Source organism: Carcharodon carcharias, chromosome 18, assembly GCF_017639515.1.
Source record: "Carcharodon carcharias isolate sCarCar2 chromosome 18, sCarCar2.pri, whole genome shotgun sequence".
NCBI lineage: Eukaryota > Metazoa > Chordata > Chondrichthyes > Lamniformes > Lamnidae > Carcharodon > Carcharodon carcharias.
In genome coordinates this window covers 50346874-50467192 of record NC_054484.1, presented here as the reverse complement: position 1 = coordinate 50467192, position 120319 = coordinate 50346874, and the positions used below count along the sequence as shown (strand labels likewise).

The following is a 120319-nucleotide window of genomic DNA, read 5'->3' as shown; positions in this document are numbered from 1 at the left end:
CTTGCCCACCCCTCCCCCAAAATGGGGAGAAAATTCTCCCCTATGTGTTTCCTTACTTCAAAAAGTTATCACATTTCGTAACTTCTTAATGGCTTGCTGTATCTGCATGCTAACTTTTTGTGATTCATGTACGAGGATACCCAGGTCCTTCTGTACTGCAGCATTCTGCAATCTCTCTTTATTTAAATAATATTCTATTTTCCTATTCTTCCCACTAACGTTAACAACCTTAGATTTTCCCACATTATATTCCATCTGCCAAATTTTTGCCTACTCACTCATCCTATCTATATCCTTGAGTATTGCTGAAAAAGAGACATGTTGGCTCAGCTTTTCATCTTGCATTCATCAGGACAGATCACAAGATTATCAACAATTTATACTGCATGAGAAGAGTGCTAATTGATTGGTAAATGGACTCTGATTGGTAGGTCTCTCAGGGAATTAAGGGATATGGGGAGCAGGCAGGAAAATGGACTTGAAGCCCAAGATCAGCCATGATCAGATTGAATGGCGGATCAGGCTCGACTGGCCATATGGTCGCCTGCTCTTATTTCTTCTGGTAGAGGCATTGCCATGGAGAATGCAGCAGAGAACAGTTAACTGCCAAACTTTTGTTCAAATTTAAATCAAGCAGGTCGACTCTAATTGCTCAAGGCATTGCCATGGGGACTGAACCAATAGTTTTGTTTAGTTGATAAAGGTAAAATGCATGGACATGTTCCATCCGTCTATCGATAGATTACTATCTATATTCCTTTGCAAGACTCTTCCTGTCCTCCCCACAATTTCCTACTTATCTTTGTATCATCAGCAAATTTAGCTATAATACACTTGGGCCAGGATTTTCCGGCCCCGTCACAAGGCGGTGCCCTAGCCAGAAGTTCATTGACTTGCAGCAGGAGCACAAGATTCCGGCAGCGGGCACGTGCGGAAAATTCCGCCCTAGTCCCTTCATCCAATTCATTAATAAAGATTGTAAAAGATGAAGGCCCAAGCCGTGATCCCTGTGGCACCCTAGTAGTTATAGTTTACCAACCTGAAAATGACTCATTTATCCCATCTCTGTTTCCTGTTAGTTAACCAGTCCTCTTTCCATGCTAGTATATAATCCCCAACATCTTGTATAGTAACTTTTTATGTGGCACTTTATTGAATGCTTACATCTACTAGTTCCCTTTTATTCAACCCACATGTTACTTCCTCAAAGAACTCTACTAAATTTGTCAAACACTATTTCCCTTTCATAATACAATTAAGAGCCAATATGGTTTTATGATTTTCTAAGTGTCCTGCTACTACTTTCTGGAAGTCTGATTTCGCTGTGACCAATTCTGTGTCTTATTTTGGAAGTGTCTGGACCATGAAACTGGCCTGAAAAATGCTTCATGGGCCCCATTTACACCAATAGTATATCTGGCTCTTGATGAATTGCAGTACACTGAAGACATTGAAACTTGACCTAGGAAAGAAAGAACTTCTATTTATCCATTCACACCCTCGAGATTTCTTAAATGACTTAACAACCAATGAATTATTTTGTGTAGTATAGTCATTTATTCTGTAGACAAATGCAGCAACTAATTTGAACAAAGTCCTACAAATAGCAATGAAATAAATGAATAGTTAAAGCAGGAATTCTATTAGGTGCCACCATTCCACCAGTCCTACCTTCATTATTGTTAAGCTCCAGATGTAAAACCAGCTACCCCACAGGAAACCTCAGCATAATTTCTAATAGGTGGAGACTCAGCCTAATCAGGTTCCAATTCCCATTCTTCCACTTCAAGTCTTCACCTTGTCAGATGTTCCCCGAATCCAACAGTTTGTGGATCTTAGGAGCAAGAATGTAGAAACAATTGCATGCTGCTTTGTTGATTCAGAATACTTACTTATGTTGAAGGCAGAAGAAAGGTGATCAATACGCATCAAACCTAAAAGGTAAATTGTCTCTTGTGCTCACCCCACAATTCAATGAAAGTATGTGGAGATTGCTACTAATTTGAGGAATGAAGAATTGTCACAATTCACAAATCTAAATTACAATCATGTAGCTCAAACTGTGTCGATATTAACTTTTATTTTGACTGGCATGGGGAAATAACAGGCTCTGTTGGTGTTAAACTTACGCACATGAAAAATGTCTACATTTTTAAATACATTACAATTAAATGCTTGGTAAACACTGTAATATCAGTTTAAGAAATTAAAGTGAACTGCACATGGCTTTTCCAAATAGAGTTAATATGGAGTGTCACCATGAGGGCCTCTCTTTAAAAAAATTAGAAATAATTATGATTAATTTGAACAGTGTTGACTTTTGCTTTTATTGTCCAGTGAATTCTCAGGATATTGAGTTACTGGCTTGGAAGTCAGTTATTCTGACAGTATAAAGAAATTAAATTACTAATTGATACCATTATTAATCTAGGTCGCTCCAGTTTTAACTTTGTAATATCAATTCAGATCTCTTGCACTGCTAGGCTCAGTGACTCATCCAAGTCATTCTTTGACGTCAATATTCAATATTTAAAGAAAAAAATAAAATTTGCTTGAAAAAATGAAAAAGATGTTGAAGTAGGCCTCAATTTTAAAAAATTACTGACTTTTAAAACAGGCCCTGATGATGAAGTTCCTGACATACAGTGTACAAGTGCATGCATGTTGCTATAAACAATACAAAATTAACTATGTAATTTTGAATCAATTGCTGTTTAGTAACAAGACTGTAGATTTAGGTCTATGAAATCAGTAGAGTGTCTTTAATCAGAATTTTTGCTATATATTTACTGGGGGTCTTCGTCTATCCCAATTATACCCCAAGCTACACCTGCTCCATGGTTTCCTGATTCAAGACTCTCCTTATTACCACCTTTGCCCAGGTCATCTTCCTTTTCATTAACCTTTATTAAGGGAAAGACAAATCATTATCAGTTCGTTACATTAGTAAATGCAGAAGACTTAAATTCAAGTAGGTTAGTATTGTAAGATTTTAATTGATCTCCTGGTCCCACCCCACAGGAAAAAACAGTTCGGACCACTACTCTTATTTCCCAGTTTTTACTGGTGTTCCATTTTAAGGTGTACAAGATCAGTTCGGACCAGTATTCTTATTTCCCAGTTTTTACTGTTTTTTCGTATCTGACGAGTTTTATGATATTCTAGTTCTCAGTTAAAACATATTCACATGCAAAAGTGCAATTTTGATTACAACATAAATTAATTTGAAGTAATGTTTATGAATGTGAGTGCCTGATATGCGGGTACACTTCTCAATATTCAGAATTATGAATGGACGTTCAGGAGAAATTAATAGCTTAAATATATTAAGTTACAACTTTTAAATGCAGATTACATTTCATGTAAATATTAAGGATACTTTTTTTTTAGGTATCTTCAAAAGAAATCTAATTTCATGTCAAAAAACAAAATGATTTCTGCCCATTGTATTGAAAAATAAATCATAAAAATAAATCATAAAGGGCACCATTTAGTCAAACTTTGAAAGTTAGATCTTTTCTTAGCTTTGCTGGCTACATCTTATTTTATTCTTTTATCTATAAATCAACAGGTAGGGCCGCTTAACTCTAGTAGCAGCACCAAAAAATATTCCAGTCAAATCTCAATGCGCACAAGATTAACTCACCAGTAGCAATTCAAAAATCAATAATTATGCATGGAGTAAACTGAGGGACATAAAATGCAAGATGTTCAACATTAAAGGTTTTTTTTACAAAAAGTATTAAACTTCGCATTTCAAAAATCCCAGTAAGGACAAAGATTGTGTGGAAATTTAGCTGTGTTGAATGACATGAAGGAGTTTACCGAATGGAACAAACCTACCGTTAACTAAACTTGAACATGCAATGAGAATGTATGCTAGCTATATAAAACACTGGAGGTGGCTCTCTAAGCATCTACACCTTCAGACTAATTATTCCAGGCCAGAAAAAATAATGGCACTAAAAGCTAACAAATCCCTAGGACATGATGACTTTTGCCTCAAGAGTTTAAAGGTGAGGAAATTGCAGATGGTTTAGTCATTATCTTCCAAAGTGCTCTCAATTCAGGAACTATCCCTTTGAATTTTTTTAAATTCGTTCATGGGATGTGGGTGTCGCTGGCTAGGGCAGCATTTATTGCCCATCCCTAATTGTCCTGGATAAGGTGATGGTGTGCTGCCCTCTAGAACTGCAGCCGTTCATGTGCTATATCTAGATGGTGGACAGGCTTTGGGGAGTCAGGAGGTGAGTTAACCTCCGCAAAATTCCCAGCCTCTGACCTGTTCCTGTGGCATGGCTGATCTGGTTCAGTTTCTGGTCAATGGTAACTCCCAGGATGTTGATAGTGGGGTATTCAGCAATGGTAATGCCATTGAATATTGAGGGGAGATGGTTAGATTCTCCCTTGCTGGAGATGGTCATTGCCTGGCATTTGTGTGGCACAAATATTATTTACCACTTATCAGCCCATACCTGAATATTGTCCAGGTCTTGCTGCATATGGACACAGACTGCTTCAGTATCTGAGGAGTCGCGAATGGTGCTGAGTATTGTGTAATCATCTGCAAATATCCCCACTTCTGACCTTATTATGGAGGAAGGTCATTGATGAAACAGCTGAAGATGGTTGGGCCTAGGACACTATCCTGAGGAACTCCTGCAACGATGTCACGGGGCTGAGATGACTGACCTCCAACAAACACAACCATCTTCCTTTGTGCCAAGTGTGACTCCAACCAGTGGATTGGAAAATTACAATGTCACGCCGTCAACAAAGCTGACAGAGAGAAACCAAGAAAGAAGAGTCTGTTGGTCTAATATTTTTCGTGGGGAAATTATTCGAATCTATAATTAAGAATAGAGTGAGCACTTAAATTTGAACTGATTGGAGAGCCAACATGGATTTGCAATGTCTGATGAGTCTAATTATTTTTTTCTGAGGAAGTAACTAAAATAGTAGACATGGTAATATCTATGGATATAGTTACATGGAATTCCAGAAGGCAATTAGAACTGTATAATCATATCATAGAATGATATTTGGCCGACTACATTTGTGCTGGCTTTCTGAAGAAGCAATTCACCTTGTGCCATTCTGCTATCTTCTCCCTGTAACCCTGCACATTCTTCCTTCTGAGATAATAAACCAACTCCCTCTTGAATGCCTTGATCAAACTTGCCTCCACCACACACTCTGGCAGTGCATCCCAGATCCTAACCACTCGCTAAGTGAAAAAGCTTTTCCTCGTGTTGCTGTTGCTTCTTTTACCAATTACCTTAAATCTGTGCCCTCTGGTTCTTGATCCTATCACTAATGGGAACAGTTTTTCTACTCCATCCAGCCCTCTCATGATTTTGAATGATGCTCTCAAATCGCCTCTCAACCTTCTCTTCTCCAAGGAAGAATAACAACTTTTCCAAACCATCCATTTAACTGAAGTTCCTGGAACCATTGTTGTGAATCTTTTCTGCACCCTGTCTAATGTCTTCACATTGTTACTAAAGTGCGATGCCCAGTACTAGACACAATACTCAATTTGAGGCCAAACTCGCGTTTCACACAGGTTTAACATAACCACCTTGCTTTTGTACTCTACGCCCCTATTGATAAAGCTAGGATGCTGTAAGCTTCATCAATTAATAAGATTCCACATAAGAGACTGTTAGCTCATGTAATTGCTACAGACAGCAGGGAGGCAGTTCAAACAGCACTAGTTTCCTCCTACCACCTGTCCGTAAACAGGTGTTTTGAATTAGTTTTTTTTAAAAGAATAAGCGATGGCACATTTTCCCAAACCCTTAGTTTTTATGTAATCCAATTTTACTAATAATCCACAGCAAACTCGAGATGGCCTAACTCAAAAAGTTAGTTTATTTTACATGTTCAAAATCCGCGAAAGGAGTGTCCGTAACTTCCCATTCCACATTCACATTGTAAAGTGAGGGATAGAGAAAAGGCGTTTTAAAGTACAAGCACCAGAGAAAAAAATGAATATAGGTTCACGTGAGTTCCAGGATCCAGAATCAGAGTTCAATGAGAAAGTCTTTTCCATTGGCATTCAAGGTCAGCTGGCTGGAGACCAGTGTTTAAGATTTACTTTTGAGGTGGTGTTGATGTTGCAAGATGAAGTAGGCATGTAGAGATTGAGTCAATTCTATAGGCAGGCAATGGTACGAAATCTTCCAGCAGAGTCAGGCGAGTTGGGCTGGTTGTCCTGCCTAGACAGAGCCTGCTTCTTTGTGGTTTGCCAGTTGGATCTTAAAACAGCAGACTGGGTGCACAGCCCAGAAATGTAATATTAAATTGTTCAAAAGGCCAGAGTCTTGGGTCATTTGACCTTGCTCCTCCACAATGACTTCAAAAGGCATGTTTATCCAGCATCTGGAATTGGTGTCATTTTCAAGGCTGATAATGTCTCAGCCATTACAGGCCATGAGGGTCTGGCATTTGGGAAGCCACTGTCTCAGTAGACCCACTGACTTTGCTAGCAAGGTTGGTTATCAAATGCAAATGGCATTCCTGATTCCTATAGTTCCCTTTGAAATTGGTTTGAATAGTCCCAGGTTGTCTGTTAGTAGTTCCCTAGGCAGAATGAAATGTGCTGTTCCAGAAACTGAGAAGACAATTCTTTTGTTCTGGAGAAGTCCAGTTTAAAAATTTTAGAAAAGCAGTAAATATGTACTTGATTTCTTTTACATGTCGGAGGAATCCAACAGAATTGAAGGAAAATTATTGACCCAGTTAGGAAATTGGTTAGGCACTAGAACTCAGAGAGTTGGGATAATGGGTGAACACTCAAATTGGAAGGAAGTGACTAGTGGTGTCCCACAAGAATCTGTGCCGTGACCTCAAAAATTCACTGTATTTAGTAATGACCTGGATGACACAATAGAGAACTAAATATGCAAGCTTGCTGTTGACACAAAGATTGGTGGCATAGTAAGGAATGTAAGTGGGAGCATAAAATTTAAATGACATTGACAGATGAAGTGACTAGGTAAAACTGGCAGATGGATTTCAAAGTAGGCAAGTGTGAGGACATCAATTAAGAACAAAAGAAATAGGAGCAGGAGTATGCCATTTGGCCCCTCAAACCTACTCTGCCATTCACTAAGATCATGGTTGATCTATCTCAGTTACACCTTCCCATACTATACCCATATTCCTTGATTCCCTTTGTATCCAAAAATCTATTGATCTTTAACTTAAATATATTCAACAACTGAGCATCCATGACTCTCAGAGGTAGATAATTCCAAAGGTTGGCAACACTTTGAATTAAGGATATTTGCCCTCAACTCTGTTCTAAATGGCTGATCCATTTTTTCAAGGCTATAACCTTTAGTTCTAGATTTCTCAGCCAGGGAAACATCCTCCCAGCATCTACCCTGTGAAGCTCCTTAAGAATTTTATGACTGCAAAAGTTGGTTCCATAGTACAGCTGATGCCAACACTATGGAAGCCCAGAACTCTGAAAATATCAGTCGAAATGCTTCTAACCACTTCTGGTAAGATCGCCCTAATTGTAAGGGCACTAGATCCAGAGTGCCATGCGTGCACTGGAAGCATGCAATGTGGGCAGAACATGGTGTCAAACAGTGTTGCTTATGGCGTTGGCCCTGCCATTTTAGACCTCACAGGTCCTGGAACAGTCTCGCTTGATCATTCCCAGCTGAATGTGTGTTCTGTTACATGAGGAACATCCCACTGATACTATTTAAAGGGATCACCATCCAACTTTAAGGTGAGGTGGCTTTTGACTTTCTTTTGCTGCTGCAGAGTTAGTAAAAATACTGTGCTAAGTGTTATTAGATGAGTTGACAGGAATCTAGATTCACAAGGGACTAGCGCTGGACACTGAGAATTAAGTCAGAAGAGTTGGAAGGCTTGTCAGGAGAAAACTTGCATTCAGTGATGGGGGCTATAGCTGCAGATCCTCTTGGGCTGAAGCATGACTTGGAGATAGAGCACAGGTAAGAGAGGAAAACTTGTGTGCAGAGTTAGGAGGAGGCTGTATGCACCAAGGATCTTCAGAAAGCATTTCTCCTACCTCCACCTCAGCCAAGAGTAATGTCTGAGACAGCTACATTTCACCAAGGTGGTGGTGACTCAACTGTGGCACCTCCTGTAATCGGGCCTGAAGCTTCACAGCAGGGCGAGGATGGCATGGCCAGTGGCCACTGAGATCACCAAGTCCCTCAATTTCTATGAAAGCTGATCCTTCCAGGCAGGTGCAGGTGATATTTCAAACATTTAAGAGTTCACCATATACGCTAAATCAGGGAGGTAACAAAAGCTCTGATCAGGAGAGGGGACTTCATCGTCTTCTCTCTAACCAGAGAGAAACAGTAGGAAATAGCACGTGGCCTTGCCAGGCGAGCGGGATTCCCAGTTATGCAGGGTGCCATTGACTGTTCACACGTGGCTCAGCAGGCCCCAAATATCAACAGGAAGGTGTACTGCAACTGCAAGGTTCACTTCATGAATGTGTAATTGGTATGCAATCATGCCCACAAGATCATGCTGTGACCAGGAACCTGATGCAGCAAACCAATAGCATCTTGAAACAATGGTTCTCATGCCTGAGTCACTAGAGGGGAGCTCGCCAGTACTTGCCATAGTGTGTCTTTAATTTCATAGTGGTCTGCTGTTTCATCCATAGATTAGCCATCACCATTAGGGTACAGCCTCTGTTACCAGGGCATCTCAGGAGAAGAAGACGAAGGAGGAGGAGGAAGAGGAGGAGGAGGATGATGATGATGATCATCATCATCCAGGACACCTTCACTCCAGTGGGCTGTCTGTGTGTGGATACTCTGCCTTCGGTTGCTAACATCTAATCCTACCAACACTGTTGTTCCAAAAATCTCTATGTTTTAATCTGCTACATACCATCACATCTTCTTGGAAAAAATCCTGAAATAAAAGCCACCACCAAAAAACATTCCATAACAACTTTATCCAATAACACTTCCAACAATCCATAAAAAACTGAACTATTCATCTTCATGTATTCCCTTTGTAGGTGTCCTGCGGGAGCCCTTGCCTGGTTTAATGCTCCTATGCAGTGTTTCCCCAGTGGCTGCAGCATAGCTGGTGGAAGGTTGCTGACTTTCAGTGGGGCAGAATGCAGATGGGCTTTCAGGATGACCTCGGGTAGCTTTGGACCTTGAGGGCACACCTTTGGACTATACCACCTTGTCATAGGCGGCAACAATCTGGGTTGGCTGGTTATGAGGCATTATTAGGAGCACTAGTGGAGTGCTTCATTCTGTGAGAGGACAAGTTCTTGCTCCGCGGAGCTACTGCCATTCCCCTGGGGTGGTGTCTCAGCAATCCTAGTAATTTGCTGGAGCTTAGAACCATTAGAATACTAGAACATCTGCTCCCCAGAGAAAACATTGTTTGACTGACAGTTCAGGCTCTCTGATCTCTGCAGTCAACTTCACAATGTTTGCTTACACAGATTAAGTAGTTTCAAGGGATTTTGTTCTTGAAACTTCAAAGGGTTGGATGATTGACACTTTTATTAGCTTGTACTTTAGACTTTATTTCAAACATTGGAAAAAGTTCTCAATGAATGACTTCTTTTCAAGGATTTCTTTTACACATTCCACTTTACACTATAGGGTTCATTGGTTCTCGAAGATGTGCAGTGGATCAATGGTCATGGAAGTGCCATAGCTTGGCATGGGAGCATGAGGGGCGATACAGGGTGGGCGGAAGGACAGAGCTTGTCACAGACGGTGCATGAAGGGACATGGAGGGGTGGATAGAGCGCATGTAACTTGGCATAAGGGGCATGAGGGGGACTTTTTGAACTTACCATTAAAAGGTCCCCTCATGCACAATAGGGTTCACAACTCCTCTAAGTGGCCGTGAACCATGACTCTTTAAAAACTTGGCCTGACTACATAAAAATTTTGGAGGAATAGGAGACGCCTATCTTTACAATGGGACAGGCCAGGCCAGGAGTGCCGGGTATGGGTTTCTAACAGGAACCAACCCGCATCCTTTAAACTTACTCCCAAAAATTGCACAGAATGGGGTCGAGACTCCCAGAATCGAGACCCGCCTGCCTTTTTTAAAGAGCTCTCAAGTCAACCCAACTTGGTAAAAATCAAGTGGCCCAGAACTCCAAGTGTGACCAAACTAAGTTTTAATGTAAATTTAACATTACCATTTTTGTATTTCATAGAAATAAAGACAGTGCCTGTTTACAATCTTTATGGTCTTATCAACTTGTGTAGCTAGTTTTACTTACTTAAGTATATATGTTCCAAGATCTCCTTGCTCTGCTATTCCTTTTAATTTCTTAATTAAGCGGTCTCCTTATTCTTCACATCAAAATAAATCACCTCAGTTTGCTATGTTGCAATCCATTTTCCTTTTGTCTGCCCACTCTGCAAGCACATTTACATCTTCCTATATTTCCATGCTGTCCCCCACATTTTTAGCTATACCCCCCAGTTTAGTATAGGGAATTCCCTAATTTAATAGGGAATTTTGACACAGCAATTATTCCAGAACAGATCCCTTCAGGATACCACTTCCCACTTTTCACAAATCAGAGAAACTTCCTTTAACTCTTACTCTGTTTTCTGTTCTATAGCCATATTTCTTACCACTCTGCTACTTGTTACATAACTCAGTATGCCCTGAGCTTTATAACGAATCTTTAATGTGACACTTTATTAAAGGTCTTCTGAAAAATTTTTATGTATATCAGATTTATTACATTGCACTAATCTACACTGTTACTTCTCAAAGAATTAAAATTAGTGGGTAGATTAACAAGAACATTTTAGAAATCCACGCTATTTCTATTACATTTGTTGTCTCCAGATATCTTGCTATCTGATCTTCCAGTAGTGTCAGTGAAGAATGGAATCTCTTAATTCCCATCTGAAATGCCTCAACCAACTTTCCTCCCCTCCTTTGCTGAGATCAGAAACTCTAGGAAGAAAAGAAGGGAATCTTTTTTCCCACCTCTCTACAGCCTGTGTATTGGCACATTGCTTGACAACAGTTTTAACACTTACCACCATAGTACGTCCAATAATAGAATACTTTCCTGCCAGGCGAAGAAGTCGGTCCACCATTTCAACACGGGCTGTACCATTTTCATCAGCTTCTATGTTGCCCAGGTCACCTACATGTCTAAATGATTTGAACCATAGAGGGTTAACCACAAAGAAATATTTTCATACACTATTTATGCATTTTTAATAAAGCCCTGTAGCTTCCATGGCTCTTACTTAAGTTAACCCAGCCACCATGACAACTATTTTCAGATGAAGAAACAAATAAACTTCAATCTAAAATGTATAAACTAGTTCAGCTTTCATATCTTCATCTTGCCATTATGGCCATAATTTATAGTCTGACACAATTTTGGCTCATTTCGAGCTGAATCTAGTTTTTCAGTGGTTATAGTACTGGTCTACAACCAGACGTTGAGTTTAAATCTCTCGTTCCAATTTTTAATGTCAGTTCCATAGTTTCACAATATGTGGTTGACTTCCAACAGTCCCCAAAGTGGCTTAACAAGTCATTCAGTAGGCCTGGTACTGAAGGAATCAACAATTCTAATGATGGAGAATTATGCTTGGGTTTAAAGATGAGGTAGTTATACTCTTCCTCTTCACGGTCAGACACAGACTTATCCTGAGTAATTAAAATGTTCTCCAAGCAAGGTAGTTTTTGCCTGCCAAACAGGGAAGGATAGAAAAGGTGGCCACTTAACTTGTCAGCCATAATCCCTCCTGATGTCCTTACATAATGTCAAGAAATAATTGTTACAATTCCCTATGTATTTGGAATTGACATGGAGAATTTAGGAAAGTATCTTGTGAAGAGGACATGAGTTTGCAGACAGATAGATAGGTTGAATGAGTGGGCAAAAATCTGGCAGATGGAGTATAATGTGGAAAAATGTGAAGTTGTTCAAGCAGGAATAATAAAAAAGCAGTGTATTACTTAAACGAAGAATGGCTGCAGAATTCCGAGGTGCAGAGGGATCTAGATGTTCTAGTGCATGAGTCACAAAAAATTAATATGCAGATACAGCAAGTAATTAAGAAGGCCAATGGAATGCTTTCCTTCACTTCAAGAGGAATTGAACATAAAAGTAAGGTTGTTATGCTTCAGTTACACAGGGCATTGGTGAGACCACGTCTCAAATACTGTGTGCAGTTTTGGTCTCCTTATTTAAAGAAGTGTATAAATACGCTGGAGGTTGTCTCATGAGCAAAGGCTGGAACAGACTGGGCTTAATTCCACCGGAGTTTAGAAGAATGAAGGGTGACTTGATTGAAGTAGAAAAGATCCTGAATGGTCTTGACAAGGTGGATGTGGAAAGGATGTTTCCTCTTGTGGGTGAGTCCAGAACTAGGGGGCACTGTTTTAAAATTATGGGTTGCCTTTTTAGGACAGAGATGAGAACTTTTTTCTCTCAGAGGGTTGTGCAAATTTGGAACTCTACCTCAGAAGGTGGAGTCATTGGATATTTTTAAGGCAGAGGTAGATTGATTCTCTTGCTTAACATGAATCTAAGGTTATTGAGGGTAGATGGGAATGTGGAATTCAAAACACAAACAAATCAGCTATGATCTTATTAAACGGCAAAGCAGGCTTGAGGGGTTAAATGGCCTACTTCCACTCTTATTTTGTTTGTTTGTATACACCATAAAGTTAATTCTGTCATTGTCCCAAGTTGCCTGTTTTTGCCTGCTGGCCACCAAATGGCCTTCTGCCTTATGAACATTGGTATGACATGAATTAAAAACAAGTAATGGGCGACTGTAAGAACGATTGTTAGGAAACCCAAAAATGCTAGCCTATATTGGGAGTTCGGGAGTTCCCAGCGGTCCTTGGGACTTCTGTGCATGCGTTGGCTGGGAAAGGGCCGTACATGTGCAGTTGGTGTCTTTCGCATCTTCAGGCTGGGAACTGGCCTTACGCACATGTGCAGAGAAAAAGAAAAGTGAAACAGCGCAAAACTGCAGGCGAGGTGACCTGAAGAGGAGTGCCATTGCAGAGAAGGTGTCCCTGGGAGTATTCAAAAGGGAGGGGTACAAGGAAAAGGTCCCAAACCAAAGAGTGGGACAGAAAGAGATCCCAGGAGAAAGTCCCAGGCAGGGTCAAAGGCAGAGATCAGAGATGGATCTCATGGAGTCAAGATAAATGACAGGAGCAGAGAAAAAAGCTCTCAGTTAAAGAGGGAGCTGCAGGGAGCAAACTTGAAGTGAAGCAGGCTTGAAAGAAAGCTTGAAGATCCGAGGAGGCAGCTGAAGGTTGATGGTGTTCTGCTTGGCATGGCCAAAGATCTGAAAATGTTTGGAAGGTAAAGCTTGAGTGTACACGTAGATCCAGGGGAGAGGAATCTCAAAGGCAAGATTGGTGGATCCTTGTTGAAACTGTACAAGTAAGCGCAACGTTTGGAGAGAATTCCAAGGGGAGATCTTCAAATGTGGAGATCGGAAACCCTCGTGAGAAAGACAGAGTTTCAGTGAGACCGTTTGGCTCACGCTGTGACAAGCATCTGAGTGGGGTACTGAGAAAGCCATAGAGCCTGCTATGGTCGCATTTGACATTTACTTTGGAATATGGTGTGTCTGGCCAGTTTGCCAGTTGGTTCACATGTACCACATACTTAATCTGAATATTAGAATATAAGATAGATATGGTAAATTGTTTTTTTCTTTCAGAATTTGTATGTGTCCGTAAAGATATAGCTGGGGTGAAGGAATAGTGAATATTTGAGTCATTTTCTTGTTTTTGTACTGAGCTCTTTCCAACCTTTTTATCTGGTGTAATATAGTTCATTTTTCTTGTCTACATAAATGTTTTATTCTTTGTGTTAAAAGTTCATCAGCAGCCTCCTGTAAATTTGTTCAGTAACTTACCTCCACAGTTTCTAAAAATAAAATGAAAGTTAGGATCTATCAAACTAGGTTTCACTCTGGGATCTGACTTGTCCAATATTAACATCAGCTGGGATTGTAACATGATAAAGTGTCAATTGTGGGGCTGCTTTGTGCTGGCAGGACAGAGTGGGTTCAGAATACTTGTGCAAGATGGCTACAGCATTCATAAAGCAGGCCATCCTGGATATCCCTGGTGCTCAGGTTTGCCTAGGTACCTGAACTGTGTCTGCAGCACCCTGACTGCTTGCTCAATTATAATGCTGGTCTGCATGGGCTTCTGTTATACCTTTTACTGAATGTCACTGATTGGACTCTTCCCAGGTTTCATCAGTCATGTTTTCAAAGAGTAGCCCCTTTCTCCAAGGAGTCATCCACTAGCTCTGCTTCAATGTGTGAATATCTCTGGCAGCCTTGACTGATGCAGGATGAATGCATCATGGCCACTCCCTGGGAATCTTGCACCAATATGCATATCAGCTGAACACTGATGGAGTGGAATCACTTTTGGTTGACGACTCCTGGACCTATGGAAAGCCAGCCAGAACAGCAAACCTGAGCACCCGTACTTCCTCACCAGCCTCATCAGTAGCGAAGTGCACGTAAGTGCCAACCCTGTCAAACATGGCATTGGTCAACAGTGTATTGTGCTTGTGAGCAGCAGATTGTGAGATTCTGCAAATACCACCAGAAGATGCCTGGAAGGAGCCAAATGCAAATTAAGGGCTGTGGTGACTTTGACAATCATCGGCAATGCACGTTCACCTGGTCCAATTGACAAGAGGTCTGCTTCAGGAAGTTGTTAATGTCAGTTATCACCTGATGGCAAATTCTGAGCCTCCTGAGGCACTGGTGCTCAGTCATGTTTAGGAAGTTTATCCTCTGCCTGTATATACTGTCCTCGAGGTATCATCTCCTACCGGCTGGAGCTCTGTGCTCATTACCTCTCTCTTGTGGTAGAAAGTAGTGAGAAGAAGGCTAAACCTGCTGCTGTTAGTACTGCTGCTATTGTTCTTCTTGTTCCTCATCTGAGGTCCAAGGTAGAGCTGTATAAGCAACTCCCATGCTGATCTGAAGATTGACATTTGCAGATCAAAGGCAAAAAACTTAAGGTATTAGAAATGACCCCCAAAGTATTGGAAATCACCTTCAAGCACTGAAAGCAGAACAAGTCCTATGAGAAAAAGCCTTTCACATAGGCAAGAAAGCAGTGCCATATTTTGATATTCAAAGTATTCCTTGTAGGTGAATTGTTCAGCCCTGTCAAGTCCCACTGCCACCTCACCTTATTTTCCCAGTAAACCTGGGAAACCAGTGCACACATAGTTAAATTCAAAATCCAGGATCAAAAGGCAGTAATGAGCGGTTTACATATTTAAAAAGCAGATCCACCTGTTTCACAGAGATTTCGGTACACTGCAGATCTCACTCAAGTTAAAGGTAGAAATTGGCGGATTCCTGCCAGATTCCCAATGTGTCAATAATTTCAGGTGTTTTAATCTGCTGCCTACTCAGAAAACCTCCACCCTTGTCAGGTTAAAATTCCAACCTCCAACCCCGCCCCCTACGATGTTCTCACTCCTGTAGATCATTTGCCCAAAACAGTGAATCGTTGTTTGGAACAAAAACAAAAATACCTGGAAAAAATCAGCAGGTCTGGCAGCATCTGTGGAGAGGAACACAGTTAATGTTTCGAGTCCGGATGACCCTTCATTCGGACTCGAAACGTTAACTGTGTTCCTCTCCGCAGATGCTGCCAGATCTGCTGAGTTTTTCCAGCTATTTTTGTTTTTGTTTGGATTTCCAGTATCTGCAGTTTTTTGCTTTTATCTTAGTGAATCATTGTTTGGGTTGTATCAATGGCTAATTCTTGGTGTGGACAAGCTTCAAAGCTAATTACATAAGTTTATAAACCTTTTATTGTCCATTATCTTCTATGGGGCAAAAGAAGGGAATATCACATAAGCAATACTAAAAGATATTACTGTAAAGGTCATTATTGTATTCTCTCAATTATTTCATAAAGTACATAATTCTCAAATAGTTTGTACTGCACAAGGATACAACCAAATGTTGGGATCTATTTTTTTTTAAAAGTAGAACATAGATGGCAAGTATTTTGTCATGCAGTAACTCTACATTAAGTTTGTTACTTAGGGAGGTCCTAAAGGTAGAATTACATATTACTAACATGAAGCTGCTTGATGTGAATCTGGATCATCGAGAAACAAAGAACACATTGCACAACAATCCACACCAGAAATAGACATCAGATGCATTTTCATGAGCATAGTACGTAAAGGCACTTAGAATCTATATATGCTACTCCACCATAGGTGGAGATCCAGGCCCAGGCCCAACCATCTTCAACTGCTTCAATGACCTTCCTTCGATCTTAAGGTCAGAATCATGCTAATGATTGCATGTTCAATTCCATTCATAATTCGTCAAATAATGAAGCAATCCATGTCCGTATGCAGAAAGACATGGCCAAGGGCAGCTAACACATGGGAACATCACCATCTGGAAGTTCCGCTCCAAGTCATTTACCATCCTGATGTGGTAATATGTCGCGGTTCCTTCACTGTCGCTGGGTCAAAATCCTGGAACTCCCTCTCTAACAGCACTGTGGATGTATCTGTACCACAAGGACCACAGCGGTTCAAGAAGGCAGCTCACCACCACCTTCTCAAAGGCAATTAGGGATGGGCAATAAATGCTGGCCTAGCCAGCGACACCCATATCCCAAATATGAATAGAAAATAATCCAGGCTTGAAAATCGACAAGTAACAGTCATGCCACACAAGTGGCAGAAAATGACCATCTTCAACAACAGAAAGTCTAATCACCTCCTTTTGACATTCAATGGTATTACTATTCTCAAATCTCCATACCATCAATATCCTGCAGGTTTACCACTTACATGAAACTTAAATGAACAAGCCACATAAATGTTGGGTATTCGGCAGCAAGTGACTCACTGCTTGACTTGCCAGAGCCTTTCCAGTGCCTACAAGACACAGTCAGGTGGGCGATGGGAAACTCTCCATTTGCTTGGTTCAGTACAAATCCAACAATACAAGAAACTCAACATTATCCAGAACAAAGCAACCCTCTTGGCTGGTGCCCCAAACACCATCTTAAACATTCACTCCCTCCAACACCCCTACACCACGGCGGAGTGTGTACAATTTACAAATGCACTGCAACAGCTTTGCAAGGCCGAACAGCACCTCCCAATTCTAGAACCCAGAACAAGGGCAGAAGACACATTGGAAGATAAAAGCAAAATACTGTGGATGCTGGAAATCTGAAATAAAAAAAAAAAATGCTGGAAAACCTCAGCAAGTCTGGCAGCATCTGTGGAGAGAGTTAATGTTTTGAGTCTGTATGAGATGGATGAACCCCACTTAAAGCCTCATGATATGTAAATATTTATTCATGAACCCGTCATCATCATACACCTCCACTAGTGTCTGCCTGCTGACATCTATCTTTGACTTCATCTCATAGCAGACAGATAACATTTGCATGTCTTGAATTCCCAAAGACCTTCCATAACATGAAAAATTAGTCACCATGTGGATTTTTCTTCTCCAACTTTTTCAGTCACTGAGCTGTTATGTATTGAGTTGGTACTGCCTGCTTTGATCACCTTCTTTCACTGGGCTTGAGTATTTCCATTGAGATATTCCAGTGCTCCATCCCAAACATGGTCTTATTTGAGCCAGCAGCCCTGTCAACATGACAGCTCTGTGCCTTGCTGCAGACCTGTATTATATTGTGTAAATAAATCTTACTCCTTTCCATTAAAGCAGTCATATACAATTCCTGACTCCTTAAGATTTAATAGAATCTTGAGGCAACATACAAAATGGCTAGCTCCCAATCAAACACAATGACACGGTTATGAGCCTGTTCAGAATATTCTATAAACTTCAGCTAGGCCAGAACAGGTGCAGTAAGCAGCAGAGATTTTGCCCTGCTACGTTTCTATTGGCAATCTTGACACAGTGAAACATCTGAGAAGAGTCATACAGACTTGAAACATTAACTCTGTTTCTCTCTCCACAGATGCTGCCAGACCTGCTGAATTTTGCCAGCATTTTCAGTTTTTATTTTACAGGCACATGGGAACACCGCCACCTCTAAACTCATATCCTCAAAGAAGAGGAATTAAGAGAAGTAGGCCCCTGGGCCCCTCGAACCTGCTGCACCCTTCAATAAGATCATGGCTTATCTGATTGTAACCTCAATTCCACATTCCTGTCTACCCCCAATAACCTTTCATCCCCTTGCTTATCAAGGATCTATCTACTCTGCGTTAAAAATATTCAAAGACTCTGCTTCCACCGCCTTTTGAGGAAAAGAGTTCCAAAGATTCACGATCCTCTGAGAAAAAAGTCTTCTCATCTCTGTCATAAATGGCCAACCCCTTATTTTTAAACAACTATCTAGATTCTCCCTCGAGAGGAAACATCCTTTCCACATCCATCTTGTCAAGACCTCTCAGGATCTTATATGTTTCAATCGAGTCGCCCCTTACACAAGTCACACATCATCCTAACTTAGAAATATATCACTGTTCTTCATATTCGTTAGGTCAAAATCCTATAATTCTCTCTTAACAGCATTATGGGAGTACCTTCACCTCCTGGACAGTTCAAGAAAGAGGCTCACCATCATCTTCTCAAGCACAATTAGGGATGGGCAATAAATGCACTACATCCTGTGAATGAATAAATTAAAAATAGAACTACCATCGCAGCGTTCAACTTGTACAAAGGACATAATATTCCAGTCCAGGAATACAAATATAGAGTAACCAGCATAACCACCATATTGTTAGAGCAGCAGGTATACTCCGTGCACATTAACACAGCAGTCATTAGCACAATAAATTAATCAAATGTGGAAGATAGGCTGTATTTTCCTCTTCATAAAGGCTGAACATGTATTAATGGCATGATGATGTTATACATCCCATCTTCTATCACTACCTCCTCATTAACGCTCAGCATACATTGTGTGTATAAAACGGGTGTCCAATGTTGGTAGGTGGCAAAGAAAAAGTGAAAGTAAATTAAACAGATTCCGTACACAAATAAGTACAGAAAAATGTTTGTGTTTTTGCCGACAACTACTTCATCATTTACCTTTGTGACTTTAGCTGTGGGCACCAATGTAAAAAGCCTTGTGTGCTAAAGCAAGACAGCTAATTCACTTTATCATGGATAACTGGTGATACAAAGTCAGAGGACAGCAATTTTAGAGAGCAGAATTCCCCAAGTACGAGAAGTCATAGTATGTGTCCACATGGGTGCAACCTAACAATGACAGACAGGAAAAGATCCACTGGTTCAACAAGCCTGTCTGATACAACTGTGATATTTAGTCCATCACAATACATACACTCCCCCATTCCACCCGAAAGCCATATGATCTGATAAGAAAGGTGACACACTGGATAAATACCAAGACCAATTAGGGGAAAAAAAATCTGAAGCACTTCTCTCTGACCCCACCCACTTAGACAATGAAAAGCTATGGTATAATTGTTATACAGCACTTTCCTTTTCCTCAGCTTCATTTATCAATTTTCTCACTCATCTCACCAGGAAAATAATTCACTCTCATATCCAGCTTGTATGCAATCAGTTGCACCAGACTATGGAAGTAAATTCTTGCTTTTCTGGTAGCTACCATGAGGCCTTCACTTTAAATCATTAATCATGCTCACACTCTGATCTAGAAAGGCATATGTCTAAGTAGATTCTAGGAGACCAAGAACACACTTTTACAGACTTAGCTGATGACACCTGTAACCTTTCCATGATATCGCTAGGCATCGCTATAGTAAAGTACATTCTTTCACCAACATTGTTATACAGTGCACAACTGATGGCATACTTCAGGGATATAGATTATTAAGGGGCGCTTTGCAATATAGTTCTGCTAGAGTCTTGAGGATTGTGGTGGTGTACTTCCTACTGACTTACTAAAAGGTCTTCTTATAAAATCCCCAGAAGATGATGGCATCTAAGGACTGCAGGGAGAACAGTTAGAGAGGCAGCAATGGTCTGAACAGAATGTCCTAGATAACTCAGTGCCAGCTGCAAGAGATATTTGCTCTAATCTGATAGAGGACCACCTCTTGACTACCACATTTATCCAGTGTATAGTTAGCCTTTTCTACAAAATCAATGTCTGCAAACACAACTTTAGTGCAACCAAATTTTTAATGAAAGCCCCTCATCATTCCAAACTTTCTTCACATGGTGCAAATGTATAATATTTAATCTCTTGAACTCCTCCCAGTTGTTACCTGAGTGATAGCAGCATATGAAGTAAATGGCTACAATGTTTTAACATAGCTGTCTTGGCTGTGTGAGGAAATTTGACTCTGCTGCCTGCCAATCTGGGTCGTGCTGCAGGAGGACAACAACTCCCGGCATGCCCCTGGTTCTGATAAAAGCGCTGAGCGCATGCTCAGTTCTGGGTTCCCTTTGATGGCTGGGAAGATGGCATGAAAACCTGGCCATGGGACCTGGGGGCAGTGCAAAAAACGAACCCACGTGATGAGTTTAGTCCAAAGCTGAAGAGGGGCAGAAGGTCGCTAGCTCTGTTCTGCTGTGGCTCAGGGTAGCCCGTGGGAATTGGGGTTCAGAGAAGCCAAGGAGCAGTTGTCAGCTCAGTGGAGCTGTCTGCTCCATGAAGCTGGCAGCTATTGGCAGCAGCAGGGCTGAGGTGCTGGGACCATGCCTGTACTTAGGCATGCTGTGACCAACATAGTGGGACAGGATTAGAATTAGGTCAGCACAGCTGGAAAAGGCGGCCAAAAAGGCTGGTTCTGGGAGTAGATCTGAGAGAGATGAGGGAGATCTGGAACAGTGTGCCTTTTGGTAATTGCACCCATGGAACTTAAATGGAGTAGAAATGCTGGCGGCTGGGGATCAGACTAGCTCTTTGAAGGAAAGGAGCCGAAATTCCTTGTAAGGAAGACAGTTTTATTGGATTTTTTTGTGACTCACAGCAATCACTGAATTCTGGGTGTGTTGCTGAGAAATTTGTGGGACCTGTCTTGGTTGTTTCTGCCATTTAGTGTGGAATTTGTGACGTGTTTGACTAGTTTGCCTGTTAATTCATGTTTAATTCATGTTAATTCTGGATGTAGACGAGCTCCTCAGAAGAGTCGTGCGAAACGTTAACTCTATCTCTCTCTCCCTCTCTGAGCTTGTCCAGCATTTTCTGTTTTTATTAAATAGTATTGACTCTTTGCTTTGTTGACTCTTGTATAGTAAAATTCCTTGTTTTGTTTGAAACCGTGGAATCTTGTGGCTTTATTCTCTTAGTAAATACCTGGGATTTCAAATTATGCCTACTTTAACAAACAAGTTACTGGTCCCTAACCAGATCATAACAGGTGTCCAAATGGCAAGCCCCATGGTACACATCTTGGGCATGGGCATCTAGACTCAAAAGCTTCTCAGGCACTCATGATTCACTCTTTGCACTACCATCTCATTCATTAATCTCCTTCAAATACATATGTCTAAACTGGAACATAGCAGGGAGCAGTCAATTAAGATAGTATGTAATGGTGTTACCAGGAGCAGAAGTAGAGACACCTGGGAGATGATCTTCCTTTTCTGCTTTTTTTTGAATGAGGAGGAAAGAAATCAGTTGCAGAGGAAGAGTTTGCACATGAATTTCATGATCTAATTCACTGACAGATAATGCAGATCATACTAGGATTAGGTAGAGAAACAGGATGTCATGGCAAGTTTACAACAGGCATCTGCTCGCCAATGTCCCCTAGTGGCTAGTGACACAGATGCTCTATAGCTTCATCCTCAAATAGGGTAAGAGGGTAGAAGTTGGAGAAGAAAAATCCACATGGTGACTAATTTTTCATGTTATGGAGGGCCTTTAGGAATTAAAGACATGCAAATATTGTCTACCTGCTATGGGATGAAGTCAAAGGCAGGTGTCAGCAGGCGGATCCTAATGAAGATGTGTGGTGATGACAGGTTCATGAACAAACATTTCCATATGAGGCTTTCAGTGGGGTTCATCCAAGTGAAAAAGTAGATGCAGGTTAAGGCTGGGTTGCATAAAGGCTAAAAGTAAGTTCAGCACAATGAGAAGGAGATGGTTGTAAATGATAGACAGGCTTAGCACAATACGCTCCTGGGAGATCTGGCTTACTTCTCTTGCTTTGCCTAACCTGATAAGATCACTAGACTTTTTCAGGCACTGAGCAGTTATGCATTGAGTTGGTATTGCCTGCTTTGATCACCTTCTTTTACCAGGCTTGAGTATTTCCACTGAGGTATTCCAATGCTCCATTCCAAACATGGTTTCATTTGAGCTCTGTCAACATGAGAGCTCTGTGTCTTGCTGCAGACCTGTGTTATTTTGTGTAAATAAATCTTACTCCTTTCCATCAAAACAGTCATATACAATTCCTGATTCTTTAAGATGCATTTGAATCTTGAAGCAACATGCCCTTTCCCATATATAAACTGGCTAGCTCCCAAACAGCCACAATGCCACAGTCTGTTCAGAATATTCTATAAGCTTTAGCAAGACCAACACTAGTGCAGGGAGCAGGCATAAGTTTTGCCCTGCCACATTTCTACAGACAATCTTACCACAATGAAACTTCTGGCCTTGTCTTTCTATAATAATTACTATACTGGCACAAAGAATGGCTACCCTCCAATTACAAGAATGATGGGACTATGAGCTTCATTACTTTGCATATCTGGTCGTATTTAGTCAGTACTAGACCAGCATTTCTGGTGGAAGGAATTGTGTTAATAGATTAAGCCTATGACCCATAGTGTAGACCAAAGGCATGATCCCACAATAACCAGTTTTCCAGTTAGTTGTCCCATTCAGCCGAAGGTATACAAGACAGATTATGAATCAAGTCATATATTTACCTGGAGATCTGGCAGTCTAGGTATATTAATCTCTGGACATTGTGGTCCATTACCACATTGAAGGGACAGAGTTCCTTACAGTTGATAGCTGCAGTGAATTGATGGAAAAGACTTGAATTCCAGACGCTGTCAAACATATCTAGCATTCTGGGATTGCCAGTAACAATAAGCGCAGGCACATGGGATAACAACTACTGCTTGCAAGGAGGATAAATCCCATCTTGGACTAGTTAGGCCAAATGGAATGTTTCCATTATGTCATTTCTATTCTTTAGTTAACAAAGTTTTCATATTTCTGAAAAGCAGAGTTTTTCCAACTTTTAAGTGCAAGAGTGTATGCAATCTTGACCACTAATCTCCTCCCGATGCCTGGAAAGGTCCTGTAACAAAAATATTGTTAGTTTAAAGCAAGGAGTTAGCACAATTGGAGTCACCGAGGAGCTCTCAAAATAAGGCACCAGTAATTACCTTCTTGTTGAGCCTAAGTAACCATAGTAATTGATTGTCACTGGGGAAATGGTTCATTTATGCCTTTCATTTGAGAACAATCTTTTTGCTGCCCTCTTTCTGTATACCCCTCCTCAGACAACACAATTAAATCTAATAATATTCTGCACCTTCTGAAATACAGCCTTTGGTTTGCTAGTATTAAAATATAGGCTAATTATGAGGTTTATTGTTGGGGTTGCAGTTTGGCTGGATACATCCCTAAGCTCCCAACAAATCACTCAACTGGCATAGTTAGTTTACTAAGTATAATCATTTGCTTTTTTTAAAACCTGTAGTAGAATGTAATATGACTTGAAGTATTCTGAACACCTGGACTGACATACTGAGCCACCGATAAATTAAGACCATAACTCATTAAATGAAACTAATCTAGATTCAACAGAAACAATCACTTGTAAGGTTGTTTATCTGAAGCCTAATAATTCTCTCTCAATTAAGTCTTACAAGTAATCAGCTTATGATTAATTCACATCTATGATCATATTGAATGACAAAAGTGGTTCAAAGGGCATATGGTCTACTCCTGCTCCTATTTCTTATGTTCTTATTTGTAGATAATTTCCTGAATTGATGACAACATTTTAAGATTAAAAGCCAACAGTACAAGGTGAACTTAGCCTAATTAATTAATTAGGGTAATATGAAGTAATTTTGTCTAATTTTTTTAAGCATTTTGGTAAAACTCACCTCTTTTTGTCTTGTGGTGCTCCATGAGTTTCATTACAAGGGTTGTAATGAGATCCAGTACTGCCACAGCCTAAAAGAAATATTTAACTGTTTTTATATCATTGAAAAATGAACTCACTTTACTTATTGGACTAGTAACATAAATATTTTCAACAAATCCAGAATTCTATTGAACACCTTTTCCTTCATTTATTTTTGTGCAGCGTGGTCTTAGAGAGGTACCGAAATTAGAGTTTCAGATACTGATGGATGCATTGAGTCTTTCATCAGGCTCTTCCTTGCCCAAAGGACACAAATTTATGCTGGATTATAGTTGCTTTTTATGCATGAACCTTGATACATGAATAGATTTTCCACTGTATTGTATTTAGTAAGTCTAATCATATGTAGTTTATAAGAATATCAATGTTATACCATGCAATGCAGAAGTCTGCTGGTAATTGAAACAGTGTCCCTTTGAGCCTATGAAGTCTAAGTGGGAAGTAAGTGAACCCTCAGGTTATTCACAGTTTAAAACTGCTGTTTTCTCAGGCAACTTTGTGAATTGGAATGCTCTTGCCAGCTTCAAGCTCCAGTTCAGAAGTACATAGGAACAGAAGGTAATCCGATTCAATGAGCCTGCTCTGTTATTTGCAGCTCTATCTTTTGAATCCTAATTTCCTGCTTTTTTTTCCATATACCTTAACGACTTTATTTCCTGTCAGTATTTATCTTCTTTTGAATATTCTATTGATTTTGCATTTATGACCTTCTGAGATGGTATATTCCACATTCTCAGAACCTAAACCTGAATTGTAAGATTATGCATTTTAAGATTGTTTTGCATATGTAACGAAAGTACTCTGTCTGCATGGAGAGAATATCACTTAATATTTGAAGCTGGATAAACACATACACACACAAGCAGGCAGATCTCCCATGGTGCTGCAATAGGTAAATAAAATGATTGTGGTTTGTTAAGCCAATAACATATAATGTACTACTATATAACAAATACTCCTATGCTCTTACTCCAAGTGAAAGGTTTTTAAAAATCCTGCAATTGTAACTTATTCTTTTGTAATGTGTAATTCCTGCCATTCTCTTATGTTATTCTTCCCATGGCATTTTTCAAAGAGCAGGGTGTTTTTTTTCTTGCAATTACAGTTAACGGTTATGATAGTGCAACGATAGTGTTAATGGCCTCATAATCCAAAGGCTTGGGCTAAAAATATGCAGATGGAATTTAAATTCCTACTGTGACAGTTTGAATTTGAATTGCATTTTTAAAAAAAATCAAATCCAGAATAAAATATTAGTATCAGTCATTACTGATCATGAAAACGCGAACTGGTTTACTAATGTCAATTGGAGAATCACAGGGTAAGGGAGCGAATGCACAAGGAAGAAAGAATCACCTAAAGTGATATCAGCAAAAGGGAAAGAGTTGATTGGTGAGTAACCAGTAAGTTTTTTTTTCCCCCAGATCAAATCAGGGACAATCTTTTATTTGTGGGCCTGAATTTTTCCCTTGTCGGGCACACTCAATCAGCGGGCCTAGGAGTGGTCGAGGAACAAGCTCCCAAACCCGATTGGCCCCCAACCACGATTTCACGCTGGCTGGCCAATTAACAGCCAGTGTGAAACGGGCGCCAAAAAGCTCAGCACTGCTGAGGTGGGGGTGGGAAGAGGGTAGGTGACGATGTCACTGCAGGTGCGGGCAAGCGCTTCTACTGAGCTCCCTGAAGGCAGACAGCTGCCTCAGAGAGCTGTAGACTTGCAAATAATAAAATAAAGCATTAAAAAAAGCTGCAAAAAATGTGCATGCAGCACAATCATGCACCTGAAAGCATGCCTCATAAAAATGCTGTCTCCAGATATTTATTTTTATTTTATTTCCTAACAGAGATCTTATCCCGCCCTTGGATGAGGTTTCATGAAAAATGTAAAGCCCACCTGACCAACTGGCCTATCCACCAACCGTAGATTGGATGGTCCATAAAAAATCGCATTCGATTGCGCCATTAATGGAGTTTATTGTCAGCGGGCGTGCTTCTGACTGCTGCGCGCACACGCCCGGCCAGCAAAATATTGTGCGAGTGCGCGATGACGCCGGGATGCTCGCCCAGCATAATCTCGTGTGATTTTACGCCCGAACAGGTCGGGCACGTGCCCGCCCATGGCATGTAAAATTCTGCCCGTGGTAAAGTTAAATAGTATTCTAAATAATTGGGGAAAATTATTGTCTTGGTTGTGAATTTGGCTGGGTGGCAGGAGACAGAGTAGGGAAAATAGGTAGGCACTCTAATTGGCAAGACATGACTAGTGGTGGCCCATAAGAATCTGCTTTTGGGGGCCTCAACTATTCACTGTTTTTATTAACAACTTAGCTGTTGGAATAGACAGCCACATATCCAAACTTGCTGATCAGACAAAGAGAGGCAGCTCTGTAATCAATATAGATGGAAGCAAAAAATTACACAAATATTGTCTGATTAAGCAAATGGGCAAAACGGTGGCAAATGGGTTTCAATACAGGCTAAAATTGGACCTAAAAAGGGTAGAACATTTTCTAAATGATGAAAAGCTAGAAACAGTGGAGATTTAAAGAGACTTGGGGACCCAGCTCCATATCATTGATAGGTAGAGAAAATAATCAAAGAGGCTAATGAAATGTTGTTTTTAAATCTAGAGGACTAGAATCAAAAGGGGCACAAGTCATGCTTCAGCTATACAAAGCCGTGATTGGACCATACCTAATACCATTTAGAAAAAACACGAGTGTAGCAATGGCACATAATGAACTCTGAATGAAGGGCTTCACTGTCCATCACCAAAGGGGCTCGGTATCACCAAACTAACTAAACTGGCTAAATTCTGAAGGAGATAGCTGCTAGACTGGGCCGGCAGCAGGTGGTGCAATACAAGGGAAAAACATGCTTGACTTCATCCTCGCCAATCTACCTGTTGCAGTTGCATCTATCCATGACAGTATTAACAGACCACCACACACCTCATGGAGATGAGGTCCTGTCTTCACATGGAGGACACCCTACATCATCTTGGATGGCACTACCACTGAGCTAAATTGAACAGGTATAAAACAGATCTAGTGGTTCAAAAATGGGCATCCATGAGCCATTGTAGGCCATCAAGAGGCAGAACTGTATTTCACCACAGTCTATAATCTCGTGGCCCAGCATATCCCTCACCCTCCATCACCATTAAACCAGGAGACTCATCCTGGTTCAATGAGTGTAGGAGAGGGTGTTAGCAGCAGAATCAGGCATACCTCGTGAAGCCACAGCACCAAATGCTAAACAGCAGAAGCACTTACAGACAGAATGAAGTATTTCCAACAGATCAGATCAAAGTTCTGCATATCCTTCACATCCAGTTGTGAATGGTGGTGGACAATTAAACAACTAACAGAAGGGGGTGGCTCCATGAACATCCCCATCCTCACACGTTGGAAGAGCCCAGCACATCAGTGCAAAAGACAAGACTGAAGCATTTGCAAACATCTTCAGCCAAAGGCCAAGTGATCCTGAGGTTCCCAGCATCACATGTGCTAGTCCAGCCTATTCAATTGACTCCATATTATATCAGGAAACAGTTGAGCACACTAGATATAGCCTCAATAGAGCAAAAGGCTATGAACCGGTGATATCCTGGCTGTAGTGCTGAACAGCTGTGTTCCAGAACTAGCAGCACCCCATGTTAATATGGCAATCACCTTGTTGAAACCATCCTCTGCAACAATGTTACTCACAATAAGAGGTTGTGGTGGAAGAATTAATCCAAGCTGGTCTTTTGGTTTAAGCAGGTTTATTTTCAAGACAACTCTTCAGCGCTACTGACTTCCAAGTAGCTTCCACATTTTTCCAAACATGACTGCTCTATCATTGTTCATATCTAGCATCATCTGAGCCGCCTTCATCGCAGATTAACTCAACAATAACGGTATTTCGCTAGAAACCAGATCAGGACTGATAAATAGATTGATCCCTGCTACCTTACAAGGGAGGACTACCTGTTTGGAGGATGTTAATGTATTGTCATCTCCAAACCTGAAGCAGGTAGAGCTTTCATACTCCTTGACCTTCCACCAGTCGGCCTCATCGACAGACTCCAGGTAACAGTCAAGCCAGTCCATGCCGCACACTGTAGAAGTGCAACTACTGTCCAGAACTGAGCAGCTGAAGGAATCTACCATCAAGATACTCATCACTGGATTCAAACTTTCAGTGATCAATACAATTCCATCATGGCAGTCACCATCATCATTTTCAGTTTCAGATGAATCTGTCTCGTGGGTCACTTCAAAAACGTGATTCCTTCACTGTGGGCAATTCATCATGTAATGATACTGGGAATCACACCGAAAACACCGATTAACCAGTCCCCCTCCTTTTTTTGGGTTTAAACACCTATGGTCATCATCCCAGACACGCTTTTGGTCCCAACTTTCAAATTGGCTAGGGTTATGACCATTTTCAGACCTCTTGTCATTAACCCCATCTTTGTTTTGGAATCTTCCTCTAATACTAGGTCAACTGTGAAATTCGGTCACCATTGAATCCTCTATCCTTTGTTTTACACCCCATTCCAATACAATTATGACACTGGCATCTACCTGATAAAGTGGAAAATTACCCAAGTAGGTCCTGTCCTCAAAAAGTAAGAAAAATCCAGTTTGGTTAATTACCGTCCCATTAGTCTGTTCTCAATCGTCAACAAAGCGATGAAAGGAGTTATTGACACGGCTATCAAGTGACACTTAGTCACCAATGCTCAGTTTGAGTTCTCGCAGGACCATACAGCTTCGGACCTCATAATAGCCTTGGTCCAAACATGGGCAAAAGAGCATGATTTTACAGTATTACATTAAAGGGCACCAGTAAAGGTGCCATCTATGAAAATCAGGGGAAAAATTCTCCACTGGCTGCAGTCATACCTAACACAAAGGAATAAGGTTGTGGCTGTTGGAGGCTAATCATGTCAGCCCTAGGATATTGTTGCTGCAATTCCTCAGGGCACTGTCCTAGGTCCAATCATCTTCAGCTGCTTCATAAATTAACTTCCCTCCATCATGAGGTCAGAAGTGGGGATGTTCGCTGATGATTGCACAGTGTTCTGTTTGCAACTCCTCAGGTAACATTCAAAGCAGCAGAGCAGGCATGCAGAATCGGGAAATTTCCTGCCTTGTCACACCTGCCTTGGGAAAAAATACCCCGAATAATGGGATCTTCATTCCGGAGGGGTTAGGGGAGAGTGGGTGTCTGTTGGAGTCAGGTCTGCTAAAAAGCCTGTCTTGGTGCTCTAGGGCTTTGTCCCAGTTGTGTGGTTGAATATTGGGCCCTCTAGCCCTCACCCCCCACCTACTTCCATGCGCCATTCATACCAACCCATGCCCTATACTTACCACCAATGGCCCCTCATACACTCCATGCCAACCTATTCCGCCTCATCTCCATGACCCCGTAGAGCCCCTATGCCAACAAAGTGTCAACTCATGCCAACACACAGCTCACCCTCAATCATTCCCATGGCTTCTTATAGCCCCTATGCCAACTTTGTGCCAAATTATATCCTCCCACCCACACCCTTTGCTCTTTCATCCTCCATGCCAACTCACCCAGTATCTACCATGGGCAGACTTCAGGAGCTATGCTAAGATGAAATAAAGTTCTAAGTATCCATTACAGACTTCATGTTATAAAAAATAACTCTCACTGAAAAGCCCATTCAATATTTTCAAATTCCCTCAAGAACTTAATCCTTTATAATAACAAGTATTTGTATCCATAGCCCCATATCAAAGACAGGTAATCCCCTAATAACCTCTTGGAACTGTCAGTCAAGCTGTACAGCCTCCCCATTGTGATATTGATAGATTGTGGAAGCAGTCAAGCAATAATAATACTGTAATGATAGCCCTTAGGGTTAGGTTAACAAACAGCTATTGAAACCGCAAACTGATTTTTTTTTTCAACTCCGAGACACAGCAGGTTGATTTCTTTTCAAATTATAAAGGGCAGTAGCTGTAAATAAGTTAACAGCTTAACAGTTTCACAGATCTAATCAGCATTTTGTGAGTATTTATGTCTACTTTTTAAAAATTGTAAGTCACACACTGAGGGATAAGGACCTTGCTCCAGCGAAAACGGGGCACATACCCCTACCCAGTTGGGTTTGGGTTTCCCCATGTGGGAGTCACATCCTGTTGCCTTTCCCCTACCAGTGAAAATAGGATGTCAGAAATGGGGATGGTACTTATGAATCCAGCGTATGGCACCATTTTTGATGAGATATAGAGTCTCAATGACTCCACAAAGATCCAGGCCATTATTGCAAATCTAGCAGAAACCTGTGACAAATTTACATGGACCGTTCCATTAGAAAGTGAGGCTGGATATCAACTCTCTGGCAGGAAAGAGAGGGGAACTTGGTTTGTAATCGATGAACCCAGAAGAACAGTTTTCCACAGGACCAGCTGAGTTTAATGGCAGAGAACGACAGACATTTTTTTAATATCTTGGCCAACCAGACTGATGACTGATTGGCTATCAGGTGAGGAAGTAAGCCTTAAACACTAGGCCGTAATTGGGGAGCAGAGAGGAGCAATAAAAGGATTAGAAAGGTGGGGGAGATTGGAGGCCAATCTTTAGGGTGATCAGAACGGCTGAGGCAGAGGTGTAATTGGAGGCCTCACAAGGAACTGAGAAGAGACAACGTGGATCAGAGACTTCCATGCACTGGAGAGAAAAGTTGGATTAGGGAAGGGGAGGAGATTGAAGGCCTCATAGTAGAAATTAGAAGAGTTGGAGGGGTGATGGTGAGGAGATGCCGATCTTCAAGGGGTTGGTGATACAGATAAACTGGAACCAGTAGGTAACTGAATACACACTTAACTCCTGAACCCAGCAGTCTTCAGTTCCCTTTAGCTACTGGGTTTCCTGAGGCCTGAAAACTGAGCTAACCAGGGTTTCAATTTAAAATCGTGGTTATATGTGAGGTGAGCAGCCTCATTATATTTAAATTGCCAACTTGCCTCCTGGGAAGGTGTTGGCTGCCTGCCCCACCCCCTCTCTCAGTTCCTGCAAATAGAGCCACCAACAGCTGCAGATTACATTTCAGGTGAAGGTTGCAGGAAAAATGTGGCCATCACTTACTTCCTTCCTATGTCCTTCTTCAATATCCATGGTTTCAATCCAACTCCCTCATGTTCTCATTGCATCTCTTATTTCTTCAGCTTCCCACTACCCATCTTCCTTCCTACAATGCCTTAGTTCTCTCACTACCACACCTATTCCGCTAAACTACCACTTCAACTCCTATACCATTCCTTCCCCTTTGGTCTCAGTTGTAATTAAAAACCTTAATCCTCCATTTGCTATTGACTCACCAGCCACGGGCAGGTTGCAGGAGGCCCCTGGACACACAAATAGTTTCCCTCCTCCCGTGCCTTGCCTTCTTATTTGTTTTCCTTGAATAGGCTTTGTTTAAAATATTTTAAAAATTAAATTATAATAAGGATTGAAACTATCCACCTATTCTCTCTATTTGGGTCTCTCTTTTCTTTTGTCTCCTTGGTGTTAGAAGTCCAAATCTGTCACACAGGTGTAAGCCATTAGCATTGATCTTTTCAAAGCATCAATAGGTGAAAAAAACAGATGTGTTAAAATTATTTTTTTTTAAACTGAAAAACCAGTAAATCAAGAAAATATACTCACTTTCTCTTCAGTTCAGAGTCCTTGAGCTGAAGTGAGAGTTAGAGATACTCCAAAACATAAAAGGAGGGGAGGAATTTCTGAATAGTTTCATTCAGAACACAGTCACACCCCAAAGGAAAGCAAGGTTCAGAAAAGGAAGCGTATGATGGTTAGGGAGCAGGACTTAGAAGAGGTTGGGAAGGAGTTCCCTCAAGCACTGGTCCTGTTCAACAGATGCATTTCACTGGCTACTTGTGAGGACGAGAAAAACTGTGGGAAGGACAGTCACAATAAAGACCAAGACAGTGTGGATCAGAAGGCTGGCCAAGGTTGGCTGGGGAGGTGAGGGTGTTGGTGAAAGACAGTGGAAGTGATACTTAGGGGGACAGACAGCATCTCCTCAGCCAGGAAGAAGTATGCCATAAAGTGCATCGCCTACCAGGTGCCAATGTAAGGGATATCTCATTGCAGCTGGAGGGGAATTTGGAAAGGGATGGGGGTAATCCAGTCATCATAGTCCATGTTGGTACAAACAACATAGTTAGGGACAGGGAGGAGGTCCATATGAACCAGGATGGGACCTGTGTCCTAGTGGAAAGGGTAAATAAGGAAGTAGCAAAAGGGTTTAAACTAATAAGATGACAGGAGGGATACATAAGAAACACAATTGGCCTAAATTCTACAAAAACAGGAAAAGAAAGCATAGGAAAGAATAAACTAAATGAGGACTTAAATGGCCAGGAGATAAACAGAATTCTGGAAAAGCAGCGTAAAAAGATGGTTAAAAAGAAAGTAGGAGGAATTGCTATTAAAAATGACTTAAATTGTTTGTATGGCGTTCTTAACAAAAATGGGGAACTAGGGGCAATAATACATTGTAAGGAACCAAACATAATAGTTTACATAGGACGTGGCTACAGAAAAATTAGGACTGGGAATTAAACATTTCAAGGTATAGCATATTTAGGGAAGATAGAGAGGGAAAAACCAGAGATGGAGTAGCTGTAGTTATTAGAGAAAACATAATGGCAGTAGTAAAAAAAGTGACGTGGCTATCAGCTAGACAGAAATCAAATCCATATGGATAGAGTTCTAAGATAATAAACAGTCAAACCACACTTACAGGGGTATTCTATAGACCACACTAACAGAGGTATTCTACTGGCCATCTAATAGTGAAAGGGAGGTGGATAAAGAAATATGGCAAATTAGGAAAATGAGTGAAAACAATAGAATAACCATGGCAGAATTTCAACTACCCTTACATTAATTGGCCATAAGAGATAAAAATAGTAAAAGCAAGAACAATCTAGGCAATAGGGACCATAATATTACATACTTTAAGATAGTAATCAAAAGAACATCAGTATGATAAAGGTGGGGGAATAGATTGGAGAAAAGCCGATTTTGATGGGCTGAGAACAGAACTTGGATAGACAACAATAATGGCAAGCTAAGATATAAAACATAATTGGAAATGTTTAAAATGGTGTTCAACAGAGTCTGGGAAAAATATATTCCATTAAAAATCAAGAACAAGCTAAACCCTGATGAGTCACCATGGGTGAATAAAGATATCAAAAAAATTGAGGGTAAGTAAAGAGACATACACTAAGTATATAGACAGCAGGGGAGAGCATGACATTCTCAGTGTGAGTGGCACTAAGGGTGCGACCTCAATGGAGTGTGAGAATTTGGTGAGCTGAGGGAAACTTAAATATATTTCTAAAATTCTAATATTATCTGTATAGTGCTGTTTAAATTCAAAGTCTAATCCAGGGGCCTATGCAGGGAGATGGAAGGTATCCACTGACAGCAGCTGAAATAGTTAATTAAGGAAACTAGCTTGAACTGCCTTGCTGTACCTGGGCTCAGCTAGTCACTTTCTTTAGAGTATATAAATTCAGACAATCTCAGTGCAATCAGCATTTGAGTATGTGGCCTCAATGAAGTGAGATAGTTTGGTGAGCTGAAGGAGTTCAGAGTGGAGGGGAAGGAGTGCTCCTTTGCTTTTTCTAACTTTTTTTACCCTGTAGAAACTGGTTCTTGCTCTACTACAGAGAAGAAGCTAGCTGTTTGGTGAGTATTTGGTAAGTGGTCAATGTCTATTCTATTCTTAAGGTTTAAAATAGTACAGGAATTAGTGATAACATTAATATATAAAAGAAAATAAATAATTGAATAAAATAATTATGTAATTAATTAAAGCATGTAATTATGGTAGGACAGGTGATGCCATGGCTGAGGCATGTGGGAGCTCCTGGATACCAGTGTTATCCAGGGCAAGCACGTCTGCAATAAGTGTCTGCAGCTTGAGGAGCTTCGGCTCAGGGTCACTGAGCTGGAGGCTGAGCTGCAGACACTGCGACACATCAGGGAGGGGGAAAGTTACCTGGACGTTTTGTACCAGGAGGCAGTCATACCCATTAGGATTGGATCATCTGACTTGGAAGGTGGTTAGCTACAGGAGGGTGTGACCATAACTAAGGCAGGTAAGATGGCCCAGAGGGCAGGAATGTCAGCCTCTGCAATTGTCCAACAGGTTTGGGTTCTTTCAGCTTATTTGGGTGACAGTGGGGGCTGCAGGGTGGATGAGCTGACTGACCATAGCACTGAGGTACAGGAAGCCATTCAACCGGGGGAACACAAAGCAATGTAGTGGTGGTAGGGGACAGTATAGTAAGGGGGATTGACATGTTCTCTGTAGCAAGGAGCAAGCGTCCAGACGGCTATGTTGCCTGTCTGTTGCTAGAATTCAGGACACTTGCTCAGGGCTGGAAAGGAACTTGCAGTCAGAGGGGGAGGATCCCATGGCTGTGATCTATGTAGGCAACAACAACATAGACAGGATGAGGAAGGAGGTTCTGCATAGTCAGTATGAGAAGCTAGGCACCAAATTAAGAAGCAGAACATCAAAAGTAATCATTTCTGGATTATTACCTAAGCCATGTGCAAATTGGCATAGGACAAATAAGGTTAGAGAAACGAATGCGTGGCTCAAAGACTGGTGTTGGAGAAGTAGGTTCCGGTTCGTCGAGCACTGGCACCAATATTGGGGAAAGCTGGATCGTACCGTTGCGACAGTCTACACTTGAATCGTGCTAGGGCTGGTGACCTCGCAAGCTGCATAACTAGGGGAGTAGAGAGAGGTTTAAACTGAATAGTGAGGGTAAGAGATCAAATTTGGAAAAATGTGGTAACCCAAAGAGTCGAGACAAGGCAAGAGAGACAGGTATTAATATGGGAAATGATAAACAGACTGTGGCAGGAAGGGAAAGAGAGCACATAGCATTCAAAACAAAACAGATGAACCGATAGCGCAAATGGAAATAAGTATGATCTGATAGCCATTACAGAGACATGGCTACAGGATGACATTGATTGGGAACCGAATATTGAAGGGTACATGACATTTAGGAAGGGCAGGAATTTGGGAAAAGGTGGAGGGGTGGTTCTGTTAATTAATGATCATATTAGCACATTAGAGAGGATGACCTAAGTTCAGGAAGTAGAAGCAGTTTGGGTTGAGATGAGAAATGATAAAGGCAAGAAGTGATGTGTGGGAGCGGCGTACAGGCACCCTAATTGTAACTATACAGAGTATAAAAAAAGAGATAATGTCAGAAAGGTACAACAATAATCATGGGATTTTAATCTACACAGACTGGAAAAATCAGATGGGCAAAGGTAGCATAGATGTGAAGTTCATAAAATGTTTTTGGGATAGTTTCTTAGAACAGCATGTTCTGGAGCAAACCAGAGAGCAGGCTATACTGGTATTGAGCAATGAGATAGGATTAATTCATAACCTCACTGTGAAGACACCGCTAGGTAGCAGCAAACATGCTATGATTGAATTTTACGTTCATTTTGAGGGAGAAAAAAGTGCGTCCAAGACTAGTATTTTAAACGTAAATACGGGCAATTATGAAGGCATGAAAGATGATCAAGCTAAAGTGAACTGGCAAAAGAGGTTAAGGGATAGGTCAATAGTGGTTCAGTGACAGACATTTAAGGGGATATTTCAGAATACACAGAAGAAATACAATCCAATAACAAAGAAAACTTCCAAGAGGAAGGCCCACCTTCCGTGGTTAACTAACAAATTTAAATACAGTATCAGCTTAAATGAAAAGCATATAATTGCACAAAGAAGGGTAGCAGGTCAAAAGATTAGACAAAATATAAAGAACAGCAAAGCATGATTAAAAGATTAATAAGGAGGGAAAGAGAAAACTAGCTGGAAATATAAAGGTGGTACGTAAGAGTTTCTATATATATTTAAATAAGAAAAGAATTAAAGTGAGTGTTTGTCCTATAGAAAGTGCATCTGGGGAAGTGATAATGGAAAGTAGGGAGATGGCAAATGAATTAAACAAGTAGTTTGCTTTGTCTTCACTATAGAGCATACAAGTAAAATCCCAAAATTAACCGTAAATCAGAAAATGGAAGAGAGGGAAGACCTCTGGAAAATTACAATCACCAGGGGAATGGTATTGAATAAATTGTTGGGCTGTGGGCTGACCAATTCCCAGGTCTGGATGGACTTCATCCTAAGATCTTGAAAGAAGTGACTAGTGAGATAGTTGATGCATTGGTTTTAATTTTCCAAAATTCCCTAGATTCGTGGAAGGTTCCATTATATTGGAAAACAGCAAATGTAACTCCTTTATTCAAAAAGGGAGGGAGACAGAAAACAGGAAACTGCAGGTCAGTAAGCCTAACATCTGTGATAGGGAAAATGTTGGAAGCTATTATTAAAGATGTTATAGCATCTTTAGAAAAGTTCAAGGCAATCAGGCAGAGTCAACATGGTTTTGTGAAAAGGAAATCATGTTTAACCAATTTATTAGAGTTCTTTGAATGAGTCATATGTGCTGTGGATAAAGAACCGGTGGATGTACTGTACTTAAATTTCTAGTAGGCATTTGATAAAGTGCCTCATCAAAGGTTATTGCGGAAAATAAAAGCTCATGGTGTAGGGGTAGCATATTAGCATGGATAGAAGATTGGCTGGCTAACACAAAGCACTGCGTTGACATAAATGGCTATTTTTCTGGTTGGTAGGATGTGATGAGTGGTGTGCCACAGGGTTCAGTGCTGGGCCCTCAACATTTTACAATTTACATAAATGACTTGGATGAAGGGACTGAAGGAATGTTTGTTAAATTTGCTGATGACACAAAGATAGGTAGGAAGGTAAATTGTGAAGAGGACATAAGGAGGCTACAAAGGAACATAGGTTTAGCGAGTGGGCAAAGATCTGGCAAATGGAGGTGTAATGTGGGCAAATGTGAAATTGTCCATTTTGGCAGGAAAATTAAAAACAGAAGCTTATTATCTAAATGGTGAGAGATTGCAGACCTCTGAGATTCAGAGGGATCTGGGTGTCCTAGCGCATGAATCAGAACAGGTACAGCAAATAATTAGGAAAACTAATAGAATGTTATCATTAATTGTGAGGGGAATTGATTACAAAAGTAGGGAGGTTATTCTTCAGTTGTACAGGGCACTAGTGAGATCACACCTGGAGTACTGTGTACATTACTGGTCGTCTTATTTAAGGAAAAATATAAATACATTAGAAGCAGTTCAGGGAAGGCTTACTAGACTAATACCAGGAATGCTGGGTTGTCTCATGAGGAAGAGTTGGACAGGTTAGGCTTGAATCCACTGGAGTTTAGAAGAGTAAGAGGCGACTTGATTGAAACTTTTAAGACTCTGAGGGGTCTTGACAGGGTGGGTGTGGTGAGAATGTTTCCTCTTGTGGGAGAATCTAGAACTAGGGGTCACTGTTGAAAGATAAGGTGTCCCCCATTTAAGACAGAGATGAAGAGAATTTTTTTCTCTGAGGGACGTGAGTCTTTGGAGTTCTCTTCCTCAAAAGGCGATGGAAGCAGAGTCTTTGAATATTTTTAAGGCAGAGCTAGACAAATTCTTGATGAGCAAGGGGGTGAAAGGTTATGAGGGTAGGCAGGAATGTGAGGTTGAGGTTACAATCAGATCAGCCATGATCTTATTGAATGGCGGAGCAGACTCGAGGGGCTGAGTGGCTTTCTCCTGCTTCTAATTAGTATGTTCGTCCATATGTTCATATGTTTGTATGACAAGGGAGAATAAGATAAAATTTGAAGAGAAGACCAAAAAAAGATTGAGAGTAAACAGGAACTGTGAAATTAAATTATCAAGGAACATAAATTAGTAAAATATTTTACAGGCACATAAATAAAAAAGTAAAGGCACGATGAGAATTCTTCTTCAGTTCTCTGCCTGAAGGCAGGTCCAACCTACAGCACTATGGCCTCCACCAAGGCAAGAAGGCACGTCCTGAATTCACCCCTGCCAGAACAGTGGATCAAACTCTGTGCTGTTCACACCAATTTGATCCACATCGGCTATCCAGCCAACTTAGCCAACTGGACCCCCAAAGAGTCAGAGTTGCTGTGGCAGCAAACATTTTTACATGCATGTTCTACTCTGGAACAATGAATAATGATGATAGATGCTCCAACTTTCCTTCCATCACATGGCTGACTAGGAATCTCTCCCGTTCTTCATACCTGCCATTGGCAAATGTTAGGATTCGCAGGTTGATGCTCAACCTGTTTGGCTGTGTTATGAACGCAACCCCCTTGGTCATTAAGTCCTGGAGTGGGACTTGAATCAGGGGCTTCCAGTTCAGAGGCAAGGACACTACCAACTGTGCCACAAGACCTCCTAACATGGTGAGAATAGGGCCATTTAATGATGGACAAGATAACATCACAAGCAAAGATAGAGAAATGGTAACAAAATTAAATGATTATTTTGCTTCACTATTTACCAGGGAACAGGACAGGTAGAACCATAGAAAAGTTATGGCACAGAAAGAGGCCATTCAGCCATATCTGTGCTGGCTGAAAAATAAAGAATAAAAAACTAGCTGCCCATTCTAATCACATCTTCCAGCACCCAGTCCGTAGTCTTGCAGGTTACAGCGTTTTAGGCCCAATGGAATCAAGTGGCCACAGTTGGGCTTTCCCCATAATTGAGGACTTCGGTGCAAAAATCCCACCCTCCAAGATCTGCCAATCTCCTTACTGCTGTCAGCTCCACCAAGAGAGACAGCAGCTGCCAACAATGTGGCTACCAGAAGCCAAGGATCAACGGGGGATCCCAGGGCAAAGGTGTGAGAGCAGGATGGGGATGGGGGGGGTCACTGGATAGGAGGGAAGCAGGGGGGCTGGAGGCTTTTGGTGGCCATTCTCCTTCTGATGCCAGGTCCCTCAATTGACAGATGACACTCCCCAAACCACAGGCAAAACTGACATGGTTTGCCTGGCGGCCTTCTGGAAGCATGGGAAAGCTGTGCTGCTTGAATTTGATCCCTGAGCCACCATTAAATTCTGGTGGGCTAAGGGATAATAGGTGTCAATTGGCTCATTAATGAGCCTAATTGACAACTCGCAGCAAGCGGCCGAGTTTCCCCCATGGGCCCATTCCTGCCTCCAACTTAATTCTGGGAGATTTTCCCACTGCCAGGTGTCTTGTCCCACAATTAAGTGGTCCCAGCCACCAATGTTTCACGCCACAATGGGCTGCATTAAATCCAGATCCCCCGACTAAAGAAGAGAGCAGGAGAACATCTAGAAACAAAAATTATTATAATTAATGGGTAGCATGAATTTCAAAGGAGAAAATTATTGCTTGGCCAACTTTTTTTCTGGAGGTAATATAGAGTAGATAAGGATAATGCATTTGATGTAGTGTATCTAGATTTTCAAAATGTCTTCAATGAGGTATCACATAATAGACTAATGAATAAGATCAGAGAATGCAGAGTCGGGGGAAAGTAGCAGAATGGATAGCTACTTGGTTTCAACACAGAAAGCAGAGAGTTGGGGTCAAGAATAGTTACTTAGTAGTAGAAAGTAGAAAAACAGTGTTCCACAAGCATCAGTGCTATGAACAATGTCCTTCCTGATTTATATTAATGATGTACACTTTAAAATCAAAAACACAATTCCAGCAAATAAGGAGTGTGGGGGAGGGCAAGATTGTCAATATTGTGGAGGGGGGGTGGGCAGCAACAAATTACAAAAGATATAACAAACTTGCAGTCGGGCAACATAGGCAAATGAGCTATTACATTTTGGCAAGAAAAATAAGGAGTTTACTTATTACTGAGAAAATAAGAATCTCAATGGAGCAGAAGAGCAAAGGTATCTAGGAGAAATACGCAAATCATCAAAAGTAGCACCATTAATTAACAAGCAACATTCCTAATAAGCTGTAATGGTGCATGGCCGCACAGCAGCCTAGAAGATACCATCCAGGCCTTGCTCTCTAATAAATAATCTCTTTGCACAGTCACGCAAGGAGACTTGGAGACCGCACTAGAAAAATAGGTCAAGCAGAACAACCAAATTTTAAAGGGAACACTGTTGAAAAGGCCTTGGAAAATGCAAACCCAGCACTCTGATTTATTTCTAGAGCAATAGAATTGAAAGGTAAATAAGTTATGTTAAATTTGTATCAAACCTTGGCCAGACCCACCTGGATCACTCTGTGCAATTCTGGTCGCCATTTTATAAGGAGGATATAGAAGCACTGGAGAGGATACAAAAAATATTTACAAGGATGATATCAGGAATTCAGGGGTGTAACTATCAGTAGAGAATGAACAATTTGGGTATCTTTTCTCTTGAAAATAAAAAGCTTAGGGGTGACCTAATAGAGATATTTAAAATTTTGAATGGTTTTGATAGAGTGGACACAGAGAAATAAGCGTTATTTTAACTCTTAAGGACAGAATTTTCCATGCCTGTTGGCGTCAGGTGTCATGGCAGGTGTGAGCGGACAAGATGGCGGAAAGGCCAAAAATCAGTTTCACAATATCGTGAAGCCAGTTTGCAATCATCTGCTCTGCCCTTCAATGACAGGCTGTGTTTCCCTCCACTGGACATTGGGATCATCAATGTGATACATCTGCATATCCTTATATGCCCAGCTTGCCAGAATCATCCCCCGACAGATCATCCAAGCACGTCAGCATGTTTTACAACAGCATATATAAGGCATGCACCTGGCAATCTGCACTTCAAGGGGAACTTGGAGGTGAGTGCACAGTAACGTGTGTAGCGCACACAAGGGTCACCTGTTGGACCTAAGGTTGAAGCCTTGTCATTATTCAGGTTTGGACCAGTCTCTCACTTGGTTCAAGCTAACAGTACAGCCTTGCAGTGTGGGTTAGAATGCCTGCACCTGAGCTGAGAATACAGCATGCAGTCCAGTGGGTGAAGCTGCCACCAATCGGTCAGGTGGAGTGGGGCAGAGTTGGGTAGGCCCTCGGGCAGCCATGCAGCGCACTAAACTCTGGCCATCCAAGTGGTCGCCAGCACTCTCTGGGATGCATTAAGGGGCCTTCAGACTGAACCAAGAGTGGTTCTTAAAACACCCATGCTAATCCACATGTCTCTCTCTTTCATCCTGCAGGAGTACAACATCAGGAGCATGGAGCCTGGTAACCTAGTTGTATGCCTTATGGCTTACAGAGAACAGAGATAAAGGAGAAGAGAGTGACGAAGGCACTTGGCTGGGCAGAGGGAGAAGCAGTACTCTCAGGAAGAAGGGGCAGCTGGAGCTCCCGCAAACACCACTGTAGAGCCACAGCAAGCCATTGCTGGTCAGCACCTAGCTAGACCCAGGGTTTATAGATGTTGCCTTTCATTCCTACAGATGACCGAGAACCAGTGTCACCAAAGACTGAGCATGTCCAGGAAACTAGATCACATCTGCCACCTGCTGCAGGATTTGGTGCCTTGAGGACATACCAATTTCCATAAAAGTGATCATGGAGCCATATTTTTAAATCAGTGGCTCCTTTCAGAGCTCCACAGATGACCATTGTGGGATATCGCACGCCTCCACGCACAAATGCATCCATGAGATCACAGAAGACATCTTTGCGAAACCACAAAACTTTGCGCATTTCGCCTGGGATCAGGAAGCAAGAGCGCTTGGATTTGCTCAGATCTCAGGTTTTCCACAGGTGCAGGGTGAAATCGACCGCACTCACATGGCACTTGGATCTCTGTGGCAACAATCAGTCAGCTATATTAACCAGAAGGGTTTCCACTCGCTAAATGTTGTTAGTATGCGACCTCCACAAACTGATCCTGCCAGTCTACGCATGGTTCTGCGCAAATGTCCACGACTCCTATATTCACAGTTGATCTCAGATCCCTGATATCTTCCAGGATCCGGAGAGGCTGCAAGGTTAGCTCCTTGGAGACAAGGGCTGCCCGCAGAAGATGTGGCTGATGAAACCTGTGTGGCAGCCTCAGACGGCAGCAGAACAAAGATACAATGAGGCTCATGCTGCAACTCGCACCTTGGTAGAGCAAACCATCAGGATGCTGAAATTGAGGTTCCGGTGCCTGGACCAGTCTAGGGAGCCCTGCAATATAGTCCACAGAGGGTGTCATGCATCATTGTCATCAGCTGCTCCCTTCACAACCTAGCGCTACAACAGAGCGAGGAGCTGGCTGAGGAGGAGTTAGAGGAGCTGCACATCTCTGATGAGGGGAATGTTGATGGGGATGAGAGCAGGGAGGTTCTTGAAGGCAAGGGTAATGGCGATGAGCCCATCACACTTGTCAGACAAGGCAGGCGTCCTTGGTCCCCATAGCTGCTAGATTCATGGAGGATGATGACTACATGCAGTGAGGAGACACCACAGCTCCTCACATTGCATCTGTCAATGTTGACTTCAGTCTGGCTGATGGCAGTGCACATACCCTCTGTGATAAGGCTCATGTCATGGAGATGCAGTGGAGGCCCTAAGAGTCGCTCAATTCCATGAGGATGATGACGACATGCAGTGAGGACACTCCACAGGTCTTCACATAGCTCTGTAAATGTCTGACTTCTGTCTGGCCGAGGGCAGCTCGCTTGCACTGTGATCAGGGTCATATCGTGGAGATGCATCCGTGAAACTTTAAATGCACCTGATCTTTTGTCAGCTTTCAGCACTTGACCCCTTCAGCACAGCATCACTGGTCACAGATGCTGACGAGATGGGGGCCAGCCCCACATTAAAGGCGCTGAGAGCACAGAGAGAGAATGATGGAATTCTGTGACACCCGCCCATGAGATTCTCACAGCAATGACGAGCACCATCGAGGTGCAGGAATCACTAACGTGTCCAGTGAGTGTGAAGCCAAGCCATCACTTTGGGCTGAAGGCTACGCAAAGCACAGGAAAGAGACCCTGGACTAAGATACCTGCCTTTATCTTGTTCAGGGATCAAGGTTTCACATGTGAGTGACACGAACACTGCTCATCAGAACAAAGTGCTATAGGCAAGGAGACATTCTTGGGAGTTTATTTACAATAGTGAACATTATGTACAAGTGGTTAACACCCATGCCCAGGCTGTGCAATCACATCTTCTTAACCCTCCTAACCCTGCCGCTATGTCTTGGTCCTCCACTGACATGCACAGCAGAATTGGAGGTAGCCTGCTGACTGCTATGCCCTGTCTGGGATGACCTTGACAGGAGTCCTATGGAGGGATGAGACCTGGAGGGCCCCGGCCTGCTTTTTGGGGTCCTGTTGTGTGGCAGTGGCTCGGCCTACAAAGCTGGAGCTGCTGAGGTCACAGGAAGAGGGGATACAGAGGGGTCGGACGCTCCCAGAGTCACCTGTGTGGAAGATCTCGGCTGTGCACCTGCTGATTCTCCTCCCCATGGGTGCCCGAGGGCACTTAGTTGACTCCTTAAGGGGAAGCTGGAGTGAGATTGAGCTGCCCCGCATCCCCCTCGCACTGATACTGCTGTAGGCCAACTATGGCATCAGCGATGGAGTTCAGCACATGCAGCAGCACAGGACCAATGTCTTGGACCAAGATCTCCATGGCAGCTGCCATCCTGCCACTGTTGACCTCGGTGCGTTGGCACGCCAGCACTATCACCTCAGTTGGAAGGCGGATGGACTCCTCCATCATGCCTTGCAATCTGAAGAATGCAGCGGACATCCCTTTCTGATGTTCCTAAGCTTGCCTTTGCAGCTCCAGCAACTGAGATATGACCAAGTCCAGAGATTAGTCATCTGACTTGAAATCAGCAGATTTCTGGCCTCCAGCAGTCCTCTGAGTGCTGGAAACATGGGAAGTCCCTGCATCCGCCTGCTGTGGATCAGACAGTGCGATGTGCTCACCAAACTGTGATCACGAGGCTACTCTAGAACCAGGTCCTACCGAGGTGTGTGTGTCTACACTGGTGGAGGGTGTGGGTGAACATTGTAATGGGTCTTCAGTGAGGGTGCCTTCAGATTCTTCTTCCAAAGTGTCTTTGGGGCTTAACTGGGGGCCCTGGGTTATGGACTCCATGGCTGTTTCCCAGATGTGCCTGCGAAAGCAAGGGGAGATAATTAGTGCATGGCAGTGGCCTGTGAAACAAGACACATCACTCACAGCCAGGTGTCTGATGGATGTTGCACTGCAGGATCTTCACTTGGTGGAGCACTGTCGACCTTATCATCAGCACAAGAACTGTCCAGATCTTCGGCCAGCTGGATGACTCAATTTTCAAAATCTGTTAGGACCTTAATGTTAGGCATTCCTCCACTAGTCTGCAACCTCACCTTCTTGTTGTGTGCCAGTTTGTCCTGCATGAATATCGATGGAAAGAGTATAAGCGGGATGCCTGCCAGGCCAGATGATTAAGTATGCCTGGCATATGTGGGTGGAGAGTGGTGCTATGCACGGGATGAAGACAATGGAGATATTTTTGAGAGAGTGAATGGTTATGTCCCTTGAACTAGCAGTGAGTGAGATCCCTGTGGATGTGTGATGGGTTTGTGAGTGTGTGTTGAGATTTTGAGAGTGTGTGAGTTGAGAGTGATGGGAAGAGTGACTTACCTTAGCAGAACAGAGGAGATCATTCATCCTCTTGCGGCACTGGGTGGCTATCCTCTTGTGCAGGGCATTGACATTTACCACCGCTGCCACCACCTCCCAAGCTGGACTGGTAATGTTGCTGCCCCTTCAGCAGCCAGAGCGAGGGTAGAGGACATCACTGCGGGCCTCCACAGCATCCAAAAGATGCTCAAGGGACACATCACTAACAGGGACTGCAGTATTTTTGCCTTTCAGGGCCATGTCTTCTGTGCAGCAGTCCTGAGCTGGAAACACTGAAAGGTGTGCGCGTGCGTGGCTGCACTTTAAATATGGCACCCGACATGAGGAAGCGGCGAATTGATGGCGGGTGGGCAAACCTGAGTCCACCCACCAGCAAGACGACTTGTTTCTTGGGAATGCATGATTAATGAGGTGGGATTGGGACGATACAGCGTGAAAAGCCACCATTGTGGCCAGCGGGTAAAATGTTCTTTCTCCCGCCTGCTACCACACTTCGTGCAAATCTGGGACGATTCCACCTTAAATGGATGATTTTTAAATGAGTTACCATCGTCGTGCCCAAAGTTTTCTCTGGTGGGAAGAACAAAACTAGAAGTCATTGCCATGATCCCAGCTAATGTTACTGCTGAACAAGCCTGATTCCAGCTTGGAATCCAGCTTGATAGATCCTAACTTTTATTTTTTTGTTTATATGGAGGGTGACTATTGAACAGTCATAGGAGTCAGCTGATGAACTTTTAACAAAAGAATAAAACTTTAACTAAACAAGGAAAGATGAACTATATTACAATACCCCTTCACCCACAACTATTGCTTTACAGATATACAGATTATAAGGATAATCCAAGTTATAAAGTTATCTTGTACTCTAATTTTCATAGTAAATACACAGCCCATGTAAACCAATAGATGACCTGTGGTCAGGCATACCACACTCTGAAACCAAGTGACAGATGCCACCCTAAACAGATCTCTCATCAACACTCCCCCAGCCACTTGTCACACCATAAGCCAACCGGTCTCACTGAACTCCATCTTTCACACTAGGGTTTCCAATTGCCAATCTCCAAGAATTCGCTTTGTAATCTTCTGCCAAACCAACACTTTCTCTCAGGCCCCTGTGCAAGGGTCCACTTCCAGAGCTTTGAACTCTCTTTCCAATGTTCCTCTCCCCTGGATCACCACGTTCATTCAAGATTTCTTCCACGCACTCTCTCTCACTGACTCAGCCATTAACGGTACACTATGGCTTCATATGCCCATAGTAAAGAATTACAGTCCTTCAGCTGTCTCCTTGGACCTTCTTATTTCTCGCACACCTATAATGCTTTAAATCTGCATCCTGTTGCTTTCGTTTCTTAAACCTTCCTCTCTGCTCCTTATTTTCACTTCCACAGAACAGAACCTCTCCTGGATTTCTGTCCTTTGACTAGACTGTCCTCTTGGGACCTTTCCTGTTCCACTCCCCTGGAATTGGGGACTTCATCCTTTAATTTCTGGAAACTGTTTCTGCTATAACTGGTTCCAACTGAACTCAATCTGCTTTTCTTTAGTTTTCTCTGGGTGTGTAGGGGGGTGGGGCCTTCCTCTCTGGAGCCCTGTTGCTAGGCAACAGCACAGTGTTTCTTCTCTACTCTTTTTGGCTTTAACTCTCCTTCAAGAGTCGTAAAAATCTCATTAGAAATGCAGATATTCAAACAGAGCTTTAGACCTGCTATCTTCACTCAAAAATGAACATAGGTCCCAGGTTTCAACTTTTAACCCACAAATAGAAAACAAAATAAATTAAAAGATATGCCTTATTCTTAACGCACCCAAATACACATATAATTTACTTAAACTATCTCTATTTCCTAACACCATCAATATAAGATAGTCACCAAGAAATCACATAGGAAATTCAGAAGAAACTTCTTTACCCAAAGAGTGATGAGATTGTAGAACTCTCTACCACTTAGTGACTGAAGTGAATAGTATAGATGTATTTAAGTGGAGGCTACATAAATATATGATGGACAAAGGAATAGACAGTTATGCTGATATTTAGATAAAGAAAGAAGAGAGGAGCTCGAGTGGAGTACAAACATTGGCATGGATTAGTTGGATCCAACTATTTTTGCTGCATATTTTACACAATCCCCTGCATGCCTGTTTTTTTTCCTCTGATGCTTCTTTCTCTTTCACAACCTCCATTTCTCTCTTGCATCCTTTTTTCTAACCCAGCATCTCTGACCCAAGTCTCTCAGCCCTTCTTGGCTCCTCACTGACCTCAGTCTCTATTTAACATCCATTTTTCTAGAGTTGATAGATTACAAACAAAAGGTTCAACAGAAATGTAAGCTGAGCGGTCATTCTTCTGTCTTATACATGCTTATTTTGTAAACACTCAATCTGAAATTTACCTCAAGTAACGCTTTTGAAATTTGTCTTCTAGATTTTTCAAGTTTTAAAAACTTTTGAGCAAAAACCACCAAATAATTTTTCTTCAGGCAAATTGACTGAACACTATTGATGGATGTGGAAAATTTGGTGCATTGTACACACTCTGATTACATAACTGTTAAAATCCAGTTAGGGTCCATTAATATTTAAAGACAAATTCCAAAGCCTTGTTTTAACCAATAGAACTATGCCACAAGATTTCACTTTTTTAAACAATCACAAACTTTATTGTATGTAAAAAAAATTAAACAAGTACTATTAACTTAACAATATGGTTTATAGCTATGTATGTTATGCACTCAGGTTTACTTATTATTTCCCCAAAGAAATTTCTTATAAGACATATCAATCTTAAAGTTATTTACTTCTGTAGGAACCACCCAGAATTCTCCTCAATTCCAGCTAACCTCAGAGGTAAAACTTTCATTTACCATCTCCTGACTGTGGATGCCCCAGTCGTTTGTTCTGGTTACTGTTCAATACTTCCAAGCTAATCTGCCTGTTGCTTTCTTTGCCACAAGACTCTGTAGGGACCACTAGTTTGAAACAAGGCATTTTTCCAGCTTCTGTTCCCTCACGAAATTCAATCTGAGATTAAGCACCATCTGCATTCCACGTGGTTAATAATAGAGTTTGGTGTTTTCATTTACTCTGGCTAACTTCTCTCAGTGAGCTGCAAACTGCATCCGGTCCAAACTGTAACTTGAAACTCTCAGCAAAAAAACCCAGATAAATTGAAACCAGAGAACTCTTTTAAGCACCACCAAACTCCATGACAATGTACCTCATATTCCGGGTTATCCTCAAACTGACCTTTAGGTTAATTTTCCCTCACTTACAACTTCTTCTTTGATCTGACGAAGGAAGTGGATTTTACAACCTTTGCTTAATGTTTTAAACTAATTTAGGTCTGTCTCCCAGAACATAAACATCCCTCTCGACTGCCATTTGGGTAAGCTTTACAGATTTCAGCTCTTTAGCTAAGTAAGCCCACTTGCTGTTTTATAGCTCTTCTGACCTTATTGAACAAGCATTGCCCACCTTTTGAACTACCAATTCTTGAGGTATTCTGGTCAACGCTAAAACCCAGCCTTTAATTGCCTTACCTTTCTTTGTGTTAACTCCTTAAGGCAACATGGCCCCAACCTTTTAAGTGTAATAGGCTCCAAGCTTGTTTTAATTGCATTTATCCCATTTTCTACAGTTCAAGTTTAATGCCTAAAACTAATTAAATTCTAAGACACATAAACAATGAACTATGTATTCACAACACAATCCAAATTCAGCTCAAAACACTACAGCTCTAAATATATTAAGTCAGGCTCAGCCTATAGCAGAGACTGCAGCCCAGATTTCTGAGGAACTGGAAGGACTCCTGAGCTGTTTAAAAAATAGTGGGTGGGAACTGATTCTGGAATTCCCACCCCCATTCCCGGTGCCCCCAATTTTTGCTGGTGCAGGACAAGTTTGTGGGCAGGCAGCCCACACCCTGCACTCCCAACCTGACTGGCTCCTAGCCCCCGGCAATTTTTGTGGAGTCAGGGCAGCTTCTCCATGGCTGGTGGTTTATGGATCTCAAGAGTCCAGATCCCAAAACCTTTTGAAAAGTGTGTTCACAAGGATTTACCCAGGTCTCCCATGTCCCCTCTGTGCCAACTTATGCAAACTGCATGCTTGGTTGAAAGCCTAGACTCATAAAAGGATAATCTGTGAGAGCTTTTTTTACACAGCTGCAGAGATCTGTTGACTTTGCTTGATTGACATCTTTAAGGTCATAATGTTATTTTTTGTGATCTCTCTTGTCAATGTCTTGATGTTTATTTGCACAAGATTAAGAGGTGTGAAGTGCTGAAAGCTTCTGTTATTGACACTTTAATGGTGTGGTTGACACTTTTGCAGGGTTGTAGGAACACCAGTTGTTTTTTCATCAAATCATGAATGAGTCATTTTTTTAAGCAGTTTCACACAAGTATTACAACCAGATGAGGAGGGGTCGAATGGCTCCTCTCTTTGACCTCTCCTCATTTGACCGCACCAAAGTTTTATTTTACAAAGTTTGTACTTGCTAATTCAGTGAGTACTTAACTGTTTACGCACTGTGATCATAAAAAAGGGCAGCTTTTCCTGAGCTTAACAAAGAAAGAGGTTGGCTTTATTATACATAAACCACTCTAAGTAAAATAATAAAACACACATCAACTTTCGCATAAACACACACACACACTTGAAGTTCACACACAACCAAATGCAAATTAGAGTAGCAAAGGATATATTAGTCAAATTAGAGGCTATAAAAGTTAAAAGGAATTCACAGTCAGTTGTTTGGTGACTCAGCTGGCTTCAGGCTGAATTCGGTGATCTTGCTCCTTTCACTTGGTGGTCTTCTACTTTCAGTGTCAAGGTGGTTTAAAACTTCATGTGGATGATCTATCAGTTCTTCTGGCAACACAGCTGAGGAGCTGAGTTCTTTCTTTAAAATCTCCCTGCTGTACTGGAGTGAGAATCAGACAATAGCAGACAGGACCCAAAAGCTTGCAAGTTGAGTAGAGAGAGAGAGAGGAAGGTTCTCTCTCAGCTTCTCAGCTGCTTGCCCTCAGTTCTGCTGAAAAACGTGTTATTAAAACATGCAAAGGATTGGCTTGTCATGTGACCACCTTCTCCAACTAACCAGTAATTCAAACATGATCATGTATTCCAACTGTAACTTGATTAGGTCAGGACTGGGAAATCCCTCTCTTAGCCAGAGTCTCATTGTTCAAGCGATTAGGTTTGATGGTTTGTCTAACCAGTTGAATATCTCGGCATTGTGCTAATGGAATAGGAAATATGATTCATTCACATTCCTCCGAGGTAATTGTCTTCGATGGTGTTTTGAAGGCATGCTGTCTCCATCTCAATGGGGTTGGAATGTGGAATGTACAGTAAAGCAAATTAGATAGCTATCTTAGCTGTGAGTTCAAGTCACTTTAGCCTGTGTTTTCAAAAGTCTGTTTTTAAAAAGTTCAACTCATGTTTCCACCCGGTGGATTAAAAATCATTATTTGGCATAAATCACATCCTCATGGTATATGCCATCATTACTATAGGGTTTACTGGTTCTACACATATTTTACACTAAAATGCTTAAACCCTATTTTGCTCATTGGGATTTTTAGTTACTAAAGAAAAATGATGGCTAACATATTTCAGAATGCATTTTAAGAGAATATTGGGAATCCAAAAGCCAGAATATGCAGAATTCTAAGTTTAAATAGGTGAAATAATTATAAATTTGGGCACAGAAACTCTAATGGCAAGATGCTGCCCAAAAGGGTGACAAAAATTTGACAGCAGGATGTCAACAGGCACTGACTGGAAGCATACCTAGAGGCAAGTTTTTTTAAGCATATTCTGCATATTATGTACAGAAATCAAAAATAGCATACACTAGAAATTTAATGCTATGTACTCCTTATTTGGATCTATTATATGCCTCCAGTGACAACTCTATAGGAGCTTCCAGTATTGAGCAGCTACTTGTGTAATGTGCCCCAAGGCACAGGTACACTGTTCTACCACCAAATAGAATTTCATAAGTTTCACATCTCCAGGACCCTGACAATATTCATACTGTTTCCAATGGATAAGTGAGTTTCAAACAACTACTCACCATTTTCTTACTCTCTTGTTCTTTCCTCCTCTTTCTGAGATCTACTAGTATTTTAAAAGTCCAAGATGTACCTCAGCTTTGTGTGACAACTGTAAAACATCATACCTCTAAAATGGTGCATGTCTGTGAGAAAGAATCATGGTTGACTTCAATAACCACTATTAAGTTCTCTATCCTGATTAGAAACTCCACTGCATCGGACCCAGACAGTTACACTTCATAACAACAATAAACAGGTACCATAAATCTCACAAATCAATTTGTTTGTTAATTCAGCCATCGCTACCACATAATAAACCAAATAATTCCTCAAATAATTCCATCATACTGTTTTCACAACCCCCCCCATTTCATTTTTTCCACTCATGTCAGTGTGTAAGTTATAACAAAAAATCTACAATCCATAAACTAAAAATTTGCTCCCCAAAAATGGGTTGTCCAAAATGAGAAAAAAAGGGCAGAGTTAAAAGTTAGATCTAAGCCTTGCATACTTGAGAGTTTTTAGCTGCTATGGACAAATTTGATGAGACAGATGTGTCATGGGAATTATTTCCATTCAATTACTCTGGAGCTACAAAATCATTTGGGCTGCAGTACAATGGAAGAAACTAGTGGGGCTTTCACAGCACATCTTGTTTTTCCATATATTTTGTAGAACAACTTGCATTTACATGGCACCTTAACATGATAAAACATCCCAAGATACTTCAAAAGGAACATTATCAAACAAAATTTGACACTACGCCATATAAAGAGATATCTGGACAGGTAACTAAGAGCTTGGCAAAAAGTAGGCTTTAAGGGGACTTAGGGAGGGAACTACAGAATCTATGATCCAGGCACCTGAAGGGACGATTAAAATCAAGAATGCGCAAGAGGCCAGAATTGGAGGAGCCCATTGATCTCTCAGAGTTGTAGGGTTTGAGGAGGTTAGAGACAACAACAACTTGTATTTATATAGAGCCTTTAACATAATAAAATGATCCAAGGTGTTTTAGAGAAGCGTTATAGAGCAAACTTTGACACAGCTATGTAAGGAAATAAAACTGGATCTATGCCAGGTGGTGTGAGAACCAACAAGAGGAAAAATCCTACTTGATTACATCCCCTATCAGTCTACCTGTCACAGGTGCCTCTACACATGACAATATTGTTAGGAGTGACTACCACTGTCCTTGTGCAGACAAAAGCACTATTTTCTTCCACCCTCCAATGTGTTAAAATGGAATAGATTCAACACATCTAACAGTTCAAAACTCAGCAATGAGGTGCCGTGGGCCATCAGCAACAGCACTGTAATAAAGCAAAATCCATGGCCCAGCATATCCCTCACTCTATTATTAACATTAAGCCAGGGGACCTAAGCGAACCAAGGTTGGAGTGTAGGGGAAGGACCAAGCAGACATAAAATTGAGGTGCCAATCTGATGAAGCTACAACATAGGACTGTGTGCATGCTAAACAGTGTAAGCAGAATGCTACAGACAGAGCTAAATGATCCCATAAGCAACAGATCAGATCAAAGCTGTATTATATATCACTAAAAGTTAAATTTACGTTTCTACAGGAAAGCCACAGGGTAAAGCAACAAATTCTTGTTTTCATTTCTAGTATTTATTTATTTTTTTAAATTTCTAGTCCTGCCACATCAAGTTGTGAATGGTGGTGGAGGAAGCTCCAAAATCATCCAAATCCTCAATAAATGATGAAGCCCAACACAGGAGAACATAAGAAATAGGAGGAGGAATAGACCATATGAACCCTCAAGCCTCTTCCATTATTCAATAAGATCATGGCTGATCTTCTGTCTCAACTTCGATTTCCTGCTTGCTCCCCATAGCCCTCAATTCCCTGACAGTCCAAAAATCTGTCTATCTCAGTCTTAAATATATTCAACCCTCTGGGGTAGAGAATTCCAAAGATTCACAACCTTTAAATGCAGAAATGTTTCCTCATCTCAGTCCTAAATGATTTTATCCTGAAATTGTGCCCCCTTTGAGATTTCCTACCAGGGGAAACAACCTCTCGGTCTCTACCTTGTCAAGCCCTTTCAGAATTGTGTAAGTTTTAATTAGATCACTTCATTCTTCTAAGCTCGAGAGTGTAAAGACCCAATTTACTCGGCCCATCATAGAACAACCCTTTCACCCCAGGAACCAATCTCCTCCAAAACAAGTATATCCTTAGATAAAAGCAAAATACTGTGGATGCTGTAAATCTGAAATAAAAACAGAAAATGCTGGAAAAACTCAGCAGGTCTGGCAGCATCTGTGGAGAGAGAAACAGAGTTAACACTTCGAGCTAAAGAGTCATTCAGACTTGAAACGTTAACTCTGATTCTCTCTCCACAGATGCTGCCAGACCTGCTGAGTTTTTCCAGCATTTTCTGTTTTTATTACAAGTATATCCTTCCTTAGACGTGAAGATCAAAACTGCGCAATACTTCAGATGTGGTCTCACCAAAACCCCATATAATTGTAGTAAGATTTTCTTATTTTTGTTCTCCCATAACTTTGCAATAAAGCCCAAAATGTCATTTGCCTATCTAATTGCTTGTTGTACATGCATGCTAAGTTTGTGTTCCTTGTACAATTACATTCAAGTCCCTCTGAACATTCACATTTGCAAATTTCACACCTTTTAAAAATATTCAGATTTTCTATTCTCACTATTACAGTGGATAACCTCATACTTCCCGACATTATCATCCATCTGCCACCTTGTTACCCATTCATTTAACCTGGCTAAATTTCTTTGCAGCCTCTTCGTGTCCTCCTCATAGCTTAACATCCCCATTGAGTTCTTGTGTCATAGCGTACTTAGATACATTACTTTTGGTTTCTCTTTGTAAATAGCTAAAGCGCCAGTGCTGATCCTTGTGACACCTCACTAGTCACAGCCCGCCAAATTGAAAAGATCTCTCTATCCCTGCTCTTTGCTTCCTGTCCTTTAACAAATCCTCTAACCATGCTAATGTATTAATCCCAACTCAATGAGCCCTTATGTTGTGTACCAGTTTGTGTGGCACATTATTAAAAGCATTTTCGAACTCCTGGTTTACTACAAATAATGTGTCCTTTTTGCTTATTACATCTTCAAAAAAATAATAAATTTTTCAAATACCATTTCCTTTTGTAACACCATTTCACCTTTGTCTGACCATACAGATACAATGTCCAGTCAACTAGAATCTAGGGAATTTTGTAAAATAATAATCAGCACATCCAATATCTCTGCAGTTAGCTCTTTTAGAACCCTAGGATGAAGGCCATCAGGTCTGGGGATTTTGTTGGATTTTAGACCCTTAAGTTTTTCCAATAATTTTTCTCTGCTGTTATTAATTACCTTAATTTGCTCACTCTTATTAGCCCCCTGGTTCCCCTCTATTTCTGGTATATGTATTTTGTGTCTTCTACTGTGAAGACAGACACACAATATTTGTTTGATGTCTCTGCTATTTCCTCATTCTCCATGATAGTTTCTCCTATCTCTGCCTCTAAGGAACCAACATTTACTTTAGCTACTCTCCTCCTTTGTACATACTTGTAAAAGCTCTCAAAATCTGTTTTCATGTTCCTGGCTCATTTACTCTCTTGTTTTAAAAACTTTTAAAATCGACACTTTGATGGCCCTTTGTTGATTTTAAAAACACTTACAATCCACAGGCTCACCACATTTTTTTTGCAACATTGTAAACGGCTTCTTTTGATCTAATACTACCCTTAGCTTTCCAAGTAAGCCAGGCATAGAACTTTACTCCTGAGCTTTTGCTTTTCTAACAGAATGTACTTTTGTTGAACATTTTGAATTGTTTCTTTAAATGTTCCGTACTGTTTATTTATCACCAAAGCTTTTCGTTTTTTTATCTACTCAGCCTTAGCTCTCACCTCATACTTATATAATGGCTTTGTTTATGTTTAAGGTTCTTATTTGGGACTGGTCAGTGCAAAGGCTGAAGCATTTGCAACCATCTTCAGTCAGAAGTGATTCGTGGATGGTTCAGCTTGGCTTCCTGCTGAAGTCCCCAACATCACAGATACTAGTCTTCAGCCTATTTGATTCATATCACTTGATATGGACACAGCAAAGGCTACCGGCCCCCAAGAACATCCTGGCTTTAGGATGGAAGACTTGGGCTCCTGAACTAGCCATGCTCTTAGCCAAGCTGTTCCAGTGCAGTTACAACACTGGCATCTACTCAACAAGATGAAAAATTGCATAGGCGTATCCTGTCCACAAAAGGCAGGACAAATTCAATGTGACAAATTACCGCCCCACCAGTCCTCCCTCATCAGCAAAGTGATGGAAGGTGTCATTGACATCACGATCAAGCGACACTTATTCAGCAATAACCTGCTCATCAACGCTCAGATTGGGTTCCGCCACGAGCACTCAGTTCCAGGCAAAACATGGACCAAAAAGTTGAATTCAAGGAGTTAAGCAAAAGTGACTGTCTTTGACATCAAGGTAGCATTTGACTTAGTGTGGCACGAAGGAGCCTTAGCAACATTGAAGTCAGTGGAAATCTGTGCAAAGCACCTTCAATGTGTTATTCCCAGCATAAAGGAAGATGACTGTGGTTGTTGGAGGTCAATCATCTCAGCAGTAGGGCATTTGCAGTAGTTTCTCAGAGTATTGCTCTAGGCCCAAACATCTACAATTACTTCATCAGTGACCTTCTGACCAACATAAGATCAGAGGTGGGGTTGTTTGTGGGGATCAGTGACCAGAAACCGAACTATACCAGCCATATAAATACTGTGGCTACAAAAGTAGGTCAGAGTCTGGGAATTCTATGGCAAGTAACTCATCTCCTTACTTCTCACTTCCTAAAGCCTGTCCACCATCTACAAGGCACAAGTCGGGAGTGTGATGGAATATTCCTCTCTTAACTAGATGACTACAGCTCTAACAAAATTCAATAAGCTCTACACTATCCAGGACTAAGCATCCTGCTTGATTGTCACCTCATTCAACACATTAAACATTCAATCCCTCCATGACAGGCACACAGTGACAGCAGTGTGTACCATATACAAAAATTCACCAAGCCTCCTTTGACAGCAGTTTTTAAAGCCATGACCCCTACCACCTAGAAGTAAAATGGGGGTAGATGCATGGGAACTCCACCACTTGCAACATCCCCTCCAAGTGACACACCATCCAGACTTGGAACTATATTACTGTTCCTTCACTGCTGGATTAAAACCCTGGAACTCCCTTCCCAACAGGACTGTTGTATACCTACACCAAATGGACTGCAGTGGTTCAAGAAGGCAGCTCGCCTCCAACTTCTCAAGGGCAATTAAGGATGTGAAATAAGTACTGACTTTGCAAGTGATGTTCATCACCCACAAACGAATAAAAATGTAAGTCGGCAAGAACAGAGGTGATGGGTGACTTTGTAGGACATGAGTAGCTGAGCGATGGTTGAGTTCAAGTTTGTGGAGAATGAAAGGTGGGAGGTCAACCAGGACAGCATGGGGAGTCATGTCTAGAGGTAACAAAGGGAGTGAGGGTTTCAGGATCAGATGAGCTCAGGCAGGGTCACAGACACACAATGTTACAGAAATGGAAGTAAGTTGTTTGAGCAATGGAGTGGGTATGTAGTCAAAAATTCCTCATAGATGCCAAGGTTGCAAATGGTTCAGTTTCAGACAGTAAGCAAGCTGCGGAATGGAGTCAGTGGCTAGGGAACAAAACTTATGGGGGGGGGCCTGAAGACAATGGCACCGTCTTAATATTTAGTTGAAGGAAATTTATGCTCATCCAAGATTGTATGTCAGACAATCAGCATGACAAATCAAGCAATGGAAAGGCCAAGCAAGCTGGTGGTGAGGTAGAACTGGGCGTCGTCACCACATATGTGGAACCCAATGTTGTTTTTCAGATGATATGGCCAAGGGGTTATATGTAGATAAGAAATAAGATGGGGCCAGGAGCCATTGCAGGCCATTCTCGGCTATGATTAGATGGATAAGACTGGAGTCAAATGAGGGCAGACTCACACATCATTAATTGCCCTTAAGGTGGTGGCAAGCTGCCTTCTTGAACCAATGCAGTCCATGTGGTGTAGGTACACAACAGTCCTGTTAGGAAGGGAGTTCCAGGATTTTAACCCAGCAACAGTGAAGGAGCAGTAATATAGTTCCAAGTCTGGATGGTGTGTCACTTGGAGGAGAAGTTGCAAGTGGTAAACTGAATTTAAACTGTTTTAGGAGTTGCATATAGGCCCCCTAAAGGCAGCTGTGAAATGGCAGAATACGTAAATGCAGAGATTAGACAAGCATGTAGAAGGGCAGAGAGGTCTTAATTGGGAAATTTAAATTTTCATATAGATTTGGATAAGCAGACTAGCTCAAGTCAGAAAGGTAGCAAATTTCTTGAGTGACTTCAGGATATTCTTTGCAACAACATGTCCTAGGACTAACACAGTGAGAGGTCATAAAATAGTTTTCGGCAAGAGCTCTATTTGCCAAAAACAGCCGTGGATGGGACAACATCAAACAAAAGGAAAAAGCATGCAAAAATGCAAAACATTGCAGACAAATGGGAGAGTTACAAAGAACAATAAAGAGTGACAAAACAAATAGTTCAAGCTACAACAAGGGAATATGAGAAGAAACTTACAAAGAATATCAAAATCAATGCAAAATGTTTTACAATTATGTTAGGAAAAAGAGGGTGGTCAGGAGTATTGTGAACCCCTTGGAAATGAACAACAGTAATATTATAAATAAAATAAGAAAATGGTGGAGACATTGATTAATTACTTTGTGTCAGTACTTACGGTAAAGGAAGAGGATAGCATGGTAGAAATCCTAAAGAAACCAATACTGCATCATGTACTTATAGAAAGATTGAAAAATAAGCACATTGTGTCGCAAATTACTAAATGTTACTTTATGAAATAGATCTGTTTAATTTACATTTGATTGAAAGACCATCTTCTGAGAATCATAAAGCTTTCAACTCCAAATATTATTGCCTTATAATACAAACAGGAATGCAGATGGCAAGGCTGGCACAAACAAACTGTCGAGACACACAAATAGAATAGAAAGCCTCCAGTAACAATTCACTATCTGCTGAAGTGAGACTCCATAACTTCATCCATCCCTTTTTGGCCTCCAAATGTTGAGTATTATGACGGGACAATAAATTTACAGCATTAATTATCAATCCCAAAAGACTGCTGTAGGAAAATTTTATAATGTTGTAAACCCATCAATTTCGCGATCGCCATTAAGTTCACTGGGGAATCTTTAACGACTTTGGTGAGGCTAATGGAGGAATGGCACAATTCAGCCAGCTCTGCAGAGGATCTCATGACATTTTTTACCCTGCAGAGCTGGATATTTTGCAAATGCTTTCCTCGCAATTTCTGGCCAAATACTTTTTCCCATGTTCCTTTAACTATCAACATGACAAGTAACTATACATACCCTTAGAAATGTCTCCAAATGTGTGCACATGAAACCCATGTTTTCCAGGAGTCAATCCGGAAATTTCTCCTGCTACAGAAGTTGAATGTCCACCTTCCTACAAGATAAGTACATATGAAAGTCGTTAGGTGTACTTCTTCCGGCTCAAGGATTAACAAATATTTTAAAAAGATAAATGTTGGAACACTAAAAAAATTGAAAATGTGCAGGGAGACAAGGCAGATTATAACATTTTAGATGTCCTTGCTTCATCAAACCACCAGTTCTGAAGAAGGATGCACACCCGAAACATAACACGAAGTGGCTTAACCTACAGCGTCAATGCTGCTTGCCACAGTGATTAGGGTTTGGGTTAGAATGCACTACAGATAAGGTGGGTGTCACTGGATGTTTGAACTGTCCTTTCTTACATTGGCTGATCAAGGCCCTATTCCAAGCATGTTGTCTATTTATTTTTTAAAGAATAAACATTTACAAATGCAAATTTTTCAGTAATTAAATCCCAAGAATGAAAGACACCAAGGATTTCAGCAAAAAAGTTAACGACAGTTCCCATCAAAATAACTACAGTAATGCTGCCGGCAAGAGTAAAACAAAATTTAGAAAATTATCAGACACACACACAACTCCAAGCAGATGTGGGCACATGCACTACACCCACTCTGCCCAGACCCACGCACACACCACACCCACTCTGCATAGACCCACGCATACATCGCAACCACTATGCACAGACCCACGCGCACAGCGACCCCAAACTGACACGTGCACACACAGACTCCACATGTGCAAACACAGGCGCCAGACACGCACACAGATGTGTATGTGCGCACATCTGTTTGGAATCTGTGTGTGTGCATGTCTGTTTGGAGCATGTGTGTATGCACGTTTCTGTTTGGAGTCTGTGTATGTGCATGTGTGTTTGGAGCCTGCGTGTGCACACGTACACCTGTGTGTCTGTTTGGAGTGTGTGCACGTGCATCTGTTTGGAGTCTTTGTGCGTGTGTGTGCAGGCGCCTGTTTGGAATCTGTGTTTGTATGTGCTCATCTGTTGGAGTGTGTGGGTATGCACGCGTTTGTTGGTATGTGTGCGCGGGCATCTGTTTGGAGTAACAGATGTGCACACAGACTCCAAACAGACCTCCACACACACATATTCTCGCTGAACACAACACAGCTCCGCCACTAATACCGGGCTCTTCACAACCTTTAAATGGTTTCCTTCACACTCAACCGGCCACCCCCAACCCCACCCCCACCCACCAGTTTTCTCTTTCATTGAGGAAACTGCCCTATTCCGGACCAGGAGAACAATATATTTGGTGCCACCACGTTAAATAAATGCAAAGCTCCCGCACATGGTAGCATCTTAAGCAATTATTTGCTATTTTTTCATATTCAACATTCAGCACCATTAACTCAAGAACCGGATCCAGGAGGAGGAAAATGAATATTTTGATTAAAAGCCGGACACACGGATTTATTAATCAGAACTTGACATTTGTTCCGCCATCAACAGGTGCTTCATTCAAACGCGAAGCACGTGCCTGCTCCATCCAACCGTCACCTGGCCTCGAAAACCAAAGTTATTATTGGTTCAAGTTTAAAATAAATATCACTCACGACTGCTTTCAAACGAATTGTTCCAGTGACGGAACCGGGACCCTTCAGGACGCAAATGGCCTTCGTAACCTCCATAACTTGTCGATTTCCCCGCTGGATATAACGGTCCGGCTGGCGGTGAACTGACTGCGCAGCCGCATTGCAGCACTCTTCTCGCTACGCATGCGCAGTTTGATGGCTGACCATTCACACTTTACTTACAATCCCTGAGGTCCCATTAAATTGTTAAAACATAGAGCTCTGCAGGCAACAGGAGTCGTATATAATTGAGCGAAGATAGTCCGGTGTGGACAACTGTGAAAAAGAGCATCAGTAAGAGGAAAGATAGTGAAAACGGGAAATAAGAAAAAGAAACTGCTGTAAACTCAGAGAATAACTGTAGCCCTGAAGGGGGTCCGTCCATTCGACTCATCGCATGGTCTGCAAGACCAACTCTCTTGGTCCCACTCCCTGTCTTTTTCTACATAGCCCTGCAAAATATTTCTCTTCAGATAATTGTCAATTCTGTTTTGAAAGCCACAATTGAATCTGCCTCCACCACACATTCAGGTAGTGCATTCCAGATCCTAACCACACGCTGTGTAAAAGCTTTTCCTCCTTGCTGTTGCATTTTTTGCCAATCACTTTAAATAAATGCTTTCATGGCCCTCTGCCAACAGAACAGGAACAGTTTCCATGTCTATTGTGTATAAACACCTCATGATTTTGAACATAGAAAATAGGAGCAGGAATAGCCCTTCAAGCCTGCTCCGCCATTCATCATGATCATGGCTGATCATCCAACTCAATAGCCTGCTCCCGCTTTCTCCCCATATCCTTTGATCCCTTTCGCCCCAAGTTAAATCTAACTCCTTGAAAACATACAATGTTTTGACCACAACTACTTTCTGTGGCAGCAAATTCCACAGGCTCACCACTCTGGGTGAAGAAATTTCTCATCTCATTCCTAAATGGTCTACCCCATATCCTCAGACTGTGACTCCTGGTTCTGGACTCCCCCACCATCGGGAACATCATTCCTGCACCTATCCTGTCTAGTCCTGTTAGAATTTTATAGGTTTCTATGAGATTCCCCCCTCATTCTTCTGAACTCCAGCGAATACAATCCTAACCGACTCAATCTCTCCTCATATGTCCATATGTCAGTCCCGCCATCCCAGGAATCAGTCTGGTGAACAGCTTTCAAATCTCCTCCAAGGATAACAGTCACAGGCTACTCTAATCCATCTAATTAACTGAAGTTCCTGATCACTGGAGCCATTCTCGTGGATCTTTCCTGCACCGTCTTTAATGGTTTCACATCTTTCCTAAATTGTGATGCTCAGAACTGGACACAGTTTGGCCCAGGATCCTGTATGTTTTATTAATTGCTTTCTCAACCTGCCTCACCACTATCAATGAACTGTATACATTTACCCCCGGGTCCCTCTGCTGATAAATCTCTTTTAGAATTGTGTCTTTTACTTTATTTTGCCTCTCCTTATTCTTTCTACCAAAATTAAATTTTTACTGTCACTTGTCTGCCTGCACCAGCTGGTCATTTTGAAGTTCATCACTACCCTTCTCACTGTTCACAATACTTAGAGGTTTTGTGCTATCCACAAATGTTGAAATTCTGTCCTGCACACCCAAGTCTAGGTCATTAATAAAGATCAGGAAAAGCAGGGAATCCTAACACTGACCTCTGGGGAACCCCACTGTATACATTCCTCCAGTTCAAAAAGCAACTGTTCACCACTATATTCTTCCTGTCACTTAGCCAATTTCCTATCCATGCTGTTGCTGTCCCTTTTATTCCATGGGCTCTAATTTTGCCAACAAAACTATTATATGGCACTTTATCAAATGCCTTTTGGAAGTCGATGTACACCACATCAACCACATTACCCTGATCAACCTTCTGTTACCTAACCAAAAAATTCAAGCACGTTAGTTAGGTTTTCCCTTAAATCCATGCTGGATTTCATGGATTAATACACATTTACCAAAATGACTGTTAATTTTGTCCGGAATTATTGCTTCTAATAGCTTCCCCAAAATCAAGGTTAAACTGAGCTCATCCTTACAGTCTTTCTTGAACAAGGATGAAGAGAGGTAATAGCAACTAAGTCGTGGAATTTTAAAGGAAGTGCAGGAATAAAGGGACCAGGGGGTTTATATACACAAGTCTTTGAAGGTGGTAGGTCCAGTAAAAATGCTGACAGGATTCTTGGTTTTATAAATAGAGTAATACAGCTCAAAATTAGACTCTTACAGCAGAAAATGGAACCTGCACGCTGCCAGGCACAGGCATGGCCCACACAGCACTCCATGCTGGGAAGGGTGGGTCATGAGAGGTCAAATAGATGACGTTAATCGACCATTCCAGCTGAGTTGACACAGGCTTTCACAACTTGGACCACGTAGGTTTAGTGAATCATTCGAAGCTAAACATTTATTTAAAGGGCTAGCCATCCAGATGAGGTATTTTAAAAATAATTCCGGTGTGACAAAATTTGTGGAAGTACTGTGGCATGTTTTTGGAGCTCTATTGGTGAGTTGATACATCCATGTATGGAGGGCAGAGAATTTGGTCACCTGTGCTCATCAAGTCTACGAGAGGTATGGGGACTGTAGTTGCAGGGTCTCTGGGTCTGCAACACAACTGAGAAATGGAGCAAAGGAAAGAGGAGAATTTCTGCAATGGAATGAGGAGGAAAGATCTTCACAGCATGCCCTAAGCATGTGTTTCAAAGAGTACTTCTGATATCTCCACCTCACCCTAGAGCAATGCCTCAGGTGACTCAATTTCAACAATGAGATGGACCAAGAACTGTGTAACCCGCTTCAAGTGAACCTGCAGCCTCACACCAACACAAGGTCAATGCTGCCAGTGGCTGTGCAGATCATGCGACTTCCAGGCAAGAGAGGGTGACATAGCGAATAACTCCTAGTACTTCATCCATCATTGCCTTCGCGATATGACAAAGTCCCTATATGTGAATACAGGCCCAATTACAGTGTTCTCCCTAAACAAGGGGAAGAAGGACAAGAGGGAATCTATTTTTGCCAGGACAGCGATATTCTCAACAGTACAGGATGCTATTAACTGCAGATATGTGAATCCGCAAGCCTTCATGTTAACAGGAGAGGTATAGGGACTACAACAGCCACCATTTTATCCATGTGAAATTGGCGTGTGACCAAGCACAGTACATTGGCTCAGATCTTCCAATCTGCAGATCATCGAAGACCCCATCGTATCCCCCAAGATGCACTTCGGCACCCTTTGGAAGTCCCGACACAATGACTGTGGGAATTGCCTGGGAAGTTTGAACTTCCGATGGGTAATTCACCTGCTCCCTGGGACCCTCTGAAAAAGTCTCTGGACTGAGTTACAGTCAGAGACTTCAGACAGTTCCATGGCACTTATCTTCCTAGTTACCACGAAATGTCAGACAGAAAAATCCTAATCTAACTTCTAGGTAACTATACAGCTGACACCCCCGACTAACATCCGACCCTCAACCATCAACCTGACTAGCCCCCAGCAGACTAGTCCCCTGATCCTCCCGACTCCCACAACACCCCTGACCTGACCTGACTAGCCCCTACCACCCAACTACTCCCAGACCCCCTCAACCAGACCTGACTAGCCCTCGACATGACAACCCCTCCCAACCTGATATCTGCCCGCCCCATTCACCCACCCTATGCACTTCACCCAGCTGCCACCATCCCCCACCCAAGCCAGCTACATCCCTGTCCAGCCACCAACCTACCCACTTACCTTACCCATCCTACCCTATTACATACGTACGCATTCACTCATCCATTTGGTTCACTAGACTTGTTCCCGGGATGGCAGGACTGTCCTATGAACAGAGATTGGGAAAACTGGGCCTGTATTCTCTAGAGTTTCGAAAAATAAGAGGTAATCTCACTGAAACCTACAAAATACTTAAAGAAATAGACAGGATAGATCCAAGTAAGATGATTTGGATTCTAGAACCAAGGAAAAGAATTTCAAGGGGGAAACCACTTAGGACCAAGAAGGAGAAAACATTTTTTTGGTCAGAGGGTTGTCAATCTTTGTAATTCTTTATCCCAGAGGGCTGTCGAAGCTCAGTCACTTAGTATGTTTAAAGTAGAAATGAACAGATTTCTAAATACCAATGACATAAAGGGATATGGGGATAGTGCGAGGAAAAAGGCAATGAGGTAGGTGATCAGCCAGGATCTACCAAATGGCGGAGCAGACTCAATGGGCTGAATGGGCTATTCCTGCTCCTATGTTCCATTCATTAACACACTGAAAAGCTGTTTAAATTTCCCAAAGCTTCTCAGTCTGCTACTGAACACATCAGAATACAGTAGCTAGTGCCCTAAAAAGAGGGCATGGCTTGTCTTTCCTCTGATGATCCAGCGCTATGAGTAAGCAGTTCAATGAAAAAATCGCTCCACATTTCTGAAGAAGCCAGGATTGGAAGACCTGGCCTGAAATGTGCAGCTCTGTTATGGCATAGAAAAGTAGGAACAGAGTGGTAATCCGTTGGTGATTGCCACTCCTCGGAAGATTTGGGCCATCGTGAACATGAGTGCTCACAATCTTCTGGCAGTAGCACAATGCCTTCATGTTTTAGAGAGAGCTAAGCAATCACACAACCAATGGACTAAATCAGAACTCTTCAGTCTTGCCAAATCCAGTCACAAATGGTAGTTGACAATTAAACATGAGCAGCCCCATCCCAAACAATGGTGAAGTCCAGCATCTGAGTGCAAAAGACAAGGCTGAAGCTCTACAACATCTTCAGTTAGAAGTGCCAAGTGGATGATCCCTCTTGGCCTTCTCCTGAGTGCTGCACCATCACAGATGCCAGTCTTCAGCCAATTTGATTCACTCCACGTGATATCAACAAATGGCTGAGTACACTGGATACAGCAAACTCTCTAGGTCCTGACCACATCCCAGCTGTAGTACTGTAGAATTGTGCTTGAGAACTAGATGCACCACCATCCAAACTGTTCCAGTACAGCTCCTGGCATAGGAACATAGGACCTAAAAGCAGGAATAGGCCATTTGGCCCTTTGAGCCTGCTCCGCCATTCAACAAGATCATGACATAAAGTATCTCTCTAGTTCAGCCTTGAATAAATTCAATGATCTAGCCTCCACTGCTTTCTGGGAAGAGAATTCCACAGACTAACAAACCTCTCAGAGAAAAAAAATTCTCATTTCCATTTTAAAAGGGAGACCTCTTATTCTTAAATTGTGTACCCTAATTCTAGTCTCCTCCACAAGTGGAAACATCCTCCCGGTATCCACCCCACCAAGTCCCCTCAGGATCTTATATGTTTCAGTAAGATCACCTCTCATTCTACTAAACTCCAACGGTATAGGTCCAACCTGTTCAACCATTCTTCATATAAGCCCCTCATCCCAGGAATAGGTCAAGTGATCCTTCTCTGAACTGCTCCTAATACAATTACATCCTTTTTTTAAATAAGGAGACCAAAACTATACACATTACTCCAGGTTTGGTCTCACTAAGGCCCTGTACATCTAACTAATAAAGCGGAAATTTGCTCAGCTATGTCCTGCGCACAAAAGGCAGGACAATTCCAATCTAGCCAATTACCGGACCATCAGTTTACTCTCAAACATCGGCAAAGCTACGGAAGGTGTCATTGATAGCGCTAGCTCAAAGATTTAGTTTATTATTTCAGTACGTTGGTTGTGCCATGTTTTCATTGTTTTTGCTTCAGGTAAGGAGTGATTATGCAGTGTATACTGCTAGAACTTGTGTTTTTGCACCTAACAGCCTATGCACTTATCCCCTCTTTTTTTCTTAACGGTTCGTTAGTCTGTGGAATTCTCTTCCCCAGAAAGCAGTGGAGGCTAGATCATTGAATTTATTCAAGGCTGAACTACAGTGGGCCATCAGGACCTAAAACTCCTGCCTTAGATATCAAGTGGGAACAATTAATTTGGCTATATCGAAGTTCTTCTTCAGCACCTTGGACTGCATTTCAGACAACCCTCGCAGTGGAAATAAAGTGGTAGCATCTTAAAAATGGAAGATAAAGTCCTACCTCCTTATCACTATGGCTGCAGCAACAAGGTTCCCTATGGTAAACTGGGTGGCCCAAGTCAGGGGGTAATCCATTTAAAATGTTAATCAGGGTCCTAGACATACATAGGACCCTGCTTGCCTTTTGTGACTTGAACTGATCTCAGAATATGCCAGAATAACTAGTATCAGCTGGCAGCCCACCATCCAAATGCCACTATGGACGGCTGCAGCATACACTTTCCCCACTACAGACAAAGGAGACCCTGCTTCTCATCTACCTCCTTGTCACCTTTGACAGCTGGGCCACTTATAACTTAAATGTTGGCTGCAGCTCACCGCCCCAATGGACCAGGCCTCATGTTGGGAATACCGGGTGGCATACTCTGTTGGCCAACTACATTAAGCCCAGTCAAGGTGAAGATCCACCCCATGTTTTTTCTGAATCTGTAATGGAATGACAAGTATTACTTTTTGTTATTAGTTTTCAACTTTGTTGTCTTTTTATTCTTTACAATAATTCTTGAAGAGGCAAAATTGCCTTAATGAATTATTACAGATGAGCATTGAGTTGTGAGCAATTTCTTTATGTTCATTTTTACAACAAACTTAACATATCAAGAGGGGCATTAATAATTGTTTACATTTGGTTTAACCCTATAAAGTTAAAAGCTCTAGAAAATCTTATGCATTGGTTTTCACTTCCAAACAGAGTTGACAAGTATTTAAAACTGTCATAACCATATCAAGAATGAAAATAGCTGCAAAATTGGCTTAAGTTTAATACATATAGTTGACTATACGATCAAAACAATAAAATGATAAAGGTTACAATTGGCATTTTACTACAAAGAAGAGATTTAGAAAATAAACTGAACCTTCGCAAAGGCAATTTTCAAATACTAGTCAAACTATGCAGATTTTAACTAATTGTACACTTAAATACCGAAGCATACTTAATTTTATTATTCAACACAGTATTGCTCATTTGATTTTTTTGTGCTACTTCTTCATTTATTTGTTAGCTACTCCAATTATCCCCCAGGCTAAACCTTTTCCAGCATTTCCTGTTGCAGTGCTGTCATCATTTCCACCTTTACCGAGGTCATCTTCATTCTCAGTAACCTTTGAGAAAGAAAAAGTTAATAACTTAATCTTCAAACACCAACACAATTAAGTATTCAAACACAGTTAGTTGCTAGAATGAAAATTAGCACATTATTCAAAAATGCTTTCAGTTCATCAACAGAGTTTGATGGCAATTTAATTCTCCCATCTGCAAGATCAAAATATTCAGAAAATTTGGTGCTCTGGATAATAGGTAACTAATTATTTATGTCTCTCTTTTCACAAACCAAAGAGGAGGAAAGTAGAACACCAGTTCCTTTAAAAGATTACACAAATGGACCCAAAAAATCTGTTGTTTACGAAGTTAATGATGTACAGCATTGATTCAGTCAAGATTTGCTTATTCCAATGCTGAAGGATAGGGCAGGAGAATTACTCCCATGTAAATAGCTATGAAGAGTTGGGAGCAGGAAGTAAAAACATAGGCATAGGAGTAGGCCATTTAACCTCTCAAGCCTTATCTGCCATTAAACAGAATCAAATCTGATCTGAGCTTTTTGCTGTTGGCTTTAACAGCTTCCAGCAACTTAAGGTGGAAATATCTTTCTAGGACGACAACAACTGCTGTGTTGTCTCTTCTAATTTTGACAGGATTGTTCAATGATTTCTTACCAACAGATTCCTTGTACTTTTGAAAGACTTCATGATATCAACATTAGATACTGGAGGATCCCAAAGGAAAGCTCAGGCAAGCAAAGACAGAACAAGGATATTAGCCCAGAATTTTACTGATGCGTATTTATGGATGCTTCTGTGTGAAATTCACAAGCAACCACCCGTTGAGTATGCATGAACGATCACCAATGGCAGTTACCAGTGCCATATGGAGGAACATAATAATGCAGCTTCTCTCATGCAGGACAACAGACTCATGTCAGAAAGTTTGCTAACTTGCTAAGGAAGGCAAGAGAATATAGTAAAACTCCCCTTCACTGATGATCCTGACTTAAATGAAATTATGTCTTCATCCATAATGCTTTGTGGTTAAATGGTTCTGTAACTGTACACCTGAAACTCGTGTCTAGAACTGCCCTTCTAAGCCCTTGTAAAATGTGGCCCTTTATAACTCTAATGTCTCATATTACACAGGTCTTTCAGCACTTACTGCCCCTGTTACATCAGCTGCATGTTGTTGCCTGAGAGATATCCTTTAAATGTTAGCCTTCATTGAATGCTGTTAATATTGTTCCAGGTAAAATTGGCACATAAATAAATAATTTGCTACATTAGAAATAGAGACTTATTGAGCTGATGTGGAAGCAAGCCACAGAGACAATCAACAGGGGAGGGCTGAGTAGTGACTCAGTCTCAGCTGCAGGTGAGTGGGTTCATTGCAATACCTGCACTTGAAAGGCCCCAGCTGTGATAGAATTTCACAGCCATCTCTGTCACCCTCTCTGGGTTTCACGTGCCTATTCTTTCTTCATTTCCTCTTCTTCTACTGATGCAGCACAACAGAGAGTGGGGGTGCAAGAGAAGTTGGATGAGAAAGTGGAAGGAGATCAATATCTTTTGTTTATGACCACCTTGCTTCATGTATCACTTGCAAACTTGCCATAGCTCCCAAAACTGCACTTGAATCTCTCCAATTGTGGTAATCTGGAGTGCAATACGCCTTTAAGAGAATGTAAGCAGGTTGACCATGTGATTGTATTATCCAATTCCTGCATAGCACAGGCTACATTGTTTTAGAATGAGTTTTGGTTTGAGAAGCACGTGTGTTATTGATCGTTACATATGTGAATAAACAGCATGTGCTCACTTTGGCTACATCATTTTGATTACCAACTCACTTATCAGCAGATGGGCATGCAGACGTGTTCGCTGAACAAGCAACCCAATAGAAGAGACATAACAACTGACCATGAGGCAGAACACGACCAGTTGACGACACCAAGGTCAGCCGCAGGAATTAATCAGAAGCAAAGCAGCCATTCCTTGCAGGTGATTGAAGGTACAGCCTTCATCATAGTCATCGGAGTTATCTCCCTCCAATATGCCACAGTTCGGCCATATCAAACCGTTTGATCAGGCCACTGATGACTGGTCACAGTACGTTGAATGCCTTGTGTTCTTTTTGGCCAATGACATATTGGGGGAGCAGAAGAGGCGAGCGATCCTCTTATCAACGTGTGGCAGTAAAACATATGGCATAATTCGTAGTATAGTGGCAACCAATGTCCCAGTTTCCAGGAGCTTTGATGAGTTGGTAAATCTTGTGAAAAGCCACTTTCAGCCGAAACCCTCGGCAACAACGCAACATTTCAAAAGGGTACAACTTTCCAATAAACATCTGGAGTCCCCCAAACATCTATATTGGGCTTCCTTCTTCTCAACTACATAGTGCCCCTTGGCAAAAATATCTGCAAACCTGGGGATGCCTTCCACATATACGCTCACACCCATCTCTACCTTTTTACCATCTCTCTGAACTCCTCCACTGTTACCTGGGAGCCATCTAAAGTGGATGAATTCCCCAGCTTTTCTGAAGTGGTATCAGTGATCTGTCACATCTAGGCCTGTACAGCACCCTGGCTGAAGTTGAAGTGTTTAGTTCCAGCTTAGGAGGTATCAGTGGCATTAAAGGTGACAAATGTACCAACCTGACAGCCACTGATCTGGGCTGTGGGTCATCATCCATAAGTCATCTGTTTATGCAGGTTAGCAAAAACAGAGTTCCTCACTGGATCTTTAAGGTCTAAATGCTTGTGTGGGGCAGGAAAGAAAGGGCTAATGACATGACAATAGCCAGAATGAATGCATTTACCTCTCTGGTTGAATTGCCACAGTTGCAGGGCGCCACTGATTGCACATGCATGGTAATCTGAGATCTTTAACAACCAGGAAATTTTAAGTCAACTGCAAAAGATATAATTCCATTACTTCACAGCAGTAGAAGTGCAGTAGAAGAGGACATTTGCAGATGTATGTCAGATTCCCTGTCAAAAGGCTTTCATATTGCAGCAGTCCAACATTTCAGGAACCAGGCTTAATCGTTGACTTGTATGAGAGGAATAACACTTTTAAGGTTGGTGCTTGACTCCTGCAAAGAGCCCCACAATTACAGCTCAGTAATGCTATGAGAAACATATGACCATCAGGTCTGTCATACAGCAAATCATTGAAATGCTGAATATGTGCTTCAGATATCTAGATAGAACTGGAGAGTCCCTTCAGTACTTGTTAGTGAGGGTATCCAGAATCATAGTGTTGTACTGTGTCCTGAACAACATTGTGGAGCAGGGAGAATTACAGGTGGAAGAGGTCTAAGGTGTTCCAAGCATTTTCAGGTGGAGAGAACACCGAAGAAGAGGAATACAGAGAAGGGACATCAATTGCCAGACCAGCAGTGCAAATGCTGCACGGGATGCCCTCATAGCTAGAAGGCTCAGATAATTACACCCAGGAAGGAAGCAGTTGCTACCCAGGCCATGGTGACAGAGAAGGAAACTCTGTCGCTAGAAGGGTTCAAAATTGATAAGGAGATGGTATTGGATAAACTGTCAGTACTTAAGGTTGACAGGGCACCACGACCAGATGAGATGCATCCAAGGAAGTGAGAATGGCAATTGCAGAGGCACTGGCCATAATCTTTCAGTCTTCCTTAGACTCAGGGGAGGTGCCAGAGGACTGGAGAATTGCAAATATTACGCCCTTGTTCAAGAAAGGTTGTAAGGATAAACCCAGCAATTACAGACCAGTTAGTTTAATTTCAGTGGTGGGGAAGCTTCTAGAAACAATTATTCGGGATAGAATTAATAGTCACATTGAAAAATGTGGGTTGATTAGGAACAGCCAGCATGGATTTCTTACAGGAAAATCATGTTTAACTAACTTGCTGGAGTTTTTTGAAGAGGTAACAGAGGGTTGATGAGGGTAATGCTGCTGATGTGGTGTGTTTGGACTTCCAAAAGGCATTTGTTACACAGCCGCACAACAGGTTTGTGAGAAAAGTTATAGCTCATGGAATAAAAGGGACGTGGGTACAAAGTTGGCTGAGTAATAAGAAACAGTAAGCAATGGTTAATGGATATTTTTCGGGCTGGAGGAAAGTTTGTAGTGCAGTTCCCCAGGGGTCAGTATTAGGACCCTTGCTTTTCCTGAAAAAATTAATGATCTAGATCTTGGTGTGCAGGGGACAATTTCAAAGTTTGCCGACGATACAAAACTTGGAAGCATTGTAAACTGTGGGGAGGAGAATGTAGAACTTGAGAAGGACATAGACAAGTTGGTGCAGTGAGCAGATAGGCGGCAGATGAAGTTCAATGCAGAGAAGTATGAGGTGATTCATTTTGGTAGGAAGAACATGGAGAGACAATATAAAATAAGGGGTACTACTCTAAAGGGTGTGCAGGAACAGAAGGACCAAGCTGTATATGTGCATAAGTCATTAAAGGTGGCAGGACAGGTGGGGAGAGCAATTAATAAAGTATACAGTATCCTAGGCTTTATTAATAGGCACATGGAGTGAAAGACAAGGAAGTTATGCTGAACTTGTATAGGACAATAGTTAGACCTCAGCTGGAGTACCGTGTACAGTTCTGGGCACCACACTTTAGGAAGGAAGTGAACATTACAAAAAAAGGAAATATAACACAATGTATCAGACTACCAAGTGCACACCACTGGTGAATTACAATTGCTTTAACTTTTGATTCTACATGGTGCATCCCATGTGATTTCAGTAAAGATGCAGTCAGTTTGCTCAAATCCCACACAGCTTTTTCTACACTGCTTCTCACCCTTCTTGCAAAGATGCCAATCATCCTCCTAGTTTCTCCATCGCATAGTATTGAGGTCAATTAGCTGGCTGACAAGCTCAATTTACCCTCAATTATTTATTTACATATGGTGCCAGGCTGCTTTCAGTAGCCCAACCTGCATATTATGGGGGACAGTTCAGGGTGGGCAAGATGGTGGTGGAGGGAGTGAATGTTTGTGGAAGGGGTGCTAATCAAGCGGGCTGCTTTGTCCTGGATGGTGTCAAGCTTCTTGAATGTTATTGGAGCGACACTGATCCAGGCAAGTGGAGAGCATTCCATCACACTCCTGACTTGTGCCTTGAAGATGGTGGACAGGCTCTGGGGAGTCAGGAGGTGAGTTAACTGCTGCAGGATTCCTAGTCTCTGATCTGCTCTTGTAGCCACAGTATTTTTATGGCTAGTCCAGTTCAGTTTCTGGTCAATGGTAACCCCTAGGATTTTGATCCAGCATTTTCTGCTTTTATTTGCTCAGATCCCTGTCCTAACTGTTCAGATGTTTTTGCCTTACTGCTCTGGATTGAGAGATGAAAGACTGCCCCACCTGGCATCACACATGAGCGGACACACCTAATGGGAGACACGGTCGCATGATGGGTATTAGCTGAGGAAAGGCAACAGGCAGGAAGTGGGAGTACTTTGAGTAGAGTTCCCACTTCCATCTTTCTTTTCACAATCATAACTCTGCTGGGCCAGCATTACATCACTCCAACTGCTCTGCTGAAGACAAGTTTGATGAAGACCTATGACATGTTGTAAGGCTACATATATTATCAGTCATTCTGCTTCAGGCAACAGATATGCTGGCATCCAAACTCTGAATGGCCATGGTCATGATCTGCATGGACTCTTAAGGGAACCTACCTGAAGCTCCACAAAGGAAGCCTCGCTTCCCAAGGCAGACATTCTTGCAGTTCCCTGAACTACTAATTCACTAGTGTGCAAGTTGGACTCCATCTTCTCCACCTTCGAGGTGACTGTGCATGGCACTTTTTTGTGTCTAACAAAGTTTATGTACCTCCAGCATTCTTCTGCTCAACAATCGTGCCCAGGGATCAGCATCTGTGTCCAGCAGAGCAGAACGTAAAGAGGATTGCACTCCTCAATGTCGTCTCTCTATAGTTGCCACTGTCATCAATATATGCTTGTGCTCACTTGTGAATTGTGAATCACCAGTGAAAACCCAAATAACACTCTAACTACACCCATGGAAGAGCCAATGTTTGCACTGGTATATGGTTGTAAGTTCTGTGGTGATGCAGCCTCAGAAGGAATAAGGTCCTCTGAAGATTCGTCCTCATGCATCTCTCTTGGCACTTGCTGTTTGTGTGAAGGTCCTGGAAGACAAAAAAAAGGGAAATAGTTGTGGCAAAAAAATTTTGATAATCACCATACTAAATCTCTCAGTTCAGTTATTCATGATATAAAGTCAGCAGGGATGTCAGATATCCCTAATATTGTCATCAGACATCTCCAAGTTCTCAGTCCCTCCAACTCCAATTCAGAGGGGCACAGATGTGCCACTTATCTCCATGGCATCCTGATCTGCAGCTCTGAGCTGCGCATATTTTGGCTGACCATCTCTGGTCTTCTCTCTTGTGTTTTGTCTCCTCCAAGGGTAAACAAAAAGATCTGAGTGAATGAAGGTCAGGTGATCATCTGATGCATGCAATGCATTATCTGAAGATGAATATAAGGCAAATGCATCACATTGCATAAGGATTGGTTGCAATGGATGGATAAATGGTGCTGTGAGGTAGAAAAAAGTGAAGGATGGGTGCTTCTATACCTTAAGTGGGTGTGAGATGTGATGAGATGGAATATGCTTTGCAAGAGAGAATGAGGAGAGGAGGTTGGAGAGGTGGATTACATCAGATGTAAGTGAATCAAAAAAGTGTATTCACTTTCCCTAGTTAGGTCATTAAATCACTTTTTTAAAAAATTAATTCATGGGATGTGGGCATCGCTGGCTGAGCCAGCATTTCTTGCCTATTCCTAATTGCCCTTGCTAACTGAATGGCTTGCTAAGCCATTTTGGAGGACATTTAAGAGTCAACCACATTGCTGTGGGTGTGGAGTCACATATAAACCAGGTAAGGACAGCAGATTTCCTTCCATAAAGGATATTAGTGAACCAGATGGGTTTTTATGACAATCGGCAGTGGTTTCATGACTAGATTTTTAATTCCAGATTTTGTGTTGAATTCAAATTTACTATTTGCCATGGGGGGATTCAATCCCAGATACCCAAAGCATTAGTCCAACACTCCTTTCAAGTGAAGCAGCACTTCACTTGCATTTCCCTCAATTTAGTCCACTGCATTCGCTCCCAATGCAGTCTCCTCTACATTGGAGAGACCAAACATAGACTGGGTGACTGCTTTGCAGAACACCTTCGATCTGTCTGCAAGCATGATCCAGACCTCCCTGTTGCTTGCCATTTCAGCACACCACCCTGCTCTCATGCCCACATGTCCGTCCTTGGCCTGTTGCAATGTTCCAGTGACGTTCAATGCAAATTAAAGGAATAGCACCTCATCTTCCGATTAGGCACTTTACAGCCTTGCGGACTTAACATTGAGTTCAACAACTTCAAATCATGAACTCTCTCCTCCATCCACACCCCCTTTCCAATCCCCTTTTTTCAAATAATTGTTATATTTTTAAAATATATTTTTCTTTTCCCACCTATTTCTATTATTATTTTTTAATTTATTTCCATCCATTGTTTTATCTCCACCTTTTAGCTTATTTTGATCCCTTCCCCCTACCCCACCCCACTAGAGCCATCTGTCACTTGCTCATCCTGCTTTCTACCCTTAATTGTCACCATTAGCACATCCTTTAGCTAATATCACCACTGCCAACACCGCTTTGTCCTTTTGTCTATGATATCTTTGGCAATCTCTCCTTTACTTCCATCTATCACTGGCCCTCTATCCAGCTCTACTTGTCCTACTCCCCTTAAACACTTATATTTCACCTCATTTCTATTTCTCTTCAGTTCTGATGAAGAGTCATACGGATTCAAAACATTAACTCTGTCTACCTCTCCAATGATGCTGTCAAGACCTGCTGTGTTTTACCAGCTATTTTTGTTTTTGACCCAGAGCATTACCCTGGGTATCTGAGGTACTAGTCTGGTGACAATACCACTACGCCACCACTTCCTACATCCAAGATCGGGGCTAGAACATGCCTGCTGCTCAACCTGTCAGCCAGCTCCAAACACGCCTTTTTGGTGACACACACAGGTTTCCTATTCCATTACTGAGGCAATGTATGTCCCTCCTTCTCCCATTGCATCCAACACTCATTCCAGGGTACTGCCTGGGTAATTCCATACTCTGTGTGTTTTCCAAATCATCTCCTGACTTTTACAAATTAAATTTCTCCATTGGTTCTTTAAGTAGTGGACTGGTGATCCCGTCTTGCAGGCGCACATTATGTCTCATATATGCAGCTTGGAGGTGCAAAAGTTAAAAAAAAATCAATGTATCAATCAAGCTGAAATGAAACAAAACCTGTTGACTTTAAAGTGTGGATTTCACACACGCAACTGCGCAGCCCCTCAACCCCCACCCCAAAATCCACCTTTGCATTCTTATCAAGGCCACTGTCTCTCCTCATGATTTTCCTCAACCATCTTAGTTAATCTTATTGCCTTACTCGTTTTCTCATATCCATCAGAATTCTATTCAGAACTGTTCCCCCTCAACCGCAGCAACTCCTTTGTGTATATACATTGATTCACAGAAAAGGACACATCCAATCCAGACAATTAAAGCCCCATAACTACTTTCAATTATCAAAGTGATGGAAGGTATCAAGCAGCATTTACCCAACCTTAACCTGCTTACTGATGCTGAGTTTGGATTCTGCCAGGAATACTCATCTCCAGGTCTCATTACAGCTTTGGTCCAAAAATAGACAGAAGAGCAGAATTCCAGAAGTGAGGTTACAGTGACTGCCCAGGACATCAAGGCAACATTTGACAGAATAACACCAAAAGAGGTGTAGTAAAATTGAAGTCAATGGGAATCGGGGTGAGGACCCTTCATTCCTTCACCGAAGGAACGTCCAACCCTCAGTACCACAATCTTCACAACTGGTAGGGCAAGGAGGCAGGTCTCAAATCCACCCCAGCCAGAATGGGGATCAAACCCCATGCTGTTGGCACCCATCTGATCCACACCAGCCCCACAAGAAGTCTGAATTACTGTAGCATCATGCATTTTTACATGCATGTTGTAGTCCAAGCTATGAATAGTGATAGCAGAGGCTCCAATTTTCTTTCCATCATGTGACTGAGCATGAATCTCTCCTGCTCTTATCGCCCTCCATTAGCATTTGTTGGAAGGATTTACAGGTTGATGCTCTACCTGTTTGGCCATGTTATAAAAGCACCTACCTTGGCCATCAAGTCTTGAAGTGGGACTTGAACCAAGAGGTTCTGGCTCAGAGGCAATGATGCTACTCACTGTGCCACAAGACCTCCCTCTTCAACCCTAGCACAAAGGAAGATTAAATAAAAATAGAAAATGCTGGAGACACTCAACAGTTCATGCAGCAACTATGAAAAGAGAAACGTGAATTAACAGTCCAGATCAATGACCTTTCATCAGAACTGGGAAAAATTAGAAATGTTTTCATGTAAGGTCACAGACCTGAAACATTAACTCTTGCTTTTCTCTCCACAGATGCTGCCGGATCTGCTGCGTGTTTCCAGTATTTTCTGTTTTTATTTTAGATTTCCAGCATCTGCAGCATTTTGATTTTGTACAAAAGGAAGATGGTTGTGATTGTTGCAGGCCAATCGTCTCAATCCCAGGACATCACTACAGAAGTCTCCCAAGGCAGTCTGAGGTCCAATCATCTTCAGTTACTTCAATGTCCTTCCCTCCATCAGAAGGTCAAAAGTGGGGATATTCAGTGATGATTGTACAATGTTCAGTTCCATTTGCAACTCTTCATATAATGAGGCAGTCCAAATCCATAAGCAGTCTTTAAGGCCTGGGTAGCATTAAGTCTTGGGCTGGTAAGTGTTGTTCCATTTGCATCACACAAGTGCCAAGCAAGGACCATCTCTAACAACCACCTCATGACATTCAAAGGCATACCACTGTTGAATTTCCCACCATCAACACTGTCGGGTCACCACTGATCAGAAACCTAACTACACCGAGCATATATATTCTGGCTACAAGATCAGACAGGGGCTGACTCTCCTCCCGACCTCAAAATCTTTCCACCATCCACAAGACATAAATCTAGAATGTGATGGAATACTTTCCACTTGCCTGGATCAATGCAGTTTCAAAAACACTCAAGAATCTCAAAGAATGAAGAACAAATCAGCCCTCTTGATTGGCACCCCAACTACCGCCATCTATTAACTTCCTCCACCATTGGCACAACTGCAACTGCAGTGTGTACCACCTACAAGATACACTGCAGAAAGTTGCCAACGTTTCCTCTGTTACACCGACCAAATCCATAACCTTTACCACCTAGAAAGAGAAGGGCACCTGGCACATGGGGATATCACATCCAAGTTCCACACCATCCTGATTTGGAAATATATCACTAAGCTGCACAGTCCTTTGAAACTAAACGCCATCTTCACACTGAGAATAGTGTCCATCATGTTGTGTGACACCATCAGCATGTTAAATTGGATAGATCCAGAACAGTTTTAGCAGCTCAAAACTGGGCATTCATGAGGTGCTGTGGACCATCATCAGCGGACATGTATTCAACCACAATCTGTAGCTTCGTGGTCCGCCATATCCCTCATTCTACTATTATTGTCAAGCCAGAGGATCAACTCTGGTTCAATGAGGACTGTAAGAGAGCATGTCAGGAGCAACAACAGGCATACCTAAAAATGAGGTGCCAGCCTGGTGAAGCTACAAATACGGATTACATGCATGCTAATCAATAGAAGCAACATGCAATTGATAGAGTTAAGCGATCCAATGGATAAGGTCTAAGCTCTCCAGTCCTGCCACATCCTGTTGTGAATGGTGGTGGGCAACTAAACAACTAAGCAAAGGAGGTTCCATAAATATCTCCATCCTCTATGATGGCATAACCCAAAACATCAGTTCAAAAGGTGAGGCTGAAACATTTGCAAACATCTTCAGCCAGATATGCCAAGTGGAAGATTCATCTCAGCCTCCTCCTGAGGTCCCCAGCATCACAGATGCCAATCTTCAACCAATTCAATTCACTTGCTGCAGGTAACAGTAATTGGACTTTATTCTAATAGCAGGCAAGTGGGACTAGCTCAGTTGATCTTGCAAGGAGCTGGCACATACATGACGGGCCAAATGACCTCTTTCTGTGCTGTGCTGTAACCAACCTATGATTCTATGAAATGGCTGAGGCACTGGATGCAGCAAAGGTTTTTGGTCCTGACAACATTCAGCAGTAGCAGGGAAGAGTTGTGCTCCAGAACCAGCCACTCCCCCAGCCAGGTTGTTTCCAGTACAGGTACAACACTAGCACCTTCCCAACAATGCAGAAAATTGTCCAGTTATGCCCTGTTCACAAAAAGGAGGACAAATCTAATCTGGCCAATTATCGCTCCATCAGCTTCCTCTCAGTCATCAGCAAAGTGATGGAAGATGTCACAATAGTGACATAAAGTCATACATTGCAATAACCTGCTCACCATTACTCAAGTTTGTGTTCCACCAGGGCCACTCAGCTCCTGACCTCATTACAGCCTTGGACCAAACATAGACAAAAGAGCTGAAGGGCTTCACTGGACTAACCTCAAAAATATTGTGGCTACAAGAGCAGGTCAGAGGCTGGGAATGCTGTGACAAGTAACTCACCTCTTGAGTCCCCAAAGTCGATGACCATTTACAAGACACAAGTCAGGAGTGTGAGGAATACTCTCCACTTGCCTGGTTGAGTGCAGCTCCAATGACACTTAAGAAGCAGCCCACTTGATTGGCACTCCTTCTACCACTTTAAACATTCACTCCCTTCACCACCGATGCACAGTGGCAGCAGTGTATATCATTTACAAGATGCACTGCAGCAACTCGCCAAGACTCATTTGATAATCATTTCTTCACTGTCACTGGGTCAAACTCCTGGAACTCTCCTGCTAACAGCATTCTAAGTGTACCTATACTCGATGCACTGCAGTGGTTCACAAAGGCAGTTCACCACCACTTTCTCGAGGACAATTGGGGATAAGCAATAAATGCTGGTTTTGCTAGTGTTGCTATATCCCATCAATAAATAAATAAAAAGTGCTTGAGACACTTGTATGAGGTATGATAAGAGTTACCAAGAAGAACCACTAGCGTAGGGCTTAGAGCACACAAGTAACATAAGTATCGCTAAACACTGATATTTTTAGTTACTCATAATGTGGATGGTGCTGGTTGGGTCCCTCCAAAGTATTCTAGTAGACCATTCAGATGCTTGAGCTTTGTTAGACTTCACCTCATTGACACATTTGTGTAATCAATAAAGCTTAAATTATCAAATTGTACCACATATAAGCTTAGTGATGAAAAGTTTTAATTTGTATGTTTTATTAGAATGCTTTTAAGTCTTTAATCGCTCAAATACAGTAATGTAGCTTTAAGAAAGAGCACATGGTGTTATTGCCGGGGCACATTCAGCTTCCAGTGAGTCTAGCATTAGCAGTAAACAGAATGCCAAAACTGGGATGCTGATTGGCTAGAAAGATGGCCTGAGGGCTAGCATTGTAAGAAAAGTTAAGGTCAGTTTGTTGTAGGGAAGCCAGAAGCACTTTTTCCATTAGTCAAGAATTTCCAACATTTGGGTAGAAGTTATTAATTGTGTTGACACGGGTGCACAGCTTGGGCTGAACGCTGTAAAAGCTATATACAAAAAAGGTATAAAAAAAAAATGATACTTGCCAGGAGTCTTTGCAATTGCCAAGGGATATAGCATTTGTGTCAGAACACTTGCTAAGGGGACTATTGCCGGGACAGAAGATTAGGAATTAGTAGTAAGGCACTTGTTAGGAAGTTAGCATATGCGTGGGGCATTGCTAATCGACAGGTAATTGTCACAGGCTGGTGATTGCTGTTAAGAATCCAGGAATGACTAACATAATTGTCACTGGGTTGGAAATTGCCGTAAGAATTTAGGTAAGTATATAAATCCAGTATGAGAGCTGAAGTAATTGCCTTAAGCAAAAGTCTTTATCAGGAAGCTGCTTTCAACGAGAAAGAGGGAGAGAAAGAATGAATGAGAAAAGCGCTCAGCAAGTAACTGAAACTTGCAGCTACAGCAGTTAAGGTAGACTGGGAAATTAGAATTGAAGTTTTAAAGCTGCAAAGGAGTTTTACATGTATGTTAGAGTTAAGTTGACTAAGTTAAAAACTCAAAGAACGTTGTGAGTCAAGAGATCTGGTTCAAGGAACCAAGAAGAGAAGAATCCAGAAGTCCTGGAATCCATGGGAAAGACAGTGTATCATACCACCCCTCAGCCAGTGGAACATTAAGTATGAATCTTTGTTGTCCAATATACTATGTTAGTTTGTAATCTAAATTAGTGATTGTCCTTTTTGCCAATAAGGTTATTGACCGACAAGAATTTTCTTACTCTGGCAGTTTAATATCGAGTACAAATCCCAACAGTCTGCTCCACCATTCGATTAGATCATGGCTGTTTCATACATCAACTCCATTTCTCCAACTTAGCTCAATACCTTGATACCTTTGCCTCTAAAGAACCTATTGATTTCAATGTTGAAAGCTCCAATTATCCTAGGATACAAATTCCAGATTTCCACTATCCTTTGTGTGAAACAGCTCTTCTGATTTCAGCTCACAGAAGACCTAGCTCTAACTTTAAGATTACATGCCCTCATTCTTGCTTCTCCTGTTTTCTCTTTATCTACCCTAACATTTTAAACACTTCTATCAGAATTCCCTTTAAGTTTCCATACTTGAGAATATAGACCAAGTTTGTGCGACATATGCTCATACTTAGCCTTCTGAACACCAGTAGTATTCTGGTGAATTTGCACAGCACCCTTTCCAAGGCCAAAGTATCCTTTCCAAGGTGCTAGGCCCAAAGCTGATGCAGGACTTCAGATGGGATCTAACTATAGCTCCATATAACTGAAGCATAACTTTCTCTCCTTATTTTCCTAGCCCACTTGAGATAAAGGCCGATATTTCATTAGCATTCTTCTGCACTTGGGTAGGTCCTAATTCATGTCTCACACAAGATTCTTCAGTCATTTGCTATTCAAGAAAGGAAGGAGAGAAAAAACAGGGTCAGTAGCCTGACATCAATCATCAGGAAAGCTTTGGTATCTATTATTGAGGAAGTGTTAATGTACTTAGAAAATCATACTATCATCAGGCAAAATCAAAACATTTCTTTTACGAAAAAGGAATTGTGTTTGAGAAATTTATTAGAGTTTTTCCAGGATGTATCTAGTAGAATAGATAAAGGGTAACCAGTCGATGTATACTTGGATTTCCAAAAGGCATTTTGAAGGTTAATATGCAAGGTATGAAGGTAATATATCAGGCTGGGTAGAAAACTGGTTTACTGACAGGAAGCAGAGAGTAGGATAAAGTTGGTAGGTCGTAGTATTCTGCAAGGATTGCTGCTTGAACCAATGTTGTTCACCATTTACATAAATGATTTGGACTCAGAAGTACACAATCAAAATTTGAGATTGAGTTTAAGTCCCACTCCAGGACTTGTGAGCACACAAAAAATAATCAAGGTTGAAACTCCAGTGCAGTACTGAGGGAGTCCTGCATTGTCAGAGGTGTCATCTTTCAAATGAGCGTTAAACTGAGGGGCTTTCTTCCCTCTCAGGCAGACATAAAATATTCCATGGCACTATTTTAAGTAAGAACAGGGTAGTTAGCTCTGATTTCTTGACCAATATTTATCCTTCAATCAACATCACAATAACAGATTAGCTGGCCATTATCATTTTGCTGTTTGTGGGAGCGTGCTGTCTGCAAACTGCCTGTCAAACTTCCTACATTACAACAGTGACTATGCTTCAAAGTAAACAATTGGCTGTAAAGTGCTTTGGGACAGTCTTTCTTTCAGAGGAAAACTGCGATAATAATAAACTTGCAGAATGGGCATGTAATTGATCATTATAGGCATGCATCAGGTGATGTATTTTGGTAGGTAGAATAAGGATGTCATTATTCCTAAGGCCATAAAAAGCAAGCCAAGGACTAGAGTTCATATGAAGAGGAATAAAATTGAAAGCAGAGAAAAGAACTCTCGTTAGATCACACTTGAAGTACTGTGAATAGTTCTAGCTCCATATTATAAAACAGATATGGAGGCACTGGAGGAAATGAAAAAAAAGACTAGAACTGCGAGGTTATGCTTATTAGCAAAGATTGAACAGGTTGTGACTCTTTTCCCAGCAAAAAAAAAAATCATAAATATAAGATACTCACTAATAAAACCTATAGGGAATTCAGGAGAATTGTACTTTTCACTCACAGTGGTTAGAACATGGAACTCACTACCACAAAGAGTAGTTGAGGCAAATAGCATAGATGCATTTAAAGAGAAGTTAGGTAAACATAAGGGGAAAAACAATGGATTATGTTAATGGGGTTGGATGAGGAAGAGTGGAAAGAAACTCATGTGGAAGACCAGCATGGAAATTTTTGAGCTGCAATGCCTGTTTCTGTGCTTTATATAAGTACTTAATTATGTAATACCACATAACAAGTTTTATTTGGCACAACAGACTAATAAATTCTTGGTGAATAGGCTCCCAGCAAAAGTGATTAATGTGTCTCATTTAGCTTTCAAAACAATGCTAGATTATCTTCAGAACAGGTCCACCATTACAGGGATACATTTCTGCCCTGCTGAGACCAAGGAAATGGGCGTGTTGCCAGTGGGCAGCAAAGGATCAAATTAAACAGTGAAAATGAATAACAACTATTGAGATGCATAACTGTCCTGGAACTGCCCAATGAAAGGGTGGCATGATGGTATGAAAGTAAATTCATAAAATCAAAAGTGTGAAATATTATGCTTTGATTTCAATAACAACAAACCTCTTATTCAATCTAGCATTCAAAAATTCTGATTATAGGATACCATATTTACCACCAAAGTGCGTCCAATTATTGAATAATTTCCTGCCAAACGAAGAAGCCGATTGTGCATTTCAAAATTAGCGACACCATCATCATCAGCTTCAATGTTACCCAGGTCGCCAACATGTCTACAACGAATTGCAAATGTCTTAAAATTATAACTAGCTTTTACATGAAGACACAAGAAACTACCAACACAATGATAATGCATTAATATAGCACCTTAACACAGAATGAACAGAGCACAATACAAGGTAAAGTAGGGAGATTAGGAGTGGAACACTTTGATCACAGCCCTTATCCAAATGAAGTATGGTGCCCTAGATATTAGTGGCCCAATACAAGCCATGTTCAGAGATGGCAAGGCTGGAAGCTTATCTGGGTAGGGTGTTACTGACAGAAATTGTGTGGTCCCTTCCCGTCCATAATCAGATTGTGTGTGTGCAAGGTGTGAGTATTTCATTACCCTCAAGAGTGAATTTGATATAAATTCCAGCAGCAGGCATTTTGGTGATTTTAAAAATAAAGATTATTTATTACCACACTTGCCCTGGATGTTTGAAATGCAATGTCTCTATCAAATGCCTCACTCACACCATCACACATGCAAAAATTACATACAGATTAAGTTAAAGCTGTAATTATAAAAATGGAATTTATAACATTCTCTCCCCTGGATTTGTTTTGTTCAGGACACTATAAACTGCAGTTCCTGAAAACTAGTTTCAGTCGCATGAATGCACGGTTAACAATTCTGGGGTCCAGTCCATCATGATACATTTACTCTTATCTATGCCCCAACTTGAGCTCAAATATCCTCCTTTGTTCAACGTGGCACTTGGAGACCAATAGCCTAGAAATGCTGGATTCTTCAAACACTGGTTCATCCTTAAAAAATGAGATATTCAAACTTCAGAGGTGGCTTCATGTCATGTTCAGATCCATGTTCAACAAAATATTTGCCATAGAATTGAATACTAACCACAGTTTAAATGCCCATAATCCTATGTAAAGTTGCAGCCATTTTAGCAGGTTTTGTGACCACTTTCATAAAGTGTGATCTTACAGTCCATAATAGCCAATATCTTCATGTTTGTACTGAGAATGCTATGCCTCCCGCACAGAAAAAAACGTAATGACATTTTTACACAGTTATCTTGTGAAACAAGGAAAAACACACACACACACACACACACACACACACACATTCTAGCATTCACACAGGAATCTATCATGTTACAGTTTTCCTTATTGTTGCATCCCAGGCTAGTTTATACTCTGGATAGCGTGTCAGTGATAACATCATTCTTTCCAGCAGTGTGTGTAATCTTTAAATTAAAAGGCTGCAAGAGTAAGCTCCGTAAAAACAATTTTGTATTGGTCAATTTAAATTTCTCCAGGAACTTCAAAGGATTATGGTCCATGTATGTTATGTGCCCACACAGTCCTCAAAATGCTGGACAGCTAACAAAAGATCTAATGTTTCCTTCTCGACTGCAGAGTACATTTGCTGATGTCTATCTAATTTTTCTGAGAAATGATCAAGCAGGTGTTCAAGTCCAGAGTTATCTTCCTGGACTAGGACAGCTCCCACTCCTATGTCACTGGTGTCGATAGCTGCCCTAAATGGTTTAGTGAAATCTGGGATGGCTAGCATGGGTTCATTCGTGAAGGTGGCTTTTTAATTTCTCAAAAGCCTTTTGGCACGTCTCTGTCCACACCACTTTGGCAGTTTTCTTTAGCAAATCTGAGTGGACAGCTAGGGTGCTAAGGTTTGGGACAAACGTTTGGTACATTTACATATGCCCAGAAATCACAGGGTTTTCATTTTTGTTTTGGGAATGGGAAAATCAACTAGGGTGCATATTTTTGCATCCCAGGATAACACTTGACCAGTGGCAGCAGCACTAAGATAAAAGCAAAATACTGCAGATGCTGGAAATCTGAAACAAAAACAAATATAGCTGGAAAAACTCAGCAGGTCTGACAACATCTGCAGAGAGGAACACAGTTAACGTTTCAAGTCTGTATGGCTCTTCATCAGAACCAGGTGTCATCTCCGCAGATGTCAGACCTGCTGAGTTTTTCCAGCTATTTTTGTTTTTGTTGCAGCAGCACTAAGACCTGTTCTCCCGGTTGGGGAGTTCAGGTTTCATCATGCCTGTCTGCCTGCCTTTTCATGACTTGCTGACAGGCTCTTAAACACACCTTGGTCACTGCACAGGCATTGAAGAATCATTCTCGGAATGTGGACACCATATTCCAGCAGTGAAGTGTCCTCTCTGGGTTCCAGAAACTTATATTTTATTAGTTTCAGATGGCCCCACACCTCATGTCCATAAATTGATTCAACAGACTGAAGTCTGTGACTCATTAAGGGAGTCCCTTGTGGCAAACAGCAGGAAGCCTAGGCCTTCATCTCAGTCATGAGGGTATTCTAAGCAGTAGGTCAATATCATATTTTTCAGTCATAGAATCATAGCGTCACAGAAGGCGGCCATGCCACCCATTGTGTCCTTCCTGGCTCGCCTAAGCAGCAATTCTCGTACTGCCACTCCCCCACCCTCTTTCCACATCCCTGCATATCTCACTTTTTCAGATATTTAGAAAACATACAAATATCTACGTCAAAGAAGGAGGCCAGTCTGCCCATTGTGTCAGTGCCGACTGAGAAAGAAGCTACCCAGTCTAATCCCATTTTTGAGCACTTGGTCCATAGCTCCGCAGGTTACAGGACTACAGGTGCATACCAGGTGCACATCTTTTAAATGAATTGAGCGTTTCTGCCTCTGCTACCCTTTCACGCAGACTCTACCACCCTCTTGGTGAAAAAATATTTCATCTGCCCTCTGATCCTTCTACCAATCACTAAGTCTATGCCCGCTAGTCACTGACCCTTCTGCTAAGGGAAATAGGTCCTTCCCATCTACTCTATTCAGGCCCATCACAGCCCTGTACACCTCAATCAAATCTCCCCTCAGCCTCCACTGTTCCAAGAAAAACAACCCCAGCCTATCCAATCTTTCCTCATAACTGCAATTTTCCAGTCCCGGCAACATCAGCATAAATCTCCTCTCTAGTGCAATTACATCCTTTCTGTAAAGAAGTGGCCAGAACTGTACACAGTACTCAAGCTGCGGCCTAACTAGTGTTTTATACAGCTCCAGCATAACCTCCCTGCTCTTATATTCTATACCTTGCCTAATAAAGGAAAGCATTCTATGCGCCTTCTTAACCACCTTACCGACCTATCCTGCTTCTTTCAAGAATCTGTGGACATGCACTCCAAGACCCCTCACTTACTCTGCACCTCTCAGTATCCTCCTTTTAATTGTGCATCTGCTCTGCTTTTGCTCCTCTTCAGGTGAGTGAAAGGCCCATCAGAATTCTGTTAAAAGGTTTACCAAATGCTGGTATGGGTTTGAGAGGGGCTGGTTTAATTGTGACCTGAAGTTTCCCTGCAACCTGATAAGCGTGACAGGTTTTGCAGTATGCTGTCATATCAGACAAGAAGTGAAGCCAGAAAAAGTGCTTGGTTATGTGCGCCAAGATTTACAGGTAATGACACATCCCACCATCGGAACAGCATAGGCAAATCATAAGATTTCCTAACAATATCCTGAGGGTAATACAATTTGGTGGAGTGCCATCCATTCCTCATCCACTGATCTCTCAGGGGGTCTCAACTTCCACATTACTACCCCATCTTGTAAGCAATAGCACTTGGGGACATGGGCAGCTTCTATCTCAGAGCAGGCTACTTTACTTCCTATCGTATTCCCCTTTTCCTTCCTGAATTTTTGGGGGTTATTAAGGAAGTGCCTGCAATCAGAACCATCTGAAAATACCACCTAAATCGCAAACTTGAGATGGTTCTGAGTGTCTTAAAGTTAAAATTAAAACGCTTCTAACTCCTGGGTAAATATAGTACTGACTACCTCTACCCCCACCCCACAGGACTGCTCCCACCCTCCACGTGACCAGACTACCTCCCACACTCCACCCCCACTAACAGCCAACCCGCCTCACCCTCCCACGGGACCTGACTACCCCACACCCAACCCCCCCACCCCCACTCCAGGGACTACCACCGACCACCGTCTTTTCTCTTTAAGTGACCTTGCAGCAGAAGATGATTGGCTTCCAACAACCACAACCATCTTCCTTTGAACTAGGTATGACTCCATTCAGTGGAGGGTTTTCTCCCCAATTCCCCTTGATTTCAGTTTTGCTAGGGCTCCTTGATGCCACCCTTGGTCAAATGCTGCCTTGATGTCAAGGGCAGTCACTCTAACCTCCCTTCTTCAGTTCAGCTCTTTTGTCCACATTTGGATTAAAGTTGGAATGAGGTCAGGAGCTGAGTGCCCCTGGCAGAACCCAACCTGAGCACTGATGTGCAGGTTATTGGCATGTAAGTGCAGCTCGATAACAATGTCAACAACACTTTCAATCACTTTGCTGATGATCGAGAGATAGTATCTTAAACTTAAATAAGGGCAACAAAGTGGGGATGAAAGCTGAGCTATCTAAAGTGAACTGGGAAATTACGCTAGAGGAGAGATCAATAGAGAAACAGTGGTAGATATTTAAGGGGATATTTCAGGGAATTCAGAATAAATACATTCCTACTATGAAGAAAAATTCTAAGGGGAGGACCCAACATCCGTCATTTACTAAAGAAGTTAAGGAAAACATCAAACTTAAGGAAAAAGCATACGACTCCGCAAAGATGAGTAGTAGGACCGACGATTGGACAGAATATAAAGAACGGCAGAGAATGACTAAAAGGTTAATCAGTAGAAAGAAATTAGAGTATGAGAGGAAGCTAGCTAGAAATGTAAAAACGGATAGCAAGAGTTTCTACAGGTATTTAAAAAGGAAAAGGATAAGTAAAGCGAGTGTTGGTCCTCTAGAGAGTGTCAGTGGGAAGCTAATAGTAGATAATAAGGAAATGGCAGAAGAGATGGACAAATATTTTACTTCTGTGTTCACTACAGAGGATATAAAAAACATTCCAGTAATAGATGCAAACCAGGTGGTGAATGGAAGAAAGGAACTTCGCAAAATTGAAATCAGCAGTGAAACGGTACTGAGCAAATTGATGGAGCTGCAGGCTAGCAAGTCTCCAGGTCCCGATGGACTATATCCTAGGATCTTAAAAGACATGGCTAATGAGGTAGTCGATATGCTGGTGTTAATTTGCCAAAGTTCACTATATTCTGGAAAGCTTCCATCATATTGGAAAGTAACAAATATAACACCTCTATTCAAGAAGGGAGAGGGGCAGAAAACAGGAAACTATAGGCCAGTTAGCTTGACGTTGGTCGCGGGCAAGTTACTGGAATCGATCATTCAGGAGGCTATGTTTGGGTACTTAGAGAAACTCAAGGTAATCTGGAAGAGTCATATTTGTTTTTTTTTTACAAGGAAAATCATTTTAACCAGTTTATTGGAGTCTTTTAAGGAGTAAGATGCACTGTGAATAAAGGGGAGCCTGTTGACGTATTGTACTTGGATTTCCAGAAGGCATTTGACAAGGTGCCACATCAAAGATTATTACGGAAAATAAAAGCGCCTGCTGTAGGGGGTAACATATTAGCATGGATAGAAGATTGGCTGGCTGGCAGAAAGCTGAGTATGCACAAATGGGTCTTTTTGCATTAATAGGATATGACGAGTGGAGTCCCACAGGGATCTGTACTGGGGCCTCAGCTTTTTACGATTTACACCAATGACTTAGATGAGGTGAGTGAAGACATGGTAGTTAAATTTGCAGATGACACAAAGATAGGTAGGACAATATGTTGTGAAGAGGACATGAGGAGGCTGCAGGTGGATATAGATAGGTGAGTGAGTGGGAAAAAATTCAGCAGATGGGGTATAATGTGGGAAAATGTGAAGTTATTCACTCTGGCAAGAAGAACAAAAAAGCAGAGTATTACTTAAATGGAGAATGGCTGCAAACATCTGAGGTGCAGAGGGATCGAGGTGTTCTAGTACGAGTCACAAAAAGTTCGTGTGTAGGTACAGCAAGTAATTAAGAAGGCCACTGGAATGCTATCCTTTATTACGAGAGGGATTGAACATGAAAGTAAGGATGTTATGCTTCAGTTATATAGGGTGTTGGCGAGACCACGCCTCGAAGGCTGTATGCCGTTTTGGTCTCCTTATTTAAGGAAGGATGTAAATGCATTGAGGCAGTTTAAAGGAGGTTTACTAGATTGTTACCTGGAATGAGTGAGTTGTCTTATGAGGAAAGATTGGACAGACTGGGCTTGTTTCCACTGGAGTTTAGAAGAGTGAGGAGTGATTTGATTGAAGTATACAAGATCCTGAACAGCCATGACAAGGTAGACATCGAAAGGATGTTTCCTCTTGTGGGCGAGTCCAGAACTAGTGGGCACTGTTTTAAAATTAGGGGTCACCCTTTTAGGACAGAGATGAGGAGAAATTTTTTTCTCTAAGAGGGTTGTGCAACTTTTAAACTCTCTGCCTCAGAAGGTGGTGGAGGCGGGGTCATTGAATATTTTTAAGGCAGAGGTAGATAGATTCTTGTTGGGCAAGGGAATCAAAGGTTATCCGAGTTAGATGGGAATGTGGAAATCCAAACACAAGATCATCAGCCTTGATCTTATTGAGTGGAGGAGCAGACTTGAGGGGCCGAATGGTCTACTCCTGTCCCTATTTCTTAAGCTCTTATGTTCTAACTCAGCCGATTTAAAAAAAGTAATTAACATTTCAGTCAAAGGGAATATAGAAGAAATGATAGCAGGGACGCTAAAGCAATTTTAACAGTGCATCTTTCCTTTTTCTGTCAGAAGGACAAGTCAAAAATCACTTACAAGAACAGAATTACCTGGAAAAACTCAGCAGGTCTGGCAGCATCGGCGGAGAAGAAAAGAGTTGACGTTTTGAGTCCTCATGACCCTTCAACAGAACTGGAAGATGAGGACTCGAAACATCGACTCCTTTCTTCTCCGCCGATGCTGCCGGACCTGCTGAGTTTTTCCAGGTAATTCTGTTTTTGTTTTGGATTTCCAGCATCCGCAGTTTTTTGTTTTTATCAAAAATCACTTCTGTTGACTTTTGGTTTGGATGTGAAACAGATGGAAAACCTGTCTGTGCAGATTCCTTATCTTGATCTGACAGAGGAATGGTCTTGATCAACAACTGTCACTATGTTTTTGCAACCTTGCAGCATGCAAAGTGGCTGCCATGCTGGTACAGGGATTACACTTCAATAGTGATACATTAGTCGAAGGTTGCTTTGGAACATCCTAATTACATGAAAAGTGCTATATAAATGCAAGCTCTATCTTTCCTTCTCAATCTTGCTTCAGTAAAGCAAGATGCATTTGTTGAGATCCACAATTGTTATCCAAATACAGAAAGAGTGGTGAAAATTCTACTGTAAAATACACACAAATAAAAATGAACAGGATTTGAAGTTCAAATATAAACTACTACTTTAAGAGGAATAGCTACCACTTTTTTTTTGTTGGAGGTTCAGATGCTTAGCATGAAGGACGATTTGTATTATCAGTTTAATAGTGAACCATTTTTGCACATCTTAAGGTTTAGATCCTAAATTTAAATTGAATAAAATGACTCTCAGGGTAATATGAAATTACTAACAAAAACACTAAACAATTGATAAACTCAATCTTGCATAATGATCACAACATTTGGAAATAAATCATTTGAAGAGTAAGAACTTTATTCATCCAAGTGATGAAAAGATTTATCAAAAAACACTTCAAAACACAGGTGGCCACTGCATTTTATGTTTATATTTTACAGCTCTGGAACACAAAATGGTCTACTCAGAATCTGCTTAGAAACTAAACAAAGTCTCTAAACGGGAAGGCGATAGCACAGTAGTATTGTCACTGCACAAGTAATCCAGAGCTCCAGGGTAATACTCTGGGGACCCGGGTCTGAATCCCGCCACGGCAGAAGGTGGAATTTGAATTCAATATATATCTGCGATTAAAACTCTAAGGATGACCATGTAGATTGCTCCAAAAACCCATCTGGTTTAATAATGTCCTTCAGGTGAGGAAATCTTCTGGCCTTACCTGGTTCTGCCTACATGTGACTCTTAAATGGCTTAGCAAGCCACTCAGTTATATCAAACCACTAAAAAGCCTCAAAAAAGGAATGAAACCGACGGACCGCCCAGCATCGACCTAGGCACCGGAAACAACAATGGCAAACTCAGCCCTGTCAACCCTGCAAAGTCCTCCTTAGAAACATCTGGGAGCCAGTGCCAAAATGGGGACAGCTGTCTCACAGACTAGTCAAGCAAAAGTGTGACATGGTCATCATCACAGAATCATATTTTAAAGATAATGTCCCAGACATCACCATCCCATCATCCCTGGATATGCCCAGACAGACCCAGCAGAGGTGGTGGTATTTGGCCAGAGTGGACTGAGAGCAGTTACTTTTAGGTAAATCTGCGTCAGAGCAGCGGGACTCATTCAAGAAGGAAATAGGGAGAGTACAGGGCCAACATATTGACAAGGAACCCTGGATATCTAGGATTGGATAAAGAGAAAAAGGGAGGCTTATGGCAGATACCGAGGGCTCAAAACAGCAGAAGCCCTAGAGGAGTATAGAATGTGTAGCGGGGAACTTAAAAAGGAAATTAGGAGAGCAAAAAGGGAACATGAAAATCATTGGCAGGTAAAATAAAGGAAATTCCAAAGTTATTTTACAAGTACCTTAAGAGTAAGAGGATAACTAGGAAAAGGGTAGGGCCCATTAAGGACCATAGTGGTAATTTGTGTGTGGAGCCGGAAGGCATAGGTAGGGTTCTAAATGAATACTTTGTGTCAATGTTCACAAGTGAGAGGGACGATGTGCATATGGAAATCAGGCAGAAGGGCTGTGATATAATTAAAGAAATTAGCATAGAAAGGGAGGAGGTTCTAAGTGATCTGGGAGGCTTAAAAATAGATAAATTTCCAGACCCAGATGAAATACATCCCAGGCTGTTGAGTGAGGCAAGGGAGAGATAGCAGGGGTGCTGGCAATAATTTTCAATAACTCTCTGGCAAAAGGAGAGGTATCAGAGGACTGGAGGACAGCAGTGTGGTACCATTATTCAAGAAGGGATGAAGGGATAAACCAGGCCAGTCAGTCTAACCTCAGTGGTGGGGAAACTATTGGAAGCAATTTTGAGGGACAGAATTAATCTACACTTGGAGAGGCAGGGATTAATCTAGGACAGTCAGCATGGTTTTTTTAAGGGGAGATCATGTCTGACCAATTTGATTGAATTTTTCGAAGAGGTGTGCAGATGAGGGCAATGTATTTGATGCAGTTCATGTGGGCCAGAACTAAATATTAATTTTATTGATCAAAACCTCACCTGTCGGTATCTTCTGGTCCACCATGTTTTTTGTCACAGGGGTTATAATGAGCTCCTGAACTGGTGTAGCCTAAAATAAACAATTTGCATTGGAATTATTTTGTAACAAGTTCTGCAAATATAGAAAACCACACTTAGTCTTCGAGTCATCACTTCTTTTGCTAACAACACAGAAATAAGATGCAGAAAACAAACTAAAAATATGCAAAACCAACAGTTCCATAATTTCTGAATGGCCAAATTAAGAAAGTTATATAATCCGATAGTCCAGTACAAGAATGAGAATAGGATGGAGTTTCTCAGGGTAGTGTTCTAGGTCCAATCATCTTCAGTTGCTTCACCAATGAACTTCCTTCATCATAATTTCAGAAGTGGGGATGCTTGCTGATGATTTGTACAATGTTCAGCATCATTTGCGAATCCTCAGATACTGAAGAAGTTCATGTCCAAATGCAACAAGACCTGGAAATTATAGGCTTGGGCTAATAAGCGGCAAGTAACATTTGCACCACACAAATTCCAGGCAATGGCCATCTCCAACAAAAGAGAATCCAACCATCTCCCCTCATATTCAATGGCTAACCATCACTGAATCCTCCACTATCAACATCCTGCAAGTTACCACTGACCAGAAATTGAACTGTACCAGCCATATAAATACTGTGGCTACAAGAGTAGGTCAGAGGCTCGAAATTCTGTGGCAAGTGACTCAGATCCTGACTCCTCAAAGTCTGTCCACCATCTACAAGGTACCAAGTCAAGAATGTGAAGAAGTACTCTCCACTTGCAGTGATGAGTGCAGCTCCAACAACAAACAAGCAGCTCAATGTTATGATCCTAGACCAGACCCCCAAGTTCTTTGTACGATCCAGTTAGGGCAAGTAACTTTTTGTTTAAAGTAGACAAACTCTGACATTCAAGACACTTGCTAAGAGAATAAAGCCACAAGATTCCACAGTATTTGAACAAACAAAATAAACTTTACAAGGTCAGAAAAATAAAATAATTTACAATATCTCTCTTATTCAGGGTTAATATGAGGTACATGTGAATTAACAGGCAAACTGTGGTCAAACACACTGCACTGCAAAAAAAATGGCAGATTCAATTGACTTCTCAGCAACCCATCTAGATATCAGTAAACACTATCCGTGACTTCTGAGCTCCCCAGCGTCGGATTTAGGGGGTACCCCAAAGATCTGCTGAGGAACCCTTCTCGGAACTTCAAGGTCAGGGTTTGCACAGCAATTGCCCACAAATGCAAGCTTCCACTCTGGGAACCATCCGAAAATGCAATTTGAATCACAAACTTCAGATGGTTCCAGCTGTGTTACACAAATAATTACTCAGTAAAAGTTAGAAGAATTAAAACCTCTTCTAACCTCTGGGTAACCATTGTGAAGACACATCTTGGACCTTTAGGACTTCTCCCAAGCTCCCATTACATCAAGTCTGTCAATTGCATCCCTTTTTCTGCTTGGAGTCTCTTTCCCTGCTGCTCTCTCTTTCTTCTTAAGTGGGACCTCTCCCTGTCCCCTGTCTAGTCCTCTTCTTTTTGGACCTCTCCCTGTCCCTGTCTGGACTCTTCTCCAATTGTGGTACCCTGCTCCAGGTCACATGATTTGGGTTTTCGCGCCATTTTCTATTTACGCAGGTGCACTGAGCACATCCTTGGCCCAAAGAACTACAAAACGCCAAACTGCACATGCACTGCCCACTGTCAATCCGCGTATGTGTGGAAACCCTTGAGGTCTGTGGGGACTTGGGAGTTCCCAACCCCCACTTGTTGATAAGTTAATTTGGATCTTGTAACACTCGGCACCATCCAGGACAAAGTAGTCTGCTTGACTGGCACTTCCTCCACCACCAACGCACAACGGCAGCAATTGTATACCATCTACATGATGCAGTGCAAGAACTCACCAAGACTCCTTTCACTGCACCTTCCAAACCTCTACCACCTAGAAGGACAAGGACAATAAATACATTGGAAAACCACTCCTTGCAAGTTCCTCTCCAACTCACACCATCTTAAATTGAAACTATATTGCCATTGCTTCACAGTCGTTAGGTCAAAATCTTGGAATTCCCTCCCTGACAGCACTGTGGGTGTACCTACACCACATGGACTATAGCAGTTCAAGAAGGCAGCTCACCACCAACACCTGAAGGGCAATTAGGGATGGGCAACAAATGTTGGCCTACCCAGTAATGGAACCTGAGTACAGCTGGAAAAGGAGACATGCTGTTGAAGCTTTTTGTCTTGCACTTGCCATGCCCAGTAAGGATATCATATTCCTAACTTTCAGGATATGAACTTCAGTCAATGTGGACTTTTGAAAACTGACTTTGAAAAGTGGTCAAAATGCTGCGCAAGCTGGCCACCTCGAGTCAGGTGACTACTGTTTTGTAATTGCTGGACAGAGAAAGAATTAACCCATGTCTGAACCTTCTTCTGTAAAGTTCTCAAATTGCAAATGAGTTTCCCAGGTGCAAATCGACCACCCTTACAAGCTCATTGCAAGAGATTTAACAGACAATGGCTACCAGACCTTTTGGGGCAGTGGGGTTGAAATATTAAATAAACTCTCCAGTGAGCTAATTGTAGCTGATATTTTGATAGGTTATCAATTATTTCCCCATTGCGTATCAATCACCCCTGCTCCAAACCATTATGTGAACCATGGGAGGCACTGAAACTTGCCATCACATGATCAAAACTAACTGCAGAGTAGTTGAGACCTTATTACTCCACAAGGGAACACAGCAAGGCAGTCTGAAACCAAACAGACAAAAGGGACAATTCCTCCAGCCAGAAGAACAGAATCCTGCCGCAAGACCAGTCAACCAGGTTATCATTTGGAAATCCAGAGACTTCCAACTCCTATTCATCTCCAAAGAGCCATGACAGAGAACCTATCGTGGCCTATGACATGTGCTTCCTAAAGGACTATTTATCCACATGATTTACATATTGTACTTGTTTGCTGATAACCTAAACACATGCTTTGTCTCTAGAATCCATCCTGTGTGTCTGTGTTTGTGCACGAGGGAGAGAGTGTGTTTTCTTGTATCTACATTTGGGAAAGTTGTGTAAACGTTACCCTTTCTTTCGATTTATACTTACCCAAAAGCCTGCTTCATGTTTATTACTGAAAATCACAACACTCATAATGTTTAAACATTCCAGATAAATATACATCAGACAACCGAGAGGTGAGAAAAGGAAAAAATTATCCCATCATCTCTCTCCCAGTCCGTAACACACTCATCAGGACAGACACAAAAGTACCAAATTTCAAAGGGAACAACAATTTATACTGCATGAGAAAAAGGGTGCTGACTGGACTCTGATTGGTCGAGGTGTTACCTTAGGGAATGCACCAGTGCGCCAGGAAAGAGAGAACAAAAAAAATGATTCTAGCATTTTACCCATTACTGATGTTAGGCTAACTAGCCTATTGTTCCCAGTTTTCTCTCTCCCTTCTTTCTTAAATAGCAGTGTTACGTTTGCTACTTTCTAATCCTTAGGGACTGCCCTAGAATCTAAGGAATTCTGAAAGATTAAAACCAATGCCTCCATTATCTCTGCAGCGGCCTCTTTTAAAACCATAGTTTTAAAGTTATCAGGTCTAGGGAATTTGTCACCACTTATTCACACTAATTTCTCCAGTTCTATTTCTTTTTTTGTACTGACTTCTTTGGGGGTTGTCTTGCTCAGTAGGTAATGCCCCTGACTCTAAACCAGAAGGTCTAGGTTCAAGTCTCACTCCAGTCTTGTTTGACATGGAAGGAGCATTCATGATGCAGTTCAAACAGGTTGATAATCTGCCTATAAATCCTTCCAACACTTCCCCACTATTCTCCTAAGGGGGACAAAAATGTGTCAAGAAATTATACAAACAAACTGATTTATTTAAGTTCCTTGTTCTCACTAGGCCCATTATTTCTGGAAGATTTTTTGTGTCATCTACCTTGAAGAACTAACAACCCAGTAATAAAATGTTCAAAAAGCCGCTCTTCTGATGTAAATCCAGAACATGAGGGCCATGAAGCATGCCTTTTACCTTTGCCCATGTACCCATACTTTCTCTTGGTAATTGATTATGGAACCTTGGACAATTCCACCTCTATACCCTCCCACTTCCAAGAATCCTATAGTTCAGGGATGCAAAGGACAATTACAGCAGGTTGGTATTGCAAATAGCATATAAAGCATTATTTCCAACCTGGAACAGCTCTTCAACTGAATATTACCTTTTAAGAATTAGAGAAGACCTTTAACCACAACTATAGCAACAAAAACTTACAATTCTTCAGTTTTATTTACCTTGCATGAATTAGCATATTAATAACAGATATTAAAAACTGCTGGCTATTTGGAAGCAGCACAGTGGGTGTACAGTACGCACCATTAGTAACATTTCCAAAAGCACAAACATAAAGTCCATGCTTTCCTGGTTTCAATCCCTTGACAGTTCCTTTTACAAGCACTTCTTCAGTTTCCTACAAAATAAAAATTCCATATTCAAGTAATCAAACATGATTCTTATAGTGAAAAACTAGTAGTTCAGGTGAAGGATGTACAGATTGCTGGAATGGGGAGGGGGAAATGCTGTTGCCTCATGTAATGCAGAGAAACAGAGATACAAAGGCCTGTTTTCACTCTTGTTACTCTGGTCAGGTCAGCTAAGTTTTTCCTGTATGGAATCCAGTTCCTGGAGGTGACATCCAAGAGTTTACTAGCTCTGCATTTCTCACCAGCCCTGCAGAAAGTTATTTTTGGCAGCTTTGTTTCCATCAAATAGCAACAGGATCTCTTTCCATGCCCTCACACCCTCAAGTAGGACCTCCTTGGAAATGTCTAAGAATCTACGGGTATGCTTATGACTTATTTTCAATATTAAGATGTCTCCAGCAAAGCGAGAGACTTATTTCATCAATGTAGCTTCTTCTTACAAAGGTGCATGCACATTTTAAATAGCTACTGGGAAGTCCTACAAGTGGGCGGGTTGCCCACCACCAACAAGATCAGGTGGGTAGCCTACCAAATACTAACAAGGCCTATCCATTAATATCACTCAGGCCTCACACTAGTCATGACAGGTGCCCAACCAGAGCATCCAAATTCTGCAATGAGTTGAAACCCCACCCCCCCCCAACCTTTCCTGTCCACAAATCTCACACCACATTGTTGAGCAATGAATTTTATGTGTTGTCAAAAAAGCAATCTGCCTTGAGAAACATTTATAATGAAAATCTGTGTCAACATAAGATTGAAAGGTTAAAAATTTGCTTATCCCAACATAGTCTTGAGATTTTCCCACTAAATGGCTCTGTGGCCGTTGAGAGTTTCAATTCTGCTTTCTAATTCCACAACTATTCCCAATTGTCCATTATTTCTTTTTTCATTTACCTTGTGTTTAATATTGATGTTTTGTTCCAGTTTCCAGGCCTCCTAATTTACAATCAGCCACTTAATTTTGTGCCATGGTCTATCCAAATCCCACTCACCATTTACTTTGCCGGTATTATAGGTGGTGACCTTAAGCATACCACCTTGGCTTCACATCTTGTTTCCCCTCAGATTGTGATGCCTAACTTCTGTACCCATGACTCCTCAAACCAAATCCTTTCCCACAATCTCTGACCCTGCAACTTCTGATCCTCCTTTGTTCTGGGAACTTTTTTCTCAATGAACTTTCTTCATTGCAACTAAGATACCATTGGATTCTTAAGCAATATTAATCCTTTAGAAGCACTTAAACTAATTCTATTATGCAAATATACTGGTTAAATAGCTCAGCAATTTAAAAGCCTTTTTAGTGGAAAAGGTATTTTTGTAAAAAATAGGAACAGGATGATTGCTCACAGTATATTGAAAAGTGGAGAAATTCTGGCCACATGACAGGGTGAAGTTTCAGACAAGATGGGGGCAAGGTCATTTGCTCACAGTTCCACAGATCCAACAGAGGGCGCTGGTGAAAAGTGACTGAAGCATTCTGGGAGAAGTCACCGCAGCCAACGCGACTCAGGAGGGAATCGAGGAGAAGGACTCTTGCACTCCACAGGAGGAAGAGCACCAACAGAGGGCGCTGGTGAGAAGTGACTAAAGCATTCTGGGAGAAGTCATCTCAGCCACCACAACTCAGGAGGGAATCGAGGAGGACCCACTGTCAAAGAACGGAATAGCCCCAAACATTACATTGCTGTAGTGTTTCCATCCCTCCCTCCTCCTCAAACCTAAAAAAAGAGAGGAAGAGGCAGTGCCTTCAGCAGTGCACGATACCTGCGAGGGACACTCTTCTGAAAGTGGATTTTAAAGAAAAAGCAGCTGATTGGTGAGTTAATTCTGGGAGCAGACTTGGAGGGAGGAGCACCAGAGCGGTAAGTATAAATCTAGCTTACCTTGGGGATTCGCGGCCTTGTCTCCAAGGAGCAGACTCGAAGGAGCACAGGAGCGGTGACCTCGGGGCACAGAGTAACTGAAGCCAAAACTGAAAAAGTGACATCACAGGAAAGCTGTGACCTGGTTGGTTGGTAGGAAATCTGCACCAAATTTGAAAAAAACACTGCAAGCTAATTAATAAATTGATTAGCTAAGTCAAGATGACTGGGCAGGTGATGTGCTGTAGCTGTATGATGTGGGAGCTGGCAGATCCCATTGCGAGCCGCAGTGACCACATCTGCAGCAAGTGTTGGTTGCTGGAGGAACTCCGGCTGAATTGATGAGCTGGAGTCCAAGCTCCATATGCTGTGGCACATCCGGGAGGGGGAGAGTTACCTGGACGCTTTGTTTCAGGAGGCGGTCACACCCAATAGATTAAGTACTTCAAGTTTGGTCAGTGGTCAGGGTCAGCAGGGTGTGACTGCAAGTGAGGCAAGTAGAGGGATCCTGTGTTCAGGAACAGAGAAGCCTCAGCTCTTGACCTTGTCCAACAGGTACGAGGTACTTGCTCCCTGTGTGGATGAGGACCAGGGCTGTAGGGAGGATGAGCCGGCTGACTACGGCATCGTGGCACAGGAGGCCATTCAAGGGGGGGAGCAAAAAGACAAGTGGTAGTTGTAGGGGATTCTATAATTAGGGGAACTGATAGCATCCTTTGTAAGCAGGATCGAGAGTCCCGCATGGTATGTTGCCTGCCCAGTGCCAGGGTGAGGGACATCTCTGACCGGCTTGAAAGGATATTGGGGAGGGAGGGGGAGGATCAAGTTGTTGTGGGCCACGTCGGGACAAATAACATAGGTAAGACTAAGAAAGAGGACTTGTTTGGGGATTATCAGGAACTAGGAACTAAGTTAAAAGAACATGTCCTCAAGGGTTATAATCTTCAGATTACAACCCGAGCCATATGCAAATTTCGTGGGGTACTGGCTTCGGTATTGGAATGGGAGGGATCTGTACCGTTGGGATGGTCTCCACCTGAACCCTTTCTGGGACCAATGTTCTAGCGAATAGGGTGGTCCATAGGACTTTAAACTAGAAAGTGGGGAGGGGAGGGGAGGGTAAAACTCCAAGAAGTATGACTAATGGGAAACAATGCAGCAGGTTAGCGTTTTGGGGGGAGGGGGGGGGGGGGGGTGGATTCAACTTCAGGGAAATTTATTAAAAAACTGAAAAGAAAGGAGAGCCCAGGAGAGGCTATTAAAGTCTCCAGAACACAAAATAAGACAGAGTGTTTGGAAAGGGCTAGGAATCTAACTTCAAGCACATCAGATAAAGGGACGACAATGAGAAAGGGGATGGGAAATACAGGACTGAAGGTGGTGTATCTGAATGCGTAAAGTAAACGAAATAAGGTAAATGAGCTTGTGGCGCAGATTGAAATTGGCAGGTATGATGTGGTGGGCGTCACGGAGACGTGGCTGCGAGGGGATCAGGACTGGGAGCTAAATATTCAAGGATATACATCCTATCGAAAAGATAGGCAGGTTGGCAGAAGGGGTGGGGTTGCTTTGTTAGTAAGAAATGAAATTAAATCGATAGCAAGAAATGACGTAGCGTCAGATGATGTAGAATCTGTGTGGGTAGAGTTGAGGAACCACAAAGATAAAAAAACTATAATGGGAGTTATGTACAGGTCTTCGAACAGTAGTCAGGATGTGGGGCACAAGATACAGCAGGAGATAGAAAAGGCGTGTAAGAAAGGCAAGGTTACAGTGATCATGGGGGATTTCAATATGCAGGTAGACTGGGAAAATCAGGTTGGTAGTGGATTCCAAGAAAAGGAATTTGTGGAATGTCTATGAGATGGCTTTTTGAAGCAGCTTGTGCTGAAGCCCACTAGGGAACAGGCAATTCTAGATTTAGTGATGTGTAATGAGGCAGATTTGATAAGGGAGCTTAAGGTGAAGAAACCCTTAGGAGGAAGTGACCATAATATGATAGAATTTACCCTGCAATTTGAGAGTAAAAAGCTGGAATCAGATGTAACGGTATTACAGTTGAATAAAGGCAACTATAGAGGCATGAGGGAGGAGCTGGCCAGAACTGACTGGGAGATCAGCCTAGCAGGAAAGACGGTGGACCAGCAATGGCAGGAGTTTCTGGGAGTAATTTGGGAGACACAGCAAAAATTCAACCCCAGGAAGAAGCAGCATACTAAAGGGAGGACGAGACAACCATTGCTGACAAGGGAAGTCAGGGACCACATAAAAGCTAAAGAGAAAGCATACAATGCGGCGAAGAGCAGTGGGAAACCAGGGGATTGGGAAGCCTACAAAGACCAACAGAGGACAATTAAAAAAGAAATAAGGAGGGAGCAGATTAAATGTGAGGGTAAACTAGCCAGTAATATAAAAGAAGATTGCAAGAGTTTTTTTAGATATATAAAGGGTAATAGAGAGGCAAAAGTGGACATTGGGTGGCTGGAAAAATGACGCTGGAGAAGTAGTAGTGGGGAACAAAGAAATGGCACAGAAACTGAATAGTTGGAAGACAAGAGTAACATCCCCAAAGTTCAAGAGAGTCGGGGGGCAGAGGTGAGTATGGTGGCCATTACCAAGGAGAAGGTGCTAGGAAAACTGAAAGGTCTGAAGGTGGATAAATCACCTGGACCAGATGGATTACACCCCAGAGTTCTGAAGGAGATAGCTGAAGAGATAGTGAGGGCGTTAGTGGTGATCTTTCAGGAATCTCTCAAGTCAGGGAGGGTCCCAGAGGACTGGAAAATCGCTAATGTAACCTCCCTGTTTAAGAAGGGAGTGAGGCAAAAGACGGGAAATTACAGGCCGATTAGCCTGACCTCGGTCGTTGGTAAGATTTGAGAGTCCATTTTTAAGGATGAGATTTCAGAATACTTGGAAGTGCATTGTAAAATAGGGCAAAGTCAGCATGGTTTCATCAAGGGGAGGTCATGCCTGACAAATCTGTTAGAATTATTTGAGGAGGTAACGAGTAGGTTAGACAAAGAAGAGCCAATGGATGTCATCTACTTGGACTTCCGAAGGCCTTTGACAAGGTGTTGCACGGGAGGTTGCTCAGTAAGATAAGAGCCCATGGTGTTAGAGGCAAGGTACTAGCATGGATAGAAGATTGGCTATCTGGCAGGAGGCAGAGAGTGGGGATAAGAGGGTCCTTCTCAGGATGGCAGCCAGTGACTAGTGGAGTTCTGCAAGGGTCAGTGTTGGGACCACAACTTTTCACTTTATACATTAATGATCTAGATGAAGGAACTGAGAGCATCCTGGCTAAGTTTGCAGATGATACAAAGATAGTTTGAGGGACAGGTAGTATTGAGGAGGCAGGGAGGCTGCAGAAGGATTTGGACAGGTTAGGAGAATGGGCAAAGAAGTGGCAGATGGAATACAATGTGGGGAAGTGTGAGATCATGCACTTTGGTAGGAAGAATAGAGGCATAGACTATTTTCTAAATGGGGAGAGAATTCAGAAATCTGGAGTGTAAAGGGACTTGGGAGTCCTAGTCTAGGATTCTCTTAAGGTTAACTTGCAGGTTGAGTCGATAGTTAGGAAGGCAAATGCAATGTTGCCATTTATTTCGAGAGGACTAGAATTTAAAAGCAGGGATATGCTGCTGAGGCTTTATAAGTGCTCTGGTCAGACCACATTTAGAATATTGTGAGCAATTTTGGGCCCCGTATCTCAGGAAGGATGTGCTGGCCCTGGAGAGGGTTCAGAGGAGGTTCATGAGAACGATCCCAGGAATGAAAGGTTTAACATATGAGGAATGTTTGAGGACTCTGGGTCTATACTCCATGGAGTTTAGAAGGATGAGGGGGGATCTGATTGAAACTTACAGAATACTGAAAGGCCTGGATAGAGTGGACTTGGGGAAGATGTTTCCATTAGTAGGAGAGACTAGGACCCGAGGGCAGAGCCTCAGAGTAAAGGGAAGACCTTTTACAACAGAGATGAGGAGAAACTTCTTTAGCCAGAGAGTGGTGAATCTATGGAATTCACTGACACAGAAGGCTGTGGAGGCCAGGTCATTGAGTGTATTTAAGACCGAGATAGATAGGTTCTTGATTGGTAAGGGAATCGAAGGTTACGGGGAGAAGGCAGGAGAATGGGGTTGAGAAACTTATCAGCCATGATTGAATAGCAGAGCAGACTCAATGGGCCAAATGGCCTAATTTCTGCTCCTATATCTTATGGTCTTATAGTTGACAAAGAATGTAGAGGGGGCATGAAGGAGTGAAAGAGAAACAGGGTCCTGGATTTTTTTCCACTTAAGATTTGCATTTAAAGTTTGGGGTTTTAAGGCTGTGTATTCACACAGGTTTTTAAAAAAGCATAGCAACAAAAGATGGTTAAAATACTAATAAGACTAGGTATTTGGAGTTTCTTCCCTAAAACTGGAAACAAGCAATTCATGGCCTATCTTAATAAACTTCTCAGAACCATTGGGGTAAATCTTGAGTTAATAGTGTAAAACAAGCTGCGAACTTGCTAATATCCTTTTTCCCTATTGCATGAAGTCAAGATCTTTTCCACTGTTTGGAAAACTCTGGTCGCGTGCTCGGACATGCCACCAATTGTAAACATAGGGGGATTTTTAAAAACACACTCTGTGATAGTCAGGGCTTTTTTAAAAGAAAGCCATTAGGAAAGATTTCACCAGGTATCAATGGTTCAAATGAAGGAAGACAGTTCTGAATTAAAAGCAAAATACTGCAGATGCTGGAAATCCGAAATAAAAACAAAGTGCTGGAAAAATGCAGCAAGTCTGGCAACATCAGTGGGGAGAGAATCAGAGTTAACCTTTCAAGTCCAATATAACTCTTCTGAAGAAGAATCATATTTAATTCAAAACGTTAACTTTGTTTCTCTCTCCACAACTGCTGCCAGACCTGCTGAGTTTTCCAGGATTTTGTTTTTATTTAAGTTGACCCACTTATGTGGGGAAGCATAGCTATTATTCATTTTTTATTAAGCTAAGATAGGTTAATCAAAACTAGATATCCAAAATCAGTGAAATACAATTTAACAATTTGTACCTCACCCTTTTTACCAAGTGTTTTTTCAGTCTGCCTCCAGATTGGAGCGATATACACATGAACATCCAGTCCAGATCACAAGACTTATTGGGCAGAATGGGCACTTCCCTACAGATAAAACACTCAAACCACTCACAGAAGTGACTAGCATTGATGTATCCTGAACTTGTAAATGAGTTTCAACAGGTTGAGAGTAAGAAGGCCTCTGGCCTTTTGTCATCCACCCAGAGTAAAGCATGTGGCTACAGATTATGGGCGGGATGACTTAAAGCACAACCAGGCAAGGTATGAGTGAGAGCCCTACTGCCTTGGTTAGGCCAAATTGGTGAATTTACCCATTTTCTGAAGGTGGCATTTGTGACCTGGCAAATGCAGACTTAGATGGTTCCCTGGGTGACATTACAGGAGTTCCCCACTGCAGCCTAAAATAAGACAGTGTCATAAAAGTTCAGAGCTGTACTTTGATAGCCACTTGCAGGGCTGTTTGGATACTTGATTTGGGCTGCAGGTTTACATGCGAGTCATTCAGATCTTCCCTTAGAGATCAAGGGCTGCACATGCACAACTCAATTCTTTAAATTCTTCTGGGATTATAGATGGCAATCGTCCAGGCTGAATCTGTCCTGTTTTTTGTGGACTGCTCATTCTTTTATATTGTCAGGTAGATGCCAGTGTTGTAGCTTGATTGCAACAGTGTGCCTGGTTTCAGAGCACAGATCATCAGCACTACAGCCTGAATGTTTTTGGTGGATTTATGGCGAGTTGATAGAAAATGCCAAGTGCTGGACAAATTATTGTTGTAACAGCGCAAGGAATTAAAAGCAAATTTTCAAACATTTTTACAATTTAGATTAAAAATGTTAAAGGTCAATAATTCTGTACTGATAGATTATTGTTCATTTTGCCTTTTCAGTGTCTGCCGACGGGCGCCGGGGCGGTGAATTTAGCAGAGCGGCTGCCTCATCCCTCCTCTTATCGCGACTCGCACCTAGGGCTGCATCGAGATCAATTTTCTACAGGCTTAGGGAGTAGAATTTGCAGGAGAGATGGGATTCCCGGATTCTCCCTTGTGAGGTTCGGGAGAAGCCCGCGACAATGCCTGACCCGCAGGCACTGAGCGCCATCCACCCATTCATTCAAACAGCGGGTACCAGGATCGCGAGGCACAGCCGTCGTTATACAACAGCGCATGCGCCCCGTGTCAAGATTCGGAACCGTTAAATTGAGGTCGTGTTGTGCCGTCTAATTCTACTCAATTTACCCAAAGATCAAGTTATCACTAAGCGCGTTTAATAACACCTGACGGAGGAAACATCGTCATTCCCTTTCGATATAATTATCGCATATTGTCCAGTTCATTATTTTATTTGGAGAGTTTCTAGACTGAAGGAATAGTTTATACAGTATTCACAATGCCGTGTCGCACCTCACCGGGTGGCAAATGGTTCGCTAGTCGGGATGCATTACGATTCAGCGACTTCTACTATAAACGGGGTCAGAAGACAAATCTATTACTATTTAAATCTAATGCTTACATCCCATTCGAAAGTGACCATTCCACGGACCGAATTCTCACTGTCTTCCTCAGCTTCGTCACCCCTCATAACACAAGTGCCTGTCGCTATCATGGTTTTCTCAGCTCCACCTTCGCCAAGTGAAGTATGTCACTGAGCATGCGCTTTATGCTGCCCCCACCCCTTGCAGCGCACGTGTTTAGAACACTACTCTTGCCATGAGGTATTTGGAATGTCACATGGTAAGTTGGCAAGTTACTTTGCAAACGTGAATATAAAATACAAAAGGATGCTTACTCTGTGCAGTTAGATATCTTTTATCCCATCTGTGCAAAATAAGCGGGGAGGGGCAATCATATGGCGATAGACATGAAGATGATGTTCAACTACCATACATTTGGAGTTAAGAATATCGCACTGCACAGAAAAGTTTGAATGAGTTCAACAAACGGGTGGAATAGGTTAGGGCATAATTTTAGTTCCAATATTAGTAAATTGATACATTCCTGATGGTCACTACATTGGATGGCACCACCATCTATGCAAGCTGCTTGCCATGGGAGAGTGGACAAGAAAAGATCTTGCTCCAGAAATTACAAATTACCTGTTACATTATTTATAATTATTATGGAAGTGTACATAAAGAGTGCCACATTTTACTGTTGCATTGGAGTCATGTGCTAAGCAACAACGTATTAATCTTATCAGGCTACCAATCATATGGCAAACAGCTAGAAATACACACGATGAAGCTTCAGCACTTGCAGTCCAAAGTGTGATTATTTCTAACTTATGGGAGCCAGAAGGCAAAACGCCTCCCATACCATCACCCTGGTAAACAATAGCCATTTAAAACATTCAGTCTTTGACAAGTTGAGAGGCTCTTCACGCCTCGTGCACACATGCTGCCCACTCCATCAAAGCATGATCTCCCTGCCATCCAAAATGGTCTCTTGCTCATCATATTTTGGAAAGATCAAGTATAAAAGGAGGCATGTCGGAGAAGGGAATGCTTCCTTTTTGCCTAACAAAGGTGGTTGTTTATTGTCATTTCAAACATTACTGCAAATATCTAATACCTCAAATATACAGCTTTCAAGCTAAGATCTCGAATAAAAGTCTCACCTAGATTTTACAACAGTGAAAACAAATGCAGGTTGTACATACTGCAGATGTTAACTGTCCCGGATCTGCATTGCAACGCTAGCCATTATGTAAACCAATGTAATCGGTCTCTGTATATCTGCGTTGTTCCAGAAAATTGGCAAACTTAAACTGTTTGTTAATGGAAAATTGGCAAACTTAATCTGTTTGTTAATGGAAAATTGGCCTCATTCAGTTAATAACTGCAGCAGCAAAGGTAAATAGATGATCTACATAAATTTATGAGAAATACCACAAAAAATTCACTAATATAATTAATTAGAAATGTTAAACTGATACATCAACATAAAATAGTGCCTTCAAGGTCTAGGTTTCAATAACAAACTTTAATGATATTTGGTAAAGAGAACAAGGGTACAAAGTTTGTATGAAGATACTTAATATAACAAACAATACATTATCTCTTGAAAATAAATTGAAACATAACTCTGAAGCTGTACAGGAGCAATTTTAGACACATTGTGCTACATTGCTAAATATTAAATTCAATTTTAAAAGAGTGTTTACAAACATTGGACTGCCAATTTACATTGCTGGTTAGATGCTTGTGTTACTGTATCACTTCTTTTTAACAGGCAATAACCTCAGCTATTCCAATGACTCCCCAAGCTAAACCTGTTGCAGCGTTTCCTGTAATAAGGCTCTCTTCATTTTCACCCCTTCCCAGATCATCTTCCTCTGCCTGAATCTTTAAAATGTAAAAATATCAGTATCTATACTTAAAAGGTCAAATTATTCCTCTTTGACATGCAAGCAGAATCGCATCTGAAATGTGATTAAGTATTCTTCACGACCATTAAAATGAGTTAATAGTGCTTTCACTGATAAATCCCCAGTTTTATTTCGGGGGCGAATTGGTTAAAAAAACACAACTTCCTCTCAAATTTGAGGGGGAAATCTCAAATTTCTCATTGTTTTCTTACCATTCATAAGGTTCAGAGTTGTATACACATCACAGCTGTGATATCAGCATTCACATTTAACATGCCACAATAATATCAAGGGCCCAATTTTCAACAGGCAAAGAGGCAAAAGGCAAAAGGCAGGGCAAATTGTTTTTTTTTAAAAGCAAACTCAGATTTATTTTTTTAGGCACTGCAATAAGAACCATGTTCATTATTCTTCAAAAAAATCAGTCTCTCATTCCTGGTTAAATATGGAGCATGGAAAGAGTATATTAATACACAGTTACTGTATTAGTATATACTATATTAATATATTATATTAATATAGCATTTTATAAAGAAAGCATCACCCCCATCAAAACTGAGGTCATCAATCAAACATGCATTGAAACTGCCTCCTTGTTTATAACATCCAACAATTTTTATTGTCTCACCATTACAGTAGCATTAAGTGGCCAGCACTACAACAATAAGGTTTTTCAATTTTACAATTAATAGAAACTATTGAGGAGTTAACAACCTGGTGAATCGGGTGTCAAGCTCCATAAAAGTACTTATGAATTATATAAATAATTGTGAATGGTCATTTGTCTTGATTATAGCTTTTTAGAATCTTTGTTTTCTCGAGTTTCAGCAATGTTCTAAATAAAAACTAGTTCTCTTTCTGTTTACCCAGGTTTTCTGGGGTTCCATTTTTCCTGTTAATTCATTGCCTATTATTAATACTAAAAGTAAAACCTAAAAATAGCAAATTTTAATGATTCGTGGGCAGTCACGATATAATTGAAATTGCCAACAGCAGAAAACTGCCTTTAACTCAGCACAAATTGTTAATGTCACTCAGCCAGTACCATAAGGGTTGCTGTGACAAAAAAATCTTTGTATTGTGCAATTTCTTTGTTTTTGCAAGCTAATAAACCCATGTTCACTTGCAGTTATAGAGTTCTGCACATTCAATAAACAACTGATCTGGATAGAATGGGCAGGATTTTGCTCTTTTGGCTGTGCCGCTGTTAGGGTCAGATGGGAGTCAGAACTCCGCACTGTGGGGCGAACAGTCACCTGAATTTGCCCTGAATTAGACAACTAGTGGACAGACAGTAAGCTCGCTGTCCAATTAAGGATGATGATGGACAGGCTCTCAAAACTGGAGGGTCCGTTGGAGGCCCCTCAGCACTGAAGCAGCAACAGGCTGCTATTTTCAGGTAAGGGAGGGAGAAATGACCATAGCTCAATACTTCAACGCTTTTCCATGAACAAATTACAACACTCACTGGTGAGGTCATAGAGCTTTTACTTCCAAATATTACATGTTCCCATTGTTCATGCTTCACAGATTGTACCCATATAGCCCTATATATTTGTAGGCAGAATGTTGCATTAATTTACTTCAGTGCCAATCACTCCAAGAATGTCCAGCCCATCTATGACCATATGTAGGGGATCATGCAAATCAAAGCCCTTTTTTCCAGCAGTTGTGAAGCCTTTATTGTCAGGTAATACGCGTTGCTCCAATATTTGACCACTAAAAAACAGGCAAAACTGGTTACCAAAACACCCAGATTAGTTCATAACAGCCATAGACACTAGCTGAGCACAACTAAGATAAGGATAACGACATCCAACATCAAGTCTACTAACACAAAAACAAAAACAGAATTACCTGGAAAAACTCAGCAGGTCTGGCAGCATCAGCGGAGAAGAAAAGAGTTGGCGTTTCGAGTCCTCATGACCCTTCGACAGAACTTGAGTTCGAGTCCAAGAAAAAGTTGAAATATAAGTTGGTTTAAGGTGTGTGTGTGGGGGGCGGAGAGAGAGAGAGAGAGAGAGAGAGGTGGAGGGGGGGGGTGTGGTTGTAGGGACAAACAAGCAGTGATAGAAGCAGATCATCAAAAGATGTCAACAACAATGGTACAAAAGAACACATAGGTGTTAAAGTTAAAGTTGGTGATATTATCTAAACGAATGTGCTAATTAAGAATGGATGGTAGGGCACTCAAGGTATAGCTCTAGTGGGGGTGTTTTTTTTAAAAAAATAATGGAAATAGGCGGGAAAAGAAAAATCTATATAATTTATTGGAAAAAAAAGGAAGAGGGAAACAGAAAGGGGGTGGGGATGGGGGAGGGAGCTCACGACCTAAAGTTGTTGAATTCAATATTCAGTCCGGAAGGCTATAAAGTGCCTAGTCGGAAGATGAGGTGTTGTTCCTCCAGTTTGCGTTGGGCTTCACTGGAACAATGCAGCAAGCCAAGGACAGACATGTGGGCAAGAGAGCAGGGTGGAGTGTTAAAATGGCAAGCGACAGGGAGGTTTGGGTCATTCTTGCGGACAGACCGCAGGTGTTCTGCAAAGCGGTCGCCCAGTTTACGTTTGGTCTCTCCAATGTAGAGGAGACCACACCAAACGTAAACTGGGCGACCGCTCATCTTTACAGTATAACAATCAATTAACAGGAATCAGCCTAACAAGGACATCAACAAACATCAACAAGGAGACAACGTACTGAAGGACTTGAAACGTCAACTCTTTTCTTCTCCACCAATGCTGCCAGACCTGCTGAGTTTTTCCAGGTAATTCTGTTTTTGTACAGAAGACAGGCTGAGTTATAACTGATAAACCTCCTTTGCCATCATTAGAGTTATTTGCCAGGCTCATTGAGCAGACCTTCAAATAATGGTAAAACCCTTCATCAAATGCATGAATAGTATTTCCGACAACTTCTCTTTAGCTTCAACAAATGAGCTTTCACTTAAATGTTAATTTCACTTCCTTCCTGACAGATACCATTCATATCGCTGATAAATAATCAATTCCCTGACTGATATGTTCTAGAATATAATGCAAGACTTCATCTACATGATCTTTCACATGCATGCTATGGACTCTGCAAAAGTTTGTTTTAGTCTCCAATGACTACAGCAATATCTAATAGTTAAGAAATATTATTATATTGAAAGCTGGTGCCAAGGTCCAGATCCCTATCTTCATCAGTTAATCACAAATGAGGGATGAACAATTGTACAGCAAGTTCCTGCTCCACCTCCGCCACCAACATCTGCTCACTCACATGCTGTGCATGATTCTTTTCAACCTCACATTCAATCTTATCCATGGTGGATGTGGATCCTGAGTGTTCAAACTGTTGCTTTGCATGATTTGAGATCTGATATGTTGGACTCTGTGAGATTGCTTAAGTCTGTCTATAGCCTGCATATAGTCCTGTGTTGTAGCTTCACCAAGTTGGCATCTCATTTCTATGTACACCAAGTGTTGCTCCTGGCATTCTCTCTACACTCCTCATTGAATTAGGGTTGGCCTCCTGGCCAATGGTAGAGTGAGGGATATACTGGGCCATGAGATTACAGATTGTGGTAGAATTCAATTCTGCTGTGGCTAATGACCCACAGCACCTTGTGGATGCCCAGTTTTGAGCTTCTAAGTCTGTTCTGAATCTATCTCATTTAGCATAGGGTTAGTTGTTGATGTTCTCAGTGTAAAGAGCAGGATTTCATCTCCACAAGGACTGTGCAATGGTCACTCTTACCAATATTGTCATGGACAGATGCATCTGCGACAGGTAGGTTGGTAAGGGTGAGGTCAAGTAGGTTTTTCCCTCTTGTTGGTTCTCTCACAGCTGCAGATCAATCTGGGAGCTATCTCCTTCAAGACTTGGCCAGCAGTGATCCTAGCAAACCACTCTTCGTTATGGCATGGAAGACCCCACCCAGAGTATATTTTGTGCCCTTGATACCCTCAGTATTTCTTTTACGTGATGTTCAAATGGAGGAGTACAGTTTCATCAGCTGTGGGAGAGCAGTAGTGGTAATCAGCAGGAAGTTTTTTTAACGTGATGCCATGAGACTCAATGGTGTGTGGAGTTAATATTGAGGACTTCCAGGGCCACTCTCTCCCGACTATAAACCACTATGTCTCCAACTCTGGGTGTTCAGGACATACCCAGGGACAGAGATGGAGAAGACTGAGACATTGGTTGTAGGGTATAATTCAGTATTACTATGTCAGGTTGTTGCTCAAGTAGTCTGTGGGACAACTCTCCTGATTTTGGCATCTCCCCAAATGTTAGCAAGAACTTTGCAAGATTGGCTGGGCAGGATCTGTCTTTGTCAGTTTCCAATCCATAGGTCAGTATCAAGTGGTTTATCCAGTTTTATTCGTATCCAACTTTTCTGTAGTGGTTTGATATAACTGAGTGTCTTGCTTGGCCATTTCAGAGGGCAGTTAAGAGTTGCTGTTGGTCTGGACTCACATTTGGCCAGACCAGGGACAGCAGATTTCCTTCCCTGAAGGACATTAGTGAGCTAGGTATTTAAAAAAAAATTCAGTAGTTTCATGATCATTATTACTGATACAAAATTTGTATTCCAGATTTATGAATTAATTGAATTTAAATTCTCCAGCTGCCATGGTGAGATTTAAACCTGTTCCTCCAGAACATTAATCTGGGTCTCTGGCTTAATATTGCAGTAACATTAACACTATTTTACCATTCCATCACCATGACCTCACTACCTCTAGACTCGAGGGAAAAAAAATCAGCTATGGTTGCCACTCCTAACTTTTATCTAGTCTGACTGAAATGCATGGTGCCTTGATCTGAAACCGATTGTTCATTTCAGCATGCAAACTACCAAACTTACCTTACAATCACAAATTAGCAACCGACTTGATCTTACTGGATGGTGTGGACAACAGTAGGGCTGCTGTCTTCAAACAGTGTAAAAAGACTAAGATGGATTTACAGGGAAGCTTTTTCCAATAGGCATGAATTTCTTACTGGGTAAGGGGTAAACTGTAGCTTAAATATCCCATAATTAATATATTTTTGCAGTTGTTTTTCCTTTTAGGTGGTTTCATATCCCTAATTGAAAGAACGGTTAAGCCATTCTCCAGCTTCTGCCAGCTCCATGCAATAACTTACTGACACTTTCTCCAGTTTTCACCCCTCCACTTGGGAAACTGTCAAAATCAGATGGTGAACTTGTTATTGTGTGAAATATGTATATTTAGCTGTTGTATCACTGGGCCACTATAAGTTTGGGGATCAAAATAATTTTTGTACAGAATAATCTGCCTTATGAGGCAAATGGGGTTAGTTTTAATACATACCACCATAGCCCGACCAATAACAGACTCGGTTCCTGAAAGACTAATAAGTTGATCTTCTATTTGAAAATCAGCAACACCTTCTTCATTAGCTTCAACATTGCCTAGATCTCCTACGTGCCTAGAATATATTACAATACTATAGTTAGAAAAATAAATCAGAATAAAACTTTATTGCATGATTTCACTGTGCAATAAAAGTAACCATTTGAAGGAAAATTAAGGTGACAAGAAGGGCTTTATATGTATTAACATGCAGTATGCATTGCTATGCATGACAGACAATTTGGGTGTTGAGCGAATAGAAATCTTTTGTTGATGCAAGTGACATGGTTTTGGTTTGGTACCTTCAGTGCCATTTCAACCCATCGAATGCCTCGCACCATGGGGAAGCCAGAAAGCTTGCAGTGGCCATGTCTTTGTTACAATGGGGTCATGCCATTGGCGAAAAAATTCCAGTGCCTTACCAAAGAGGATGTCTGTCAACTAATGAATGCAGGCCTTTAGAGCTTTTTGGTTACAATTGCATAGGTCCCTCATCAATGACTGAATGATCCACAGTGGAAAAGTTGAGAGTTTTTTTTTCTCCAATGAATAGTACTGTTGTCAGTAGACCATAGCCTGAGGTCATTCCAGAGAATCTCAAAGATGACTTAACAGCATCCTTGGTGAAGCATAGTCTCAGGGCTCCTCTGACATATCTTGGTACAAATGTATTGTCTGTACGTTCTCTGGTGGGGGAGGGATATCAAGTAGGATAATGTCTCCAGTCATAGTACTTCACTCTCAGGGCGTCCTGTTTCTCCTGCTACTCTTCATTATTCTGAAGAGGGGTGTGCCCATTGGGAAGCCACTGCAGATGATCACATCAACCAAAAAGCATGGAGTAGGTGGCTTTCCTAAACTCTTCTCCTTTCACATTGGATCAGAACTATTTTAACACCATACCCTGCGCAAACCTAGCTATCATATAATCATAACAACCCAAACCTACTGCCTGGGGTATCAATATTAACAAAAACTTTTTGAAGGAATTTGTTTCAATACCTTAGGTCTGAAAATTACAAAAGCAATAGAATGCTTTCTTTTGCAAATGTTCTTCTTTCTACAGGCTTATGTAATCTCTGAACAGGATTGTACTCTGGCTAATTTGAGAATATGCCACTCAGAATGGAACTGGTAGTCTTCTCAGATGGAACTTTCCAGGCAGCGAAAGCAATGTTTTTTTTTCCAGGAGGAAATTGGTAAACCAGGATTCTCATTCTGCTGAGGCAGAGATCCACTGGACCTCTTACTCCCTGAAGACTCATTGGCCAGAATTTTCCTGTTAGTGTGCAGGGGCAGGCCCTGCAAACCTGCGTGTAAAATGACAGGCGGTGATGTCGAGCAAGTGTCCGGACTTCACCGCGCGTAATCGTGATATTTCGTTGGGCGGGTGCGCATTGATCTCCAAAGCGCATCCGCCATTAATTAACGGGTTACTTAAGGCCCTTGAGGCACTAATCAACGGCAATTTTTCGGTGCCCGTGCAATCTTCGGGTTGGCGCATAGGCACAACAGACAGGCGGGCAGGACACATTTGTATAAACATCATCCACTGGCGGGATAAGAGGGCTCAGTGGGTTGTGAGTGTGGTCTGTCAAACATCGTTTTTTTCAAAGTTACTGATACTTGCCTGTGTGATCTGCAATACTTCAAAATGCATACCAGTTGCTTGGTCTGGACTCTCAACCTTCAGGTCAGCACTGCAGTGAGGAATCTTTTTTGAGCCTGCAGGTTTCAGGAAGCCTTCCCTTAGCCTGGGAATGGGAGCTGAACTCTCCACTGGAGACACCTCCTCTGAGGAAGGGAGGGCTAGAAGAGGGCAGAGGCCAGGAGTGCACATTCAGCCTCCAGGGGAGCCACCTTTGGGAGACACAAAGGGTGCAGGACCAAGAGGTGGGGGCCGCAGAAGACACCACTATCCTGCTGCCAGGGTATACGGGCTGTGAAGCAACTACCTCAATATGTCTGAGGTGCAGTACCAAAGGAGGCTGTCTCTCAAGGGAGACAGTCAACTATATCTGTTAGATAATTGGGCCTGAGATCTCCACGAACTGTGTGGGTGGACACCCCATACCAGTGGCTCCAAAGGTCACAGCTGCCCTCAACTTCTATGGCTCTGGCTCCTTCCAGGAGTCAGTGGGTGATCTTTGCAGTGTCTCCCAATCAGCTGTCCACACTTGTGTCAAGCAGGTTCAGACACTCTGTTCAGGCGTGCATTGACCTTCATCCACTTCCGTTGGGAACAGGCAAGCCAGACACAGCAAGCCAGAGGCTTCGCAGCCATTGCTGGTTTCCCCCGTGTCCAGGGTACAATAGACTGCACTCATGTGGCCATCAAGGCGAGAGCAGGTGAGCCCAGTGCCTTCGTCAACAGAAAGGGATTCCACTCCATGAATATGCAGATAGTGTGTGATCACAGGATGCTGATTCTACAAGTCTGTGCAAGGTACCTAGGCAGCTCCCACGAAGCCTACATCATCAGACACTCCCAGGTGCCGGGGCTCTTCAGTGCTCCAGCCTGGCTTGATGGATGGCTACTGGGTGAGAAGGGCTATCCCCTCAGAAGGTGGCTCATGATGCTTCTCCACCATCCAATATCAGAAGCTGAGCAGCGGTACGCTAGGAGCCACGCCTCCACAAGGGCTGTGGCGGAGAGAGCCATTGGTCGTCTCAAGATGCACTTCCGATTCCTGGACTGCTCAGAGGGCGCTCTCCAGTACACTCTCTACCCCCCCCCCCCCCCCCCAAAGATCGTATGTCGCTGATAGTGGTTGCATGCTGCGCTCTTTACACTCTTGCGCTGGAAAGAGGGGACGCTGTGGATGATGAAGAGGTAGACACGGTGGCTGTGACTGCACTCGATGAGTCCAGCAGTGAATCTCAGGATGAGCAGGCATGGGGAAATGCTGAGGGGGTAGACATTGACCCAGGCATACTCCAGGGAGGAAGGGACACCCGGGAGGCTTTAATTCAATGAACCTTCAGCTAGCACACCACATATGGACCTACAGGACAAGCCTGGACTGCAGGCCCCATACTTGATACCTAAGTGCAAAATCTGTCTGGTTAGGAACATTAACTAAGGGCCTTGTTAATAAAGCTGAATGTTCCACAAGACACTCATAACATTTTTGGAAACCATCCACCTGCAGAAGAAAAGAGGCACCCTCAACAATGATGACATGTCTGAATTTAATATTACAACCAAAGGAACTTAAGAAAACAAAATCACACTAACTCAAAGACCTCAGTGCAGGCCAACACAAAAGCACCAGTGATAAACCCGTGGTGTGCCTAAGGCGCCTTATGTTTACGTTTTCGGGTGTTACGTCTTGGTGCTGACCCCTCGCCGGGAGCGGTATCTGCGACAACCCGCTCACTCTGCTATCCTGTTGGCCTTGATGACCTTGGCAGTCGACCTCTGGCCCATGGAGCCTGTGCTGGCCCTGTCTGGGAGGGAGCTGCCAGTTCCATAGCTGGCATCTCCCCAGTCGTCGCAGCCTCACCGAATGCAACAGTCATTGACAGAGGGGCGAAGAAGCCTCATCCCTCATCTAGAGCACCAAGAGGACCCCACAGGGACGATAGGCAGCTGCTGTGCCAATGTGGGGTCGCTTGAGACCTCCCTGCTCATTGTGGATGGATGGGCACCGAGCTGGGAAACTTGGTGCCCTGACCATCTCTCACATTGACCTCAGCTGGTCATTGCCGATGTGAGGGTTTGCTGGTCTGAGAGCTTTCCCAGGTAGCCCTGATTGGTCTCCTAGAGGAGCCTCTCCACCAGAGTCACCACACATGAAGGACCCTTGGTGCTCAGCCATGAGGCTCATTGCTTCAGCGATAGCCCACGTAGACTCCTTCATCACGGACACCAAGCCAAGCATAGCCTCATGTATCTCCACCAGATGCTCCTGCACACCCGGCCGTATTTCCTGCGTTTGCTGCGTCATAGACAACTCCAGAGGCATATCATCAGGCACCGACTGAGCATGTGCCTGGTCCCCTGCAGTCCTCCGACTGCTGGCGCCATGGGCACTCTCTGTCTCTGCCAGCTCCTCCAGTGACTGTGAAGTTCTGTCACCACTGTGCCCCGGGACACTAGCCAATGTTCTAATTCCCACTAAGATGCTAGTGTCTGAACTGGTGCCTGCCTGGCAGAAATGGTGTGATGCTGGTGAGACTTCAAGGCCCTAAGGTGTGGAAGGGGGTGCCTGCTGCCCCTGCTCCGTTGATGTTGAAAGAAAGAACAAGGACATTGGATCAGTTAACGTGGAGACAATGTCAATGTGCATCCCTGTCCACCGGATCACTATGCGCTCATCCTTCCATAAGCAATAGTCAAAACATGTTGTAAGCTTCAGTCACTGAATATTCAGCACTGCCATGGCTGTTGGGAGAACAATGGTGATCTCACTGCTGGGCATACATACCTGACTGTGGCACCCCAGCCTCACTGACACCAGTGGACCTGGGCGCATTGGGCCTCTCCAAATCTCGGGACTCCTGCTTGAAACAGCTGAGAATCGCCAACTGTGCCAGGCTGCCGCCAGTCCTCACCTGCTCGGTGGCATCATGTGCATTCTTCTCCTGAAAAGGAGAGAAGAGCATTGATTAGTGCTACTTGTACCTGGATTCTCTTTGCAGACGGCCCACCCCAACCAAAGTGGGACATCACAGGGCTCCAGTGCCTCCTCAACCCGCTGTGGCTGAACACTCACCCATAAAGATGCTAGGCCTGTCTCCCCACCACCCCACCCAAAACCCCTCATCCACCCCCTTGGCCAAATGCAGCCTACATCACATTAGGCACCACACAGTCTAACCTTCCATAGCAAGGAGGCACAAGCACATGGAGCACAGAGAACAGCAAATCGATCAGTGCCACGCCACCTGGAAGCTCCCCTCCCAGCATGTCATCACCCTGACTTTGGCATGTCCTAGCGTTCCAGCACTGCGCCTAGGTGCAGTTCCTCCAGGTTGTCCCCAAAACAATAATGTGGATCTCAGTGTACCACATGCTGCGGGTGCAGAACCCATCTCTTCACCACCCTCTCAGGGTGACCTCGGCATGGGCAATATCTGCTGGCCCTACCAGCAAAGAACACATGCTATCAATGATTCAATGCAGTCACTACACTCAAACTTTTGGGGGAGGGGGAGGGGGCAAGCCTACCTGCCGGATAAAATGACCAATGCCAACATGGTACTCACCCTTCCTGAGCACAACAGGTCATTGATGCGCTTGCGACATTGGATCCAGGTGCGTTGCACCACATCGCAGGAGCTCACCACCTCTGCCACCTCCTCCCAGGCACATTTGGTCATGTGAGGGGGCCTCCTCCTCCTGTCCTGGGGTACGAGGACCTCCCGCTGTGCTGCCACCTCCCCGAGGAGGGCAGCAAGGCAATCATCAAAAAAATGAGGGGCACAGTGCCCCCTGCCCTATCTTCCTGCCTGGCCTGCTTACCAGGAGGGCTCTGGGGAGCCCTTCCACTGGCCATGATTCACAGCTTTTGAAAGGCTGCAGCATCTTTTTAAAACAGGCTGCTGGGTCACCATTGGACCTGACGGTCATTGCAGTCCTGCCGCTGCCCACCCACTCCCACTGTCCTCGGGAGCTGCGTTCCACGCTGGGCAGGCCTTATTTGGCCCGCCCGCATAAAGGCAGCGCGGACCTGATTGCCAGCTGCCCATTCCTGCTCCACCCGCCCAACAGGTAGAAAATTCTGCCCTTAAATCATTTGAAATCTCTTTTCATAATAGTATCTATTTATCATATAAAACTCAGCTTTTTCACATTGTGATCTACCATGCATTTCTTAATCAGGAATAACCTGCATACAATACACACCTTTCTTTATCTTGTTGCCCACCATGCATTTTCTTACGAGGATTGAAATGAGGTCCCATACTATGATAACCTAAAATAAAGTATATATTTTTTTAAACTTCATGTGATTAAATTACAACAAAGGGGAGAGTTATTTTCTTTAAAATGAAGGCAGTTTCCACTTAGTATTGGTAGATAACTAATGCAAATGTGGCGGGGGGTGAGGGACTAATCCCACACCCTGTAATTTCCTTTCAACAAAATATACAGAGACATGCTCATTGCTATCTCTAAAAATTTCAAACTGGACAAAGACCTAAAATGGCTTAATCTATGTCGGTTTGTGATCCCGAACAAAAGAAGCCACCTGGCGGCATCAAGGAAACTTGCACATTGTTCTCTCTGAACAGCCACTAACAGTCCCCTGTGGGCTGCACAAATCAAATTCAAAAAGAGCTATGCAAAGGCCATCTGCATTTCATAACCAGGCTGGTAAACAGGAATCTGTTCATCTGCTAAGACACAGGGCCCTGCAACCTTACTTTCACTTCTTAATGGTTGAGACATTTAACAATCTCAGAGACCCAGATGAGGGATACACATCTTTTATCAAAGACAATATGGAAAGGTGGGTGTCATGTGACATGGACGTCTGGCTTATGGAACCATTATTATTGCCTTGCTGCACTACAAACTCTCAGTCTACTTTGTTACCATCTGACTAGCAGCATCACAAACAAGGAACTCTGGCATAGGTCGAACACCTGGCCGAGGGGTTGGGAAATATGCCACCTCTTAGAAAGAGGGAAGCAAATCAAAACACCTTTCTGTTTATGGACAGGTGGTGAGAGGAGAAATCAGTGCTGTTCAAATTAACACCCCCTCCTGTCCATAACACTGGGAAAGGATATAAGAAATGGCAGCTCCTTCAATGCAAACTTAATTGCTGATGGTATTAATAAAAGGTCACATGTGGCACCTTGAAATGGCAAAGAACAAACTCCTCTTTTGATTTTTAAAAAGATAAAATTAATATTCAATTATACTTATATTCAGAAAAATTGTTCAAGAACCAATAAATGCAAGAATAGGAAGAGAGAAAGAAGCCAATTTAATAGGCAGCCGAGAGAGGATCAAGGTGCCAACCATGCTGTGTTGTATATGCCCTCTTTAGAAAGATTCCCATCCATTATAAAGTCATTTACTTTTCTTTATATTTCACAAATACTCAGGAAGCCTACTCAATTTTTCCCAAGAGGCAAGAGAGTTTAAATTCAGAAAAGGAAACTAAGATCAAACTGTACAGTACATTTTCTTCACAGTAATTGGTGGCAGAATTATCCCTTCCCAATTAATCAGAATTGTTCTATGTATTCCAGTGAAAGCAAAGTGAATTTTGTTAGAAATTCAACTTTGATTGCTTAGTACACAGTAAGCAATTTAATATGACAATGCTTTGAAATTGGAGAGCTCAATATTGGTCCAGAAGAAAGCTCAGGCAATTGTGCTTTTGTCTCCTCACAAATGAGGATCTATTATTAACCTTTAATGTGATCTGGCATTCTATAAGACGTGCCAGATGAAAAGATATCATGATTTTTGTTATTTAAGTAGACACGAGCACTGCTTTACTTATACTCTTAATTTATTCCTTCAAATCAGATTGAGCTCAGTTCTGTGGTTGATATCAGTTCTTCATATATAAACTGCACTCCTTTCTGCCCGTTAGCAGTTTTATGCAGGAAGTGTCACCAGCTGCAGCACCTTCAGCTCTGGGTTTCAGAGCTTGAGCGGTGGCCGGAGTTATTGTGGTGCATCTGCAAGGCTGAGAGCCACGTGGATAGCACATTCAGAGAGGCGGTCACACTGCAGCTTAGGAGCCTAGAGGCAGAAAGGGAATAGATGACTGCCAGGCAGTCAGGAAATTAGGCAGGTAGTGCAGGAGTCCCCTCGGGTCTTGCTCACCCATTGATTTTCCATTTTGGATACCAGTGAGGGCGTTGGTTCCTCAAAGGAGAGCAGTCAGAGCTAAGTTTGAG

At 42.1% G+C, this 120319-nt stretch overlaps 3 protein-coding genes across 5 annotated transcripts; all 3 read right to left on the bottom strand.

Annotated features, from left to right (window-relative positions):
• Positions 1 to 2786: 2786 nt before the first annotated feature.
• LOC121290451 (superoxide dismutase [Cu-Zn]-like) lies at positions 2787 to 59902 on the bottom strand. Its single transcript, XM_041210888.1, has 5 exons — positions 59831 to 59902; positions 58205 to 58301; positions 24075 to 24144; positions 11046 to 11163; positions 2787 to 2903 (listed from the first exon to the last, which is right to left on the bottom strand). The coding sequence occupies exons 1-5, from the start codon at positions 59900 to 59902 to the stop codon at positions 2787 to 2789; spliced, it is 474 nt and encodes a 157-aa protein (XP_041066822.1).
• A 6867-nt stretch (positions 59903 to 66769) lies between these two features.
• LOC121290652 (superoxide dismutase [Cu-Zn]-like) lies at positions 66770 to 105346 on the bottom strand. 3 transcript variants are annotated; one of them, XR_005945857.1, is made up of 6 exons: positions 105233 to 105346; positions 96653 to 96746; positions 92241 to 92310; positions 82875 to 82992; positions 72783 to 73101; positions 66890 to 67001 (listed from the first exon to the last, which is right to left on the bottom strand). XR_005945857.1 is itself a non-coding variant. In XM_041211383.1 (5 exons), the coding sequence occupies exons 1-5, from the start codon at positions 105323 to 105325 to the stop codon at positions 66891 to 66893; spliced, it is 486 nt and encodes a 161-aa protein (XP_041067317.1). In that variant the 5' UTR covers positions 105326 to 105346; the 3' UTR covers positions 66770 to 66890. The 3 variants fall into 3 exon arrangements, 2 of the variants coding, with proteins under 2 accessions (XP_041067317.1, XP_041067316.1); XM_041211383.1 differs by lacking the exon at positions 72783 to 73101 and having other exon boundaries at positions 66770 to 67001; XM_041211382.1 differs by lacking the exon at positions 66890 to 67001 and having other exon boundaries at positions 72142 to 73101.
• A 1597-nt stretch (positions 105347 to 106943) lies between these two features.
• On the bottom strand, positions 106944 to 118360 carry LOC121290450 (superoxide dismutase [Cu-Zn]-like). The gene is made up of 3 exons (XM_041210887.1): positions 118302 to 118360; positions 112409 to 112526; positions 106944 to 107063 (listed from the first exon to the last, which is right to left on the bottom strand). Exons 1-3 carry the CDS (start codon positions 118358 to 118360, stop codon positions 106944 to 106946), a joined length of 297 nt encoding a protein of 98 aa, XP_041066821.1.
• Between the last annotated feature and the right edge of the window lie 1959 nt (positions 118361 to 120319).

Excerpts from the sequence above, each read along its gene's own strand:
- LOC121290450 (XM_041210887.1), bottom strand. The coding sequence starts at position 118,360 with ATGGGACCTCATTTCAATCCTCGTAAGAAAATGCATGGTGGGCAACAA. Across the intron at positions 112,527-118,301 it reads GGGCAACAAGATAAAGAAAG|GCACGTAGGAGATCTAGGCA; the intron begins GTGTGTATTGTA and ends AATATATTCTAG. Across the intron at positions 107,064-112,408 it reads TTATTGGTCGGGCTATGGTG|ATTCAGGCAGAGGAAGATGA; the intron begins GTATGTATTAAA and ends TACATTTTAAAG.
- LOC121290451 (XM_041210888.1), bottom strand. The coding sequence starts at position 59,902 with ATGGAGGTTACGAAGGCCATTTGCGTCCTGAAGGGTCCCGGTTCCGTC. Across the intron at positions 58,302-59,830 it reads GAACAATTCGTTTGAAAGCA|GAAGGTGGACATTCAACTTC; the intron begins GTCGTGAGTGAT and ends CTTATCTTGTAG. Across the intron at positions 24,145-58,204 it reads ATTTGGAGACATTTCTAAGG|GCTGTGGCAGTACTGGATCT; the intron begins GTATGTATAGTT and ends TATTTCTTTTAG.
- LOC121290652 (XM_041211382.1), bottom strand. The coding sequence starts at position 105,325 with ATGATAGCGACAGGCACTTGTGTTATGAGGGGTGACGAAGCTGAGGAA. Across the intron at positions 96,747-105,232 it reads TGGTCACTTTCGAATGGGAT|GAAACTGAAGAAGTGCTTGT; the intron begins GTAAGCATTAGA and ends TTTATTTTGTAG. Across the intron at positions 73,102-82,874 it reads TAATTGGACGCACTTTGGTG|GACCTTCACACAAACAGCAA; the intron begins GTAAATATGGTA and ends TTTGTCTTCCAG.